Here is a 144,179-nt window from a genome sequence, read left to right as displayed (position 1 = left end):
GATTTTTTCAACGACTCACGGTCCACCAAAAACTTAAGGCAAATTAGCGCAAAAACGGTAAATAATAATTTATTTGTTACATGCAATTAAAAATGCACCCGTCAATAAAATGGGTCTACTTGGGTGTTATCAGTTCTATGTTAGGTTCCGTTTGGTTCAATATGATCTTGATATTATGCATTACCGTACATCTAACATGTTTTGAGCTAGGTATCAATGTGATATTGACTTCTGTATCTTTGACACCACCTGCGACAAAATGTTTTCCGATAGCTCAAATATTCTCCTACTTACAGTGTCGTTTGACAGAGACACTTGCTTCAGCTTTTGAGCTTCAGATTCTCCCAAAATGTGTGATACAATAACTTGGCAACAAGGCAAGATCAGTTGTTCTCCGATGGTGTGAGGCTTTTTAGCGATAGTTATTTTTCTTGCAACTTCGTAGGAGGCCATTAATTCTGCAATATTTTCCTTCCATTGATCACTAATGCTTTCAAATCTTGACCTAACTAAACTATCAGCTTGCAGTTTAAAAAAATCTGCATCTTTGTTTTGAAAATCTGGATGATGTGTTACCAAATGTCTTTTCAGCTTGCTAGGTTTTAGAGCAGAACTTGCTAACACTTTACAGCATAGCACGCACTACGGCTTTTCTTCTCCTCCAGAATGTATCACAGTGAAACCAAATTGACCATAGGAATCATTGAATCTTAATTTTTTTCGAGGCTGAGCCATTTTCACTTTTTGTACTCAAATTTAAGTTAAAAATTCAATTAGTAAAGTTAAAAAGTTATTAATTTTTGGCTAATTTGACTAAAGCTAAAAAAGATAAAAGTTCGGAAAGGCATTCAATTCAAAACTTAAATCAGTAAAAGCAACTAGCCTTAATCAACTTCGCCTAACTCCTTTTTAGTCAAGTATATTTCGTAATGCTGTTCTTGATCTGGTAAACACGAGTGTATAGTAATAAATAGTATGTCACCACTACGCACTCCTTGATGTCACAAAGAAATGAAACAAAGGCTATCACAATGAAACGAAAGGCCAGGCTTAACAAACTGTGTGAAGGGATGCCAAGCCAGCTTACTAAAATATATCTTTTAACTTTGGTTTGGAAAATAAGTTGCCTGAAAATCTTTCATTTTCAAATTTTGTTTTTCTTCGGGATCGTGTTAATTTTTTTGGAAGGTGCTTCGCGGTCCCAGAAAATTGTCTCGCGGACCCCAAAAGGACCGCGAACCCCAGTTTGAGAACCACTGATAGAGTTACCATTAACTGTAACTGTTTTTTTCTGTATTGTACAAATTGTTCGCACTTAAACACTGTCACTATCAAATCAAATTAGTGCTGAATGACCTTACCGAAGCCATGTCATTGTTTATGACTGTCATTCCTGAATGACGAAAAACTAAAGCAAGTAGCCTATTTATACGTACAATCCAGCGTGTGTCTGAGAAGTTTATCGATTACAAAGCACTAGCTTCAATGATATTCGAACCCCATCCATCCCGATAGGTGGTAGGCCATAGTAGGCTAGTCTTAATGAGCAGTGTCGATTTGTTTCTTAAATAGATTGGCATTTGGTTATTCTGTTCAGATAAGCTTTATAGAAGATCATGGTACAATTGACATAAATTATGAGCAAAGCAAAGTATGATTAAACTGAATCAAATGAAAATACATTGGGTTGCATTACAAAGAAATATCATTCAGAAAAAACTGTCGTGTTTGAACATTTTCTTTGGAAATAATCAAAAATCAAAACACATAAACTTATTCAATAGATAACTTAGCCTTCTTATGAAAGATTGCATGCCACACGACAAGGCCAAGCTTGAAGTGCTTTGGTAATAACCTGTTCAAATTGTACTTAATAACACAATATTTTAGTGCTAAGTACCTCATTATAAATTTATTTTTGTCAAATTTTTTTCTTTTTCCGGTTCTATGCATTGCTGACCTTATTAAAATACCATATAACCTGCATTAACGTAATTAAATCGTTCCACCCATACAAGATTTGCACCACTTACAAAAGTGCATTATGGTATTGAAGACTTGCTACCAAGTTCATTTTCACGATTAAATTTTGTGTTATGAATTGTCATTAAGTGTATTTATAAGTTAATAACCGTCTGCAAGCGGTATATTTTTCACGTTTGAACTTTTCAACTATATCATGCACTGGGCTAAATAATTATGACTTTTTGAAGAATTACTTCAATGTTTTTATTAAAAAAGTTTTTTTAAATGCAGTTTTTTCAGCAGCCTTAAGTGATTATTTGGCAGACAATGTTCTAAAAGTTTATGTTATACTGTATTTCGTTTAGTTACGTTTTACCAATGTAAACTGAAAGGCAAGAATGTGTGTGAATCTTACACAGCGCCAAGTTCTTTTCCCAGACAATTAACTTTCTCAAACTGTTATTAGCAAAGAAATGGACAAATTAACTGGTTAATTTTCAGAATTAATTGAAATTAAGAAACCACAAAAAACAACATGAAGTACCTTTAAATTATCACTATCTATTAATATTGTGATGATGGCAGCCACTGAACACAAATGAACTTCCAATCTTCAGGAAAATAAAATGCTTTTGTCAAAATTGTATCTACTGAAGTTACCATAGTTTGCTCTCAACTAATTTTCCACCATAAAAATTGTCCATGAAAAATATAAAACACGGTTTTTATCCACCTAACTCCATATTGCAATTCCACAGATATCGTTTGCGTGACATACGTTCGTGCATATGAAATTTCAACACCTGCTTTTACAAAATACTGTAGTACCAAATTGGATTATTGCAGCAATGTGCTGTAGTAGATAGGCTACTTTCGATTTTTTTCGTCTGTTATTCCAAAGTTAATGAATTGGTGAACTCGCAATCAATTGATTTTAGGTAGTGAGATTCCACACGTTGTTTTTTGTGTTTTTGTTTCAGTGTATTACGTTTAAAAATCACGTCATTTTATCTTTTTTCCTGTTTGTTATTTACACATCGTGTAACAGCTCACAAGTGAAAACGTTTTGTTTCATTTTACTTTAAGTAACAGCAATTGGAAGCTGTTGAAATCAGTAACAAAATTCTGCTGTGTTTCCTTTTTTTCTAGGATTTTTGTCTCTGGCTTTACCAAAATTTTATTGCAGCTAATAATAACAGTTTCATGAGTTTGTGCATGGATTAAATGAAGACGTGAGTATTTTTTTCATATAAAATTTTATTTGAATAGCCTACTACTATCTGTGTATGGCATCATCTGTTTTATCATAGGTATAGCTCATCTTCTCAAAAGTTTTACGTCATATCTTTCATGCATATCACTTCAGTTCTTAATTATTAAATGTTTTGAAAAAAAAACATTTGTTGCGCAAAAGCCTATGGCATAGCACATTATATCATGTATCGAGTTTTTGAATATCACCTGGCAAAAAGAACAGTGTGCACTTCTTGCGTTTCTTCATCCCCGGAAAGCTGTTGCAACGCTGCATTATTAACTCTGTTGACTTTTTACTACATTATGAGCATTGTAATGCGATCTTATCCTGTTAGTTTAGTTCAAAAAGGTTATCATTTTCTTTTCCTATCTGACGCAAGGACTTGTCTCCAACTTTAAGCAGTGCTCTGAGTAAGACGCGGAAACTTAGATTTGGCTGTTTCATCATTAATCTTTTATGCCCAACCTAGCACAGTTTACTTCTTAGTCATTTCTAAAAACGATTTTGCAATTAAAACATTGTAAAGAAAAAGCGAACAAAATAAAAGAACAATTTATTGCTTCAAACAAATTTGCTTTAAACGAACATGGCACATACAAATACGAAAAAAACAACAAAAGATAATCCTATTTGGACAAATATTGACATTTTTAGACAATTTAAAACACAGACATAGCAGGTATGGACTTCTTAACAATCTGTAAAGCGTTTTGCATTTGAATTGTACTATAGAAAAAAGTTACACTACCAAATATTGTTGGTATATCTTGAGGCTAAATAAAAATACATAATATGTTACAATAAAACACATAAATGTACACATGTTTTTACTTTTCATTATTACGTCTCCAACAAGAGTCCGGCTTAAACCGCAAAACTAGTTATAGCTTTTTGTATAATTACATAAAACTATGTAATTAAGCCAGATAACATTGACGTTTTGTTAGTCTTAAGTTCGGTAATTTAAAGATATTTCGTGTAGCAAAAGAAATAATCTCTCAATTTATATCTCAAGGCTAAATGATGTTAATCTATCCAGAAAGAACACACCATTGCTGAGTTATGGCGTTCATTAAAACCTTTGATGACTTGCTGGTAAAAAGACTTTAAATAAGCACAAGTATTGCGTTAAACTTAACACTTTTTAATTTTTAAAGTTTGAAGGCTGAAAAATCATAATTAAACAAAGAAGAATGCAACATCCTGGTTCACAATAAATTCAAACATAACTTTGGAATGAAATTCGGACTGAGATACAGTGCAATATTGCTTTAATATTCGATCATCATTGTATGACTGTTTATCTTTACGTAAGTTAAAATAAAGGTGGTCCTATGCTTGGCTCCAAGCGTTGGGTGACAAGAAGATAAAAATCTCATTATACCAAGCCTTAGGTACCAGCAAGTATACAGCTACCAAGTTTGTTTTTTTCTCACAGCCGCCTTGAGAGTCTAGCTGGCCACTTTACCTCTGAGTTTGTTGAACAATGGAAATCTACCAACAATCCACAATACAAAAGTGTAATAATAAAGTAAAATGCTTGTGAAACGTTTTATCGATAACAGAACGTTCAAAAACGATTAAGTAAATTTTAAAAATGTGTTGGTGGTTTTGTAAATCTCGTAGCCTATGTGTGACTGCATTTAAAAACGTAAAGTTAAAAACATACTTTATTCTCTTGCAACATCTTAATTTCAACGTGGAGCCGAATATTATAAATTAAATGATGGTGTCTCGGTGCATTTACCGTTGAAATATATTGAGTAAAAGGAACAACAGAAATTGAGTAAATCCTAAAAACAGTGTTATAGTCCAGAAAAGTTTTTCATCAATTTAGAGATGCTGAGATATTGTTTTTATTGTTGTCTGATTCATTTATCACTTGGTTATTTTGCCTCTGAAGTTGTTGATGAAAAAGAAACATATTTTGCTCATGTTCTTCGTTATTTATATCTTCTATGTCTGCATCTTCCTCTTCATCATCAGTTAAAATGACATCATCATGAAGATCTCCATGTTCTGAGTTCATTGAATCGCTCCCCTCGTGTTTCAAAGAGCCGCCATCTTCGTGTCGCTGACGTTTGAACTTTGTGCGACGATTTTGAAACCAAACTTTGACCTGCAAAATTGATAAGATGAATTGTTATGAGGATGTATAGATAGGCTCAAAGGAATTTATCACATAGTAATAACTACTTAATTTACATCAGTTTATTTTATAGGTGATTGTATTCGTAAAGTATAAAAAATGGCTTCAAAGTTTTTTTGTAAAGTCAATATTAAACAACATTGATTTGATAAACAGCGAACTTTGACATTGCAGAAGCAAACTGATTTTCCTGTAGCTGTTTTATCAAATGACAAAGACTAAAAATCACAAACTGGCCATCTTTTATAATGTGGAACAACGTTATTAAACTTTTACTTGAAACTTAAATGAAAACAATTTTAAATCAGCAAAAAGTCATGTAGTTAGGTTTTCCATTACCTGAGTTTCTGTCAATTTTAAATTGCTAGCAAGTTGTTTTCTCTCAGCCCCGACAACGTAATGATTCTTGTCAAACTCATGCTCAAGTCTCAAGAGTTGGCCTGGAGTGAAAGCAGTCCGGATTCTTTTTGGCTTCCTCTGGAAAGGATTTGACATGAGAAAGCCAAATCTTGCTCGTAGAAGTGGATCTGTTAAAATTAAAAATTCAACATCAGAAAGATTGTAAAATTCTAGTTAAATTACAACTAAACCATCAGTAATTGGCATACAAATTGGAAAATTAAATATGCAAGGTTTTTCACTATGATTAGAATTAATTATCTTTGATTGTACTGTTTGCAGGGGCATTGTACATATTGTCATTGCAAAGCAAGTTACAAATTCAGAATATTGTATTTTAAACTGTAGTGGCGTTGCATTGAACACTGAAGACCTGAGTTGAAGAACTACTGAATTGAAGTCCAAAATACGACTTTCGAAATAAAGCAAGCTAACATACTTTCAACTTTGTTTAATCTTTCAATTCTATACAAACACCAGTGTGTTATAGCGAAATCATACAACTCACACAACATATTTTTGGTGATAACTCATTTTCCACAAAATGTGACTTAAAGTAGTTTTACAACTTAGGTCTTCATAGTGTCATTGCAAAGCGAGTTACAAATTCAGAATTTTGTATTTTCAACTGTAACGACGTTGACAGGCAAAATGAACGGGTTAACTAAAAAAACACTTTAAGATATGCCACCTGAATGACACAATAAATTACCACACCCATATCTTGCAAACTGAAAAAGTGCAAAATAGTGTAGATCACAAAATCAATAAATCAATTTTTATAGCTGGCCTTTATCCATGAACTTCAGAATTGTTGCTACAAAGGCAAGAAGAAATCACAATTTTGAACTTTGTTTAAGCATCCAGCAATGAATCATATTTTCAATTACATGTGCGATAAAAACCTTACAGATGATTGTTTATAGTGGTTAATGACATCACAGACTTCAAAGAGCCTGTCACACGACATTTTATCCAAATAATGATCGAAGTAAAGTCATAATTTTCTGTAGCCAATTCACAGAAATCTTAGTTGTGATAACTCTTAATTGAATACTTTGTCAAAAGCGATAACGATATTTTTGTTTGTTCAAGAATCTTTTAAGTGACGGTTCTCCATTTTCCAGCTGTGTTATGGTTTTAACCATGATAAAAATGCTTTTATATGCATTTATGTGCGCATTAGCGCTTTTATGTCTCATTATTTAGGCTGTTAAAGCGCACATTTGCCATAAAGTATTACTTTGGTAAAATTAATATTGTAAATGATATTTGCAAAAAAATTAAATTGACATTGGTGACAATGCAAGGTATAGCAGAACCAAACGCAAGCTATCTGAACTGTTTCTCATTTTGAAATGCATGTTATTTTAAGACATTTCTCAATGGCATTAATCTAAAACTACCTAAGATAACCTTGGCATATGAAGATGTACAGTAGATATCATACTTTGATTTCGTATAAACGTAATTTTTTTAGTAGTGGTACAAAAATGTACTTCTCCGTGTAAAAAAAACATAGTAGCCTTTACATGTTAATCTTTTTAAGCCTAATGTAGCCTACTATACACCATGTATTTCAAATTTTTAAACAACGTGCAACATACTGTACAATATATGGTAACAACAAATTGTTTAGTGTAAGTAAACGTAAACTTTGGCAGAAAGTGAAAGACACGGCAAAAGCAATCTGTGGTGTTGAAAATCGATCTACTGTAGCCTAATATCAATCAAACATCTACCGCGTATCCCATATATTGAGCATATTCTTCTTGAAAGTTTAATTTACTGTAACAGACATTCCTACAACGTTAAATCTTCAATCCTCTATTTTATGTGCAATCATCATAGTTACCTACATGCTAGCCAATATAGTTAGCTCCTTCGGCATATTACAAACTGTTATTTACTGAAACATTCAATAAAAACTGGATAAAGTAAAAAAGGGTTCATTTTAAAAGAAACTTAAATTAGACACCAAATCAAGACAAAAGAGTTTCTTGTCCAAAAGAAATTAAGTTTCACTTTATTTTATTTTCATTTTTTAAATCATTTACATATTTAAAGCACTCGAGTACTTCGTCTACATGCTAATAATAACAACATTTATGCTGCGCCACTGCCACAGTGTAAACTATGTTCCTGGGCGCTGTACTTGACAATAAATACGGTACTTTAATTAATACGGTAATTAATATGATAATTAATACGGTACTTTCAAACATAATGTTCAGTCAAATAAAGAGTTTTCAAACGAGTTTTGAATTCACTTTAATTTCCAGCTTCTTTTACACAAATAGGCATGAAAAGATGCTAATCTATGATTTGGTTATAATTTTTAGCAAATTTAAAGAGAAACAAATGTATTAAGTTTCTCAAAAAATCTGAATTTTCGAATTTTCCAAAACCTAATACTAAAAAACTCTTTTGGGAAAGCATGTTGACTTTAATGCAAAAGTGTAGTTTGTTGGCGTGAGGAGTAGACACTTCCGCGTACTTTAAGCATTTTTCTCGATCTACAAACTTCAAAATGGCGGAATAAACGTCGAGTGACATAGCTTTGAAGAAATTAGTCCAACGTTTTTGTTTTTTGTAGATAAGGTAATAGTCATCATAAACAACACAATTAAAGCATAAATTACAAGCAAAATAATGTTGTTTTGCCAATTATGTCTGTGTAAATTCATCCAATGTTGCTTAACAACAAGTCGTTGTTTAGAGACATTCCAGTATTTAAGACCTCTACTTATTGAATCACTAATGTCTAGCTTTCTATTTATTTGAGTTTGGCGTGACTGAAATTTTTATGTTTGAAGCTACAGTGACAAAATATAAACACTATATGTAGCGTAGGATCAATTAAAGAAACAACTAGTACCTTCAAAACATGTTAACACAAAAAAAGTATTTTAGGCTTTTGTCCATCAGAGATGACTGATATATTCAAGAAGCTACGTCATGATGTGTTTATAACTCCTGGAAAAACTTTAGGTCTTGGATGGTGGAACAACGGAATAAACTCAAGTTACATACAATGTCTCGTGAGATTTGTTTTGTGGTAATTGAACCTACTAAAGAAAAGCGTCAAATCAATGCTAAACGAATAGTCTCATTAAAATTATAGAAGAATTAAGTCATAAGCTTACCGGAAAAATGAGAAGAAAAAGGCGCCACTGAGCCAGCGTTATGACGCAACATCCAGGAATTGTACGGATTCGTTGTAGATGGAGGGGATCCCAATGGGCTTCGCAGACCCATTCCGGATGTAGATTCGAATGGTGAGCTTGGATGTTGAGGTAATCGTGGAAAGAAAGGAGGAATAAACCCATTTGGAATCCCAGTGAGGCCATTTGGAGTTGGAAAACCAGAGTTTGCTGCTGCTTGAAAAAACGCTTGTTTTGATATTTGATCTATCGTTGATTTTGAATAAGATGGAGATGAAGACATCTGAGGAGACTGTGGACTTTGAGGAATATTGTTGGAGGAAGGTGGGACGGAAGTATGGTTAGATGATGTAGGAGGAGTCAAACAAGATTGGCTCGATGAGTTTAAAACTTCTTTACTTGCATCATTCGTGGACGAACGATTAGAAGGCAATGATCTCGAAGGAGAATGTCCAGGGAATAGTGATGATTCTCCTAACTCAGGATGTTGAGGAAACATTAGTGATGATACGTGGTTCATAGACGGAGGTGAATGTCCTGCAGCAGCGAATGGAAAAGGAAAAACTCCAGCCATAGCAGCAGCTTTAAAAAATTGACTTTCTTGCAAGTATGATTGTGGCAAAACACTTCCCAAATTCATGTGCGCAGCTTTTTCATTAGACTCTTGTAAAGAAGATAAAGTTGAGCTATTCCTCTTAAATATCAAGTGATTTGGAGAATTTGATCTATTAGACCCAGAGGACTGGTATCCATCTTCCTTTTTGTCGGAATGCCGCCTGTACATTTTGTGATGATGATAACTTGCATCACTTGAATTCTCCTGTTTTGGTTGATCATAATCATTTACTTTTGAGTACGGATGATACCGCCCTTCGTAGCGAAAGCTGGTTCCTTTAGACAATTTATCCACGATTTCAATTGGAGAAGAAGAGGTTGAGTCCAAATTTCTGCAAGCTGCCTGTCTTTGGATCTGATGCGTGTCTTGAGAGACGAGAGATGCAATATCAAATCCAAATTTTCCTTTGCTAAGAAATCCAGCGTCCGTTGGGACGTCACACATGGGTTGAGTTTGGTTTATGATCATATTCATGAAAACTTCTATCATCTAAAAAAATGTTGATTAAATTATTAAAACAATGAATACAAATTACATTTTTTTTATTTTAACAAACCAACAGCCTATTGATTTTAAGCTGATGTATGCAAAATATTGACAGATTCATGCTTGTTCTAAGCTACCATAAACACCTTAAAGCAAGATATTTCGAACAGTTGTAAATAACCTAACGCAGAAACTACCACAAAATAATAGGCCTGTACACCGATACTTTTGATTCTTTTTTTATTCATCCCTTTGTGTACTCAACCAGTTTACATATCACCTCTTTTTACTTTACTGAACTAGGATGTATTCTTTTTAATCACATATGAACTAAACATTGCATGCCAATTAAGACATTAAGAAAAGTCAAATTTTTGAAATCATTGCTTTCAACTGCATTTTGATCGTTTTAAAATGTCGTCTTTCATCAGTTGAACACTCTAAACTAGATTGTCCATTAAATCTCCAGCAAAAGTTGAGCAGTCTACCTTGTCGCACTTCGCTTCTATCAAAGTGTGTCAGTTTTGCCCAAGACGAGCAATACAAATCGGTGACTCTTTTTTCTTTCAGATTAGAGTGTGTAGATTTTAACGCGCAAGAGCTCCTATAGAAAACATTATAAAATGATATAATTCACAGTATTGGCTACAATTATAAGGTTAGGGACTGTCAACCATAACTCAGAGAATTGTTAGATTTGTAGTTCGTGTTTGTTTAAAACTTTTTTAATCAAACACGGTTTTAAGGTTTGTTGAAAAACGCTTTGATTTAGAAAAAAAACTAGCTTGATACCAAGTAGCATTTTGTAAATATAAGGACCTATTAGCATTGCACAAAGAGGCTAAAACCTCATTGCGTAGAACGTTTAATTAAGTCAATACATTGACTCAAAACTTTCGTAAGTAGACAAAATATTTTTATGTTTTTGCTGACTTGAAACTTATACATCAGTCACCACAGAGAGATTGGTAAAATATAATGCAAAGTAATTGAATAGTTTGTTCAAATTTCACTTTTCCAGTTTCCTATATAATTCCTGTTCTTCTAAGAGTTGAAAAATTAAATGGCATAATGACAATGGCACAATATTATATTTTAATTCTGAGCGTCATGTGTAAGTTGTCTTGATGATTGGGAAAATATGAAAAGTGTTCTCACATAAGTCGGACAAGTCACGGAGATATACAGTTTTTTTAAGCTATGACAAGACAAGCCATGAAAAATGCATTAAAAGTATCCTGTAAAAAGTATGATAGAAGACTTTCCAATTTCCATCGTATGAATTTTCAAACTATATTAATCAATTATTAGTAGCCTACGATAAATGGTATTAACACCACAAAGGAATGATCAATGCCAAGCTCACTACTACGCAGAACTAAGGCAAATAGATTGAATCATTATTATCAAAGTTACTTTAACAACCTGTTTCACCCTTTGCGAGATCGTCAGAAGGTACAGAAAATATGAATTATTATGAATTATCTATATGTTATTTATGAAGGGCTGTAGGTATTATTGTCATTGTTAACAATCAAATAAATTTGTATTTCCAGTGTTACAAACTACAATCACCTTTACACATAAAACTTAACACTTTGCATAAATCAAAAACGCATTAATACCTTGCATAAATCACGAACGCATTAAGGCCTTGCATGAATCGCAAACGCATTTCATAGTTGCATATCGGCATGAACTATCGTATACTCGAAAAAGTAGTTTTAATGAATCCATACTTCAGCTGTTTCAATGATCTTTTAAATGATACCATTTCAGAGTATTCCAGGTTTCTGAACAACACCGTGTTTTTCATCGCCTCTATGCAGACAATTTCAGCACGGGATTTTAACCTGCTTTGTGGCCGTTAGAATATCTATTATTTCTATGAAACTTGTAAACTGTCTCTTAATTACTGTTGCACTCAACTACTTTTCAAGTGAAAATAAATAAGCCTACAAACAGTTCTTTTCATCTTGACATGTCGCTTAGCCAGTAACCGGTTATACATTTTAATGAAGCATTGTTTTATGTTGTGAAATCAGCTGTGAGTGATATTAAATAAAAGTGTTTAGAGAAGTGGATTACTGTTTGCAAAGTATGATGAAAAAAAGAAACTTTTCTATAGCTGTGAGATTTAAATTCATCTCTGGTTTTGATCCTAAATTTATTCAATTTGAGCGCATTTGATATTTTTCAAGTTTGCAATAAATAGGCCTACGGTAGCCTATGTTCTACTTTGGCATATTGCATGATCAGAAATCCAATGGGGCATCAAACTGTTTCAGCAAGTGTGAAATACTTAATTCATTATTCCATTACCACTCATTCATCCAGCACTGCACTACTTGGACAGAAGTAAACAGCAAGTCAACCAGGCTTGTTTACACATGAACAATTGCGCAAAGTGTTGCAGACAGTGTGTCCCACGGTACAGCCTCCGCACTCTGTATCTGTGTAGAAGATCAACAGAGAAGCCAGATAACCCTGCTCTTGATCGCAACATATACAGTATTTTCCAAAGAAAAGTTTGTTATTATCGACCGTATCAGTATTTTTCAAAAACCTGCTTAGACAACCATAAAGGCTAAATTGAGCCATCAATAACACGTAAGAGAAAACGTCATAATGTCATTTGATTTCAGCCAATTCTTTACTTTACCATAAGTATGAAAACTATGAAAAACTATGAAACTGGGTGTTGTTAAAACATTAGAAAAGTTTAGAAAAACTGAAAAGAAGCAATATTATCGCAGAAAACTGACGGTCTAATCGTCTGTTTTAATCAACTGGTGAGGTATTGCACTAATTATCACATTAGTGTACCCAAAACAGTTTTGAGATGAATATCAGAATAAAAAACGATCGAAGAATATCTGAAGGGAAATTTCGAAGAGAAATCACCTAGGTAAGAGTTTTTGGGGATGTCCAACCAAAACATTTTTGGGGATATCCAACAAAGATACATTTAATCTATGCATGTTCACTCTCAGTCCCGCCAATTAAACCCGGGCGTGAAATTGAATAGATGTACCTCTGTAAGGTGAAAAGATCATTGACTACAATCAAATCTCATATAGCAGAATATTGTATAGGCTGTTTACATTAACCTGAGCTTGTATGATGATAAAATCAGTCAATTAGTATTAGTTTCAATTCAATTTTTGACGGTTTCCTTTTGCCATCAAAGCCAAGTTATAATAAAAGCGTAGATCGACAACTTAATGGTAAACTTGCTGCTCTGACGTCATTGAAATGACAAGGTAAGCAGAAATAAGGTAAACAATGAAGATTAAATTCACGTTGAGAAGCGTTAATATTACCGGGTCTAACCTTTCAAGGACTCTTCATGACGATATATATGAAAAATAGATAAACGGTCGCTTTTCGTGTTAAAACATTATCCAAAAGACGTTTCATAATAAAAATAATGTAGTTATTTGATTAAACGTGTTTTTTACTTGTTTTTGACTGGTGTAGAATAGTCGGTTAGTAATTCTGTAGCTAAAATTACCCTGTTATGATTACTAACGTAATTTTATTTCAATTACCATTCAGAGACTAGTAATATAATTTATGAAAAACACGAAGTCGCATAAAAACTGCTCGTCAATATTAGTAGCAATAGATGCTCAAAGTTTTTTTATTCTGATTATTTTTTATGATGTTATGAATAACTTTACAGAGTTTAAATAACTTTACATGTTTGGAAGTAAATCTGTTTCCACTGGAACTTATTAGAATAACAGTAGCCTAAAGTAAAGATTAGCTAGGTACCGGTAGGTTGAAAACAAATATAAAGAAGCAAGGCCAATTAACGCAATAGACTATCATTTTCACAAAAGTTAAAGTGCAGCATAATAACCAATCTCTGGAATGGTTACAAATTAAACGTAACAATGTGGTATCACTGAGACCATGTAGGTATGATACGCACGCCATGTCAATATTTTCACCTTAGTGGACAAAAGTTTTATTTTACGCTCAAAAATAATATCAAAACGCATTTAGACGATACGACATTCTGCTATAATGTTAAGGGATAGAAACAATAAATAATAACGTACTGACAATAGACTTTCTCGAAATATGAATTCATCGACATTTTAGAATATATTTTTTATTTTACGAACAAAATTCTACCCTTTTGGTGCACTTCTGAGAACTTGCCTGCTCAATGCTGCCAGTTAGGTGATTGAAATGTGATTGAGCAAGCAAGCAAATTTTGCAAGATTAAATAAAATTTGCATACTTATCTGAATTTTGATGGGCATGTAACCAAATAACCCCTGGATCCGTTACAGCACATCACAGTATAACTTCCTTATCAACTTTTGTTGCGGAAAAGTTGTTGTTATCCAGAAGGCTACGTTTGTACAGAGCATTCTCTGGCAACACTGGTGTTGGGTTGTCTTAATATTTATCTACCAATTTTTACGTGACATGTTCTTTGATCATTTAAATTGCTGTTTCAAATCATTTTAGCAGTTTTATACAATTTTGTGTTCAATTTAACCAATAAATTACATTTTAAAGGTCGCAAATGACAACTGTAAGGGATTTGCATTGCTTTAACTCTGCTTGTTTGCAAAGCATTACGTCGAATCGGCTTTCATGTTTTTCATAAATGGCTAAAATTTCTGTTGTAAGGGACTGCTATAATCACCACTTATCAAATCCAGCTTTCTGCTGGGCTACTATTCACATAGCTTGCCTACGATAAGATCTCACAAAAGAAGCCTCAAGCTGTGGACTTTGCCACGATTGTCCAACTACAGCACATTGAAGTGTATAATGGTTTTAATCTTGTTTTGTAAATTGAATAAATTTCAAGCGGTTTCAGAATATGACAATGTTTATTAATAATTAGGCTATGCGTTTTTAGATTAAGTACATGATAAACAAAATACTGCACTCTTATAACCCATGAATAGTGAAAATATTCATGCTGCACAATGAACATACATCAAACATAGTTACTACTTTCTAAAACCTCTAGCCTACACCCTGTTTCACCCTAAAAGGGGGATCATCAGAAGGTTTTTATTCAAATAGAATAAGAATATATAATAACTATATTAGAATAATTATATTTGAATAAGAAACTTTTGATGTGTTTTGATGTCTTTTAGGGTGAAACAGACTGTAGAAGTTTTAGACAATAATAACTAGGGGAAAGGCGGGGCAAGTTGAGCAGGTTTTTTTAAATCTATTTATTTTTTATTTTACTAACTTTTTCGAAGACTCAAGTATTGCATTTTAAAAACATGCTAGTAAACCAAGTTTTAAGAAAAAACTGGTTGGTTTTATTTATTATTTTGCACTGTATTCAAGTTTAAGTAACGATTGCACAACTTGCCCCAAATTATTTTTCCGGGGCAAGTTGTGCAGCGCCATGGGGTAAGCTGTGTAACTCCATGGGGTAAGTTGAGCAACACTAGAGGCAAGTTGAGCAACATATTACGACCAGCAAAGTACAGACAATTTAACAAATCAGCTATTTTTACATTTATTCACTATCTCCAGACTTGAAACTATGAAAAAATGGCTAATAGGCTACAACATTTGTAAATTAACAAAGGTGGTTTACAGGAACAGTTGCACAACTTGCCCCGTCATCCATTGCACAACTTGCCCAATTCACACTTTTTTTTTAAGAACAAAAAATATCAAGAAAACTAACAAATGTACGAAAAAATTTTACTTGCGAAAATACAACTACATCATAATTATGTCTACTGACCCCTACTGCCAAAGTTTGACTAGTTCTACTGTGCATCCAAATAATCAAAATTTCGTTTGCATCCGAATTTAGATCCTAAGACCTAAACACCTTATATCGTTGATCAAGCCTAACCTGCCCAACAAACTGATAACTGCGATTCACGTGCTTCAAAGGCATTATAGGTAAAATATAATAATGGCGTTAAAGATTCATTACGCTCTTTATTTCCTTTCAAACGGGGACTTGCACAACTTGCCCCGCCTTCCCCCTATATTAGATGTAATTTGCTCTTCTTGGCTTTTTGCTTGGTATTGAGCACTTTTTGTTCTAATATTAATAGTATTTATTGTTTTATGCTGTACTTAAGTGTACAAAAAAATTTTGCGTTCTATTATTGTTGGCAAAACACTTTTTGCTACCTTCAAAAATAAAAACTTCTGATAAAATTTCAGGAATTTTCTTTGGAGATGATTTAGCTTACAACAAGTTTGAGAAGAAAGCATTTAACTCCGAAAGAATACTTTTAAATTCTAAACCAAACAATCATTAAAAATGGGTTACGACCTGATAACTGTTGTCATTTTAAATTGAAAGATGACGCAACAAATTGAGATATCACGTCTATAAAAACTAGAAAATGTGAAAAAGTTTGACAAAGCGATGAAAGATAACACATGACAAAGATTATTTCATGATGCCTTACGCAGATAAGGATCATAATATCTCACCGTAAACTTTCATAGAGCAATCATGAAATAAAACGTGACATTTATATGTTAACCAGCAAAAGGAGAAAACTTTATTTTTTGCTTATATTCCTTAACACCTTAAGGCGTACAAATATCATTTCACTCAATAATAGCCTATGCAAATGCATATAGGCTACACAAAGTGACTTCAGCTTTTTTTGCAATCTCGATTTTCAGTCCACGACTTTCTATCCATTCCAAGCTAATCGCACTTTCCCTGGGGTATTAAACGAAAGATCTCTTTAACACTTGAATGAATAGAAATTAAAAAACAAAGAATATTTGTTGTTCAATGAGAACATGTAGACTTGGAAGATACACCAGTAGGCGTGGCCCTGTTAGTCCAGACAAACTTTAATGAATGTTTTTGACTTTAAATTTCTTGACTGGAATTCGTCATGTAAAATGAGATTGAATGGTCAACCCATCTATCATGGGAAAACGGAAGCCCAACTTCTAATGAAAACAAAACAATGAGCAGGTTGCTTTGCCAAGGTAGTTTTTAAAATCAAGCCAATGTGTATTCATTACTCGTAATATATAGAAAAACTATCAAGTCTTTACATTTTTGCAACACCACTTTGAAATTTATTAAACTGTGAAATTAAAAAAAATTATACAATTTCTGATGTAGTCTACAGTGATGCCGTAAGAAATAAAATTAAGCTAATGCAAAATGCTTACCGGTATTCAAATGCCGTGGACAAACTATATCCACTCCACTCCTTAAATGCAATAAAATCTACTACGTCATTTGATGGTTATAGCCTGCTACTAGTTTACTTAGAATCGATTCAGTCATGGAAATCTACTTTAATACTTTTGAACAAAAAATATCTTAATGCTTGCAATGCAACAAGTGCCGACCAATCAGTTGTATTTGTCAGAAAGGTTATTTTTTTCTTCAGCTTTTTGACGTATTCGAAACTTGTAGATTGTTAAAAAATATTTTATCTTGAAATACAGTACGTTGATTCAAAATGTAGCCTAAGTATACGCTGAAGCAAAGTCACGAGCCCATATCAAAATATATTTTGGGCTTGTGCAGGCTACGTATATCTAGATAAATAGTCATCTCAAAAGCGTCGATTTGTGCTTCCACCTTGATTATGTATTTTATCAAAGGCAAACCCAAAAAGAGAAGAAATTTTTGCTTCTCATTGTTGGTTACACAAAACATCGTCTACCTTGTAACCTACCGTGTTTGGAATTGCAGGCCATAAGTGTACATTCAACACCAATATACATCAAATATAGTTATTACTCGCTAACACCTCTACAGCCTGTTTCACCCAAGGGGGATCATCAGAAGGTCCTTATTAAATAGAATCTACTTGAATAAGGACTTTCTGATGATCTTCCTTTTGAGGTGAAACAGGCTGTCAAGGTGTTAGAGAGTAATAACTATATATTTTATGTAATTCGCTCTGCTTGACTTTTTGCTTGGTATTGAGCACTTTTTGTTGTATTAATAGTATAGTGTATTTATTGCTTAACATCAAGATAAGTATTCAACTTCAGGTGCCGGTAAATGCATGTAAACTAATTTATGAAAAACTCATTTGCTCCTTAAAGGCTGAGGTTTGCGACATTTTAATCTGTTTTTGAACAAGGCAAGTGCGACAAGATTGATAGGTTACAACTATCCGTGGACGTCGCTGTAATATGCTATTATAACGATGTCCACGAACTATCCAACGTTTAGAAGCTAAAGAGTGATCTGTTTCATTCAAGACATGATTACCTGCACGCGTCGAAGCTTTTATGCCACTTGTGAAATCTCCATCAAGTTTTACCTTGATCACGTGATGTATCATATGAAGATTTGTGATTAGGTAGCCAGTTATCTGCTATTTGGTTGGTCTGATAGGTTAGCAATACTGATGTGTGAAGCAACGCTACTTTGACAAGCTCCAGCTACCAGAGTCCGTCTTATTTAGCTTTTAAAGTCTGTTCCGTTAGCAGAGCTCTAACGAAATCCGTGTGCAGACATTAAATCAAAGAATAAATGATGGAGGTTGCAGGGTGAGATAAAGGAGGATGAGGAACCAAACATGTTGCTCTGCTGCGAACACAAGTAAGGATAGGAAAAACAATGCTTCAGTGAATCAGCAGTTGATTGATTTATTTCTAGAAAATAAACTTCCAAAAGTGCAATGTATGTTCAAAGTTGCAAACTTACCTGTAAACTCGCCATTTTAGAAGACTGTTGGAAAGGATAACCTAATATTGTACATTATTGCAAAATATAAAAACTATTGGCTTCGATTTAAATTACAAAACTTTGTTTTTGCCAAAGAATTAGTTATTCCGTCTATTTATGCTTTTTTTTATCTTGAATGTGAGAAGAAAAACAAATATGAAGAAAGTTGAACTCTAAAACTAAATGATTTTTATGATATTTTTGTAGGCTATTTGTTCTGAGGTGAAAATTTGCTTTTTTTCAAGTGTTAGATTGGGTTAGAGAAGCGGGTGTGTTACTTTTGTGCTTTCCAAGTAATTCTTCTTCATAAAATTAAAATTTATTAATAATACTCTAGACAATTTATAAAGGAAAAAAATTAATGCAATTATTTTACATATTTTAGGAAACTTAACTTTTAAACAAAAAAATTAAACCAAAACGTTACAATGACTTTTTCTCAAACTTTTTTAGCCTAACCAGTAATTTCAAATGAGTTACTTTGAATCGTCTAGCCATCCTGTGGTTTAAATCGAGGAGCAAGTATATAAGGTAACTTTGATATTTTAAAGCGACTAGTTAAATGTGGAAGTCTAAATTAAACATGGTAGTCTGCAGGGCCTCTGAGAGAAATTTTCACTAGGGGTACGAAGAGTCATTCCGGGCCCCCCTCTCACTCCGGGCCCCCTTTGTCTTGGGCAAAAAGTGTGATGTTTGCTTAGGCGTATTGCACACCACACAACATTTTACTGCAGAATTGGACATCTGTGCGCAATAATAGTATCAGGCTGCAATAAAACTATTATTTTGTGTTGTGCATATCATGTGATTTGACTCTCGCCAATTTCTGTATCCTGCATTGAATTCGTGTGTCAGTTATTGATGGTGCTGTAGGCCTACTGCTGTTGAGGTGTCGCTTATTGCAGGCTGCATCTTTAACGTAAAATTTCTAAAATCATTTTTTTTATTTCTCTTAGATGTAGCTTATAATTATATCTGAAGAGGACACTACCGGTATGTCATGTCGAAAATTTGGATTTAGTAGTTTTTTCATGTTTTTTTTTGTGTGTTTAATGTTAAATCCATTAACGTTAGCCTACTGGGTGTTTTATGTATCTGTTACAAAGCCAAGCTCTCTACCAAGGCTCAAACATAACATCTTGTTAAAACATAATCAAGTTAATCATCTGACCAATCCTAACCTTTCTTCCTTAACTTTTGCATTCACCACATGCCCAGCACTAGCAGAGGTGAACGAGAGAAGTCACTTTTTTTGACTCCGGCTCCGGTCCTGCTCCGAAAGTATTCTCCGGCTCCTGCTCTAACTCCGAAATTCATTTGAAGTAAAATAAGCGTGAAACCACCTCTGTCAAATAGTTTTTAAAAAACAAAAAAAACAAAACACCCGGGCTTTTTGCCTGGGTTTTTCTCAAACCTGCTTTTGCTACACTATGCCCCTTTCCCCCAGGACAGAAGAATAACTTAGGCTACTCTTATGATTTAATTTAGGGTGCTTTTAGCAGAATATTTTTGCACGTAAAGTATTAAATTACAACTTTGGGCTCCTAATTTTCTCGAAAGGCACTCGATTACCTTTCTGGGCTTTTTTGCTAGATTACGGGCCCCCCAGGACTAAAGAATAACAACTTTTATGCTTGAAATCAGTTGTTTAAAATGGTTTTAATCAAACACTTTTGCGCGTAAACTGGGTTAGCACAATTTTGGGCCCCCCAACAAACACAGGCCTGGGCCCTCAAGGGTACGCCGTACCCTTCGTACCCCCCTCTCATAGGCCCTGGTAGTCTGTATGCATGTTGGAATTGAGCAAGTGCTATTTGATACAATCATCAGAGATGGGCATCTGCTACTTTAAAAGTAGCGCCCGCTACTGCTACCGCTACTGCTACCGCTACCCGCTACCGCTACCCGCTACCGCAACTCGGGATAAAGTAGCGCGCTAACGCTACTTCTTCTACTACTTTTGTCTTAAACTGACACAAGAAGCACTTTGAGATGTCAACAGAACCTTGAAAACGAAAGATATCATTCGTATACATTGCCATTTCTACGTCTTTATAGAAAAAAAATTCTTTAGGTGAAATCTATTGTTACGCATCTTTCAAAAACACGAGTCTTTCAAAATGCGTGTCGTTGAGTCCTGCCGCTTTGGCTTCAGCACGTTTTGTCCAACGAGAAAAATCTTTCCATTACAGCGCTGGAAGGAATGAGGGTGTGGTATTTCATAAAGAGACGTTATAAATCGGCACTGGGAAAGCTCAAGAACTTGCTTCTGTCTGAAAAGAATACTTCCATAACCACAATTGACTTTTCTTTTCGTACCGGTACCGACTTTTCATGCGATGACACCAACACACTAAAAATCAATCCACAGCGTTTTTACTGGTGTTGGTGTCATTCTTGTTGGGATCAGCGTGGCTTGAAGTTTCCCACAATAATCGAATGATTTCTGCTTTGATTTTTCACGCATTGTTTTTATAAAACATCTCCAAAAAACAAGTGAACTCTACAAATACCGTTCAGATTAAACTGCTACGAACATTCCACCTTCAAATATCATAGAAACTTTTCCATCTGAGTAGAAAAACAAGAGTGAACATCTAGACCAAATAAAAACAATACATTTCAAACATACTGCAAGCATAGACCAGTATGAATTCAAAAACGTTTTTCCATAAACGATTGTATTCTTTGCTCAACAATAGAAGTAAGGCATCTAAAAGAATGGAAAGAACAATAAGACGATCAAGTTAGTATTGAAATGAGGTTGATAAAGGATGAGGATGTCGATAAAGGTCATGAGGATGATAAATTACTCCTTGGAAAGTTGCTTGGTGTACCAAATTCCACCTATGGCCAGTTATGCTTGGGCAAAGTTGAACGTAGAATCTGTCTTCCCACACAATGTCGGACTCAGCAAGTCTGAAGTCATAGGCTACGATTGGACAGCATAATCGATTATATGATCTACAGGGGCTCTGTTGGGGCTCTGATCGCTGCTGGTTCAACTTTGAAAGCGTATATTTAAATAATTTTTTTCAAAAGACAATTATCTACCTGGTGTCATGCACAGTTTACTAACATTAACACACAAAATCAATTCGGTAATTTCAAACTATCCAACTCAGCTTCTGGTTGGGTTTCGGTAGCTCAAAGTCTCTGTAATAGCCTATAACCGTATACATACGTGGCTGCTGCATAAGCTTTGAGAGATTTTTTTAGTTCTGAAATTAATATTCGAGCTGAAAAAGATGCAATCAGTTATTACTTGTTAGAAAAACAGTAACTATTTTAGCGTATTTTGCTTTGATGATTATTTCGTGTTAATTTTAGTAATTTTACTGCAAGTATCAAGTGTGATATTCAAATCCAAGATATGTTTATATGGCATTTGAGATGGCCTATACTCATTAAGCCAATCAATAATTCCTTTTACAGGTGATCCGTAGAAAAAAAACGATTATATTCGAAAGTTAGAAATTTATTTAAAAATGAGACATTTTTTTGTAATTTTCCAGTAGATAAAAATAACTAAAATCTCTGAAATTACAATATTTTTGTTTGTTCAATGGATTTTAAAACCATTAGCTGCATACCGGCAGCGATTTTCGAAAAAGCAAACTAGTTAAAACCGGCTAAATCCAATGTTTTTAACATGAGTGATTGACTAGGTATAATAGCCAACATATTAAGTGCAAAACTTATTTACTCTAATTAAATTAAACTATTTTATACAGAGCTGATACAGAATAGGCTAATAGTTTTAAAGCGTTTTTAATGTCAGTTTACGTTAAATTAACATCTCAAGTACATAAATTAAAACTTACTATTTTTAAATTAAACAGTGATAAAGCTTTGGTAGAGAGTTTGCTTTGTTGTACCATAGACAGGCAAAACAAAGTAACTTTAACGGGTTTAACATGCTTTATTACAAAGAGATATAACATAATTAAAAAATCAACTCAGGCGTTTTCGACACGTACGTGTGTCCTCATCAGAAATTACATGTGCAACATAAATAAAACGGAAATATAATAACATAAAATAAAATAAAAGATTAAACAGCTTAGCAAAAAAATTGCACAATATATCAATATTGCACAAAGAAAACTCTAAAGTTTCTGTTGTTTTTACTTCCTTATTCGAAAACAATACAAGTTTTGAATTAATTGAAAGAATTTAAATCTTTATCAAGATAAATCGTTAGTTTCTCAACCTGCTTATAACTTATAAAACATAATATTAACTAAAATACACTGTATTTGTTTGTTGGATAAATAGCACTGTTTGTTAATTGATGAAAAAACAAAGGGAAATTACAGAAGATTCACGTAAACATTGGATTTTGTAGCCTTACTGTAAATAATATTAGGTTTGAAATTAGCCGAGAAAAATTCTATTGCTTAAAAAAATTAGAGAATTACAACTAAATGATTGTTTTGTGTTAATTGCTGCTTTGTAACAACACAGTGTTTGGCATCTACTAATCTTATTAACATGTTGACGCCTTTAATCACAGTTAATTATGATGCTCATGACAATATAATTCCAAACTGCAAAGAGCTTGTTTTATTAAGCTTTTCTGCTACTTTTTTCCAAAATAATATAATCGAAGTGTGAATGTAACAAATTACAGCTTGTAATTTGGCAAAAAACATCCAAATTCAAGTTTCTTTTCTTTTTAGGTTTAGTTCATTACGGCGAATTAACGCTTTTAATTATGAAGAAAACGTTCTTTGCTTGATGCGGAGGTATTGTTTATGCTAATGCAGCTAATAATGCGATCATACCATGTATGCAAATCCACTTTAAAATTACTGCGTGATGTTGCATCCAAAACATTTCCTTATCCCACACAAGGTATAGGCATTTAGTCAAAACCAATAAATCACTTTTATACATAGGCTACTTTTGTATAGGAGAATACAGCGCAACGTTGGCTAAAGCAATTGTTTTTGAGATTTTATAAAGCTGGAAAAAGCTTGTCGGTGTTTTCGTAAAACAAAATGGTGAAAACAAATCACTTCGTCAGTTTTGCACTCATTTTAAAATGGCAGAATTATCATCTTATTAGTTGATGAGAAGTAAAACTAAACAGGAGTTTCCAAGACAGGCAATGGAAATGAAAGCCTAAATGGTTGTAACGACCATTTGTAGATTTCGATTAGTTTACGATTTGTAAAAACTAGGTGTTTGTAAAACTTAACAAAATGCCTACTCACGTCACAGCCTTCAAGTGGTTATCTACATGAAGACTGTAATAATTGTTAAGTTACCATATTTCTTTTTATCTCTTTGTCTAAATCTGAGTAGTTGCTTGAATCACATTTTTTAGTATATTTGCATCGTTCTACCTGTTTATGTCAAGCAATCGGATAACAGGAGAGTGGATATCTCGGATTCTAAGTTTTATTAAAGATGTATAACCGATGAATAGAACAACCGATGGGCAGCTGTTCCGTTCAATGGATAGTAAATCAATAGGGTAGTGACGAACTATTATGATAAAGTTAATCATGTTTTATTTTGCGCCCATTGCTACAACATACAAAACCCTGTGATCATAGATGTGGCACAACAGACAGCAGGAAGCAGCAACAGACAGCAGGAAGCAGCAAAAGGACATATTAGTCTACGAGTTAGCTGCTCCTCTTATTGTGGAATGCTATTAAGTGTCTTTGCCGAGACATAGCCTCGTGCTCTGGAGCGGTGTCGAACCGATGTCCACTTGAACGTCGCGCAGACGTTTTCACCAATCGGTCACGACAAACATTGAAGCTGAATTGATTCAATGTGTCACTGCAATTTTACACACAAATGGAACAGACTACAATGCTGCTTGCGCTATGTTAGTTGCTTAATTACGTCACTAGTTGAGCGTTTAAATTGCGCAGTCACTTTGTTTCGAAAACAAGTTTTTCTATACTTAAAAAAATTTAAAACTGGCAATCAAGCGTTGCTGATTCAATGCTATATCTTGCAATTAAGTTATAATTAAATCTGTTGTATCAACACTGAATTAATTGAGCCCGAACAAACAGCACTTACCCAATAATGTCACACCTGCTTCTAAAAACAGATCGGGGAGAAATTTTATTTTTAAAATCTGTTTTTTCCGGTTTTACTTAAAGAATCGAAAATAGAACTTTCACCTAGGTTTTGCTGATCAATGAAATCTAAACGTAGGCGATCATTGATTTCCGAACAATCTGATTATTTTGTGACAATTTGGTGTATCGGACTTAGGTTACCATGGAATATTGTGAAAACTATGAATTTGGTTGCCATTATCTCATTTAACATGTCCTTGAGTGTCAAGTGAAATAACCTCAAAATGAAGTAAGGCTTGAGACAGCGGTGTGACCAGGGTCGTTGAGAAAAAAAATTAGGCTGGAACCAATCATAGGCCCCCGAGTGCAAACACATTTAAGAACCAGCCACCTCCTAAAACATAAAAACCTAAGGAAATATCGTTACTTGCAAAATCATGGAGAAATGGGTAGGTTTGTTTGTTCTCCCCTTAAAGCAATAGTTGTCTCCAAAAAGACTATAAAAATAAATGCAAATTAACTGCATCCAAAAAATACGCGGTGTCTTTTTGAAGTTTGTGAGCTACCTGAAAATGTTCTGGGCACCTAAGATCATCTCGACCCGGCTCCAAACGTAGCTGACCCCCTGGACTACCTGTCAACGCTAATGGGTGTGACAAATTCACAGGTTCTAATTCGAAACTTTTTGACGGAGGTAGGTTTGGTAGAAATATTTTAGAACCCATTTGTTTCCAGTTACTTACTTGATTGATAAAATGCTATTTGAAAATTTGTGTTAACGTGTCTGAGGTAAAGCGGAAATCGAATTATAACCAAACAGATTTACAGGTTTGAAAGAAATTTTAGATTTTCAAACTAATTTTAAAAAGTTTGTTTGACAATAAAAAGCAAACATTTATCTTTAAGCTATTGAACAAAGACGGTTATTTTTCTTAAATGTATTAACAAAAGAAAAATGATCGAATCGCAATTTCTGCAACAAAATACACAACGTAAGATTGTTAAACTCAACACTAGAACTAGAACAAAAGAAGCTGTTGTTCGCTAGCCTGCCAGAATGAAATGATACGAATAAAACAGAGTACTGCCTCGCGGAGTACACGTGACAAAAGGAGTGCAGAAGTAATCAAGGAAGCATGCTAACTGCAGGCATTTGTGCATCCCCCCCAGCTCGTAAGGCGAAACTGTAGACTTACGAGCTCGACCCCTTGATTACCCATTGACCAGAGGATGCGTCTAAATCCAATGCCGGCCGTCGGGACCGCGTGGAACGGCGCAAAACAGGCGATTTTTCAATGTGAGGGACTCCACTTGTAGGTTCGGTTGGTTCCACTGAATCGAAAGGTAGCGGCTGCTTTGGAGGTTCAGGTGAGTGCTGTGGCTCACAAAGCTTCGGGCTTGAGGCTGGTGTCGGGCAGGTGAGTGCGGGCGGACTGTGATCTGCATCGAGAAGCAACATCGGAGATTCTCCAATTTCTGGGCTAGGGCCTATTTCGTGATGCGGAGGGTGGGGAGGGCAGTAGTCCGTTTCAGGAGGCTGGGCAAAAGAAGATGATGGGAGGCTCTGTGGGTGAGCAATGATGTTTGGTTGAGGAGGGATGGGATCGGCACATGCTTTAGTATGTGGGATTACTCGCAAGAAACGTCGATTCCGTTTTGTGATTCTGCCCGACCCGTCAACTTTCACTACATATTTGTCATGCGGCAACGTTTCGACAACCATTCCCACTTTGTCCCATTTTCGAGGATAGTTGCCGTTTTGGTTTTGGATAAATACGCGTTTTCCACATTGTAAGGTACGTAAAGGACGAGTATGCTGAGACAGCGCCTTATCGGTTCGACCAGCTCGCAGGCGAAGGGCGTCTTCCTTTGCCTTCCATGTATCCCGCCATGTACGACGAATGTGACGATTGGAGAACTTGACTAGGCGGTTTACAAAACCGAATGCGTCGCGCAGAGGGTGACCGAACACGATCTCTGCTGGAGAGATGTCACAGTCAGGATCAGGTGTGTTTCGCAACTGTAACAATGCACGTAAGAAGGAATCGTTGTTCAGGTCTCCGTTTGGGCTCACATTAGTCATGAGCAAGCGTTTTACAGTTTTGACAGCCACCTCAGCTCGACCATTAGATTGAGGGAAGTAAGATGACGATATGCGGTGCTGCACACCCCAATTTTTAAGAAAGAGTTCAGTGACGGCAGCCGTAAATTCGGGACCCCCATCTGTAGATATTTCCTCAGGAACACCAAACGTGGCAAAGTACGAGCGCAAGAGTTGAGTCAAAGCAGCTGCTCCTGCGGCACTCGATCCTGATGGCGTGGCAAATACATCCGACCACCCAGAGAATCTGTCCCCAATGACCAAAAAGTGACGGCCCCCATAGTCAAAATAATCTGCAAAAATTTTCTCAAATGGTGTAGCTGGGGGATCACATGGCGTCGGGGGAGGAGCTGCTTGAGATGGAGCATTACGATTACATGAAGTACACGAGTCACGAATAGCATGGATATCATTAGTCATACCGGGCCAAAATACTATAGCACGTGCCCGGCGTTCCATGGCAGACACACCTTGATGACCAGCATGCAACGTTGAGAGTACTCTAGGCCTAAGCGATGGTGGTACAACAATACGATCATGATATAGAATAACGTCGTCTTCAACAAAGAACCCGTCACGATAGGGGAGATATGGGCGAATGTCGCCGGTGTTGGGAAAGGTGAATCCCGTTTCAATAGCTACCATTAACTTGCTAAGGTTTGGATCGGCGGCTGTTTCCCGAACGATTTCAGGCCATTGCAAGCAAAAGGCATGGGCGGCATCTGCCTGTATGGCAGTAACCAGCGCCATTTCTGCTACATTATTTTCTGCACACGACGCTACAGCAATGAGATCGCATGATACTGGGTGACGTGAGGCAGCATCGGCTGCGCAGTTGGTTGTGCCAGGTAAGTGTGCGATATCAAAGCGCCACATTAGTGTACGCTGTTTTAAACGAAACAGGCGAGTGTTAGTGATTTCGTCCAACGTACGGTCACCGAATATTTTTACCAATGGCTTATGATCCGTTACAATAACCAAATTATCACAGCCTTGCGTAAAATACTTTGTCTGTTCTAGGCCCCACGCAACTGCTAGGGCTTCGCCTTCTATGGGAGCATAACGTCGTTCGGCCGATGAGAGGAATCGGGATCCTGCAAGAGTCACTTTCCAACCTGATGAGCAGCAGTCCGGTATAGTGGAAGCACATACGCAATGTTTTTGGAGAAGGAAATATCCGATGCCTTTGTTGGACCAGTCAGGGCGCAAACATGTTCGACGGCAGGGGTCAAAGATTTCTACCCCATGGCGAATAGCATCAACGATTGCCGATTTGGAGGCGGCAAATGCGGAATCCAGCTCCTGAGACCATTCGAACTTATGCTTTGGGCTAAGGAACGGCTTGAACGGTGCCATTAGGTCACGCAGTTGAGCATAGTTTCCTACTTGGTTGATTAATCCGAACCAGCTGCGTATGTCTGTGATATTATTCGGGACTGGAAATTCTTGGATGGCGAGCAAGTATTTAGGGAGGGGCTCGACCATTGCTTCTGAGATACGGAATCCAGCGAAATCTACGGTGCGTTGGGCAAATTGAAACTTGTCCGGGTTAAGGACAATGCCCGCCCGTCCCACTAAAGTGAGGAATTTTATGGTTCGCCACCAATGTTCCTCCAGTTGGCTATCATAGAACACTGTGTCGTCGACACAGCGTTCTTTGCGCACAAAATCGGTTAATATGGTATTGAAACGGCGATTGTAGCCATCCCCAGAGGATAGGAATCCTTGCGGTGCCCTAGTGTAGCGCCATCTTCCAAAGGGAGTGATGAAAGTTGTGAGATGCCGATCAGAAGGACGCAGTGGAACACTGTGATAGCCGTTCCATGCGTCAGTCACCGATTTCCAAGTGTTTCCGGGGACACGACGGGACAGCTGGAATGGAGCTTCGGAGGCGAAGGTTTCTCTCTGGCAGAATTTGTTTAAGGGGGACAGGTCGACAGTACGGCGTGGTGAGCCATCATTTTTGCGTGTGATAACCATGCGATGACACCATGTGGTGGGTTCGCCGTGGGGGACTTTTTCAAGGATTCCCAGAGCCTCGTCGCGGAGGAGATCAGCGTGTACTTTTTCTTGCCAATGCAAGGGGATAGACGCTGGTGTATGAACGGCCACTGGTTTCGCGTTGGGGTCAACATGTATTTCTATGGGAGGACCAGCCATACAATGTAGCGCGCGGTGCGGGCAAGTGTTGAAAGTGGATGCGGCGTACCTCTGGAGTAGCCAGTTTGCCATCTTGTCATTGTTTTCAGGTGTGCATGGGAACGGAAGCTTGGTTGGGGGAGCTGGAACTGCACCACGTTGAGGGCAAGTGCACGACTCCAGTTGCTTGCTGGGTACTGTGCATCCACCGTTGACAAGTCTGACGACGTTGATTTCTGGTTCGATAAGATTGTGCGCCATTTCTTGCTTGATCTGATGTTCCCCTAGAGTTGGGAACTTCGGGGATAGGGCACCTAAATGCAATAGTGTGTCATGAGATAAGTATAACTTGTCAACGTCTGGACTGATGTAAATCATGCACCGACGTTCAACATTGCAGCCGTGCGCTGTACCCCGAATGATGGCACGAAATGCTCCTGTAATGGAAATAGTAGAGCGATTTGCAGCTATTAGGTTTGGTGCGGGTACAAGGGTCTCTTGTCCAAAGCCGGATTGCACAAAGTTCTTCAGTGACCATACATTTATTTGGGCACCAGTATCTGCGATTGCTGTTACTTGTGCTATCACGCTAGTGTACCTGCCTTGATGACATGAGTCATCCATAGATATGTCTACCCGAACTGTGGGATGTTCTCGCATGCGGGATGGTGTCCAATGCCCTTTTTGGAATGTGTGGTGAGGACCACGAATTGTTGAGAACATTGGGTCTCGGGCTGCGATGTCAGTTTGTGTTGAGGCAAATGTGCCTATTTGAGGTACAGTAGGTGCTACACAGAGTGCTCCGACTGATGCATCTTTAGGAGGAGCGCCCCATTTGTTTTTATGACGAGATGACCGAAAGCATTCGAGACAAAGGGAATAAGGCGTAGTGTTCCAACCTCTGGGGCCTTCTCTGTAACGATTGAATAATCTATTGCATTTAGGGCAGTGAGTTTTTTGTGACCAATTGGGAGAGGACGGTGCTGCCTGGATGTGTCCACGGTCTCTTGGAATAGGGCTTTGGCTTTTCTTGCGCTTGAACGTCGACACTGCCGAAACGTCATGAGATGGTACCGCATTGCGAGCCATTTCTTTAATCTCGACAAGGGCGATGATATCGTTGATGGGAATCGACAATATCGACATTCTATTTGCAATCGCAATAGGATAAGGTTAATTTAAAGAAATTTGTGGAATGGTGGTGATAACATGCGCCTTTCCCAACTGTAATTTTGAAACAGCCGACGTGCCCGAAGCGGTTGCTTGTGTGGTGCTGCAAAGTCACACGTACAGTCATGCTGCTACGACGCGCAACGCTCCAGCGCCCGTAAACCTTGGCCCGAAGCTAAATCGACCTACTGTAGATATTGGAGTTTCTCCAGAAGAATGGAGCGTGTTCACCAGAAGATGGAAGGCTTTTAAAGAAGGTTGCAGCATTCCTGATGAAGCAGCTTCAGTCCAGTTATTTCAATGTACCGGCCAAGCCCTAGGGGACAGCCTTCTCCAAGCTGACGCTGAGACAGTGAGCAAACCTGTAGATGAACTTTTGCTTGCAATGCGACAACTGGCCGTTATACCTGTCGCCACAGGGGTGTTACGGTCGGAGTTTATGGCGATGCACCAAATGCGCGACGAAAAATTTCGCGCTTTTGCAGCTCGTGCTCGAGGAAAAGCGGATATATGTGCGTTCACTACGAAATGTTCCTGCGGGCTGAAAGTTAGTTATACAGATCACATGATCCGCGACACACTACTCAGTGGAATTTCGGACAGTGAGATTCGTCGCGAAATGAATCGACATTCTATTTGTAATCAAGAAATTGCGATTCGATCATGAACAAAGACGGTTATTTTTCTTAAATGTATTAACAAAAGAAAAATGATCGAATCGCAATTTCTGCAACAAAATACACAACGTAAGATTGTTAAACTCAACACTAGAACTAGAACAAAAGAAGCTGTTGTTCGCTAGCCTGCCAGAATGAAATGATACGAATAAAACAGAGTACTGCCTCGCGGAGTACACGTGACAAAAGGAGTGCAGAAGTAATCAAGGAAGCATGCTAACTGCAGGCATTTGTGCAGCTATCATAAATATACAGTATTTCATGGTGCTGCTCAAAAAAACGTTCATAGTAAGATTATAGGCTATTGCCTCTTGCATGGTGCAAAGAAATATGGAAAAAATGTACTCTCTCTGAAAAAACGAGTGATTTTGAACTGTTTCGAACTGAACTGTTGTATTTTATTGTTCCTGTTATAAAGTTGTACTGAAAAGGATTCAAGTACCGCGATCTGGGACATGCTAATTTGATGTTATTTGGATTTTGTTGTACATTTACTTTAAATACAGAATTTTCAGATATTGTATCCATTGAATCCGTAATTGGGCTCCCGCACCGGCTTGATTGGGCGTGCAGTTGTTCTCTAATATAGTAAGTAAAACTGCCCTTGCAAGGTGTGGTAAGCGTTACTCCTTTTTTCCCTTATCTTTAAATTTTGTTGTTCAAAAGTGTAGCAAATCCAAGTTTGAGATCAGCCTTTTTCAATGATACCAACTCTAGATTATCTTCTGAAAAGGGCTCTGTTGGCGGTACTCTGCTGAAACCAGTCACAGAATGAAAATGACCGGTTTATATCTTTAGTGCTTGTGCTGCTTTCCTGGCACTTTGCGTTCACTTAAATACGTCCGATCAAGTTTAGTGACAAGATTTTGACTTTTACAATGACAAAATTTATTAAAATGTAGAAGCTGGAACTTGTCCACATATGTGGACATCGGTCTTTTTTTCGAGGAGGGGAGGGGGGGTAGGGGAAAAATTATGTCACACACCACTGTTGCATTATTGTTCTGCATTGTATAACTAAAAGTTTTGCAATTTTGAAATGCTACTGGCTTAAATTTATACAAATCAATGATGTTTTAAATATTTTCTCTCGAACAAATTTAGAAAACTAATCTTCACGTGTTTCTAGAAGAGCTCATGCTTACCACCTACGTGAGAAATGTGGTCAAGTATAGTAAAACCACTTAGTATTAATTATTACTTGGCGTTCAATATGAAATTAATTCCTAAAATACACCTGTAAAAACACCCATAGCAACTGTGAGAAACGGAAAAAGATAAGGATTTCCTGAAAAAGAAAACCACTCTTGACTTTGTGTTTACAGCCATGTGCAAAGATGGACTCAACTTAACCTTGGCGATAATTCAGCTAACATGAACGTATTTTCGTTTTGACAGAAAAAAAGGCATATCTGACACTGAACCTTTGGACTCTCTTCCGTACAACTTACTGTTTATTGATTTTCCATTGTTTTATGTATTCGTAACAAGCTCGTTACCTCGTTTAGTAACTTATTCAGAATCCAGCACAAGCAATTACTGTATTACTTTAACCATGATTCGAACCGTAGGTATCTGAAGACTCAGCATTGGCGTAGTTTTACGTCATGACCCTAAAAACTAACTCAATCAATTTAGATAAGTGCCGCTAGATGGAAAACTATCTTACTCAATTATACATCAAAAGTTGAACCATTGAACTTTGCTTGTGTGATTTCTCTGTTTACATCATATATCAGCGTATTTAGTCAAAGTAGACAGTATTACACTGTTGGCCTTTTTATGTTTTTATCTGTCTTAAAAAGAAGCTTATGCAAGCGGGAGAGAATCACATGTTTGATACCAACTATGGAGTAAACGATTTTTTTCTGATTTTTTTATAATAATTCTAGACTTGTTTTACTTTACAAAAATGACGCCTGAAATGCACATGATGTTTCTTAAATTCTTTTATTTTGAACAATGCAAAAGCAACCTCACCCAACATAGTAAGTCATGGAAGCAAAGTCTTCATCATGCAAAATGAACAAAAACAACCTAGATGACAACAGATGAGAATAGCACGACAGGCATCAGAATGTTAAGCAGGAAATATAGCTATTTTGAGTGAAATTATATTGTAACCACACTTACTTGTTCTTCAATTTGCAGCCGCAAAAGTGTGGTAAAGCTGGTCACTTTTATGACTTTCATGTCTATATTTATTTATGTTGCTATCACACGTTAGGAAACAATTTCTATACAAATAATCATAAACAATCGGAGCCTGTGTGATAGCTCGTTGTTCTGAACTTCATGTTTTTGGAGTAGGCTACATTAATTCTGTAGCGTATAATTTAGATGGACAGTAGAGACTATAGGAAAACATATCTTTGCGTTATTATTTTCATGGTTAAAATATTTGAACAGATTCTTTCAGTAGCAGCATGCAATATTAGTTATAGACATAATGGAACAGTAGGTTTTACACACGCTTGTTAACAACCGGTTCTAAAAGTTTATTAAAAATTCAAGAACAGGTTCGCACGAAGCGATGCAAATCTGCTAACCTCATCACAGCTACAAGGTGAGGCAGGCATAAACATGGTGCTTGTGAATGAACACCAGACCCTCTCAGGTTTTCATCAAGTAACAAAAGAACACGTGAAAATATATATCAGGCAAAATGCATTTGCAGTTGTCTACTTACTCATTTTGATAGATTACAGTCGGACGTTTAGCTTTGGAATTGCAATCAGTTGAGGATTCGATTTGTGAGAAATTGCGACAGCGGCTCAATTAACATGTTTTTCGTCCGCTAAATTGCTATTCAATCACAAAGATTAATTGCTATTCAATCGCAATCGCAAAAAAAAATGCTAAAATGCTATTCAATCGCAATATTAAATAACAATCGCGTTAAAGTGACAAGTCAGGTAAGCTTCGCGACTTGATCAAAGGTCTAATTTAAAAATAATTACAAAATATTTGGGTTAAAACTTTCTATATTTCATAGATCCTAATTTAGGTCAGTTTGTAGTAGGAGATTTGATTCATTACAACAACTTAGAATTTCATTTATTTCAGACAATTAGACAACCATTATTCAGAGTTGCAGGCCTGTTTCTGGATCAAAATAAATCCGGTTTGATTTCGGGACTAAAATATAGGTCTTCTGTTGGTACGGAAAAATATGCGCGATGGCAAAGTAATGGAATCGATCCATCAAAGGTTGTGAAAACGGTCACTGGAAATATTACCTGCCAGAAACTTTCCAGCGCAAACAGCCGCAAAAACGAAACAACGCCATTGAGACAATTCGCATCAAAAATGGAATGTCGGATAGTTCAAGCTCATAATCTTGGAGTTGTGCACTTATTTAAACTCTGCAGAAATTACTTGGAGAAACAAATTGTTTTTTGAAAACAAACTAGATGAAATTGCTGTTCAATGTAAGGCAACAGTTTTCATATTGCACCTTTGGGCGATTTGTAAGCATCGTAATGTAGGCACTACCAACTGAAGGGGTAGGAGGCAAATCATATCCTTCACGAAAGAGCCATTGAACCCTTTTCAATTTTGCTTCTCCTTGGAAAAAAACGTTAGCTTCGTACCTGTTTTCAAAAGGGCATCACTGCAATGGAATGTTTTGAACCAAAGAACAGCAATTCTCGTAGCGCTTAGGTGTAGTTCGGGAAATATGTAAAACTTTGGACGGTAAAAGGATAGACTCTCAGTCCCAAAGGCTCAAATGCAGACAGAGCAAGCAACGATGTCTGAACTTATCTTAGATATCTGAGCAAAAATGGCATTTTTCCAACCTCAGAAACTAGACTAAGTCTAGCAAAACGATAGCTCACATTTTTGACAAATGTGAAAGAGAACAATAAAAGGAGGCTCAAAGCCTCACAATCTCTGACAAATCTTAAACTCAGTAACAAGACAAAGTCGATGAATTCACAAAGCAACTTTTTATGACCTTGGATCAAATGCTTTGATACTTCGTAGAATTTCGCTAAAGTTATAGACTGAACAAAAACAGCCTAATTCATAGTTGATAAGCAAACTTTTAAGGAGTACCAGCATTTCTCGCAGAAAAGATTTCCCCACAGTCTCGAGCGTTAAACGTCTCATACTTTGTTCGACGTAAAAAAAACGTTATAATTGTCAATTTCGGCTTTCGGATAACGCATGGCTTTTTTATACCAGTGGTAGGACTTTTGGAACAAATCTGATGGTTCTTATCGAAAGTTAAGAACAATCAGATAAGAACCATCAGAACCATCAGTTAAGATCACAATTCCCTTGCAGGGTCATCTCTTATGCTCGAAGAGGAAGAGAGGCTTCATCTTTTTGTTTCTGCTGCATCTGTTCTTTCTTCTTGGCATATTTGCTCTTGAAGAATCCCAACTATTAATACAGTAATAATGAATAGTGATTATAATAATAATGATAGAAGACGTCGACTCGAAAGTGATGTAACAACTTTTTTTTGTGTGTAACAACTTGTGTAACAAAAAAGTGTGTGTAACAACTTTTTTGGTCTTAGCCTATTTATTTCCATGAGGATGCCAGTAAGATACGACTGACGAAACGTGATATGATAAACCAAAACTGTAAATATTAATTTTCCTATGTAATTCACTACATTTCAAGTACTTGACCTAGATTGGTTTTTCTGACATTAGTAGAACTCGTCCATAGTGATATCTACTATAGGGCCTTCGAAAAAGTATGACTTTGGTAAAATGTTACTATAGCTGAATTCTACTGTATTTTGCTTTTTATTTGTCAAAAAAATCAAGAAAACGCTCTTGAATGTGATTCCAAGATACCAGTTCAGTGATAAAAAAGCTGGAGAAAAAATAACAAATTAACATTTTCTAAATAATACTCTACGAATAAAATTTTTACCTTATGTAGACAAAGCACTATCAATAACAGAAGGCATAACCCAGCAAGTGCGCTGATCAAATATATCCACCATGGCAATATCCACCATTCTATTTTTCGGACGACGAAATCGTAGCGTTGCGATGGATTAAGTTCATTGAAAACCTGCGTTGAACGTTTTTGTCAGTGGGTTAATTACACCTAGCGGATTTGTTTATTCCTATGTTTTCCATTAAGCGGAGCATCGCGACTGAGAAATCTGACCATAATCGGAAAGAACATATTTTATATCATGTTACAACATTTTATTCAAGTGTCTACTTTAGAGGAAGTGAATTTTAACCCGAAAAACGTTAAAAGAAGAGTATTCGATAGTTTATTTTAATTTCATGCCAGCAAACAAGACAGGTAGGGCTTTCTAGAAAAAAATCTTTATAACAACAAATTCGCAGACGTTGAATCAATAAAAAAATACGCATTTTGGATATGTGGTACAAACAACATAAGTAAAAGCACTGCCAGCTCAACAACTTGAGATTAAAAATGTTCCTAATTAAATTAACTGTTTTTGTAAGGCATGTTGCAAAATAAATTAAATGACAACATAGATACCACGTTGCTCCATGCACCAGGCTACATAATGCAAGATAAATTTACAGAATCAAATAAATTTGAGAGTGTAGTCGATTGAAAATCAATCGATTATTTCAATACAATACTTTATTCAATTTATTTCATACAAAAACCGTTGAGCTTGAATTCTCTGCCTTCGTTGTATCTCGAGTCTGCAGCAGAATCGAGTTTTCTCCTTCGATGAGTTTGAATGATGCTTTTGCAGATAGTACAACATTGGACTAAAAAAAAGGTTGTCACTGCTTTACATGATGCAACATTAACAAAGAGTCTCTTACAAACCCCACTTCAAAAAAAGACAACGCAAAAGTTCTTTATGTGGATTGAAATTACACTTACACAATTTATCTCTAAACTTCAAACTACAAGTAGATACTTCTAGTTCCTTTGTTGCTAGTTATTTTTATTGAAGAAGAAACTATCAAGAATACAAGGCTTTGTCTCACCATCAGCTTGGACAAAGAGTTTGAGAAAGCAATTGACTCTATATGGATTTCCGTTCTGGATTTTAGAGAAATATTATGAATATCACAAGTCAACTCGATCGAGCACCCGAGAGCATTCTTCTGGCAATTCTAAAAACGACACAAGATACTCGCCCAGACTCGAGAAATCTCTCAAGTAATAAAAAAATATTTTTCAGTTAATAAAAATTCAAACAGAATGTGATAGCCTACCAGTCACTGCTGGCTTTCGTTTAAAACTTGAATGGTGTTGCTTACTACGTATAATATAGATATATTGTTAAAAACAGCCAATGATACGAAATACAGAACAACATCACGACATTCATCTGCAATCCCAGTTTCACAAATGTTTGTTAGAAACAAAAATTCATTTCCTCAATCACTACTGTAGTTGAGAACAATGCAATTAAACTATAATTTTCATTCGTAATATTTTCATGTCGTAAATTTACTACAGCCGAAAAGCTTTTTCCTATGATGGTGTGTTTTTTCTTACTCGTCTACTCTTGCAAAATTGAAATAACTAGAAATACCAGAATGTCTTGTGAAACGTATGTATCAGAAAGCCGCAGAGCTGTGTCGGGAAGAATGCTGCTACGGTTTCTGAAGATGTCGTAAGCATCGATCATGTTAGAGGGACCGCAAACGCACGTGGTCTGTAAATACATGTTATTATTACAACACGGGACATGACGGGTCATGAAAGTAACTAATAAAATTCTTAAGCTACATTATGCACCCGTGACGTGAGTTTTAAGAAAAACAAATAAATCACAACTCAGGGTAGCCTACCACAAAATGGGTATTTGACAGCGCAGAGACTTACAAAAAAGCTAACAAAGATTTATCAAAAGTTAAACAGACTAGATGTGGTCTAACAAATCATTTTTATCACTTATGATATAATAATAGCAGCGTCATTTGTCAAGTTACCTCGTTAAATTCACTTGAGCAGGACATGCTGTATATGTAGAGTAAATCTCTTCTAACGTTATTTTGCCAAAAATAAGCAGGCCAATCAATGGTGAGTTTGGCATGTTTTAACGGAATACGACCGGAATTGTAAACCTGAACATAAATGTAAAAACATCATGATGAAAACTTAACATCAACAAAATGTCTTCATAAAGAGCAGTTAATTGGGAAACAAATCTAATATAAAAATCGTAAAGGATTTTTTTTATGTTTCACAATAATAGATTATTACGGTGACATTTCTGCTCAACTGAAGCATGTCCCTTTCAAAAGATTAATCTTGGTCGTTTGAAAATATTCGAACCACTGAAGTTTCAGCTGCCGTATATAACATTCCGTTTTGGTGAGTACTGGTTGGCAATGGTATTGTTTACAAACCGTAGGCTACGTAACAAGAAACTACTCTTTAAATTAAACTCTGTACTTGTCCAAAAAGAAATAGTTAAAATAAGACAATTGACGTCGGTGTTTTTAAACCTAATAAACTTTTGAGACACAGAAGTGACAAGTTCACTATCAGAAAGTTATCAGGTTTAGAGTTTTAGGTGAACCCAGCTTCGGAACTGGGTTTTGAGGAAGGCTTAGGGTTTGCACATACACGATAAGTTTAAAGGCAAACTATCAGTAAACCTGAGTTTAGCCAAGTAAGCTAACTTGTCAGAACTACACACATACAATATATAGGATTATAGGGTGTCTCAAAAAATGTACACAAAAGTAATTTGAAAAAAGAGTTCCAAAAACATTTTTTTCTGGGAAATAACATTGTTTTTCTCATTTCAGAAAGCCTAAAGTTTGTGTTGCAATAGATTAAAAGTTAGGAAAATGCCGCAGTTAACCCTTATTCAAAGAACAAAAATCATTGAGTTTTGACACCAAACGAAATCAGTGGTCCAGGTCCAACGAAAGTATCGTGAATTTTTCAACACAGCAGCTGCACCAAATCGAAAAACAATTAGCATAACAGTTGCTAAATTTTCCACCGTGAGGACTGTGTGTAATTTTAACAAAGGACACAGTGGTAGAAGAAGAAGTGCTCGTTCAGTTGAACATGTGGATGCTGTAAGTGCTGTAAGGCACTCTGTTGCGCGGAGCCCACGAAAATCCATTCGCCGTCTCTCTGCAGAAACTGACATTCATCGTTGTTCTGTGCAACACATCCTAAGGGCTGACTTGCATCTCTTTCCCTACAAAATTCAGTAAAAGAGCGAACTAACACCCCAACAAAAGGCAAAGAGACTTGAATTTGCAAGGTGGTTTTTAGAAAAATTGGAGACAGATGATTTGTTTCTTAGGAAACTTCACATGTCAGATGAATGTCATGCTCATCTTTCGGGAAAAGTGAACACACAGAACTTTCGATACTGGGGGACAGAGAATACAGGCGATGAACTGATAGATGAAAGTCCTAGATCTGTACTCAAGGTGACAATGTGGGCAGCAATTGGCTGGTACGGTATCATTGGACCTTACTTTTTCGAGGAAGACGATGGCAGAACAGCCACAGTGAACCAGGACAAGTATCGTCAAATGATTCAGGAGTTCTACCTTCCAGAGTTACGTCGGCAAGCTCGGAGACGGAACAACGAGATTCGAATGACGAAGACACTGAATGGCCTTCCTATTCACCAGATTTGACGCCCCCAGATTTCTTTCTCTGGGGCTTCTTGAAGGAGCGTATTTATTCGAATCCCAACCCAAGAGACCTCAAACAACTTAAGGCAAACATTCGACGAGAAATGCAGAACATTCCAGTGGAAACATTCCCAAGTGTGATGAACAATGTAGCAGCAAGGATGCAGGCTGTCATTGGGAAACGAGGAGGTTACATTGATCATGTGGTGTAAAAAAGTAAAAGGTTAAAATGCCCAAATGGAAAGACTGAACTAACAACTGTGCATTGGGAAAAAAGCTTACATGCTTCAGCTGCATGGTCCAGCAGAAAAAGTCTGAAAATATTGATTGGTTTATCTGTGTCATTGATACACTTTTGTGTACATTTTTTTGAGACACCCTTGTATATAACCCAGTTGCAGTGACAGTGTTGCAGTGACAAGTTTGGGCTTCAAATATAATATGGCCTACCGCTGGGTTAAAACTCTGGCTTGGTCATACAAACCTGTCGTGCAATTATTGCATACTTACCGTGAAGAAGTGATGAATAGGAGAATATGAGTCCCGTATGGTTTGAGCGTCTTGGGGAAACAAGGAGGAATTAGTGAGCACAAACGCATTATATGGGTCTGAATAACTGAACAACAAAACTAGGTAAGGTATCAGTGAATAAAAGTAAGCTTTTAACAAGTAGGCTACCGTGCTGTAAGTTTCTTGCATTTAAAAGCAATAATTGTTAACAGCAATGTTACCAAGATTTTCTTATTGCAGAGGCAGTGTTAAACAAATTAGCTTCGTTTATGCATATTAAACTTTTCCAGAGTGTTTCTTCTGGTAGCAAGGCCCGATCCAGGAAGTAGTTTAAGGGGAGAGAGTGATTTTAACAAAACACAATGATGTGTAGGTTTATATCAACATAACCTTGCAAAAGCACTATGACTACAGATCCCCATCCCCCTGAGTCAGCCACTAAGCAAGGCCACAATAAAACGTGATATACAGAGTGAATGATTGGTTGAAAAACTGTTCTCATTGGCTAAAGAAAGCCCCACGAAAGCTTAATCCTAGTAGTTTCGTATACTTGTCAAAACAGAGGCTTTAAACCACTGAAGCAAGCCCACACACCAAGATTGAAAATGTGAAGTTTCCTTTTTGTCGTTGTTGTCAGCAAATTATTCCTTTCACCAGGTACCGCAGAATGGAAATTGGAGTGATGTCCATAGAGTGAGTTATTCAAGCACAAATCCCGAGAGCAATAAAAGCAGCCTTTCTTGATTTTCCGTTCCTTCCTTTACAAAGTCAATAGCTTACAGACTACCCAATCAGGACGAAATTTGTTTTGCCTGTATAAGAACTCACCCATTAAACGAGACTTTGCTCAAGTAACGGACAAGCACAGTAGTCGTTGAATTATTGTTACTGGTGTCATTGTCAAAACTAATCGAAGTTAGAAAAGTGTCGAAAGTAAAGGAATTGTCCACGTAAGGGTCCACTGCTTTGCTGAAGGCGAACGACACTTCAAACTCGCAAATAAAGTTCTGAAATAATGAAGCACTTTTGTATCACTGGCCACTGTAGGCAACTTTATTACTAAATACATAACTTCAGGAACTCCCCTCCGGCACCAAGCCGACAACTCCCGGACAAAACAACAGGCGTTGTGGTTACATCATAAAATCCGAATTAAAGCCAAGGTGAGGTGCTATTTACTTAAATATTTGGGTGGTAGCTAATATTTGTTTTTGCGCTGCTACCCTGTAGCGAAATTAATGTCAGTCATTGTTTGTATTTTTCCAACAAAATCAAATAACGTCTCTAGCACTAGTTGCCGCTCACACATCATTGGCCAGTCTTCAAAATATTGTATTCTATTTTTCTTGCCTTTAATCGCATTTTTTTCTGTTTGTCTTCACTGCTTCGAATTTATGTTTAATGTTGGAAGTTTTTACGTAATTTAACGTGGAAAGTAACTGCTCACACATCATTGGCCAATCTTTAAAATATGTTGTGTTTTATTTTTTCTTGCCTTCAATCGCACTGCAGTATCTAACCTTGTGAAATTTTATTTTGTATGTTATTCGCTGTGAGGATGCGCATTGTCATGGTGCGCGAAACGTCAGTGAAGCAATAAACCATCCTGTTTATTGTTGCTTTTACTTTCAATCTCATCAGATGAACGTTGCAACTAGTGCTAGAAACGATAATTGTCCTGATGAACACCCAAACTTTTCAGTATTCAAAGTCAAATAAATAACTTATATTAAGCGAACTCGTGGACCATATTAAACTAGCACTCACAAGAGTTCTAGCCATACACTGAGTTCTAGCCATGCACTCACAAGACCTCTCAATCATACACTGAAATACACCTTTGAATGTCCGTCTCCAATCACAGTGAGAGTGGACGTTATGGTTTGTATGTTCATTCCCAATAATATTATGCACATAAAAGTTAGTTTCAAACTGATTGGCAGAGTTAAAGTGTTGTTGTCTGTAAATTATTCCATATCCATTTGGTGACGTTGAACGAAGCGCTGTCCTTGAAATGCGTTGCAGCAAAGCGCACACACCGAAAACCCCAACTGAGTCATCGGGGAAGAAAGATAGAAATATTTACTGCATAAACAGATGTTGAGCTATTTTACTCAGCTGTATAGTTTTACTCTATTAGAATATGTGTCTTTACACAGTATATAGATGCATTACATTTCTGGAATAACAGAATGTTTCAAATATGCATAACGCATAAATAATGCATAACAGAGCCATGTTTCGAATTGAAAACGATGTTAAAAGTACAGGGATGAAACTAGTATGTGGTTTGTTTGTTGCAACTATGAATGAAAAGCTGGTAGCCCAGTGGAAACACATTTTCTGTAGAACTGAACATAATGAAAACAAAGTTCTCACTTTTTCCAAAACGGTTGGTTTCAGCAGAACTGACAGTGATGCAAAGGGATGGCTGTTATTGACTTCACTGCTTTTGTCCAACTGAAAGCAGTTAGAAGACGCCACCTTTAAAATTAAAGCAATATTGTAAAACAGTAGTTAATAAAATTGCAAATTTCACTTCCACGACAAAGTTTGCAAAAACGTCGGAATCGAAATAAGCATTGCATAACAAAGTTTTAAACGAACAAGTTCGAAGTTAAACATGGTCAAAATTTTACAAATACAAAACAAATCAGCCTTTGTTGCAGTGACACAACTATCTTTAATACAGACAATGCAAACTGACAGAGCAGAAAACGTAACTTTAGGATGTTTTTATTTCTCTAACATGGAAGACAGTTTTATTAGGTCAAATTCAATTTACAAAACTGAGTTTAGTCAAGATGAACAGAGTTTCTATTTTAATTGTTTTCTTACTGATGGTCGTACTTTAACTGATAAAACTTCAAAAACGAGTTAACACTTTCCGGGGAATTTCATAGCTAAAATGACTCGATAATGCAGGATTAAAGTGAATAAAAAAGCACAACCATTTTCCCATTTAAAATGGAAATTGTTTATTACGTAATAGTTTCAACAAAAATGGCAAAAAACAAACAAAATCGGCAAAGTTTGATAGAAAATCAACAAGATAAAAAAGCATTTTATTTGCACAACAACATGTTAAATCTTACAAGCAATCACTTTACAGCACAAAGTTGTAATTGGGCTCGTAGTTTAGGTCTGATCCTGTAAATTGGTCTACAGCCAAAAATACGCTCAGAGGTTAAATCTTTAAATCAATTAAGTTGGCAAGGACAAGCAACCCTACGCGAAGATTGATAAAATCTGCAAAATTTTCCGCTGAATCTAACCACATATTTAAAGACAAACCTTGATCCAATTCAAACCCGGTAAGCCCAACTTACAACACATTTGTTAAAGCATCATAAAATTGCATTCACGAAACGCAAAAACCTTGCCACAGTAGACTCACAAAAGTTGGACTTCCGCAAAATACATTCAACCTAAACAGTCAATAGAACAATAATATACAAAAAATAATTTTGTTGCCATTTACTAAAGCAAGCTGCAGGTTTCCAACTTGAATGAAGGAATAACTCTCATCATAGAGGCCTACATAAAACGATAACAAAGCAAAAAACCAGTCACAAATTTAATGTGACTTGTTACCTTTCTTCTGTGCCTTGGCACATTCAAAGGGAACGGTTCTAAGTTTCATATGACCTCTCCATAAAACATCAATAAAACAATTTCAAAATTGGCAACGTTAAATCTGACCACGTGCTTTTTTTAAATCTCTACTTCTTGGTAAAAATTGAAGCAACGCAGTGAAAGCCTCAAAATTTTCAAAATAACGCATATGCGCGTCATACCTGGTTTGAAAAACTCTGGCACCCATATATCCCCAATATCAGTCTCAGTTCAAAATCATGCACAAAAACATTACGACAAATAAAAGGCAAATGAAATGCTTGCTTTTTAAATGTTTTTTGAAGTAAGAACTGTCTATAATTTGCATCGACTGCACGAAAAATAAATAAGATATCTATTTATTAAAAAAATAGATTTTTAAGTAACATACTCATAAGCTTATTACCTCAAAACCATACAGATAATAGCTATCACAGCAGCTTCAATCAAGACTTTTGCGAAAGTCAAAACAAATAATTGCTATCAAAACAAAGCCAAGGCAGCAGAAAATATAGCCTACCGCTTTGGCAGAACACATCTGATAATAGATATATAAATAATAATATGCTATATTATACCATAAACTAGGTACTAAATAGACGATCAGTACGTGAAACGCATACATTTCTTCTTAGAAGATGGTGTACGAGATTTTATTGTCAGTTTCTTCATTAAAGCACTACCTTTTATAAACGATGTAATAAAATTTCTATTGAGCTAACAAAGCTTTCTATTAGATTTGAAAGATTACAAAGATTCTATTTGAATAAGAATCCTCTGATGATTCTAACCAAAGGTAAAACCCCGATAAACGTTTTTAGAGACTAGTAAGTGAATTTGATCTAGTTTACACAGAAATATATTTGGCATGGGTCGACAAGTATTCGACATGGGTCGACACGGTGAGGGTCAGACATGGTCGACAAGTACATCGACAACTGTATCTAGTACCGGATGTAAACAAACAACAAGATCTTTCCCCTGAATTATTAAGTGAATACTGAGTGGTATTGAAAGGCAAGTGAAGATAATTGTCCAGCTAACGAGAGGATGGACTCGGTGGAGGAAAATACCGCGAATCAACTCTGCTCATAGCTTCCCGGATCCATCCCAAATACAGGGGGAGGTTGGAATATACCCCGGGCATTAAAGGTTCCCCACAACCTATGCCCCAACTGACAATTCCCATGACGTAGGAGCGTCTGTCTTGAGGGTCATAGCACGACAAAGGGCCACCGGAGTCCCCCTGCAAAAATCAAACATTAAATTTATTCAAACCACGAAAGAATACACACAAAGGGTCGTCTAGAATAAGCATTTAAAACCAGACTTTTTGCAACACAATTTAATAAGTGTTTTTGCACTACGCAAATAGTGTGCAGGCCTTAAAACTCGTATTTTTTCCCGGCAGCCATCGTGGCCTACCAAGAGCTCCTTCTCGGCGGCCAAATCTGCGTGCTTGGAGGCCAAAATACAATTAACGATAGCACAAGTAAATAGAATTAAACTTGCAACAATGTTAAAATGATCACTTGGCGTTGTTGAAGTCTTGGCGGCGTCCTGCAATAAAATCGTTGTACCACGCAATAACTGCTTTATCGAGATTGTCACTGTCACATGCTATTGCGGGACCATCTAACGACACTAAATTGTTGCAACTTCTCGCAGCTCAGTAAATTGTTTCAACCAGTGGCGTACCGTGACCACTTTGACAGGGTGTTCAGTGACGGCAAAGCAACAGCGGGGGGTCTGGGGGGCCTCCCCCAGAAAATTTTTAAAATTAACATTGAATTTGGTGCGTTCAGAGAGCCTTTTCAGCACAAATTCTGAACATGAACAGAACTGACAAAAATAATGTTGTCGGAATGGAAAAGAATACAAAATAGATATTTATTTAACAGCGCATTGAATGAAAGACTTAATAATATCAAACATTAAGTTGCATTTCTAAAGTCACATACTTCAGTTCACTTTTTATTTCCGACCATCAAAACGAACAATATTACTTGCCATAACACAGGAGTCTGAAAAAACGCGAAAGTTAAAGCGTGCTCGAGATGGAAATGATTTACTTCATGCAAGGATTAGGCACGGTTGCAACACCTTGAGAAATGTACAAGCGAATTAAAAACAAACAGGTGAAACTTAAAACAAAAAACAATAGCAAAGCAACTCGATAATAAACAAGAAAAGAAAGTCGACTGCTATGTTGGTCGGCTGTACTTTTATCCGCCGTATTACTTAGTAGCCTAAAAACGAAAATGTTTAACACCTCGACTACAGAAGAAAAATTCATCTATAGCATAATTCGATTCTTCTTGTTTGTGCAATAAATTTTTGAATTACATTGTCGTAGAAAGCTTGCTTTTGCTTCAGTTCTAGCAAAAGTTGTTTCCAACGCTGACCACCTCAAACTTTAATCCAACAAGCTAAAACTTGCTATTGCCTGGGATTCCCCCAATGACGCGCCAAGGTGTGCAGATCAGCGAGTGCACAGCCTGGCTGACCTAAAACCATTGCTGTTTTCGCTGCCTTGTGACGTCATTTTTCTTAATTGTTTATTTTAAATAGCACTTGCAAAGCTGTCAGTGCACACCCAGCTTAAAGGTAATGACCGAAAGAAATTAAAGGCAATGACCTCAAACGTTGGAGTATTAAAATTAGAAGGGGAAGAGTTTTGCAATTGAAAAAAAAGCAATCAGCATGCAGCAAGATGTTAGAATATCATGAAAGTAAAGAACATCGAAAACCGATGGAAATTTTCTTTTTTCTGGATTTCTTGGGGTGTGCAGTGCACACCTTGAACACCCTGAATATACGCCACTGGTTTCAACTGCATAGCCTACCGCCTTCATAAAACCTGACTATTTATTCCGTTATGATGCTGTTTTTTTTTTCGCTGAGAATTTTCGGTCATTTATCCGAAATGACTTGAAAAAACTCGGTCATTTTTGATTTATTTCGATCATTTTTTCTGATGAAAATATTTCCTTTCAAGTAGCTGATACAAACCAAAATTTGCACTTCCTGACTTGCTACAACATTAAGTTTCGCTGAGAAACGTTGTCGTGTTTTATCTGAGAAAAGTTAGAACAGACAAACGTTTCTTCAACGTTCATCAGCAAAACTCAACCTTGCAACACCCGGTGGCCGCAGACATCTTTTATTGCACCGAATTGACTATATATTTTTTCGGACATTTTGAACGAATTGACTATACTTTTTTCGGACATTTTGAACAAATTGACTATATTTTTTTCCGACATTTTGCTAAAAAATCGGTCAATTACCGAAAGAAATACCCAGTTATGATGTCACCATTGGGGATGTGAAGTCACTAACCCACAGCGGGAACATTTCTCAGCTATGAAGACACGTGTTTTCCCCTCCGATTTCAACTAACCTAGTTCTCCTTTATAACAACGATTCAATGTCCGACAACATTGAATCGATATAAAAACGACAATATTGCCAGCCGATGTAAACTAGCGCTTCGGATTAACACTTTGTTAAAATAAACGTCGGGAATTGCAAACAAGACTTACAGCGCTGGTGATCGCAGCTGGATATATATTCCATTTACATACAATAGCAAATGTTCCCGCGCAATACAAGAGTGGTGATTATGACGCGCTGACCTAATTCTGCGTCACTTTTTGATACTATATATTTTCGACATTTAATCCACGATCATTCTAATGCGAAATTAAATAATTGGCTAGAAGAAACCGGCGGCCAAACTTGGCCGACTGAGGAGGTAGCACCGGCGGTCATTCAAGCACTACTTAGCGGCCATGGCCGCGATGGCCGCCGGCTGCTTTAATGCTTGGTGTGGGAACAGAGTAGTATGAATAAAGCTACTTCACATCATGTCAACCGGTTGTCAAACCTTGTTGAACTACGTGGTATAATGAAAGCTATGTATTGAACTGTTCTGTAAAAAAGTAGGCAGCTAAAATATTTTCTGCGTTCAACTATCAGAAGTTCACATTTTATTTCTTGTTTTGCAAGTTATCTTAATAAATTCTCAATCTCTGTCAAACGCTTTTGGCATATACCGACCTAAATCACACGAGTGTTCTCAAAACGCTATCAAAGAGGGTTCTCAAAATCTAAAAGCTAAGCATTCAGTTGACCAATAACTGTAAAATATGCCTTTAAGAAAATTGCCAATCACCTGACACGCATCTCTGCTGCCGTCTTCCGTTCCAGCGCAAAACATATTGTTGCTGACCATGCCCATTAGCCAATCATCGGCGTTGCAAACCTCTCTGCGCATTATAGTCACACGGGTATACTGTAAACGATGGGGTAATTGCTGATCGTCCTCTGCGCTGGCACCCCAGCCCGATATATAGCAGCTGTGAGTAGGTAAAGTTATACAGTATAAAGATTTGAACCAATATGAGTTTGAAAATAAAGCTGAATTAAAGATGCTTCTGAGCATTTGAAGTGAAGGAGAGTATATGAATGCCGTTTCCAACCTACGTTGTCGATGTTAAACGAGATTCACTGAAAGGTCACTAAATAGAAAGTAAATGTGGTCTAATCATACAGAATCAAAAATGAACTTTTTTATAAAAAATGTATTTTTCATCACGCAAAAACTGTTGTAAACCAATTTTCTGAACTGTGCCAAGCAAAAAAGCTTAAAAAAGTAACAAAATGCATCAAAAACAGGCAGTTCTATAGCAGTATACTTTTTTCCTGTTAAGGAGATCTTTTTAAAAAGAAACTATTTTTCTTCAAATTTAAGGAAAAGAGTCGCTTTAGTTTGAGACAAACACTCATTTATAAATTTATGCTTCTGCAGCAAATGTGTTGTATTTTTTGTTTGAAAGACAAGTTGTTTTACGCATGACAAAATGACTCTAATCGTAACTTTTTCATGGTCTGAAAATGATTAGCTACGTTCAAGAAGAGTTTGTCCACTTACATTGTATCTGGCACCGGTTTGCGATGAGACGATGGAAGACAGATGGTCTGCACTTTGTCGTTAAGTGTGAGATGTTTATTAAGCCTGAGAAGAGCCACATCGTTGTCAAACGTGTCTTCATCAAACAACTCATGTACTATCAGGTCGGTTGCTTTTGCTACTTGGCCTCTTTCTAACATATATCGCCTGTCTGACTCCCCAACATGCACAGTCCAATTTCTAGCATATGGATATCTACAGAGAAGACATCAAAAATAAATTTCAAAGAATGTCATTAGTAAGCTAAGTTAATTTTTACGTTGGTAGCATGATCTGCATTGCATAGGTTATTAATAAAAGAAAATCCGTACTTTCTGAGTTTACATTTAATCTTACGTTTTCAACTAAAAAAATTACTCTAATATAGTACAATCCTTTATTTGCCAAGGAAGGGTTAGGGTGCGGCTCAACCGCCTGCGTACTGGCGTCGGACTATTCTGCTCCAACATGCACAAATGGGGGATGGCTCCATGCACGATCTGTGAGTGCGGCAAGGAGATACAAACCGTAGAACACACCATCTGTAACTGCGCCATCTACCATGCGCCAAATGGTGTGCGTGGTCTACGTGAACTAGATGACGAATCAATTAAATGGCTGCTCGACTCCTGCCCAAACATCTAGACAGCGTCGCCGCCACTGCCCAAGGGTGGTAAAAGGCAGAGCCCCTCGACCCTTGAAGTGGCGAAGAAAATTCAAACGAAGAAGAAGCTATGTCACAGTGAAAGTGGTACAGCAGGCTACTATACTCGGATATCAACCGTCACAAATACAAAAGCAAAGCTCTTATAATGCACTATAAGGCTTCAGGCATTTTTGAAACTTGGGTAGTGAGCTTCAATTTATTACATTCTCAACAAAGGTGATCGTAGATTTACAAAATTCAGCTTAACCGGGTGTCGAACAAGGATCGTAGAACCAGGATTCACTAGTTGGAAGCAAAACATTTCATTACTCGGTAATTTCGCCATGTACGGTCCCTCAAACACATTTTATTGGATTCATCATTCCTAAAAATTATTTTCATGCAAATTACTTATTCCTTGCAAACTGTTGCTTCAACAGAAATTGAACAATAACGATCAGCTTACGGGATTGTGCAGTGAGCGGCAAAGAGTATCCAGTTAGAAGCAATTATGCTGCCTCCACATGTGTGAGAAATAGTCCACAGAGACACCTGAATTTTGAAAGATAATAATACTTTAAATCAACACATACCCGCGAAGCTTAGCATCAGTTCACCTTAGTTTGCACAACGTTAAAAAATGAAAAACTTGCGTGTTTCAGTAAAATAATATTCAAGCAAGAATAAACCAGGCAGGGGCGCCGGAACGATTTTTGACTGGGGGGGCAAAATTACGAAAAAAGGCACTTTTTTTACTAAAAGGCAAATCTTTTGTCAAGTTTTAAGATATAGCGATAATGCTAATCTATCATCTCACCATGTATTGAGTAATGATAGCCTACAAGTGTCCAGTATACAAAGAAGGGCATCATGCTATGTTATAATGATGTAACCTACTGTCAAGCCTTAAAGCAGCCGGCGGCCATGGCGCTAAGTAGTGCTTGAATGACCGCCGGTGCTACCTCCTCAATCGGCCAAGTTTGGCCGCCGGTCTCTTCTAACCAATTATTTAATTTTGCAATAGAATGGTCGTGGATTAACTGTCGAAAATATGTAGTATCAAAGAGTGACGCAAAATTAGGTCAGCGCGTCATAATCGCCACTGTTGCATTGTGCGGGGATATTTGTTATTGATGGAATATATCTAGCTGCAATCACCAGCGCTGTAAGTCTTGTTTGTAATTCTCGACGTTTATCTTAACAAAGTCTTAATCCGAAGTGCTAATTTACATCGGCTGGCAATATTGTCGTTTTTATGTCGATTCGATGTTGTCGGACATTGAATCATTGTTAAAAAGGAGAACTAGGTTAGTTGACATCCAAGGGGAAAACATTTTTTGATCATATTTTGCAAAATTTATGCTTCTTTTAGTAATGTCCTTCACATCATTGAAATACTTATTTTATTACCTTGCCGTCATCGTCAACACAATCATGTCGAACGTTGTTTTTCGTTGCTAAAAAGAATTCTAGGGGAGTGGCGAACTTCTTTAAAATCAGCCACATTGGAGACACTCGTGCGAGTGTCGTTAGATGGTACCGCAGTACTGGATTACAATCCCGATAAAGCAGTTATTGCGTGGTGCAACGATTTTATTGTAGGACGTCGCCCAGGCCCAGACTTCAACAACGCTAAGTGATCATTTTAACATTGTTGCAAGTTTAATTCTATTTACTTGTGCTATCGTTATTTTTATTTTGTATTTTGGCCTCCAAGCACACAGATTTGGCCGCCGAGAAGGAGCTTCCGAAAGAAAAACGAGTTTTAGGGCCTGTACTGTGTTGCAAAATTTTCTGCCGTAAATATTATTTTGAGGCAAAAATGAAAGATTATTATTAGGCTAAAAGCGAATAGCAGAACTTGTTATATTGCAAAATGTGCAGTTGCTTACATGACTTTAAAAGGGCACCATTGCCCCTCCTGCCCCTCCATCTGCAGAAAATTTGAGGGCAGAAAATTTGGGGGCAGGGGGGGCATCCGCCCCCCCTGCCCCCCCGCTTCCGGCGCCCCTGAAACCAGGCGCCTCAAACTGCCGTAAAATTGAAAAACGGTAATTAATTTTAAGAAATGAGACGAAAACACAAATAAAACGCCTAATAAGGATAAAGAAGAGCTCATGCATGCACCAACAATGAATATAATATATTCTAAATAAAAAATTGGTATTCGTAGTTGAAAGATACTGGACTATAGGACATACTTTGTGTGTCAATGATTCTCCATCTGTTTCGTCATACCTGCCAAGGATAATTGTCAATTTCAGCTAAATGGCCTCCAACTATTCTCCCAACTCTTTCTTGCCCAATAATTTGCCTCTTTTTTCGACCATTTGGGTTGTTATAGTAAGGGGTACTTACACCGGGGGCAAGTTGACCGCACCCTGCAGAGTTGATTCCAACTGTGTAATCAAAAGAAACAGTAAAATTACTTGACGCCGAACACAAAAAACGTAATACTAAAAAGTAGCAAAATTTTAGTCAGAATGTTCATAATTTTATGCTGATTCGATAAGTGCCAACGCTTTATGATACATGCCAGCAGAACAGGACACGGTATGTCTCATAATGAGTTAGGTAATCACGTCGAGGTTAATTGAGTTCGAAATCTCGCGAACCAAGCGATATTGCAAAGCAGTATCAAAGCATAATGATCTGAATAGACCAAATTTAATAACAAAGCAGAAACAGAGGAGGGAAAACTATATTATACAGTTTTGCTCTTGTAATAATAATACAAAACAATGTAAATACAGGTATTTCTATGCTTTGCTAAGCAGGGGTATACATACTGTATAATTATACAATTCAACAATACCAAGCTGGGGCTAGTGGCCTAAAGCGTGCACTGTGTCAAACAATGTTATCTCGTTTTTAGTAAAAAAAATTGAAAAGTGTTTTAATTTTTAAATAATATTTCTTCTGAACTTCTATGATTTGCTCAAAACTCACGACTTATTCGAATGGCAACCAAAGTTAGTAAGATTTTAGATGTTGCTATAAGCTTAGCAATATCTAATGGTTTACTTTGCATGTTTTTTTCTTCACAGCAAAGACAAATATTTCCTGTTTGCGTACAAGGACATGTGAAAGATTTTGTAGCTCGAAGAAAGTTTTATGTCGTTTTTGTCAAGCTCACATCACGTAAGTCCTTCAGTTAGAGCCTTTTCCGGCAAACGAGCAAAACTGTTTCCTTTGGTTGAAGATTAGGCTACTTCAATACTGTCTGGTCATTGCAACAACACAGAAAAGCAGTGAGACATACAATATTTTTAAGCTTTTGAAGATGAAAAAAACAAATTTCCGTCTTACCTTTTGCATCCAATGAGGAATCAGGATTCGAATTGTAAACATCTAGATTTGTTTCAGGGTTATTCTTTTCATTAACTGAAACCGTAGTCGAAGGAACATTAAAGCCATCTTGAAGCTGGCTATTGCGGTTTGGATTAGCTAGCAAATTATTCTGCTGAACAGAAGTTATCCAAAGATACACCCCGTACCCTACAAGGGAACCAATGACAATCCCTGCAGCAACACTTATTGCAACACATATCATCACTTTCCGCTTGTGCACCGATCGGACACTGTCGGCGCTTGCCCAACGTTGACGTGAAGAGTGGCGTCGATGCGAGGCATGACGCTGGTTAGACTGTGGAGAGTGATGAACAGGAGAGAGGCTACTTTCGTTTGGCTTTGGGCTGACAGTTTTTTGCTTCTCTTTAGTACCCTGGCGAACGCCAGAGATGGGTTTAGAGCTGTGAGGTGATCCATCACTAGGACTATGCCTCCTTTTTTCGTGAGATGCGCTGCGTTTTTCGTGAATAACGGTTTTTCTTTCCTCTATGATACCTGAAGAATTGGAAGAACCTAACGCATTTGATCTTGAACCCTCAGTAAATGTAGTTTGCCCGTGAAGCTGACTGCGTTTTCTTTCTGAGTCAGAATGCCTTCGGTGTTTTCTTGTATGCGTTGTTTCTGGCATTGTCTAGTAAATTTCACTGTAGGCATCCAAGCCTTCAAATTAAATCCTGATTGCTAAGGTATGGATACCATGCTTAGTGCATCTTACCAAACCACCATTCTGCCTGATCTCCTTCAACATTTCAAAGAGTTATGAACTTATACAAATCTGCAATGTAATTACTTGCATTAGCCTAATTCGCTGTTGCCAATCTGCAACGGCATTTTAACCTATAAAATATTAGCTATAAACAAAAATACCCTACTCTGGTTCGCATTAAAATCTAGTAAAATGCATTTGGCTTGCTTTAAATAATTTCTGTAAAAATATAAATTTTTACACCATTGTAAGTGCTTTGCTGACGTCACTTCATACTGTAGTAGAAAGTATTCTGTTTTTTATCTAGAAAAACAAATGAGATTTTTATCGTCTTTTGAGCTAACTTTGTTGTAACGATTGAGCCGTCGGTTCAAATCAACCACCATGTATTCCTTTAGGTAAAGACAACTTACTGACATCACAACATGAGCCATCATTCATCGAGAAACGGACTTCCTTCCGTTAATTTAACTTTAGCTTTTTTCAACCCACGGTGTAATAACATAAGTACGTTTGATTTATGTTGGTCACGTATTAAAAGAAGTGAAGCGATACACCAGTTCAACGATAATATACAACCTTTTTTTAATTATAATTTTAATATATAATTATAATTTTTGTATTTATTTCAGGTGAGTTCTAAACAAAGCAATGTGAAGTTTTTTAGCATCGATGTTACCAGATGGGCACTTCTGTTTCCAACTGGGAAAAATTTCAAGGTTGTTGGGGGCAAGAAATGGTCGTTGGGGGCGAAAATTCTGGAGACAGAGCCATTAGAAAGGGCGAAGCCTTTTTTGATTCAAATATCAAAACCAGCTAAAATGTTCACTATTTGAAATAGTGAAAAGCTTTTTTTGGAGACACACTGCAATGAAGAAAGTCTGGTAAAATAAGAACGTGATAGGGGAAGTTGCGAAGCTAGAACTCCCATATTTTTGATCTTTGCAAACAAAGTTTAGTAAAATAGGCTGTGTGGTAGGCTGTTGTTCATAAAATCAGGTAGTATGTCACTTTATCTACATTGGGTTTATATATTTTTCCATCGTATCTTCACTATTTTATGCTTAATTTGGTTAGAAACAACGTAACGTTACTACGCGATGTAGAGAAAACTAAAGCAACTTTGTAAGAGCGAGCTTGTGTAGTGATAGGAAAACTCCAACACACGATACTTATACTTACAACTAAGAAAATAGAAATAGGTAGAGGAAACAAAACACGAAAGCGTGTGAGACCAAACAGGATGATCAGTTTAAAATTTAGCACGGTTGCAACACCTCAGCTTTAAAAAAAAATGTCAAAAACCAACCGCTACATGGATATAGCCTACATTGTGCTTTGCAAACTGTCCTTTTTAATGTTTGTGAATCTACTTCACAGCAATAAATCATCCTGTGACTTCAAATGTTGTGTCTGTTTGATATGGTCGTTACATTATCGTGGTGACCGTTGCGTTATTTTTTGTTATTTTTGTCACATAAAATTTTGTTGATCACTGTATTCTTATCAAAATCTTATAACGGCTTACTCTCAGTTTTACTGACTAATCTTTTTTTTTCTTTGACTGAAGTAATGCGCCTGCATCTGCACATCTGTATGTATCGCTTATGGTTTTTCGGTACAAACATGATTGTGCGATTAATTTAACTTTGTTATGCAATGTGTTGTTTTAAAAACTTATTCATTATGTTTATTTGTTATATGGCGCTATCGAAACATATAAAGTGACATCACTAGTGAGAAAAATAATTTGGCAGTGTCTGGCAACATTGTTCACAATACAACAATTCAACGTAAAACTTCGACGCGGCAGTGCGGTAGTTCAGCTGCCAAGCCAACTGTCTCTGAAAAATTACCTTAAAAAGTTTAATTGAAATACATATATTTAAAACTTTTTTAAAGTCAAAACAATGGTTATTTTCGGTTACAAGCAAGAATATCAATTCAAAGTATTGAAAGTAACATACAGTAGTTTCATGTGAACCATCAGAACAAGTCTACCATATTTTCATAGCAAAAAAAAAGACAAGTTTTGCCAGCAACTGTATACAATAGAAGTAGAATTATAGCCTACGTTTCAAAAATCTTTTACAAGTATTTTGGATAATTATAAGCCTATGCAACAACAAAAAACAGACACAAAAAAAACAAGACAAATTTATTTGTCAGATTTGACCCATGACTATTTTACAGTTCCTTTACCGACGATTTTTTTTACATTCTGCTAGATTTTTCCGAATTTTACCAATTTTTGGTAACTGTCAAAATAAAATTTTCAAAGATAATGTGTTAAAAAAATGTTTGCTTTTTTCCAAGGTGACACTTTGAATTTCAAAATTACAAGGATTGAAAGAACGTAAACAATTTTTTATTGCTTTTCTAATATTACAAGTCAGTAAAAAGTGACAAAAATCTGATTTAAAAAGAATTCAGTCAAACAGCAACGATCGCTATCTACTAAATCTGACAAATCAGGCAGAATCTCAGGTAGCCAAGCTTTAACTTTCTTCAGTAAGTAAAGATCGGCTTTAACGAAAGTATGAAATTACTTGAACGAAATATGCTGGATATTGTAGGCTACACAACCGTCCAGATGCTAAAAACGGATTCAACTAGATTATTTATTTCCTTTATCCCTGATTTCCTTGCTTAAAATTAAAAAAAAAAACGTATCAAACTCTTAAGTTGGTAATCAGCAACATCTGGTAGCGTTAAATCAATATAAAATAAATTGTACCGTATAACAATACCGTAAAATATAAACACATCAAACTTTTTACGACTTTTTTTGTTTGGAAGTCGTATTTTAATGTCTTATTTCCAAGTTTAGGATTTGCTCAGTTCTGATTTCGTCACAAATTTCCTTTTTCATGAATTTGTTGATCATGTTTCCTCAAATGAGGAAATTTCCTCACAAGGGGACTCAGATCAGAGCTCTGCTCGCAAATACCGCTGACCGCAAATTACCACTGACCACGTGTCTATCGCTTTCAATTCTTGCTACACCCAACTGCCGGAAAACACATGTTTTTGGAAAAGTCTTGATGACTAGTGTAGAGGCTAATAGGCTACACCGGTTTGGTTAGCGAAACACAATGCTTGCTGGTCTAATGCCATTGCGTTCGATAACCACAAAACAATGGCGTTTGATATAAACGCGCGTCTAAGATTGTTTACAACAATTCAACAAAGTCTACGTTAGTAAGCTTACAGAAAATTGCCGAAAACTTACACAACCATAAAATGTGATAGAAACAACAAAATCTGTCGAAAATATAAGCAAGAAAACTAAAAAAGCCAGAAAGGAGAACATTTGAGCATTTTTGAATGTCCTCGGAGCAGTAGCGCACCCAGAAAAAAAGTTTGGGGGGGGCTAATTCAGAGATGTCGGCCGAGTGATTTGCGACAATAGGCCAATACCCATCCCTTGATTAATATTTAAAGGCACTCACAGCCAGTAGTGTAGCCAGGAATTTTGAAGGGGGGGAAGGGTTTGACGGCCGGCGGGTGAAGCCCGACGTCGTGTTCGCCTAAGACGACACCCAGCGGCGGGGAGTCTGGGGGGCCTCCCGCAGAAAATTTTGAAAAATTACTTTGAATTGGTGCATTCTGAGAACATTTTCAACAACAATGTGGGTATAAATATTCCTGTAAAATGGTGCTGTCTGGTGGCATAGCAAAAGAATAAGATCATGTTTTCTTCGGCATTTTTTCGAAATAAAACTAAGTCTCTATGTTTTCTTGTTGCTAATTCCTGGCTGAGATATTTGAATGTTTGGTATCGGCAAAACTCGCTCTTTTAATGCAGTTTCGCTTAAAATTAGGCAAACTTTGTTTTAAAGACATAAAGAAACTGAAAGCATCATTCTCAATATCGTGACGTAACACGCGTGCCAAAGGGGGGTGTTGAAGTCCCCCCCCCCCCCCCCCTTGGCTACGCCACTGCTCACAGCCCACAACCCACCGGTTGCCGATACATCAGGATTCGTTCTCTCAATCAGATTATAAGTTGGCCTAGTGAACCCCATGCTACTAGCACCATCAGCTTCCTCATCCCTACGTCCACTCTTGCAATCTTTTATAGATCTCGACGTTTTCGTCATGTATGACAAAAACAAAATAGAATTAGATTTTCGTTTGCCAACACAAATAAGTGCGAAAACAACAACTAGCACGAAAACACTTTGAAACAAAACACTAAATTTGTAAACAATAAATTTGATGTGGACGTTTTTTCTACATACAAAACATTCAAATTTAGTTCGTATTTTCAACTAAAGTCCCAGACGCCTTCGTCTCTCTGCTCAAACGTCGTAAACAGTTTTACATGTCCGTGTGATTCGGCATTGACGTACGTCACGTACCGTACGGTACATCGGTACGTATGTCCACCAGACATTTGACCACGAGAGTACAGGAGCATCTGAACTTTATAGGGAGTTAAAGAAAAGTGCCATCAAAGACCATATCATGGAATGTTCTTTTTGCTCTGATCGAAAATTCTCTGCCGACTCATTTAAAATTTTACGCAAAGACAAATCCCAATTTGACACCAAAATGTAGGAAGCACTGTTAATCAAACGCTATAACTCAAATTTAAACAAACAATTATTTGCTGGTCAAGTCCATTCTCTTCAACATTTAGCCTACTTGATGTATCACCTTCCCCGTGGAGCAAGTTTTTTCGTAGGTAGTTATTTATGTAGTTGCCTTTTCCTAATGTAATTTTACCTTCAAGAAGTTGAAATTTATTGCATTTTTATAAATATTTTCAGATTCCTGATGAGGGCTTAAGTTAAACCGAAAATGTTCAACTGTTAAAACTATTTTTAAGTTAAATATGTAAAATATATTGTTATAATGCTCAGCCCTGTTGTATTGTTGTGTCTTATTCATACCTAACCTGTAAGCAAAATGTATAGGCTAAATGAGGAACATACAAAAACTTCATTTTTAGTGGCGGGTTTGGGGGGGGCTTGAGCCCCCTTAGCCCCATGCTGGGTGCGCTACAGCCTCGGAGGACCATTCTTTTTTCTTGAAAAAAGAGGACAAATCCTCAAGAGGTCATATGGTAGCCCTACATCAGAACCAACATAGCTTTGCAGCAGTATTGACTGGGGAAAAACGCACAATTTTAGTTCATGTAAACTTGTGTATGAAGGTAAGGTGGAATAAATTTCAATACGTTTGTTGGCGTTTAGTTTCAACATCCATTTATAAACTTATAAATAAAATAAACTATCTGCTCTTTTCATTTAGCAAAAAACATCTTGATTCGTGTAGCCCACAGGAGTATCGCATGCAATCAGATACCGCATGCAAGATAAGCATTTTCTTTACTGCTCTTTATATTGGTAAAATTATTTGCCCTTATTTCAAAACTGTGTAAACTTCATTTTCAAAACAAAACAGCTGTAATAGAGAGCCTGACCCTGACGTAAGCCCAGCAATAAGTGCATTCTACGGTATCTAGTAATAAGCCTAACTGGCCACAATCTCTCATAAAGTAGCACAGATGAAATTCCTAAAAGCCTTCCTAAAAGTTTAGAAATTTAAGCAAGTGATTCTGTGTAGGCTACTATAGTATGTTATTTTGTGTACTTTACAGTACGGTATTGTGTGTACTGTACAGATATTTTGTGTAGTAACCTAAAACGTTGACCAGCCGGAAGTCAGTATTATAAAGCTAACAATTCAAACTAAACCGAGCTGGTTTGCTTTTCAGCCCATCAAAAAAAAATGAATCAAACATTTTAGACCGCTTAGGTTGATACCTTAAGAGCAATCACTAGCCTTCAGTGCAACAGGCGCAAAGCCTAGGAATAAATATTTTACTATGACATGGTGACGCAACAAAAATCACTCCAAATGAGCTATAGTCATAATTAGCTTCCACAATGACTGCTTCAGGTTCCACTTCTTGTTTGTATTGAATTTATTCTTTATCCCCGGACTGACTGTTTTTTCTGCTGACACACTGACCTGACACTTGACTGACAGTCGCTTACTTCTTTCTATTGCTGTTTGCGATTTATACAAATATAGGCTACTGCTTTGTACAATAAAGTTGCATTGTTACAAAACAAACAAATTCTCACGGGTACGTCATAAGTGGTTAACTAGGCTACGAAATGAATCTACTGGATATAGAATCAGACCGTTTTCACCAGCTCTGTTAGAGCAGTGGTTCTCAATCGCCGGTCCGTGGACCGGTGCCGGTCCGCGTCAACTTTCCTGGCGGTTCGCCAAATATATTAAAATTTTATAGCTCAATTGCAAAATGCAAGATGTTGAAGCCTTGTCCATTGATTAAAGAAATAAAACATCCAATTTTAAACTGATTTAGAATTTCATACAGACAGCAACATACTTCTCATTAAATTGAATTGTTTATAGGCTACTTCTTTTGAATTGCATATTTTTGTCGTAATTACATTTTGGGTTGATTTTGTAAGTCCACCGGTCCGCAAAATTTGTTTTGAAATTTTACCGGTCCGCAATCTGAAAAGTTTGAGAACCACTGGTTTAGACTAGAGAATAACTTGTGCCTGGTACAAATGAGAGTTTCGGACCCCCGAAACAAGAGACCTTTGAAGAAAACAATAGAACTTGAAATAATACTTTGAAGAAAACAATAGAACTCCAAAAAATTTTGTCTTTGTTCTCAGGCACCCTGAAAAAAATTCAAGGAAATGTCCAATCATTCCGCCTGGAGCCAAATGTCAACGCTAGTCAATTTCAATAAGCATCTTATATTATGTTGTTCTAATAATTGTAAACTATAACCTACAACATCAGCCTGTATAAGTAGCCTACACTTTACAAGGCTATCCAGCCAGGAAATCAGTTCTTTCTACATCGATTATACGTCTGCAAACGTTGGTTCAATGTACAAAAGAACTGATTTGCTGAGTGGGTAGGGTAACCTACACAAAACTTCGCCTAATAATAAAAGTGATTGAAACTTTTTGGTCGTAACATTAACATCTATAGCCTACTGTTCTAGTTTTAAGCTAATGAATTTCGTTGTAGCTCCTGCGGCCTCTGTGCACGACGTTTGATAATTGGTTCTCGAATCTATGTTGGTTCTAGCTAGCAGTGGCGTAACTACCCATTGGATCTTGTGGATAAATCCAGGGGCGGCACGTTGCTAGAGGGCGGAAAAATGTGATAACGTTTTAAAGTTTAAACAAACAAAGACAGTCACATTAATTTATTCTCGGAGAGACTCAGATTTAAACGACATAAGTTAACCCTGATCTAAGTGAAGCCAAAAAATTAAACAAGTTATGCCTATAAACTAATTTACAACTTTTTTAGATTGAGCCTCACCATGCGGTAGCCTATTTGTGACGGTTTAATGATACGGTATTCATGCTGTTGAAGTAATGATAAAATGTCGGTTGTAACTTGTAAGCTATAGCATTGTTCAGTCAATTTAGCTTTGGTACGGTAGTTAAGTTCAGATTAGTTTTAAGTTTATTTCACTTTCGGGAGGAGACAGGAATGGACCGTGAGGTCATCGAGTCAACCACCTTTACTACCTGTCAGTGGTAGATAGACGGGATTCCTCCATTTCATGTGTGAAGATGGGTTAGGTTAGTGAAATGTTTAAAGTTTCAGGTCTGAAATAGATCATTTAGCTTAACTCAGCAAATTTGCAATTATATGGTTATTGTTTTTAACAAATGTGCTGCAGGTTCCAGAACAAGATTTAAGTTGCAATTTTTTTAAGTTATGTTTTGCCTATGACGAGAGTAAAAGAAAGTGAAGATTTTTTTTAAAGAAAAAGAAAGCTAGAGAAGAGGAGCTAAAAAGAATGAAGGAGTCATTTTGAAGTTCGTAAAAATTGCCTCTGCTAAAAAAAAACAGAAAAGATTAGCACAGTAAATCTCTTAATACGGTACGGTACCTCAAATTGAGACGGAAGAAGAATATGTAGGCTACCTCTAGCAAAACAATAACAAAGTGATCATTGCAAGCCTGTGAATGAAACACTGTCAGATAAAGTTAAGCAGATGCTATCTATTATTCTTATAACGATGTGGCTTGGCCAGAAAAGCAATAACGATAGCGAATAAGCGATAACTACTTGGCCAGAAACATTAACTCATAACATGAGAGTTGAGACAATCAAATTATGGCCCGAAAGGTTTCAGAATAAACAAGGGCCATTCAAGCCAAGGGATTAGAGTAAATAAAGGAGACAAAGAATCCTTCAGCTGTCAGAGTAAGAAGTGGTTTTATTTTGAACTTTCAATAAAATTAAACAAAACTGCTTTAATTCTTCTGTTGTGTGGAATTTTAATCAGCTTTTACGACGTTGTCACAGGGGGGGGGTAGGGGCGGCGTTTCGTGCAAAAATCCAAGGGCGGCATATTGCGTTGCTACGCCACTGCTAGCTAGAACGATAGAAGTCAGGCTTGCCAGATTGGCCCTTTTGGGGCCAAATTTGTGAAATTTGGCCTTTTTAGAGGTAGTTGGCCCCAAAAAAAATTGTTTGGCCCCTTGGCCCTTTGTTTTCAATATTTGGCTCTTTTTGGAAGCAGTTGGCACATACTATCAAACTAGCTATTTAAATAAATGTCTTTCGGAAATTGAGACTGAAAAGTGTTATAACGATTTTTTAGACAGTGTTTAGCTGACATTGTTTATGCCAATGCCAAAGATTCGAGTGGAAACACTGTAGAAGATGAAGATTTGGAATTGTTCTTGTAGAATGTAGAATGTGTTGTTGCAATGTTGTAACGTTATTGACGTTGTTAACGTTATTATGTTTTATTAGCAACGTTATTAACATTATTAAACAATTTGGCTCTTTTTTACCCAGTTTGGCCCTTTTTTCGACATCATTTGGCTCTTTTTCTCAAAAGCTGTCTAACAACCCTGATATAGAAGTCTAGAAGTGTAACTCATGTAAGTTTCAATAACTTATGGAATGTGTTGGTTTCGATATGTATTGTAAATTCGGTACATTTTTTAAGAAGTTTCAGAACGTTTTAATATGTTGTCGAAACATAGGGGAAGTAATTTTAATTGTTTTCAGGATGATCTGTATGCTCCAGTAACGTTCTCAATATGTTTCAATGTGTATCGATATGGGTCGGAGAGCTTTGTAATGGGCTGCAGTTTCAAGTTTGATTCAATTAGTTCTGCACTTTTTTGTTAATTTAATTTTGTCAGACCGGTCTCGCCTCCTTTGTTCCGATGCTGTCAAGTTGGTTTGTATTACTGTTATAATCTACAACGAAGAATATAAATGCTGTTTACTTGTCGTTCCTCACCACTCCCCTGCTCGGCATGTTGCTGCATTAACTGCAGCTGTGCATTGGTGGCGGACCATTTTTGAGAAATAAGTGGCTTAAAATTAGTAGTGCCGCTACATATTCAAATGCAAAATGTAGCATACGACTAAACCAAACAAGCACTGTTGGGCCACAAAATAGCTTAAGCAAAATTGGGGAAAAGCAAGATAAATATGCCAAAATTTTGTGGAGGCTAGGTTTCCACAGTTTCCTTCCACGGTTTCCTATCAACCCACAGTTTCCTTACAAACTATAGGCCTATTTTTATTACGACATGCACTTTTTAGGCTGACTATTTTTTCTTAAGATTTTTGCTTTGGAAAAACTCCTGTGCAGTAGGCTATCCCTAAAAAAATGAAAATCTAAGACTAAGATCATGGAAGCCTTAAGAATTAAACGTAACAATCCATCTCTCAACCGGCAGTTATTCGCCTGTGGCTCATCGTTCCTTTTGTGTGTGTTCTAATTGTTTTGTCCAATGCCTGTAGTCTACACCTCATGTGATCTGTTTCCCACCGCATAATTTACTCGCAATCATTCTCGTATCATTTGTTCAGTTTGTGCTTTCAGTCCAGATTGTCGTTACAGTTACAGTGCATAGTCAAATTTATCTTACGATTTTTCATTTTATGTATTGCAGATTTAATTCCTGATGAGGACACACGTACGTGTCGAAAACGTTTGAGTTTATTTTATTTTAATTATGTTATATTTTGTGTGAAATAAAGTATGTTAAACCCGCTAAAGTTAGTATGTTTTATTTCTCTATATTTTTTTGTAAAGAATTTCGTTAAATTATTTCAAACAAACTTTTTTTTTTTTATCGTTTGACAAGCACTAATAATAATGACTCTGCAATCTACGCATGTGACGACCATTGCAAGTGTAGCGTAATGCTACCGTACACTACAGAAATTTAAAAATTATAAGGTGGATTCTAAAAATTGACATTTTTTTTACTTACTTCATCACTTTCCAAGTTTGAGGGTAATGTTTTCGCTCTACTGAACAACAACAGTTTAGGAAATTTGATTACGACAATTGCGTCATGGCTGTCTTCAGGACCGAGATTCGTCACTCTCACACGCAATCGAATGAGTTGCTCAAAATCAACAAGGATTTCGTGAACAATTTTTCTGAAACCAAAATTAATTTTAACTTTTTCTTAAAATTTATAGCGAATAACTTATGTTTATAAAAATGCAGTGGCGTAACTACCCATTGGATCTTGTGGATAAATCCAGGGGCGGCACGTTGCTAGAGGGCGGAAAAATGTGATAACGTTTTAAAGTTTAAACAAACAAAGACAGTCACATTAATTTATTCTCGGAGAGACTCAGATTTAAACGACATAAGTTAACCCTGATCTAAGTGAAGCCAAAAAATTAAACAAGTTATGCCTATAAACTAATTTGCAACTTTTTTAGATTGAGCCTCACCATGCGGTAGCCTATTTGTGACGGTTTAATGATACGGTATTCATGCTGTTGAAGTAATGATAAAATGTCGGTTGTAACTTGTAAGCTATAGCATTGTTCAGTCAATTTAGCTTTGGTACGGTAGTTAAGTTCAGATTAGTTTTAAGTTTATTTCACTTTCGGGAGGAGACAGGAATGGACCGTGAGGTCATCGAGTCAACCACCTTTACTACCTGTCAGTGGTAGATAGACGGGATTCCTCCATTTCATGTGTGAAGATGGGTTAGGTTAGTGAAATGTTTAAAGTTTCAGGTCTGAAATAGATCATTTAGCTTAACTCAGCAAATTTGCAATTATATGGTTATTGTTTTTAACAAATGTGCTGCAGGTTCCAGAACAAGATTTAAGTTGCAATTTTTTTAAGTTATGTTTTGCCTATGACGAGAGTAAAAGAAAGTGAAGATTTTTTTTAAAGAAAAAGAAAGCTAGAGAAGAGGAGCTAAAAAGAATGAAGGAGTCATTTTGAAGTTCGTAAAAATTGCCTCTGCTAAAAAAAAACAGAAAAGATTAGCACAGTAAATCTCTTAATACGGTACGGTACCTCAAATTGAGACGGAAGAAGAATATGTAGGCTACCTCTAGCAAAACAATAACAAAGTGATCATTGCAAGCCTGTGAATGAAACACTGTCAGATAAAGTTAAGCAGATGCTATCTATTATTCTTATAACGATGTGGCTTGGCCAGAAAAGCAATAACGATAGCGAATAAGCGATAACTACTTGGCCAGAAACATTAACTCATAACATGAGAGTTGAGACAATCAAATTATGGCCCGAAAGGTTTCAGAATAAACAAGGGCCATTCAAGCCAAGGGATTAGAGTAAATAAAGGAGACAAAGAATCCTTCAGCTGTCAGAGTAAGAAGTGGTTTTATTTTGAACTTTCAATAAAATTAAACAAAACTGCTTTAATTCTTCTGTTGTGTGGAATTTTAATCAGCTTTTACGACGTTGTCACAGGGGGGGGGTAGGGGCGGCGTTTCGTGCAAAAATCCAAGGGCGGCATATTGCGTTGCTACGCAACTGTAAAAATGTTCAACAGAATAACTAAGCCGCTAAAGAAAAACGTATAAAAAGTATTGAAAGAAGAAAACCTCCTAAGAAATTAAGTCTAGAAGTTGTGTCCGCTTGCATTCGTATCTTGTGCTTTGTGTGTCAAAAATGCGATCATTGTCATTGAGAATTCCTTCCAGCTATGCTTGCTCTTGGCACAAGCATAACGACCAGCACAAGCTATGATGTTTAAGTCTCTAGCCTCAAACTTTTTATTGCATGGTGCTTACCTTATTGCAACACCTTCCTAGGTTCAGTTCAGTTCAGTTGTTTTTATTTCTGACCATCATATCAAAAACAATAGGGGAGACCGGGGATAGTTCGGACGCAGGGATACCTCGGATAAGGCATTTGACGTCACAGTAGAGTATTGTTAAATCACGTTTACCACAGCTTTGTGGCTCCATTACAAATCAGGATAAAGTTTGCAAGTTTGTTTGGTTTTCTTAGAAAGTTGAGGCCGAAAAAGTAATTTCATCAGTGATATCAAGATTTTAAAATTGTACGTGTAAGGTCATAATTCCGTTGCAGTTAAACAAAACAAACTTTTTATTGATTGAGGTTGTAGTTAGAAAGCTATACTCAGATAAGCAGGTGATGATTTTGACCAGTAGTTAATCAGGTGGCCATATTTTCTTCATTTACCTGTAGTCACGTGGTCGGGGATACTTCGGATTCAATGGCCGAAGTATCCCCGTGGAAAAAATCAAACTTAAACAAAATCTTATTTTCAGATCTTTTGAATAACTTATTGGATTTTAAAGACATCATGGTTCGAACATATAAAAGAAAAACAAATATTCTGTATTAACTGTCAAATCAACTCAAAACGTCTGCATAAAATTGCTGTCCGAGATGACCCTAGGCATGTCCGAAATTACCCCGGTACCGGGGTGACTTCGGACATTTGAGGACCGTAGAAATTATGCTTTTTATAAGCATTTCCAGTTTTCTGAAACAAACGATACTCCTACCCTTGCAAAGCTTTAAGGTTTACAACAAAATAACATTTACGAACTTGCTGTGTAATTTAAAAAAAAATATGGTCTGTTTTCAAAAAATCGTCCGAGCTATCCCCGGTCTCCCCTACACGTCAACATAGCAAAGGTTGAGAAAAAGGTAGAAGCGACAAAACGCGAACGTTAAAACGTGCTTGTGACCAAAGTAAGTTACTGAGTTGAAAAAAAGTTGGCACGGTCGCAACACCTTCAGACCGTGCCAAATTTTTTTTCAACTGAATAACTCACTTTGGTTGTAGTACATAACAGAACTGTAGTAGAGCAAGTGAAATATAGCCAAGACCGAACCAAAAAATACACTGACTGAGGTACGTTTATCGTCGTCGTCGTGTGAGCGTCTGGGGCCGAGGGTCTATCCTTTTACCACCCCAGATTCACGATGTTTCCGGACTACACTGGAAGGCTACTAGAGAGCAGCCAGTCTTTGGTTTCATCATCCATGACAAGCAGACCTTCCGCTCCGTTAGGTGGCTTGAAGATGGAGCACTCATTGTGATGTGGTCTGCGGTCTGTTCCTCGGCACCACATTCACAGGAGGAGGAAGAGGCCATTCCCCATTGGTGCATGGTTGAGCGGAAAAGTCCGACGCCCGTACGGAGACGGTTGAGGCGCACCCATGCCTGTCTTGGTAGTGTTAGACCGATGGGGCGTGTGTCGGCGTCGGGAATGAACGAATAGAGTCTAGTGGCGGTTGACTTCCATTCAGAACTCCATTTATGGTCCGCCCAAACAGCTGCAGAGATGTCTTGTACATGGCACGAATGGGTGTCTTGATTTCAGTCGACGGGGGTGCTCGTTTGGGAGAGCAGAGATCTTGTGGTGGAGAAGGTGGTTAGGCTCTAGTGCCCGTCGACCGAGGGACAGGATGACGAGTGCCCGGTTGGTATGGGCAAGCTGCTCCACAACTTTGATCTTGCTTGTTGTGTAGCCTTGTATGTTGAGCTGCAGAATGGTGGGGCGTCTGAACTTGTCCATTGCCCCTTGCAGCTGTGCCGTCCGGGTGGAGGCTCTTGGTTGACAAGTTTCGTTTGGCATCTGCTTGAGTGCAGATGTTACTCACAGGATAGGGCAGGAGGAGCCACGTGTTGTCCATCCCAGTTTATCGATATGAGCTTGAGTGTGGTAATCCACTTTACTGCGTAAACTAGAAATGTGTTTAATGCTGCCAGTTTTACTATTTGCAATCTTTTCTGTGTAGCCTACTTGTAATGTAAATGTCTCAAATAGCTTAAGTTAAAGTGTGTGAGAATAAAAACAATAAATTTGTGTCATCATATAAAATCTTTATTATGGTAGCATATCATTACTTTTGTAACCAATCAGAAATGGGATTGCAAATTTAGTGAAATAGTTTTTAGGTTAATCTCCTAAACTACAAGTCAAAATAAAACGACTATGTGCGATATCTACTTACCCACTGCTTGTTACAACATTGGCATTCAACGCCACATCAGAATTGCATTTACTGGGGTTTTGGCAATGAGTTTTAAACTGGACATATTTTGTTATATCGGTTTTGCTGTACCTGTAAATTTAACATTCAGTTTACAGTAGGCCAATTTGAGTTTGCAACATTGATGTATATAGCCTACACTAGCTACTGGGGGAGATGTGGGACCAATGATACAAGGGGACCAATACAACACAGCTCGTTTTTGATCTCTACTCAAAATTAGCTTTTTTTTTTGTAGTTATTGGAACGTGATTACATGAACCTTCTTTGCCACGAGGTTTGAAAGTTGGCTTGTTGCAAACGCAGAAATGAGAGACAAAAGTATGTTTTTGGCAGGCAAAAGTAAAAAGTAGTGCTTCTGGAAAACTTTCAATATTATGTTCAGGTGTTTATTATAGCAAATGCTAAGTTTTTCATGTAGTAGGTTGGAAGGTATTCTACAAGATTGGTAGGTTTTATGAGAGATAATAAGTCGAGTTTTGTAAAACCATCGTTTAATTCAAAGTTTTTGAAATAGGGGAGCTTTGAGACACTGTCTGAGAGTGTTTGCACCGATACTATAGTGATGTTTCATGTGAAGAAAATGCATTGCAAAACATAATTCCTGATTGTCTTTCTGCTGGAACGTATGTAGTGGCCAAAGTTCAAGCAAATGCAGATGGTAAATTTAAACATTTCATCGGCCGGCTTGCACATGGTCCTGATCAAGATGATGACTATGAAATTAAGTTATTAAAATTGAATTGAGAAAACATCAGACAAAATGAAGGACTGTTTTGTTTTCCCAGAAAATGAAAATGTGGCTTCTGTGTCTCCTTGTGATATTGTGTGTCTTCTGCCAGATCCAACCTCTGTTGCCAAAACGAAACGCTTGTCTGGTGTTTTGAAATTTACAATGAACTTGTCACAATATCACATTGCCTGATGAAAGACTTGTCTGTGACGACACCTCCCCCAGCTAACTGTCACTGTTTAACTTTAAACAATTTCGTTCTTCCATCTGTCCATGTTTGTTCTAGAAACTGTTTGTTCTTTGCTTTTACACAAAATGCAATCTTTCTTCAGAAAAAGTGCAGTTGTCGTGTAAGTAGTAAACCTGTCTCATTGGTCCCATTGGTGTGTTGCAAAGGTCCCAGCCAGGTGGGACCAATGATACAAAAAAGTGAACATTTCAAAAGTGCAATAATTTTTTAATCTGTCATCCAATCCGAAGCCCTAGCTATGCGTAAATACAGTAAGAAGATGTGCTTCCCTCAAACGCTTAAGTAGCCCTGTACTGTGAAAATTACGCGCGACAACGGAAAAAATACTCATTTTGTTTCATTGGTCCCACATCTCCCCTAAATTAAAAAAGTATGCTTTGTAGTTTGTCATTTAAATTTTCATCACATAAAAATTATCAATTTATTACAATTAAGTTTACAAAGTTATATTATGCTTTTATTCCATATTTCTTTGATTGAAGGCCATATATTAAATCTAAATCGTAGACTTATTTTCTACATAAATTTCAGCAAGATTCCATGAATCTACCTAAAAATTTCAACCAATATAGGCCACTGTTTATGTTCTTTCAATGACGACCCCAAAATGTAATCGCAGGCGGTAATGTTTGAGGTCGTTAAGTAAATTATCAGTGGGCCTACAATAGGTAGTTTACATCGAGGTGTCGAATAAAAAAATTATTTCTGAAACAAGGTATCAGAAAAATGCTGTAAAGCCGTGCAATAAACATATGCGTATTTGCGTCAAGCATAAAGTATAAGCGTATACACTAATCACGTATGGAAACATAAAGTAAAATGGTTGAAATGAAATTTTTGTTTCGTTAGCTTACATGTTCAGTATTGGAACGAGCTTGGCAGGCTCGTTACTTGCAATGTTGGAAACTGTCTCCTGAGAGTTAAGGTAATACGAGAAATTGTTTGGTGAATCGAAACCCGAATCTAAGATTTCGGCAAGTGGCGCTGAGGTTGTAGTTTCATTTGAAACGTCAGAGAAACGCTTGTCACTCAAACGGAAGGAAAGGTGCAGACCCACAGGATTCATTAGATCACGCACATTTTTCTAAAAAATGAATCAATGTAATACAAAAGCTATAGCCTACTAGTACTAAAAGTTTATCTATAGGCTACTTACGAGTGTAGTGCATAGTGTCCTATGCATGTAATTGGCCACACATCTAGGGCTAGATTCAAGTAAGTAGGCTAATTAGCCTACCTAATTACTTACTTGAAAACCTTTACTTATTACTTAATTAAGTAATTCTCAATCAGTTGAAATTTTAAAGTGGGCCTAGAGTAATATAAAAAAGCTGAAAAATAAAAGCAAATATTTATAAGTTGCCCCTTGCACATTTTGATACGGATTTATAGGATCTGAATGAACAAAAAGTTAGAGTTCTTCCTGATTTGGCAGGGAGCCTTGACATAATTGAAATAAGAGCAAACCCTTTGCCAGAAAGATGTTGCAAAGAAAAGTTGTTTGAATACATCCTCGAAAAATTCATGAAAAAGAAAGAGCCCGTATGAATGGATTTGCTCGCTAAAAGAATAAAGAGGATCAAACCAAGGAAAAATAAAAGAAATTGTTGGCTTGCCATTTACTAGAGCTCCAGATTGTTATGATCAGATGGTGGATTCTTCTTTCTTGATTTATCCTAAGAAAAATGGCCTGGTCAAGATTATATCATACTTTTTTTTCTTAAGGGGGACATTGGAGTTGATAAAAGTGACCATGATGTCAACGAGGAATACCAAGAGAAAAAGTTCAAAGCAGAAATATTGAATGAAGTTCTATCTGCAGGCTGCAAATTCCCTTTGCATCCAGGTCAAGAAAACGCTTTGACTTACCAACAAAAGGAGATCACTTTTTACGAATCCCCCGAAGAGTGTCCCAAAAATCTTAATAATCGAAAATCCTACGTTGCCTCTCTCCCACCATCTTCAGTTGAGGTTAAAAGATGCTTTAGTGTAGCTGAACTATTTGTCCCTAAACTCAGTCTTCTTAGTGACAGTATGGTTGATTCTTTGTGCTTTCTGAGTGGTCACTTCCAGAGCCAGTGCGAGAGGTACAACTGTAATCTAACTGGGTGGCTGTAATCACTAGGTCATGTATTTTCATTTATTATCGCGTATTTGTTTAATTGCTTTTTTTTAAACTTCATTATTACCAAGTGAACGTGGTATTGCAACTGCCCATCTTGCCAATACAATAACAACAAAAAGAATCATGCTAAGAACATTGCATAGGCTATATTATGCATAGGCTATAGGCCTACTACGCCTACCTCTCCCACAGTTACATTATTTTTGTTAGGGTAAATTGCAGATCTCTTTATTACTTGAATTACTTTTCAATCTAGCTCTAACCGTAGCTTACTGTAAGCTACAGCACTAAATATGTGTGCGATTTACATATTGGACAGCTGCATAGGTGTAGGCTTTTATAAAGCTCAATGATACACGTTAATTCAAAACTTGTAGAATCGCAAAATGCTAAGCATCGATTGATCATCCCGCCCCGTTAGCTCAGTCCACCCCGTTACCTCAGTGATTACGCGACTGGCTCAAGATCACGCGGAGCTGGTTTGACTCTCGCGGTGTGGGCTTGAGCAACGCATTTCAGGACTGCTTTCCACTCAGCGGCATCTAGTGAATGGAATAATTCCCTGGCAACAACATTTCAACAATCGGAAAACTTCACTTTGCCAATCTCAGGAACCGGCCCTGCGTCAAGAGCCTCTACATCTACAAGTATGCGAAAAAAACCAGGAATAACCTACCAGGGCTTTGTCAGTCCGAGGATAAAGATTCAAAACCAAACCAACCAACCAATCATGACACGGACAAAATCCAAGGTTGACACTCAACGAACTTTGTGGTTTCTTACTAAACTCGAACTTGAACTAGCAACATTTAATCCGTGAACTCAACTTCCAAAGTTGATCAAAAAACTGCATATTCTACTGAACACAAAATTAATTTGCGGTAAAAGTCCTGTGAAAATCAAATAGGTACGTGTGTTCTTCCATTAGGTCTGTAACGAAAATTTAACAGAGTTTCTTATTTTTAATACCGTTAAAAGTTTAGAAAAATAGGCTTATTATAATGAGGCATCATACTAGTTTTAATCAGGAATTAATTAAATCTTGTCACATGAAAATGCTCAGATTGAATTACTACCTTCAGAGTGAAATAATAGTTGACGCATTTAAATTCACTTGGACGGTTCAGCCTAATTTGTGCCTTGATGTGATTGGTAGTTGACTGTGAAAACCCAAAGCGTGGAGTGTGTTGTGCGATGTCCACGCTGATTTCGTAATCTATGCCTGCAAATCAAACATAAAGATTATTGCAATCGCTAATTTTGTTAAACAAACACTTGCGGAAGATATAAAAGGTTATCCGGTAGTATTGTAGTGATTTATTCATATTAACGAGAATTTTTAATAGTCAAAACAGCAATAGCCTACAAAGACCTAATCCACAGGTTTAATATAGCTTTTGAATCTGAAACTGTAACCCATGCAGACTATCTGAAGCGTTTGACTGATTCACATCAATGCCCACGCTGTTAATATCTTCTGTATTAGTGCGCTAGCTTTAGTTTTACAAATACAGTGTATCATTTGCTGACAAAATGTCTTTGTTTTTATGTTGTTTTTTGATAATAGCCTATATCTTGTAGGTTAATCTTCTTACTCTTGAAACAGTAATTGCCAATGTAGGTTAACGTCATACACAGAAGGTAAATCTACGAAAATTCTCTGAATAGTTGCACTGTACACATTCAACTAAACACAATTACCATCTTTATTGTTGAATGAGGGCAAAAAGATAATTATAATAATTGAATATTCAAAGTTACAATCTCTGTGATCACGAGGTATGTTACTCACTTGACTGTAAAGGTGTAGAACTGTTGTACTTGAAGCACACTTCACATTCAAAGCATCGACTGCCTGTTGTGCGGTTTCCACAAACGTCGGACCTTGCGTCAATTTCCGACGCACTACGCAATTCTGCGTCCACGTCAATCACTGGACGTGATAATAGAATTGTCATTCCATTGCTTCCAGGTGAACCAATAATGAGATCTATGGTAAATATAGACAGCTAACAACATATTTATTTATTTACCTTATAGTTTGGGCCTCAACTAAAAATTCAAAAACGGACCGATTTGCTTGAAGCCTCAAAAAATAGGCCCAATCAACAAAATTTCTAATTCAATTAAGTTAACCATAGAAAGTTGGCCCATGCACGCATTAAAGATTGACCAAAAGAAAAATAAATTTTTAAACATTAAGTTTCGACACAAACTGTAAATTATTATTGTTGTAGTTTCATTTAATTTTAACATGATTCCGAGATTTGCAACTTTCGCTGGAGAAGTGGATCTAAACAACATTGGGAGCGAACTAGAGTTTCAACGAAGCTAAAACTCTTAGAAAAACTCATGTAAATTTAAAGTGCGGAAAAGAAATTAGTTTGGCAAAGGGTGCGGGCTTACCGCTGAAATTTTTCGCTAAATTTTACTTAGGTTTAGTCGGTCTTTTTGAATTTTATGGCGCAACAGTGTTTTCTTTTTGGAAGTACACTTCGTAAGCCATTTGACCAAATTTGCAAAAGTCAAAATTTCTGTTGAGGTTGGTGTTACAAGGTTTTAGTTTCAAAATTTGTTCCACGCTAACGTAGCCAACCTGGATAAGAATTTGAATCCACGTCGATTTTTCCTAAAACAGATTGTCCGAATTTCATTGGTAGAACATCAGGCTGAGGGTTAAACGTGAGTGGATCCAGTTTTTGGACATAATTTGTTCTCACTCCATTTTTACTTCCATGAAATATGTAAACCACACCATTTCGCTCTAACAGCGCAGAAACGGCAAGATCTAAATAAGAGGGTCAACAAAAGCAGTTAACATTTTTGTTAATAACTTAATATTAATTTCATATGTAGGCTTTTGAAGGCCCTACTCCTACACTATAATCCTACACCCTATATCAACTATAAGCAGTTTTTGAACGTAGGCTACATCTTCCTTCTTTTCTTCAACATCCTTCCTTAGAAAACAGAAACTTTCTGCGTTAAAAACTGAAGTCTATTCATTTCAGAGGTCAAACACGACTATATCAAGAGTGAGAGTATATGATAAAAGACAATTTTTAATCTCATTTCAAAGACACGTTGAGTCGTTGATCCTCTGTTCTATTTGGTAAACAACAGATATAGCTTTCGCTGATGAACGGTTTTCAATTCGACATTTGCAAGAAAACATCTGCAAATGGTAGAGGCACGTCCATCCTTGTCTCCACAAAACACGCCGATGGCGGAGTGCTGTCATCTGACTTAAAGAAAAAAAGCTCGGTTACTGTCCTGTATATAGTGTAGTCTATATTCAGCTTTGGAATTCTAGTTCGTCCAATTAGGTTTTAAACCTCATGACTTACGTGTGATAACGTCCATACTTAGAAGAGCCTTAGGCCTATTCTATTTGCGATGTAAAATAGCTACGTTAAAAAATTTAAAAGCTTTAGAAATTGCACTGCATTACTGCAACAAGCCACTGTGTTGTGTAATTTTGTTATAAAATACCTGAATAGCCGTCTTTGTTTAAATCACCAGCTGCGGCTATATTGCTTCCAAACCTTGAAAATGCCTTGTTTGACCCCTCAAGAACAAAATTTGGAGTTTTTTTCTGGAACCGAAAACAAGCATAATGAATGTAAATCTAAATTAAATTTTTGTCACTTAGAATTGTAGCTAGCTTACAGTTTCAAACAAAACACATGATAAGAAAACTAACTACCTCTCAAACAATACACTTTCGTTCATGACCTCATCAGCGCAATGGCCTACTGATGAAATATTGAACACACTCACTAACATAGAATCGGCGTTTTTTGCGTTTTTATGGTTAAAACACAGACCGTGTATGCAGCTTCACATTTAGCAAACAGTTATGTTTCAACATTTTTGGCTTGTTATATGTGATATTAAAGATATCCAATGGAGTATTAAAATTTGTGATCTTCCGCTTCGAAGTAAGCTAATGCTTATCGTACTGTAAGTGTACATACGTTGTTTAACTAACGGGACACAGCTGATTTCACCATAGCCTGCTGATGAAAAATGGCATCAAGAATAACTTGTTAAATTAAATTTGTTCAAATATGCGTCAATCTAAGGCATATGTCGGCGTATAGGTTACTGCAACTTTGCTTCTTCTGCTACCCTACTTAGATTACACAAAACAATGGAAAACTCACCATGGTTTTTCCTCCTAAATAAACATATGCTCTTCCTTCATCAGGTTGCAACGATGAGTGAAGAGGAGCTCCCACAATGAGATCAGTATATTGATCACCGTTTAGGTCTTCTGCACACAACGTGGCTCCAAAATATTCTCCAAACTAAATAGATCATCGGAAATGAATAAAACAGTTTACATGTGAAAATTGAACGAGGCTGTTCACCAGGCATTTAGTTAAACAACATGATGCGTTTACTGGTGCAAATTAAGCTAAACTATCACAAGATGTATAAAGTGACAATCTGCTTTTACTCCGACGTTTCGTCAATCAGACACGACTGACTCCTTCAAGAAGCTAGAAAGGTAGTCACTACCGAGTCTATCTCCCTGAAGATTAGTTTACAGATTAACTTAAAGGGCGGGGAAACCCAAATTAACTTTGCGAGTTTTTTGTTTTAGCGTGATGTCATTGTGTACAACATGCGTTTTAGCAATAAAAAAATCCAAATTTTGTTGCCCTCGTCTCGCTAAGGCCGCTTTTGTTTGATACCCGTTTGCGAGGTCTCGTTGCGCATCAAGCTGTGATGCTGTTCGCTGTGACGTCACAAGGTACATATAGTTGTGGCCAAAAGTTTAAGACCAGACTTGATTTATGACGATTTTTGCATTACTTCAAAATACTGCATCAGAAATAAGATGATGCATAAAGATGATGCAACTGAAACAATATATGATGCAGTATTTTGAAGTAATGCAAAAATGGTCATAAATCAAGTCTGGTCTTAAACTTTTGGCCACAACTATATATGTACCTTATGACGTCACAGCGAACAGCATCACAGCTTGATGCGCAACGAGACCTCGCAAACGGGTATCAAACAAAAGCGGCCTTAGCGAGACGGGGGCAACAAAATTTGGATTTTTTTCTGCTAAAACTCATGTTGTACACAATGACATCACGCTGAAACAAAAAACTCGCAAAAAGTTAATTTGGGTTTCCCCGCCCTTTAATGACAGATATTTAAAATCAACTTAGCTCATTTTAGATAAAAACAAACATATAAGTCTTCATGCTTTCAAATGACCAAATATTGTATGTAATGCTGGAAAGAGAATGCTTTACAAAGTCACAAATCTTCTTGCAATTTTTCTTTGTTTCTTTTTTTTTATGAATGTTAGGTGGACTGTTCGTGAAATGTTCCAAATAGGTTACCTGTTGACCTTGAACGAAAAGGTGGCCTGGTGTAGAACTTGCTCTCAAAGAGTAATAAACTAGTACTGCGCCGTATCCTTTGAACCTTGGGGCACTAGCAGCCACGTACTCATGTTTGTCCGGACCAAAAAAGAATCCACTTGAAACAGCATAACCTGAAATGGTCAGTGCTGTAGGCTACTGTCACTTGATTGTAGGCTACGTATGTGAAATAAGATAAATGAATGAAAAAAGAATACAAGCTAAATGTTTTTTACCATACCTTACTCATAGGAGCTATTGCTGTGCTCTGTAATACTATTCCTTAACTGATTAAAATTTCGTACATAATCAATCAAAGTACGAAACTGGAAGTTAAATGCCAGGTAGAGAAAACTTTTCAACGAAGAAGGCATTATTTTTAAAGTATTGACAATGCATTGTAAACAATTATAATGATACCATAAACAAAACAAAGCTACTGTCAAACAGTACAATAGATTCATAGAGGAAAGAGCTATCTTTACCTAAGTAACTGTTTGACAAATTTGGCGAAAGCGCATCTTGTAGTTCTTTTAAGGAGGGTATTTCATATTTTCCAAAGAGCGAAGAAGATTTTTCTTCTTCGTGCCCATATTCTTTATACAAGTCGTTGTTGTAATCAGTAACTCCGGAGTAAAAAGTGTTCAAAGTAATGTTATCGTCTTCATCCATTATGTCTGTACACATTTATCAAAAAAGTTAGTAGTCTACCCTACTTTTTGAAGTTGTGTTCCTGACTTTTTTTTATATTTATGAGATGGTATATTTTTTAATATAAGAATTTGCTACAGAGCAAATCCATTGAACAATGTTAGTATAAAATTTATAAAAAAAATTTGAGTATTGAGGATTTCAGTTGCTTGTTAACGTCGATGAACTCATAATAACTCAAAGGCCTACGTTCGTTTAAAATAAATATTTTACTTGATAAAGGAAACATAGTTGTTCCTTCTGCCACGTTAGTAGACAATTGTTGGATGTTTATATGAGCCGATTCATTCTGAAAATTAAAACAAAATTCAAGAAAAGTAAGGTTTTCGTAAACATATGAAGCAATTTTTGCTTTGATACATTTGATGTGCATTGAATCACTTTTAGCGTTAATGTTGAATCTATGCAAACATTAAAGTAATTTTAATACACCAGTTATGATAGCTAGACGATAGTGATCAGTAGCTTTCTTTACAATTTACTCCCAAACTTTCAAATTCGGCAAGTGGATACTGTAGGTGAGGTATGACAATGACCTTATTCAATTTACAGTTGCACTCCAGGTTCTCTACCAGTTTTGAGCTTGCCAGAAAATTCAAGCTTATGGTTAAGATTAAAGGCCATGAAGTCAACAAAGCCAATTTTCATATCCACCTTGACCGATGTAATTAATTAAAATTACTTCACTAAGACACAATCAAGTGATGTCAATGGACATTAAACCAATGCTTCTTGAAACATTCTTTCACCACTTGAACACGTACTGTCCAAGTGCTGAGTATAAATTTGTATTTTGTCATTCTGCAGAGAAACGAAAGGAAGTACATTCCCTTCCTTAGTCTGAAAGGAATGGAGCTTATCTATCCAACTTCAATGGCTCAGGTCCGAAAATAACTCACGAAACTGTGCCATTGAAAAATCGTTTTTTTCGTTTATGAAACGAGTCGTCGTCAGTGGTTACGTTTAGTTGAAATGCGTTTACGTTGAACACACCCTCGGTGGGTTGGCTTCTGATGATGTGCGATAAGAGATCACATTTCCACTAAGCTTGTAGCACCCAGGAGAACCCATTATCATTCCATCCTATGTAAAAAAAATACAAATTAGTTATAACGTTTGCGTAAGAAGTGTGTACATGTAAAAACAAAAGTTATGCTTTGACATAGCCACATTAAACTGTTATAATGTTTATCCATTTCATGAATGTAGTAAGAAACTAACAAGTCAAGAAAGGATTACGGAAAGTAACCTACCGAAGTCACATTTGAATAAAATAAATTCAGAGCACTGTGAGCAATTGTGAAATGAACTTTAAGTAAACTTGTAAGGCGTCTCAATCAGAAAAAGTATCTTTGGATACTTTAGTACAGGGGTGTGCAAACCGTGGCCCGCAAGCCAAATGTGGCCAACGGAAAGATCCGGAGTTTAAATAGTGTGTGGCCCGCTAGACGATTTTTATTTGTCTTAAATTTGCGATGTTTAATAAACGTTACGTTTTGTTTGACGACTCGACAAGTTTTACCAGTGTGAAATTGAACAAATCTTTACCTACATCCTTTGTAGTCACATCTTTTGATTGCAGTCACATTTTATCTGCATTAGCCATTCTATTTGCTCGCAGGCAACGTAAAACTTAAATTAATTTTAAGTCGTCCACACGCCAAAAAACAGACAAAAGTACACTGCTGTTTTGCGGTTGAATAGCCTACTCGCCTTCGCCTGCTGTGTACGAACAAGGAGTGAACATTCATCCGCTGATCATCTCGTTGCGGTTTTGCACACCCCTGTTTTAGTTGGGTACAATTTCCATGTACAGATAACTTGACAATGTGTTTAATGTTAATAGTAGAAATGCTTAAAGTGCTCTGAATTTATTTTATGCAAGGGTATCAAGTGCTTTTCGTTATCAGCTCTTCAAATGCGTTTGACGAAAAAGCAGAATATTGAAATTATAATTGCTTTTGATGTTGTTTTAGCCTATGCAGATTTTTTCCTACTGCATAAAGTTGCTTTCTTAACACTAACAATAAATCATGCAAAAATTTAAAATGATGACGAAAAATATTGTAGGCTATTTCCTTAAATCGATAATAATTATGTTACTTTGGTGAAATGCACAGCAAATCCGGTCTCGCATTGTTGCGTGCTGCTTGATGCTTGATTCGACTGTTTGTTACCCCCTACACAAAGAAAAAAATTAGAATATTTCAAAACGATTTAAGTTCAAAACTATTAAGATAGCTAAATTATTTGCTTTCAGTGCAATAGTATAACATTATAACATTGATTAAAGTATAGAATAGAACACAGTTACAGTGTTTTAGAGCGTTTGTCAAACGTATACATCAGTGAAACTAAACAATTTGTCAAAAAAAAATTACCTTCCAGAACACCCAGAGAAACGGAACTTTTCAACTTATCTCGAACCTTTTCAAGTTCTGAGAAACTTTTTACTGAAAAAACGTTTTTTGTGTTTCCAGCAATAGCGATCAATTCGCTTTTGTTAAAGGCACCCACTCCGACTGCCAGAATTGTTGTGTTCCTCTGTCGTGAAACTTCTATTTGCTCCCTAAAATTAATAACAGTTGTAAGCAGAGCCGCTGAGCGGAGAATTTGGGCCTGGTGCCAATGAGATCCTCAAATCGCAAATCAAGACACTGCTAAGAAAATTGCACTATATCCAAAGTATACGAAACAGTGTATTCGTTCCTGGGTGCCTTGTGAAGGTTCCTGGACCTTGAAATGATTGAGGCCCAAAAGTACTTCCTAGACCTCCTTGTCAACGCTATTGGGTGTAAGAGTGCTGATTTGGGCAGTTTTATGAAAGGATTATTAAGATTCAAAATAATGCCATGCTTCATCTCTACCAAAGTTCAAAACGATACAATTGAAATAAAGAAAATTAAAAAGATTTTGTTATATTAGCCACTACGCAAAACAATTTACACATCAATGTAAAATTAAAACTGCCAATTGAAAATTATGCAGTCGGCCACATATTTTCTACATTTTGTAACTATTTTCAATAACTTTGGTTATTTTTGTTTAGCCACTATTACCCAAATAATGGTACATACGCATTAGGGAGGGCCGTCACTGCACTTTTTTTGTCAAATCACTTAGCAACTCGGCTCAGATAGGAGGCTTAGGTCACAAACAAATAATCTGAAATTTTTTTTTAGATCGGGCCGCGGGAAAACGCCGCACAAAAAGTCAATATTACCCAAATAAAATAAAAAACATTTTTTCTTAAAAAAGAAAATTGTTAAATAATTAAAAAAATATAAAATACACAAAACGACAAAAACAGTCAAAAACAATCACAGAATGTAATCTTTCTTTGACTCAAAACGTGAACACTGTGAGCGAGCAGCAGTTCGCGTCAGAATAAGCTCATGTCTGCTGTCATGGCAGATGACTTCATCGCTTACTTCGGTGACGAGTTTGATTGCGCGCTCAACTGCTTGTGTGCAGCACGGAAAACTGTCAATCGATATAGGAACATCGGTCTCGACGAAAAGCTCTGTGAGCTGTTAGATGCTAAAATCGCGTAGATTGGCGGCTCAGTGAGTTTCCGCTCGCTCCACCGGAGCAACGAGTTTGTTGTCAAGTCTGTGTACCCAAAGTTTAGTTTAGGAATTTCGAAACGACGTATCCCACCCGTGTAGTCGTGTACTCGTCCCTTGCTTTCTGGATCCGATGAACTGCGAGCTTACGCATTGTCAGATAGCCTGTCATTGTCATTTTGTCATTGTAAGATTGTCTGATGGCCTATCAGATAGCGAGTCAGCTTAACCAACCGAAGGAAGGACTGAGCAGCAAAGTGAATCTTCTTGTTTCGCTTGGTAGTAAGCCACATCGGGGCGTAAACTTTAACGATGTAGCCTACGTCGTCATTTCTATCAGCGCCTCTGTTGGTTCTGGCTCCGAGATATAAAGTCGGCATATCCTTGAAGCGAGAGTAAGTCATCGTGCATGACCCTGTTTTCCTGGGTCACGGAATCGAATGCTTTATGGAGGCAGACTTCCTTCGATGATCAACACGATATCGAGCAGATAGGCCTACTTTTGATCGCTGCTAATTTCCATCACCTCATCGACTTCCGTCAGATTGGATTTTGTCTTCTCGAACTCGACGACTGCAAATTCTCCCATTTTGCACTTATCATTAGCGACGACACGGCTGATAAATCCTTTGAAGGTTTGCGGTCCTGATTTTTCCCGTCAGGAGTTCGTTGAGGTGAAACTGGCAAATCGATTATTGCACCGTACTCCCAATATGTTTCTCAATGGTAGTGATAGCCCTGTGTGCTTACCTGTATTGACAGCAGTTCCGTCGCAGCCAACGACCCGAATGCATTTCACGTCAGTTCCCTTGACTTCAAGAGCAGCCAACATCGTTTTGGCAATATTGTTCCTAGTTGAACGCCCTTGAATGGAAACGTGGTCGATATATTCAGATCCTGGGTATTTCAGCATCACGTAGTGGTCTTCGATTGATTTTTGACGATAGCCAGTTATGCCATTCAATGTAAGGGTTGTATCCTTTCTGTCGTCGAAGTAAAGGCCTTCAACTATTGTGCCGAGCGAACTGGAAGCGAAGTGATTCGTCTTTAAACGGAGCCGTTTTCGTGCACGAACAAGCTTGTTTTTGTTGACTATCATTGTCGGATTGAAATCATCTTTTGTGTCCAGTAATGTTGCGGTTGCGAGGGCAGCTGCTGCTCGACTCGGAATTCCATACCTTTCCGCCTCACGCGCAACTTTATGCAGATCGAAAGTACATCGCTCCTGCTCTTTTTTGAGTTCTTCTCTGCCGATCGAGCACTCTGAAAGGAATCGCTTTCTGGGAGTTTCTTCTGTATTGTCGTCATCCGAGTCGTGAGTACATTCTTCGCGTTCTTCTGCTCGTTTTCTCGCTTCTCTCTCGAAAGCAGTTGCTCCTTCCGCTTGTCCCTTTTCTTTTCAGATTTCACCACCTCCCAATCTAATGAAACCAATGCGTGCTCCGCATTGGTCCTTAACTAAATCAACCTCGCGTGAGTGCAGCAATTTGTCATCAACGACGTAGAAAAGAGTGTGGAGGCAAAAACTGGCCTTCAATGAAGTTTTCCATTCAGCCGTCTTTCTCGCCGTGAGGATTTTATTCTTCATCTTAACCATGGCCCATTCCTTCAGAATCTTCTTGATCACTCCCACACGAGTAATGATCGCCACTGTGGCGAAATCGTAGATACTTGTTCCAAATCGTAGATAGCTCCATTTCCTTCTTGTAATCTCCGGTGTCCTCCTTCTTCATGATTTTCTTCTTTTACTGGGGCGTAACTTCGGAAAACGTCACCACTGGTGGGGGTGATATCCCAGAAATGGGGTGATTTACTGATTAGTTGGACCGTGTTGTGCACAGGTCCGGATTTAGGGGGGAAGAGGGTGCAGTTGTCCCGGACCCTCCGACGTGCAAAAATGTGATTTTGTGTTATTATAATTATTTTCTCTCTGCCTTTGAAATCTCTGCAAGATGCCTTTTCTTTCAAGGTTAATTTTTAGTCACAAGGTGGCGACTGAGCTCGGCGTAAAGGCATTAGCAACGGTGTGGGTGACTTTCAAGTTACCTTGTAAAGTTTTACGCGCCCTCGGCGCAAAAAAACTTTTTTTTACGGGCTCCCCGATCTAAAAGTGCCCAGACCTCCAACAGTTAAACTCTCCCCTGGTTGTGCACCGTCTTCCTGGCGTTCAATCAAAAAATAGTTTTCGATTTCGTCATTTACTCGACGAACCTGCTAAGAAACTCGAGTTGCTAAGCGATCTGTTTCCGACGGCCCTCCATAATACGCATATTGGAGTTGAATATGGTGAGTTGCTAATCCATAAAAAAATGGAGAGGCACTAAAATTTCTAAGAAGCAAAAATAATATTATGTATGAAAAAGCAAATAGGTCTACTTTGGCATTTTGTGGCCAAATTATGCCACATGTTAAGACTCACATTTTGTATTTTACCAAATTTGTAATAGATTTCCGTAGAAGTTGAGCAAGCGATGTGTTAAGTATGGAATATTTCACTATTTTAGAAAAGCAAAAGACAAACTTAGTCTACTCTCTTAGACCAATATCCATGCTAAAAGACTCTTCGCCTAAAATATGCCGCCCAAAGGCGGGTCCGGAAAGTAGCCTTGAAAGGGAAGTGAAGGGCGATTTTACCAAAACATCATGATATTATGTAGATCTGCATTAAACTTATCTTGCAAATACACCACAATCAAAGCTACTTTTTATGTTTTAGGAGAGAAATCGTCCCAATTGCACCTCTGGATCTGCCGCTGATGCCACCAGTTAATGAAATGTACAGTAATGAGCAAGCAAAGTGACAGAAAAACAATTGTAAAAACGAAAAAAATTTGCATGTATTTTTTCAGTCTTGGGGATGATCATGTGACCAAGTACTTCCTCCCCTAGATACTCTACTGAACATGCTGGCACTGAGTTGTTTCAGCACGCACAGACAAACGTTTTACATCAAATACATTTCTTCATGTGATAAAGATAATTAACTTAAGATGGCCTCATTCGTCTTATGACAAATGAACACTAAAAATTAAATAAATATAGAAAAATCTAAAAACATGTTTACACGAGTTCTTTGTGGTTGTCCTTTGATGTTTCCCCGTCAGTTAACAAAATAATTATCTTTTTTGCGTCTTGTCTTGAAGCGGCCAGTCTTTCGTTTGCCATTTTCAAAGCAAAACCTAAAAAAAATATTTTGGTAGACCATTTTCCATAATTTTCTCCCTATGAAAACCACTTGTTTCATTCATGAATCGTTACTTTCTTATTATTATTTTTTTTAAATTTAATTTCTTAGACAAGAAAATATTAAAACACTTTATTATACCACAATTTAGGTTTTGGTGTCATCATTAACAGTGCAATGTCGTGAGGACAACGCAATGCGGTTTTGCAATTACCACAGTTTTCAGTCCAGAGTCAACTGCATAGCACCATACCGTCAGTTGCATAACCGAGTAGTGAGAGTCCGGGGACGGCACTCGAAAGAACCCCGGTTCGACACCGCTCAAGAGCATGCGGTTGTGTCATGGCAAGACACTTAACGCATGTCTGAAGGTGGACAAAAAGCTTGTCTTGCTTGCCTCCGTCCACTTATGTAATCTAAAGCTTCAACCACCGGGCGTAAGCCTGGATACAACAACCACTTTAGCGAAGATATGCACAAAAGTACCGTATTATATTATATATTATATATTATATATTATATATTATATATTATATATTATATATTATATATTATATATCATATATTATATATTATATATTATATATTATATATTATATATTATATATTATATATTATATATTATATATTATATATATTATTATTATATTATCCAATTCACTGCAGTTTTAATCCCATCATGTAACAAATGTGAATTGATTTGAGCGAATTTTACGAAAGCAGTATTGAAAATTCGATGAATTTATTTAATTTAAATCAAGAGAATAGAAGCAATTTTTGTTTAAATCAATAAAGCTTAGCCAGTTTGACGTTCTTTAAACATAAAAGTTTTAAAGGTGTAGGCCTAATGCTGTAAGTAGAAGATAAACCATGCTTCATGTTGGCTAATGCAAAATAAAGTATAAAAAGTGTCGCGTTTTAAAATCACTTATTAAATCTAAAACGTAATTTTAACTTTTAAAAATTACCTGTTGAATAAAATGAATAAAACTTTTAAACAATGGCTTTTAAACCTGTTTTTGAAAGACGCTTCAAGGTTGAATTTTACAATAAAATTAGCATATAGTCGTTTACTGGAGAATGTAAGCTACTTGCACTGCAGAAACGCATTGTTGTACTTGCCTGTGAAAGTTTTTCCAGCTTCGTAAGAAATTGTTTTAAGAGTATTTACAATGTCTTCTTTTTTATGAGAACCAGACTTCAAGTGACCGTTAAATCCCAGCGGTATTGCCTCATGTGTTCTATCTGGAAATACGTATTCGATATAGTGACTTATCTATAAATTCTACATGGTTAACTATTATGGCTACTTTGATATAACTTACTCTTTAAGGGTTTCATGTATATGTTGAATGTACTTTGATATAGCCATCATCATCATGTATACCACCTCTAAGCCAAAGATTAGCTGTCAATTTTTTTCACAAATGTTTATATGTTTAAACTTTATGCTTAAAATTCTATCAATAACATTGGTCAAAGCATTTTTTTATGTTGGATATTATGGACGTTCTAAAGTTTAAAAGACAGCTACATGTACGCGGTTATCATCACTATTTGCAAACTATTAAAACACGATTATCTCAAAATGTAAAGCTAATTCGAAATAAAACCGCCCCAAAACACTGTAAAGCCGTTGAAACATCTCTGACATACGAAAAAAAAAGTTGTTTGGTTATGTAATCTTTACATTTACAATCATTCAACCATGCTTTTGGTTTACCTCTTGAACTGTAAACAATAATCCCAATATCTTGCTCTGTTTCTCCAATATTAAATCCCCGAACTATGTTCTTTAGCCAGCTCTTTATCTTTTGGAAGTTGCAATGATTGACACTCCCTGACTGATCTACCAGCAACACTATGTCAATTTTTCCACGAATGCATTCTGTGAACATTATATTACATTAGTTGTAGAAAAATGAAAATGCCAAAAGAACATTTTGAACTTAGCAACGTTGTGGAGATAGTGCTTTCAGCTAAACACAGTTTAGGTGAAAGTTTTACTACGCAATAAGCTACCCTTGACAGGGCGGATTTATCAGTAGGCAGAGTAGGCAGTTGCATAGGGCGGCAAATTATTGGGGGCGGCAAAATATACGGATATATTACATTGATAATACTGTATGTGAGTATAATAATTCACAACAAACATATCCAGACAAAAGGTTATAAGCAAATTGTTCGTAAACAGTTGTTCGTAAAACAAATCTTAGTAAACAGTTGTTCGTAAAATAATTGTTCGTAAACAGTTGTTGGTGAAATGAAATCCGTAAAACAATTCTTCGTAAAGCATATCTTCGTATACATCGAATCTCAATTGCATGCACGAAGAAATGCTTTGGGAAGAACTGTTTTACGAAGAATTGTTTTACGAAGAACTGTTTACGAAGAAAACGTCGGACACCATATAGCAATTAATAAATATGTTATCACATCACACACATTTATAAACAGTGCAGCAAGTTATGTATGGAAAGTCATTGCCCCTAGAATACTTCACGCTTCATTGGTTTTCAACAATATGTGCTGCTTAGCGCTTCTTTTAGTTATCTGTCTCGCTTAGTATGGAGGGCTAGGCTTTGTCAGTGCAATTTTTATTGATCTTTGTTCGGTTTGTTTCACTGTTAGTAAATTTAAAGGAGCCTAGAAAACATGTTTTAGTCAACGTTAGGTTGATGGAAAAGTTGCAGGCTATTTTGTGTACTTATTGCCTTGATGCTTAAAGTATGTAAATCAATTGCAGTGCAGAGCGATGATTCTCTATTTTGAGGCTGATCAAGAATGCACGGCGGTCTACGTTGAAGCATGATCACATGAATGATCTCACATTTTTGAGTTTTAACTTATCTTTACTTATTTCTACAGACTTTGAAGAAATTATTGATTTGTTTGCAAGAGAAAAAGCCCGCCGGAAGCGATTTTATACAATTAGTTCATTATACAATGACATTCATTGATGTATTCAAATAAACAGTGCAAATAAATTTTTTGTAAAGAATTGAAAATATAGCTCGTAGAGCACCATCGAAAAAATTTTTTTAGGGGGCACCACTTTTCTTATCTGCCTGGGGCAGCACTTAGACTAAATCCGGCCCTGACCCTTGAGCAAGCTCCAAGCGACGAAGCCACGTTTTACCTATTAGTTATTTTGTAGTAAATTTTGCTAAAACTTTAGCGCCAGGCTTCTGAGTGAATTTCCTGCTTCAATTGTGTTTAGCAACGCGGCGATATTTTCTGCCTACGACCTTTTCCTATGGTTAAGTTTTAAATGACAGATGGACGTAGTTGTTTGTCACAATACCTCTGAGAACAGGATTGTGCTTGCGTAGTGCTTGAATTCCTTTGTCGTTGACATCCATTTCATAGCAGACTCCATTTGCTTCACGAGCATATCCACAATTTTGTTGCCAAAGAGGAGCACAGCTCTAAATGTAACAGTGATGTTTTATTTTGCACTATTGCGACATACCAACTGTGCAGTTGACTACACTGCGACTACAGGTGCAACACAACAGACAACAAGGAGCTGTAAACTAAGCGAAGAGTGATCGAGTTAATTACTCAATGTTGATTTGACATGCTGTTAGGTGTCGTTGAAACACGGCCGCGCATGCTCTGGAGTGGGAGTGGAGACGAACCAAGGAACTTTCGAGCGAAGCGCAAACCGTTCTATACTCGGTCACCCCAGCTGCGATGCCAGCGTAGTTTGCAGTAGTTTCACCACTGCGGTAGTAGTTTAAACTAAATTATTTAAAGCCATTTGGTGGAAAAACGTAAGCAAAATCTATTTTCACTGTCGAAACCATGGTAACGTTCACTTACAGCCATTATTAAAGTTTGGTCTTTTCTAACTTTTGTTTCCAAATTCATTCCGATTGACTGTTCATCTGCTACTTCATTGACATCGGTGTCTTCTTCTGTATGTACAATATATGAATGTAGGCATGGCTACCTGGAGATGCGGCCGGATTTGTCACATTTTGTAGATTTTTATTACCGCTATTTCTGTTGCCTGACTGAAATTTTCTAACATTTTTATTTTGCGTTTTGCAAACTCCTAATGATATAAAAGAATTTTGTTGCCAAGAGCAGTAGAAGCAGAGAAAGAGTAAGTTAAAAAAACGCCCAATTACACTATTATTGAGTAGCTAACAGTCTGACTAGTAATACATCTGCATCTGATAATAAAAGTACAGCAATCCAACGGTGAGCATAAGCTCTGTTGATTATTATGTAGAATGCAAATAAAGTTTAACATTTAAACATAATTACCTTCGCAGTGACTATTTGAAACACTAATGTCAGTCAAGGCTATTTGAGCTACATCATGGCATCTGGGATATTCATGCTTATAACGATATACTGTGGCTTTGAAATATATCTGGAATGAAAGTAAGCAAAACAAAGTTGTACTTAGATGCATTAAAGAATAACAGCAATAATTAAAAGATAAATATTTTAAATATGGCTAAATTAAACGAATTTTGGGTAGAAAGAAATATGTTCTTTTATGAGAGATTGTTTGCTTAAAAAGATTTTTTCTTAACACCTCATCATATATCTTCGTGTTGTCGTATCCAATCTCATTTAACGATGATTCTCTAGGCAAGCTTCCTTACCGAGATAGACCTGGGTGAGTCTTAACCGTCTTCTTTCAAGGTTTGGGTTTTTCTGCTCAACCATATGCCAATGGGGAATGGCATCTTTCTCTTTTTGTAAATGTGGTGCTGAGGAACAGACGGAGACAACACCATCAATGATTATACCATCTTCAAGGTACCTACCGCAGTGGAATGTCTGCTTGCCTTGGATAATGAAACCGAAGACTTGCTCCTCGCCAGTAATCTTTCAGTTAAGTGCGGGAAACGTAGTTAACTTGGTGCAGTAAATTGATGAATCTTCAGCCCCAGAAGCTCAGACGAAAAAGAAGTTTCTTGTCTTTTGATTTCCAAAACGTTCTTCAAACTCTTCAACCACTCAGCTGTACAGGCGACCATTTTGCAATGGAAGAACAGAACAATCCCAGGAAAAGCAGAAAGACAACACCGTTACGCCATTGCTAGATATCTAGCATACGTTTAAACAAAGGTATCATAATGAAAATAATAATTTCTTTATTTGGTTTGCAGAAAAACATTATTTTTAAGCATATTTAAAGAAATGGATGAACTATAACTCTACAGTATACCTTATAAAAGCCATCCTGTTGTCCTTTTATGTTAATTTCTGTGTAATTCCAGAACACAGACAAACCTTCCGATTTCTCATTGATGTTCCAAATATGAATTTTTTTGTTTGTAACATTTTCATCTTGTCCTTCGTATTCAATAGAAACTTTCAGTGACCGTTTTGCATTTTGAGCTACCGAGTAAGCATGGTAGCAAAATCGAAGGCATTGGATTAAGCCTTTTTTCGTTTTTATTCTTGGACTACGAAGTATTTTTCTTGATTTCTTGTTCCGGGTTCTCTTCATCGAACCAAAGTTAGCATTGAGGTAGAAGTCTAAAAATTTACAATATTGTTGATAATCACATTATAAAAATCATCGGTTGTTTAACAAAATATTAAATAGAAAAAATTCTTAGTTGAGGCAAACTGATTTTTTTAAATACAGTACAATATCAAACAAAGTAATTTTTCACAAGCAGTAACTGTCGTTGAAAAAGTGTTTAATGGTTTTGTGATTTGCAACACGTAGTGATAAATATTTTATATGCAGTAACAATTTCATGGAAAGTAACAATGGAATGGAAATTCCAGTATGAAATGTAAGAATGTGGAGTGAAGTAGAAGATTTTGCATGCAAAGTGGAAAGCAACTTTTCATTTTCACATGTCTTCAAAACTACCTCGTGATCTTTATCTTGTCTGTAGCCTGCATGGCTGCGCAGACAAAACTTTTCGATCACTTTTTGTGTATAAAATTAATTTGTGCTATTAAAATTTATTTCTCTATCTAGTCCGTGCAACATGAAAATTTCAACAAGAAACTTAAAAAAAATCATCTCTTAGAATACCGTACCTACTCCTCTTCAATTTTCTTACATTTGTGACAATGCTTCTGCTTCGCAGTAATGCGCGAGATTTTAAATCGCTGATTATTTCATTCCGCAGATTAATTGAAGAGCTAAGAACGAAAAGTACTCAAGTTACATTTGAAAAAATAAATTCAGAGCTCTGTAAGCAATTGTACTATGGACCTCATATATCCTGACAAGATTTAGGCCTAACGTTTTAACGTTCGCGTTTTGTCGCTTCTACCCTTTTCTCGACCTTTGCTATGTTGACGTGTATTGTTTTGATATGATGGTCAGAAATAAAAACAACTGAACTGAACTGAAGATATCTGCACAAAAAAGTGCTGTTGGAGACTTAGGTACCAATTTTAGGAACAGATGTCGTAGCAAAGTGTTCAGTGTTCATGGTAGAGATTTTTGAAGTGCTCTGAATTTGTTTTTATTGAAATGTGACTTGAGTACTTTTCGTTCTCACCTTTTCAATTATATAATTAATAGAAAATATAATGTATTTTAAGATCTTTGTAGAAAGCGTTTCAGATGAAACAGAATAACTTCGTTCTTTTAAAAGCAGCATTTTCTCTGTCATGTTGCTTTCCAAAAATCTAAACGGCAAAGCTGATAACAATTTTGTTATCAAAGACCTTTCAACATTGAATATACTGTAGTTGAAATAAATACGTATTCCTGTTTGATGAAAAAAGTGAAAAACACTTGAAATACACGCCACTGCAAACTACAAAGGGTTAAAGCAATCAACTTATTTTAAATGTTATGTTGAATGTTAACAAGCAAATTAATCCTACCCTTTTGGGTATAGGCGGGTGGCCCAGTGATTCTAAAGTTAGGCTCTCGTGCTGGGTCGTTAAAGCAAGTCCCTTTATTTTTCTGTCGATTCATCATTCCCGACCTGAAATAAAACCATCAGTTATTAATTGAATTAAGAATTCAGTAGGCTACTGGTAATTACATGCTGTCGGCTACATGCAGATGTAGGCAAACGCAAACGCAAACTATTGGACAATTCTTATTCTTGTAGCCTACACAACATTGCAGACAGTCGAAACAATGGTTTTTTCATCAAAACGACATTCTTTACAAGAAAAGTTAATTGAAAACAAGACATAACACAGCCTTAACCTACTTCTATACAAGTACGCCTACATCAACAAATATGAATCATTTATTCATAAAGAATCTTATTTAAGTTAGCATTTTGTAGAATTAATAGTTGTTGTACAGGCTACTAGTACTACAATCATGTAAAGATGGAACAATATCTGTAACTTGCTTGTAGTGCAGTGTATAAGCATGGTATTAGCCTTATTTTGGTACCAGCAGCTCATTTTTTATCTTTGCGTTCTGTCACAAACAATTTCTTGGCTATATTTACGTCAGGCTTGAACAAAAAAAGTTACGTTAAAAACAGTTGCGCTGATAAAAAAAGTAAACGACAACTAGTGCATAAAAGTCATAATAAATAATAAACAATAAAGACATCAAGCTCAATGAGAGGTTTCACTCCTCCCTTTTGGGTGCGCTACTGCATAGACACCAACCAAGTTTGTAATGAGTCGACTCTTGTTGTGTGATGTACATGAACATTTTAACCAAAAACAAAACTAACTAAGCAACAACACAATATTTTAAATTATAAAAACAAAAATTAAAACAGCAAACGTTTTCGTCTATGCATATAGGAGCCGTTATCAAGCTTATAATAGAAAGATATTTATTATTGATAAATAATAAGTAAGCTTACCCCTAAATGAAATATATATTGTAATATTAAATGTTGTGTTGTCGCTCAGTTATATCTGTTTTAATTTTTTAAAAAAAGAAACCTCTCTACCCAAATTGTAGCACACGAATTTGTACGTTTCCTTTTTGCTAGTAATGACTATGATGCATCAACAATATCAATGTTTAGAGAAGGAATTATCTTACTGGCGTCAGCACAAGGCTAACTACTCACTTTAGAACAGCGAGCGCGTGTTTTGCTAACCATTACGGTGTGGCCTTCACGCTAGCCATTAGGCTAATACTTTTTAAAACCATATGTTTGTCGATAGTCGAAAACACGTGACTATAGGGCTGTCAATTCTTGCTTCACTCGACTCGAGAAATAACAATATAAATAGACTATACTGCAGTAATTAAGTTGGTAGTAAAGCCTTGTTTTCACATTGCCACGTTCTTTGAGTGTCGTTTTTCGCTCTACACTGCACAACTTAAAGAGAAATAATTATTAAACTCTTTGCCATTGACTTAGTCCTAATTACCTGTCAGTAATTTTCCAGCTGGTCTTGAGTGTGGGCAAGGGGGTATAGTCACAAAAACCATCTTTTTCGAAGTTGCAAGGTTCAAGGGCAAAAGGTGGCAAATCATTCTGCAGCTTTCTTTCTAAATGAAATTAATAAGTACAAGTTATAATAAATTTCGAAACGTCTACTTTTTTTCAGTGGTAGGCCTAATGCTAAGGGTAGCAAGAAATCTAAAATCACATGTAGGTTAATGTAAATTCCAGTTAACACAAGTAGGCTAAGCTCTAAAACGTTTTGTAACTCTACTTTTTATAACGATATCATTGCTTTGGTAAAATTGAAAATTAGCTTACTTATTGTTGTGTTTTTTTTTTATTTTATTGTGGGCTAGAGTGGTAGGCCTACAATATCTTTGATTTGGTTTGTGATTTGGATAATTTAATTAGATACATTTACTTGTCTTGCAGACATGCTCTTGAAAGATTTTTTGAGGCCAAAGGGATGAACATGAAAATCAAACAGAATTGAGCATTTTTGCGAAAACAAAATCGAATTCAAATTGAAAGGAATCAACCAAAGAAACCGACACGTATAGCTCAGCTGGTTATCGCGTGACTTCGTGAACGAAGATGCTTCAAGATCAAGCGGAGCTGGTTCAACTTTCCGAGTGTGCACTTGAGCAACGCATTCCAAAAACTGCTCTCCTTTCAGCGGTACCTAATCGATGGAATAATTTTCCGACAATAGCACTTCGGAAACAATCGGAAACTTCACTCTGTCAACCTCGATAACCGGACCTGCGTCAGTGGTTCGAAGCCTTTACGAGTATGCAAAACTGCCAGAATTAAGCTCTGAAAGAAGCTTTCCCTGTCCGAGGATAAAGATCAAACCAATCAATCACGTCATCAAGTATTTCATACTTGAACTTTAAGCAAATCGAGCAGAGAAAGACCAACTTCTATTACGATTTTAATCGTTTACTGATGGAAATTTAAGAAGTACCGAAAGATGTGCTTGAAAGCTTTATTTACAATCCCATCGCATGACACCATTCTGATTCCAAGAATTGCTTACTTTAAACAATATGTTGAAGGAAATGAAATCGTCCGTGTGAACAGTAGTGCTGACAAGTGGTCCATGTTTTACTTTTGGACTCTGACGCGGGATCATTTTTGGGGACCCGGAATTTTTTTAGGGAACCAAAGGTCGAAGAAAAGACAGCGCACTCTTAAAGTTTTTTTTATTTTTAATAGGGATATTTGTTTGGGGCCGAGCTGGACATCTCATCCATAGCTGGTCCCTGGTTGTATTCTCAACGACCCGCGTATGAATGTCGCGTTAATGCAAATCGTGCTATCAAATGTCGTAGAATTGGCATAGAGTCTATAAACCCTAGGATATTTGATAGGGTACTTAAGTATTAGTAAAACTGAATGCTGTTTTATTTTTGGAAGTTCGTTTTAGTTTTTAGAAAAGCGATTTCAAATTTTGGACGAAGTATTACGCGGTTATGACAATAAAAATGCACAATTTTTTTTGGGTAAATCAAAGAGATAAACCAAGTTTGATTCACTTGCTCATAACATTCATAAGACCTTTTTTGTTGAAAAATTATTAGTCAGAAATAGTTTTGCTTATAACCGTTGGCCTAGCTAGGTTAATTTTGCTGATACTCACGGGTTTCGCCTTTTTGTCCCGCTTTGAGGTCTACTATCGAACACTCAAAATCTCCACTTGAGTTAGTTTGAAGACGGGACTTTACACAGCGAAAAATCGCTCCTTGCTTCGTTGGAGACTTTGTGTTTGAAGTTGAAGTGTAAGTCGAATGCTTTGGTGAACCCACCCATAAGCTGAAACAGAGATATTTTTTTATCGTTGGGGGTGTTCATTTGGTATATGGCCTTGGAACTACTCAGACAGCCACTTCATCTGGTGTAAATCTCCTGAAGATCTGGTTATATCCGTACCCGATCTGGTAAAAATCTTGACCGGATAAAGTGGCTATCTGGGTACGCAGGTAGGCCTACAGTCCTACACAACCTCAAGTGCAAATAGTGATTGCTTATTTTAATATATTGAGACTGGGGTATTTCTCAGTGAATTAAAAGCTAAACTCTAACCAACCCCAAACTCTAGCCTAAGCTTGAACCCTTGATATCCTATAGTTATACTTATAACTCTAATTTGTGTTAGACTATCGCACATTTCTTATCAATTCACCAAGATGGTTAACTTGTTCTTACATCGTAAAAATGGAAATTTTACGTGTTGTCAAAGAACGATGTGCCTATTCATTGATTTTATTTTACACCATCTGGGTTAATAACTTGCATCATTTTGAAAAAACAGCACTCTTTTGTCCATAGTGAGGCAAACAAAAGCCGAATTGATAAAAATACTTCTAAAACATTTGAATTAAAATCTTCATCAATTCTAAATCGGGCAGCTTCTCACAAAAAATACGATTATGTGTCTCAATTTTAGTTTGAAGTGTCATCAACTAATTAGCAATTATCCATGGAACCTTGACTTAATGACATTCAAATTAATGACATTTCATAAAAACATCTAGAATAGTAGGCCTACAAAATTTAATACTGAACGACAAATAGGCTACTGAGCAATGGTTCTACTTTATGGGAATTTTTCCCGTTGGACCTTAACGAAAAAAACTTGGTTACAGAGCCTGTCAACCTGTGGCAACTTGTCTAAATCAGCAACTGGAACTAAAATTAATTTTGGCAGAATTAATTGTTAGAAGCAGAAAGGTGCAGTCAGGGAAACTTGTGAGATACGCATCACGAGCGAACATGTGGAGAAATAAAAAAAACATAGTGGCGTGATCTGTAGCGTTGACAGAACTGGGGCAGGTGGTATTTGAGTTTGGACTCGTGCTCAGCACGATTTTCGAGGCCCAAATCCTTTCCAAGAGTTTGATAAAACTCACACATATTCTTTGGACATATTACGTTTTTTTTACAAGTGCTTTCAAATGGGGCCTGACAATTTCATTGGCATCGGGCCCAAATTATCCTCTCCAGTGGCGCCGGAACGAATTTTGACTGGGGGGACGAGATTATGAAAAAAGGGCACTTTTGTGGCGGAAAGGCCAATTTTTTTAAAGTTTTGAGATAAGATATAGCGATAGTGTTCATCTATCAGCTTATTACCGAGTAATGATACAAGTGTCCGGTATACAAAGAACAATGGCACGGAAGGGCATCATGCTATGTTATAATGATGTAACCTACTGTGATACGGAATTTTGTGTCGTGAATATTATTTTGAGGCAAAATGAAAGATTATAATTAGGCTAAAAGCGCATAGCAGAAATTGTTATATTGCAAAATATGCAGTAGCTTACTCCTGCCCCCCATCCACAGAAAAATTGAGGGCAGGGGCATCCACCCCCCTGCCCTCCCGCTTCCGGAGCCCTTGATCCTCTCAACAACTTAAGTGATGAAGTGATTGATTGATTGAATCTTTATCCTCGGACTGGGAAAGCTTCTTGCAGAGCTTAATCCTGGCAGTTTCGCATACTTGTAGAGGCTTCGGATCACTGACGCAGGCCCGGTCACCGAGATTGACAGAGCGAAGTTTCCGATTGTTGAAGTCTTGTTGCCAGGGAACTATTCCATCCATTAGGTACCGCTGAATGGAGAGCAGTCCTTAACGTGCGTTGCTCAAGCGCACACCCCGAGAGTCGAACCAGCGCCGCTTGATCTTGAAGTTTCTTCGTTCCAGAAGTGACGCGCTAACCAATTGAGCTATCGGGGCGAGCTATCGGGACTATGACAAAACAAGCATGAGAGTTATTTGACAAAAACCAGAAAAGTGTAGCTTATATTTCTTTTTTTTTTAAGATTCCAATTAGCAATTTGTAGCTCATCCACCACCCTGAAATTCCATTGACCAGACGTTGTTTGTTGGTAATTGTGGCTACCTACATTCATTTCAAGCGCTTGTAAGCTGCAAGGGGTAAAAAAAACGAGAGTTAAACTACAAGAATTGAGACGGTGAATCAGATCTCCTTTTTTATTTTTTTATTTAACGTCTCAATCCTTGGAGTTAAAGTTTGCAGTTATAATTCGGAATCGATCACTTGTAGAAGGCCCGTAGAATAACGCCAACAAAGAGTTGAAGGAAGAACAATAAAGTATGAGTATGCAGTCCAAGAAGCATTGTTTGTTTTCTTGCCTTTAAAAAAAAACAGCTTCTTACCAGAACGTAGCCTATGTTGTTGACGAAGGAACAGCAGGAAAGCATTTCGCGCTTTTTCTCACATCCTGTTGCGTGTGATGACTTTTTGTTTATTTCATACTCAAACAAGTAATTTGATGCCGGTGTACATAGATTAAATTTCAAGAGTTTTAAGGTATAACTTACATAAGTCATTTGCAAATACTTAAGTAAACTTTTTAAGCTTTAACTTGCTCAAGAATAAGACGATGGTATGTTTGTGATAGGCCTACCTACAAATCTTGAAGAATTTTTAGGAACACCTGCCTCATACCCAAAGGATTTATAATAACTACCTGTCATGGGAAATCTAAGTCTCAGAATGAGACTTCTTGCTCTGGGTCGCGTGTCCTTTACTGTGAGCATTTCATACTGCCGGCATAATCACCACTTTGCAAGTTTTTCACCTTTATTTGAGTACATGACCTGAGCGGTATTTGAAGCTCTTGATTTCTTACATTATTAAAGTAAATCAAAAGGATCAAGATATAACTCTAATCGGAAACGATCATGATCAGGTTGTTGTTTTAAGCCATCCCTGGTTATTTTCAATGTTGGTCTTGAACAATGTAGAAATGACAAAAACGAATGTGCAGATATAGTCTAAAGATTCCATAACTAGTGGATCGCGAAGCTGTTTCAAGATAACAATCAAGATTTTGTTTTGCTCCCATACGACTGGAAGCAGCAATGGGACATAGGCTACACCTATCACTCCTGTTATTTCACCATACTACTGTATAATAGAGTGACTTATCAAGGCATAGCTGCTTGTCTTGCAAAGATGTCAAACCGAAGTTCTCTCGAACATGACGCAGATGTTCTCAGGAGGAAAAACGTTTCGATTTATTGCAGTGTTTTTCCTGTTCATCCAAAAATGTTTTCATTGTCAAATCATGCCATAACTTTTGTGAATCCAGCAATACAACGGTAACGTAATAAAATCGAACACCCAAAGCAGCGTTAAGTGATGTAACTCTGCTCATGACGTAACGTGTGATTTCATCTAACATTAACAAGGTCTTAATTATATCGTATCGTCTGTGTGAATTTAAAATTATTGTTCAGTAAATTAGATGTAGGTCTATCAATACTGTTTTTTTCCCTACACTCAGTTTATGTGATTTTGCCGCAAGATTTTATATTGGGCCCAAAAGACATGCCACTGAAAGTAAGCGATAAATTAAATAAAACAAAAAGATGAGAAGCACTGATATTGAGCATAAAACTATAAAATAAGCATCAGCTTGTCACCAAAACATGACAGGGAACGGGCAACTGTAATCTCCCGCAAATGTATGGTAGCTGGTTTTCATCTACTGTAATATTGTCAAATGTAAAATTAACTGGCCAAGTTTATGATAAAAAAGTTGGGTAAATTTAGGCTAGTGCTGTTAGTAAGTTAATGTCAGTAACAAATCTGTAGAGGTAGGAACTTGAAGACCCTTCAACTGAAATTCATCCTTTTCAGTATTGGCTTTTTTTGCAAATAGCTTGTGTAGAACCCAAACTGAAGTAGTCCTGAAAATTTTTATAAATCCGCTACAGGCTTGTGAATTTAATTAAAAAAATTGACACGTTGTGTGAAAATTTATTTTCTTCTTTAAACTTTGTGTTGCATGCAGAATTGTATAAGTAGTTAGCCTACTTACGTCAGGTTTTCGTCGTTTTGTTGTGCAGCCAAAGAATAGCCGAAATACGATTGTTGGGACACGGGAGCTTGAATAAAAGTCACATGCTCTGTTGCAAGATTATTTGCTGATATTGACGGAACAAGGTATAAAAAGAAAAGATAAACAAAGGCTTGCGAAGGCATCGCAATCAGCAATTTTTTTCCAGTCATCACACGAGGCTATTCAGGAAGATTCTTCTTTGACTTTTACACCGGAGGAAACTTTATGCTGTTTTTGTAACGTGCACATCGAATGGGTTCAGGAAGTATATCTCAAAATACATGTATCGATGTTTACACAAAATTTCTATAGATTACTGTTATTCTGTATAATAAAACCATTCTTTAAAATCAAGTCAAAATTTCAAACAATAAGCTTAACATATTTTGAAAAATTGCTTGCATAGCACAAAATGTAAAGCATGACAACATTGACAAGCAATAATTTTTACACGTTTCCCAAGTCAAAATGAATGTTTTTATCAAGGAAAGTTTCAGGGCTGTGGAGTCGGGCGAAACATGTACGACTCCGACTCCCCGGTTTATAATGGGCCGACTCCGGCTTCAGTGTTGCCAGATTTTTCTGAAATTTTGTCCTTTTTCATTTTTTAAAAAGTAATTTCATTAAACTTGAAAATCAAATTTTAAACGGCGGCTTTCACAAATATGACAAAAACAATACTTTTGTTTTTGATAAAGGTTTAGAACGCAACGCAGAGAATAAGAAACAATATTTTGAAAAGTTGTAGGCTATTGCAAACAAAATTTTTATTATTTATCGCTCTTTATCAAACCGGAGTCGGCTGCATTTTAACGATTGCAGACACGCCAAAAACCCATTGAATCCAACTCCACAGCCCTGGAAATTTTATCAAACATTTTCAACTTTAATTACTATTCAACTTGCACGGAAAAAGTTTGTACTACAAACTTTATAGCCTTAAAAAAAACTGCTGAAAAGATAAGCCTAGCATAAAATGTTTCAACTTTGTGCTGCTCTCATGGCCATCCCTGGTGTGTCAGTCAGCGTCAAAACCAAACCGCTATATCATGTTTATGGTAACCAATCTACTGGGGGAAGGAAGCAGGGGAAATAATAAAATGTAAGCATAAGTAGGCTATACTTTTTAGCACTATAAACATGATTTTTGCTGGGAAAGAGCGAAAACACTTTGATAGAGCTTCGGATCCTATCTGGTTATGGCCAGAAATTGAGAGATTTTCAGATATTAAAGTATTTTTGAGATGTCTGTGATTGTTCGTTCCTAATAGTTCCGCGTCCTTGTAGAGGCTCTTGACGCAGGGCCGGTTACCGAGATTGGCAGAGTGAAGTTTTCCGATTATTTGAAGTGTTGTTGGCAGGGAATTATTCCATTCACTAGATGTCGCTGAATGGAGAACAGTCCTGACATGCGTTACCCAACCGCACTCCCCGAGAGCCGAACCAGTGCCGCGTGATTTTCAGTCGGGCTCTACTGAGCTAACGGGGCGGACAGTTGGTTAAAACCAGTTAGAAGATGCACACTTAAAATATAGGCTAAATTTGCATGTTACAAAGCACTAGCTTTTTCAAATTACAAGACCATTGAAGGTGTTCACTTGCTGCAACCTTTCACCTGCTGCACAGCTGTTGAGCTTAGGATACGGTACTGATTTCATTTGACTCTCGCTGTTAGAGACTTTTGGAGTTCTGTATTTTGGACTAGGCTACGTTTAAGACCCACTTAAAGATAATCCTTCTGGTTCTGGTAGAATTTTGCTTCTTCCAGCGAATCGTTAAAGGTCACTGAGGAACATACCCTCTCACCATGGATATTATTCCCAGAAAATAGTTTTCTAATGTAATAACAAATCTAACTGAATAGTCTACCATAACAATGCCATTATATAGGCCTAAGTACAATGTCTGCCATTATAGTCATATTATTGAAGATTTAGTAGGTTCTACATCGTTCTACTGGAGAACTGCAAATTTTTTCTTAATTGTGTATTTAGAATTTTGTATCTCACAGCTAATATCGTCACATCATCACCAGCCACATCACCAGCTACGCCTTCTCATACTGCTTTACTTAAAAATGGCAAGCGTGGAAACTACACCGTTATGGTTAGCGATTTGCAATTGATCGCTGTACACTAGGCTACCACTCAGCCTTGTGTGATAGCCAGGAAGAACGCTCCCTTTTTCACAAAGAACACAACACTTAACACTTTTAAAACTTTATACGTGACTTGATCTTCTAATCAACTAAGCATAACAAAAATCACACACAAAAAGAAACCATCCTAACTCCTCCTCCGGTGAGCTAAATCCAACTGCTTTGCGAACATATTGTATTCGTAACAAGAGATTCAAAATCGAGCGACAGGGTACAGGAAGTAGGCAAACCCCGCCAACACTCTTAACCGCTATCTTGTTACAAAAACCATTCTTGCAATCAGTGGCGGCTCGTGCCACAGAAAGAGAAGAGGGGAAATGTGTTTTGCTCTGTGTTTGTCCGACCAGGTTACTTTTTTCATCTAAGAATTGCTGATCGAAAATAAAAATATTAACAGTTTCGTTTGGCAACACCGATTTTAAGCAAACTTCTATGCAGCCCGAGATTCTGGATTTCAAGCGCTCTGATTAGCTAAAAATTATCCTTGAAGCTCCACCTCGTTTGGTATTTTACAGCAATTTTTGAATCTGTTGGGGCTGCATGGAAAACAGCTCCACCCAACCGAATAACTTTATAGACTTTTTAAAGTTAATTTTTATTTTGCAGAGCAGCGATGAGCCATGAATGTAGAAGTGTTAGCTGAAGAGTTAGGGTATTCAACAGATTATAGGAAGTGCTAGTCCAGCCTAGGGCATCTCAAAATCACTTGACCCTTGTATGCAACGGCTAGGCTAGTCAAGACTAAGCTCAATACTAGTAAAGTATGTCTCCAAAGCAATACTGCTAGTTTTTTTTAAATACAGCTTAGGAATACATTAACTTTTCAACAAAGTTTGAATGCATTTTTTCAAAATTTGGGGTAAAAACATGCTCAGAACGCATCAAATTTAATGTGATTTTTCAAAATGTTCTGGGGAGAGACCCCCAAGACCCCCCGCGGAGTCGTTCACTTTCGGCGAACTCAGCGACAGGCTTCGCCTCTCCCCACTCTTTATTGCAGCCCCACTGCCCAAAAACAGCACCAGCCACCTGCACTGCTTGCAATCATGCTTTTTAAATATTGCAAACTTCTAATTCGAAAAAATGCAACAACAAACAACATGATGGGTATTTTTCAGTTAAAGTAAGACTCCTTTAACTATAAGTTATGCAATCGGTTTTAAAGGGATACTAAAGGAAAAACCTGACTTGGCGATTTTCCACGTTTTTTGTGTTTAACATGCTACCATAAAACGATTTTCAATAAAATTTTGCCCCATTGCGGTCTGATCAGCATTCCGCGCCTGATTTTGTCAGAGCTTTCAAAACGAATATGGGAATGAGCAGCGAAGCGTGCGACTGTACAGTCTACGTCACTATAGACTAGCAATCAGCTGATCGCACAAAAGTTGTTACTGCGGGCGATTTAACTGAAGGCTAAGTATGTATGTACGTCAAAACATCAGATTTTAACATCAAAACATCACACAGTTTGCTCAAAACATCAGACCTGATGTTAAAACATCAGATGCGGTTACGTGGCTTTTGTTATTGCTGTCGATAGTTGGTCACAGCGGTAAACCATAATCTCTTTGTGGGAAAATTGTAACGTCAGATTCCCGAATCCGTTCGTCTGCATGTAATGACCGAAAAAGAAACACTCCTTTGAAACGTCTATTCAAATTTGTATTTCTGTAAAATTAGCCACCTGGCTGTCGAAATTGGATGCAACGCCGTACACCACTAAAACTTGTCACTACAGAACAGATTACTTAGATAAAAGACGGAAATTTTATCCAGCTGGCAAGCACTAAGCAAACAGTTAAATGTGCGACTAACTCTCAAGCAACCATTTCACGAATGACTAGAATAATTTGCACAGGGATGCCAGCGACAGATTTCCAATAAACTTAGATTGTGTGCTGAAAAAAACCCAGATGAGGTAAAAAAAACCCAGGTCCAGAAAATATGTAGTAAAGCGGTTAAAAAAGCCTGATGTGCTTTTAGCACCACTTGCGTTTCATTATTTCATATCTATTTTTTGCAATCGCACTATCAGGAAATGCTTTCCTATAAACATCAACAAGATGATTAATGTGAGTGAATGGTACATGATGCTCAGAAAAATAACCTGCAAGCAATGCTTCTGCTTTAGCAATTTGATCTGACTGGGTGGCTAAATTTTGTGTTAAAAAGGTACCGTATTGATTTTCACATGAGACTTAGCAGCACTGTAGTTTTGTTTGTGTTTTTCAGTCTTGCTGTGAGCTAACAACATTGATTTATTAGCATTTTTCAGTATAGCTTGGCAATATTTACAATATATAACTGTTGTTTTTATTGGAAGCATCTTCTTTCATTTGCAACCAATCTTTGAATTCAGGAACTTTTAGCCAGTCCTTTTCGAATGATTGTCCATACCACAATTTTTGCTTCGTTTTGGGTTTTTTATTTTTATCACTCGTTTTTGTAAGAATACCGTTACTGTAGAAGAGTTCAGTTAAGTTTATAACATTAGATCTACACTAACAGTCGTATTTGAGTCTTATAGCTTAGGCAGCCTAATACCAATACCCCTGAGAAGCGTAATAAATGATGACAAATATATGTATCAATTAAAACCTGCTCACAACAACTCGCTAGACTACTGTATACCAGCTGTACCTCACTGACTACAGTAATTGATGCAAAAAACATTACCTTAAAATCATTTTTGTGTTGCAGTGTGGACCATTTACCGAGGATCCCAGTGCCTTAATACCGTGCAAGCTCTGTACAAAGTTAAAAACAAAAAAAACCTAGATTCACCTAAATTTAAAAAAAAAAAACTTAAAACCCAGATGTGGTCAAAAAAACCCAGATCTAGGTGGAAAAACCAAGCTCTGGCATCCTTGAATTTGCAATATCTCAAATGCACGTAGACAGTAACTGTGACGCAATAATGAAAGACATTGTCACGCAATTCAAACCGGTGTTCAAAGGTACGGTAGTGATGCCATATTTCATCAGGTCTTACGACCGATGGTCCAATATTTGGACATTTTCTAGCAATTTCCATGACGTAAGATGCCAGCTAGGTTAAGTAGACCATAACGGTTTTTTATATGACGTTTGATTTGGTGAAAATTGTCGGGAACATAGCGGCCCCTAGTTATGACAGTCTGACATGGCATAACTAAAAAGAATTGACGACAATTGTGAGCCAATGAATAAAAACACACAAGACACAAAATTAAGTTATAAAAAACTTAACTGCAATGACCGTAAAAAATACAAAAAGAATTTAAATGCACAATACCGTAGTTGATGGGGTATATAAATGAAGTCTTAAAGTTCCACAAAACTTGCTTGGATTCTTCTACTTGAATCTTCAAGCACAGATCGATTGTCTTTAATCTTTTTTCTTCAAATGAATGTCAATGTTGTTTTTTCTTCAGAACCAACAAAGAAACGCCTTTAATTATTAACTTGAAGTTCTTCAGTACCAACTGAGAAGAAAAGTCTTTAATTTTCTTTTGCTTCTGTAGACTACCAACCAACAAAATCTTCTTTTATTATTTCTTTGCTTCTGTAGCCTACCAACCAACAACTTCGTCTTTTATTTTTTTTATGTGCTTCTAGTGCTTCTTGGCCTACCAGCTAACAAGTCACGTCTTTTATTTTTTATGGTCACAGCGGTAAACCATAATCTCTTCGTGGGAAAATTGTAACGTCAGATTCCCGAATCCGTTCGTCTGCATGTAATGACCGAAAAAGAAACACTCCTTTGAAACGTCTATTCAAATTTGTATTTCTGTAAAATTAGCCACCTGGCTGTCGAAATTGGATGCAACGCCGTACACCACTAAAACTTGTCACTACAGAACAGATTACTTAGATAAAAGACGGAAATTTTATCCAGCTGGCAAGCACTAAGCAAACAGTTAAATGTGCGACTAACTCTCAAGCAACCATTTCACGAATGACTAGAATAATTTGCGATATCTCAAATGCACGTAGACAGTAACTGTGACGCAATAATGAAAGACATTGTCACGCAATTCAAACCGGTGTTCAAAGGTAGTGATGCAATATTTCATCAGGTCTTACGACCGATGGTGCAATATTTGGACATTTTCTAGCAATTTCCATGACGTAAGATGCCAGCTAGGTTAAGTAGACCATAATGGTTTTTTATATGACGTTTGATTTGGTGAAAATTGTCGGGAACAATAGTGACGTATTCTCGAGCAGTTTTCCACTTTTTGGTCATTTTGAAAAAAATTGAAAAATAAATGAAACATTGGACTTTGGGCCTTGCCAGTGCCATTGAAAACAAATTTTATTAGGTAATTTTTTTTGAAATGTATTCTTGAATGTTCAGTTTAAGCATTTTAACGCTTAATTCCCGTTTGAAAATTTCATTTAGTAGGCCTTTAACAGGTGTTTCTAACCAAAATGGAAGCGTTATTGAAAATATTCAAAAGAGTAAGAGCATAAAAATGTGAATAAACTGTGTTTAAAAAGTTTAAACTAGTGCTTTCATTTTTTTTTTTATGAAGGACTCATTTTAAAGAATAATTATGAAGGACTCATTTTAAAGAATACTTTATTTTCCGAGTTGAACCCCGAGTAAAAAGTTTGCAAAATCACTTATGACAACATGCATGTCATTGCTAAAATTTAAGCACTTTGTTTTGAAATCGATATGTATATATTTACAAATTCATTCCACTTTCATGCCGACCCCTTGGGAGTCTGTAAACCTCATGTTTGTCACCCCTAATTTACACCTTTACAAGAAGGAATGCCGGCAGCTACAAATTGGAAAAGCACCTTGCAAAATCAGATAAAATGGTGAGTTGATTGATTGGTACTCGGACATTTTGCCTAAACTCATTTTGCCGAAAGGACTAAATGCCGATTTGACAAATTGCCGAAATTATGCAAAAGTATTATATGCATTATCATAACGTAATAACACATTAGGGGAGGGGGACAAGCATCTTCACGTAGTCCCCCCGTCAGTAACATACAAAACATAAATGAAACGTATGCGAAACGAAGCTTGTCAAACAAGAGCTAACGAGACTGTTCAGCGCAGGGTGGGTAGGGGAATACCCTTTTCAGGGCACGGCAGTGCTCGCACCGTCGAAAAGTACTGACGACCCACCGTACTGCAGCTGAACACCGAGGGCATCACGGCCAGCAAGCTCAGCATCATAGAGCACCTGGCCATCAGGCATCAAGCCCTCACCATCCTCCTCCAGGAGACCCACTGCACAGTGCACATCTGTGGATAAGTTGGTACTAACCAACTTCACACTCGCATGCGCAACCTGCAGCAGGAAACACGGCTTCGCCACGTTTGTCCATGACCGGCTGAGCTGGTCCTTGGTTGATCAATTCCAAGCTCAATCGAAGATCGAGTGGTTTTGTGTAGATGTAGCACGCTACAACATCGTTAATGTCTACAAGCCCCCACCTTCGCGGATAACACCAACAGCCATCCCAGTGTTCCCCCACCCCAGCCTCTACGCTGGCGACTTTAACTGCCACCACACTGACTGGGGCTACAACTCCATCAAAAATGACGGAGAAAATCTGGCCGCTTGGGCAACCAACAACAACCTCGCCCTCTTATTCGATCATAAGGGCGCAGCGAGCTTCCTCTCCGGTCGTTGGAACACTGGCACGAACCCAGATCTGGCTTTCGCAAGTGATGACCCCGATGATCGCCAGCCGGTCAGACGTGTGCTAGAGAAGTTCCCAAGGTCTCAACATTGACCCTCGCTTATCACGTCCTCTTTGCTCGCCACACCTATTCCGAGCAAGCCTGTCAAGCGATGGAACTTCAGAAAAGCCGATTGGGAATACTACAGCTTCCTCACAAACGAAGCTACGCAGTACCTCCCATCCAAACACACCATCAAAGTGGACGAAGCCTACTAGAACTTTTGTGATGCAATCATATCTGCGGCAAAAGACTCCATCCCGCGAGGTCGACGAAAAGCTACATACCTTGCTGGGATGTGGAGTGCGACAGGCTCTACCGCGACTTCCTCCGTTCCCCCCAGGACACCGCCACCTCCAACTCAGCAACAGCCCTGCTGGCAAGATTGAATTCAAAGAGGAAGGAGCGCTGGACAGAAGCCATCGACTCAATCGACTTCACGCACTCCAGCCGCACAGCATGGAGAACACTCAACAACCTCACTGGCAGATCACGTGCCCCTCGTCGCCAATGCCCCATTTCAGAAAATGCCATCGCCTCACAACTTGTGAAAAATGGAGTGCACAGAACGAGAGACCATGAATCAGACAAGTACGTCTTCAAGGAAATCACGGATCTCTGGAAGGTCCCAACACCTGTCGAGGGCAACATCTCTAGTAAGTTTACCCCAGAGAAATTTGCCTCCGCCCTCCAGCACCTAAAGCCAGGCAAATCCCCGGACCTTTACCACCTATGCTCGGAACTAATACTCCAAGCTGCCCCCACTATGAGGTCCTGGTTAAAAGACTTCCTTTCCTGCTGCTTGCATCACCTGTGCATCCCAAGAATCTGGAGAAGAGCTCTAGCGGTTGCAGTCCCAAAGCCGAAGAAGCCCCCAGGGGATCCAAAGGGCTACCGTCCCACCTCTCTGCTCTGTATCCCCTTCAAGATACTCGAGAGACTTATCTACGCCCGTGTCGAACCGATAATAGACCCTCAGCTCCCTCGGGAACAAGCCAGCTTTCGCCACGCAAGATCAACCGTAGACCAGGTCACTCTGATGATCCAAGACATCGAGGACAGCTTCTCGGCAAAAAAAGAAGGCTGGCGCCGTGTTTGTCGATCTCACGGCTGCCTACGACACTGTATGGCACAGCGGCCTTACCTGCAAACTACTCCGTCTCCTTTCTGACAGGCACATGATCCATATGATTATGGAACTTGTGCAAAACCGCAGCTTTACCCTTTCCACCGGTAGCAGCCGACGAAGTAGACTACGTCGACTCAGGAACGGCGTCCCACAGAGCTCTGTCCTGGCTCTCCTCCTCTTTAACACTTACATCTATGACCTATCTCCAGGAAGTATGCTTACGCAGACGACCTGGCTCTCCTACATCCAGCCGGAGATTGGCAGTCAATGGAGAGGAACTTAAGCCAGGACATCTCAACTATATTAACTTATCTCCAGAAATGGAAGCTACAGCTCAGCAAGGCAAAGACAGTGTCGGCGGCCTTCCATCTAAACAACAAGGAAGCAAAACGTGAGATCAACATTACCACCGATGACGAACGCCTGCCATACTGCGCCAAACCCACCTACCTCGGCGTAACCCTGGACAGGTCACTCACGTACCGACGACACCTGGAGTCGCTGCGCAAAAAACTATGTGTGCGCGTTGCACTTTTGAGGCGGCTGGCGGGTTCCGGCTGGGGAGCTGACGCGAAAACTCTTCGTACAGCTACCTTGGCCCTCGTGCATTCTACCGCCGAGTACTGCCCCCCGGTATGGTGCCGCAGCTGTCACACCCGCCACATTGACACCGCCACATCAACGCACTACGCACTGTGACTGGATGCCTGCGTCCCACTCCAACGGACTGCCTTCCCATCCTTGAAGGCATCCAACCTGCTGAAGTTCGCCGTAAAGGAGCCATGATTTTCCATGCTCGTCGCGTGCTGGACCCCGACCACCTCCTCCACAGTAGGCTACATTCCAGCGCCTACCTGGAGAACAGCAGCGACTGAAATCAAGACGCTCATTTGTGCCCACAGCACGACAGCTTCTGAACAACGTTGAAGATCTTGGAATAAGTTTGGCCGAACTACACATGGAACACGGAGTGGCAAAACAACACCTCCCGACTCCGTGATTTTCTGCCCGACGTCGATCCCCACCCTCCGGGAATGTCCCTCGCAAGACTTGCGTGGGTCCGGCTTAACCGCCTACGAACCGGCGTCAATCGCTTTCGTTCAGACATGTGCAGATGGGGCCTGGCTCCATCACCGAGATGCGAGTGTGGTGCCACAGACCAGACAGTAGACCATGTCGTCCATGACTTCCCAATCCATCAACCACCACATGGAATGCTTGGACTGAAGGCCCTGGATGACGAGACTGTCGAGTGGCTGATGACCTCATGCCCAAACATATAGTCCGGAAGAAAGCTCATACGACGACGAAGAACACATAACCTTTCGGCAAAATGAGTTTCGGCAAAATGTCCGCGCACGGATTGATTTCCTGTCTGTGGTGTAATAAGCTGCTTTTTGAGAAACGACAGCTGTAAGCTACTACGCTGTATTTTCCAAATGGAATTCAGTGGAATTTGGTGAAATGGAATTTAGTTAACATTAACAACATCAATCCCAGAAAACCAGGATAGGGTAGCCTATGTCGTACATGTTGTAAGAAACTTTCACGACCATCAGCAATCTTGATAACGTAGGCTATCATGACCGATTTTTATTTCAAATGTTTATTTATACAATTCTTGAAAATATCGGCTAAAGCTATAGGCTAATATTATGGGCTGTTGTTTTTTTATATTTTTGTTTGTAACATTTTCTATTATATCCCTTTCTATCTTAAATTTTTCTGAAGGTATTGCGACCCTGCCAAATCCTTCAACTTAATAACTTACTTCGATTAAACTCACAAGCACGTTTTAACGTTTGCGTTTTGTCGCTTCTACCTTTTTCTCTACCTTTGCTATGTTGACGTGTATTGTTTTTGCTGGGATGATCAGAAATCAAAACAACTGAACTGAAGCAAGTTATTAGAAAACGTAATGTTAACTGGGTTTGTGCAAAGCCTTTCTAACGTAAAATTTGCGCCAAAATTTTACACTTACAATGATCAATCGCATTCTCCCAGGAAGTAATTAATGTTTCTTGATTACATGCATGAAAACTGTCGAAGAAGTAGCCTACAACTTTTAGTCGAGACGTTCACTCACGTTGCTTGTCGAACGTCAGTGTTCGCAAAACTTGTGTTACCCACAAATCATTCGTTAAAATGTCACTACAAATTATTGAATTAGGCCTACTCGAAGCTATACTTTACGGCAGTGACGATCGGTGAGGGAAAGCAAGGAAAGCAGTGCTAACCTGAGCGAAAACTATGCAAAATATAGCCTAAAGACTGAATTCTAGGTTTAACTTCTTATTATTTTTATCATGTCTATTTTAACTTGAAAATTACTGTATTCGTGACTAGAATTACTCGTAACGCTTGTGAGTAGTCTAAGTCCTCACCAAACCGCATGTCTTGCCTATAAATGCCAATTAACGCAAATGCTCCTGTCAAAAACAACCACTGAGGCTTCAGGGAAGCAACTATCAAAGTTGCTTTCCCCAGGTTCAAAAATGTCAAAAAACGTCTTTGTTTTATCTAATCCTCACTCGTTTTGCAAAACGTCACCAGCTGCTTAGCCAATCAGATGTGCTATGGTTAGAGTTGCTTTCCCAGTGACGTCAATGCGTACATTCGCTAGACTAACTCGTCAGAATGGTCTCTCGTCACGGTACAGAGCACAGCATCATAAAGGCGAAAAGATTGTTGCTGTTTTTTGATGTCTCCTCGCCATGTACTTTAGCCTACTAGCTTTCATAGTCATGCCTTTGCCCTTTTTACAGCGTTGATATAACGTTACTTCGCCAATGAACGTTCAGGTGCGGATGCAATATTTAGTTCGTTAAGCTTCTATTTATACGCAGGAGGCAAACTTATCCAGCTTTTTGTACAAATTGCTTGCGGTTGTAATGTTTAGGCCTAAGTGTTAGTTTTTGTAGTGTAGGCCTAACTGAATATCTGAGAATGAACATTCATGACGAATTAAATATTTAGACAACTATTATTCCATGTCTAACACTGGATTTTGGTCCTGCAACGTTAAAATTAAGATTGTTCATGACTTCTAAACATTAAATGGATGTATGATCACGACATAGGCGAAGCACAATTTGACAGATTTTTATTTTTGATTTGTTTTGGAAATGCTCTCAGAGCGCACCAAATTGGAAGTGTTTTTCAAAAATTTCTGGGGGAGGCCCCCCAGACCCCCCGCTGGAAAAGTTGCCTTCGGCAACACGCCTTCGGGCTTCGCCCGACGGTTACGCCCTTCGTGCCTACTACCTTGCTGCAACATATTTCCAAGTTGCTTTCCCAACGGTTTAAGCCACCGAACGTCACTGCTTTACGGAAAATGTCAGAAGCTACAGCATAGTCTGCAAGCGGGCTATATAAGCAGCATGAAATACAACGAGACAAAATATTCATGAGAAAAATCACTCGAAAAAAAACAAGACAAAGGAAATTTAACTTGAAATTAATTGAAATCTCGTTTTCGTTTTAAAACTTTTTTCAAATATTTTTCTTCATCTCACTCTTTCTGCGTTTTGTAAAATGTAAAAAATGTGCTGTAACCTACATGGCAGCTACACCCAATGACCAACAAAGCAAAATAATAATATTAGGCTATAAGGCTAATCATCGTAGCTTATGGATCGATCCACCACTGCGTAAAACCCCAATAACCTCCCTACTACACAGTACAGTAGCTAATATGATCATATACTTCCATTTTCAATCTTACATTTGCTACAGCAGTAGGCTATATTGTCTTCTTTATAGGCTACACCCAATTCGTGCACAAAAAAAAACGCAAGATCAAGCAGTGCTAGTTCAGCTCTCGCGGTGTGCGCTTCAACATCACTTCAACAACAATCGGATACTACACCCTGTCAATCTCGATGACCCGGCCTGCGTCAATGATTCAAGCCTCAAAGCCTCTACTAGTATGTGAATCCGCTGGAATTTATTTTTTCAAGTAGGTTTCTAATAATGATGGTTTTGAAATAGGCATTCGGTATGACTTTCACACTGAGTGACTATCTCTATCAATCCTTGCTACACCTGGCTTTCAAACGTACTGTAGTTGAAAATGGCTACAGTACCTGCAAACTGAAGAGTTTTCTTACAGAATTAAAAACAACGCTGCAGTACCACAACAGATGCAACGATTTTCAGCAGGCCTTTCAGTGGAAAATTAAGCTTTCGTATTTTTCTAATCATCAAATACAATAATTGTTTGTTTTATAACAAAATATGAACACATCGCGGCCAAAAAAAATTTTCCCAAATGGAGATTTGCGTTTTCCAGTGCTCTGACAAGTTAAAATAAAAACAATCAAAAGGATGCGTGTAGCCTATCACCTTCTGACATTTTTGCACGTAGTCTTCACGATGACTTGAGTAGTTTTATAAGATTAACACCATACAAAACTTAGACAACCTTTCAAGGTAACTAAAATGAGGTGAAAATGCTTTGATAAACTAACTAGCTGTAGTGTGCACTTCTTGTTGACTTGCGGTGTTTTCTTCCAGCCTTGCATACCATAGCTGCGGAAACGCAAAGTTTCACGTAAATCTACGTCTTGACTCTGCTGATATAAACAAGTATTTCAATGAGGTCAACTTATCAATAGCGTCATGTCATGCCAATGTTTTCACGCTGTAAAGTCACGTGCTTATGTTTAAGCTAACCTTTCATCCATTCCACCTCAATGGCAAGGTGTTCCAGCTTCCGTCTGTGTTAAGTAAGTCCCAATCAAAGTTGCCGAAATGGATTTAAAGACTTTCTTGCGTTTTGAACAATAAACCAGTACGGCACCAAAAAATTCACTAACAGCGACTAAAATAAGTTAAACTATGTCTGTTTGTTTGTTTGTTTTTCATATCTTTATCTTGCATTGCGGGAAAGCGGACTTGAGCGCTATGCATCGGTGTACGTCTTCCGACGTACACCTGACCCACGCTGCAGCCGACGGCAATGTCTGTTTCCGGTTGTCTACTCTACTTGTGACTTAAATTTGGTACTACTCATTACTCGAAATCGATCACTGGGTAGAGGCAATTATCATAAAGTTTCTTGCCCAGAGAAACAACAGCAAGTGCGGGTGGCTGGAGTCGAACATGCAGGCTCTCGACTGCGAGCCCAACGCGCTAACCACTCGGCCACTGCAAAAATTTCTGGGGGGCAATCCCCCAGACTCAATGCCAATTTGGTTGCTTCAACGAAATTCCGCCTTCCCAGGGTCAACTTTCTTTTAAAAATTTGCTTGCTTTGAACTTGTTCCAGTATCCCCAAATTTTTTTTCTAGATCCGCTACTGTATGGGAGGTCTTCTAGAACCTCAAGAGCTACGTTTAGTCTATTTGATATGATAAGTGCTGTTATTTCTTTACTTTTTCTTTAAATGATTATTTTAAAACATGCTATGGCACCAAATGTTGTGTAATTTTTTTGCCGACACGTGCCATTACAAGCAAAGTAGCTTTTGAAACCTAAAACCGAACAGACCAATGCTGACAATCAGCATTAGTACGGTACCATCAATTGTATGTTACATCGTTTCTACGTTATGGATCGATGCATCAGATTACGTTGATGCCCGTTGATCACAATTTCCAAGTAGGGGTGGTCTTGCCCTTTTAGATGCGAGAATCGAATGTGGATGTGAAACTATGTGTGTAGAACTTCTAGATTCTAGATAGTAGAAATCATCACGTAGAGTCTTCCATATAAAATACCTACTGATAGTGAAAAGGCTGTTTTTCATGGTGGATATCTGTTGTGTAGACAAAAAACCTTGCTTTGTGAGTTCAGTTTCGTGTTATACAATGCTTCAGTTCAAGGCCGTTGAGAGGATAATTTGGGCCAGGTACCAATCAGATTCTCGGGCCCCAAATTAAGACACTTCTGAGAAAAACACACAATGTCTAAAGAAGCGGGAGTTTCTTTAATTTTTCGGGCCCCTAAAGTCATCCCCAGTTGTGGTCTAAAAGGTACCTCCTGCTTCCGAGTTTTTTTTACATTTTCTGGGGTAGTAAAAGGATAGACCCCCCACCCCAGAGGCTCACACGACGAAGAAGAAGCATTTTGAAAGTGCCTGTCTTGTCGAGCGCTGAGACGTTTTTTTTTCAATGAAACATTACAAAATAAACGCACATTAGGCTACGTACAACTATAATTTTCAGTAATTACTGTTTCATGTAGCGACAAAAGTCGATCTACAGCAGTTCCAAGCAATAAATCTGTTGAAAAGTTGTTTTTCTTTTTTCTGAGTTTGTACCAAAGAAAAAACAATTTTGTTTCGTAGTGAACTTGGAGTGAAGCTCAATTCAATCTGTAAATCCTCTGTAATCGAAACAAGACCGACCTAAATATAACTATATTGAAATCATACTAGTACTTGGGTTGCGTGTCCTGATTCATCGCAAGTTGATACAGACAGCAAGGTAGCCTAATACTGTGAGCTCGTTGAAGCAACCTCAGCGTCGACGTGACGTGACTGACAAGCAGTGAATTGGTTTGACCTTTTAAGTTTTGTTGAAAGTGTTCTGAAACCAATCAGATGTATAGCCATAATTAGGCATAAAATTCCTCGAATCATGCCTCAAATCAAACTTCTTTATTAGTTTGAGAATGCTAAAACTAATCATTTGGAAAATCTGCTTGAGAAATGTACAACAAATATTTTAAACACGAACAGTTTCAGCTGTTCGATTGAATTGAGAGCCCAAGAATATCTTCAATAGCAAACCTAAGTTTGCTACCATGGAACTGTTCATTTATCATACGACTTCTTAAAGAGCGCGTCAAAGTCGTCATAACGTGTTATAGAAGGTAGTGGCGACATGCGTAACATTTGACGTCATATGACGGATGGAAGAAGCAAGAAAGTGGCGTTGTTACACTTGACAAAAAAATAACGTTGTGTTTGAAGAGCTTTAACAGAAAATTGCATATTGTGTTTTGGGTGATCAATATTTTGTTTTAAAAGTATCTTTCTAAACTTTATTCCGATTCATCGCAATATTTCACAGTGAACCACGAAAAATATTGTGAGCTGTAAGCTAGAAAAAAATCAAAAGCACTGATCTAATTTTAAGAAGTTTAGGTGGGTTAGAAAGCTAAATTTCATACGCTGATCGATGTGACCTCAAGATTGGGCTTTGCTTGTTAAAAAGGTGACAATTTTTTTTAAATGTTGGTAGGACTAGTTTCGCTTTGGTTTTGCTACACTGATCACAGGCTGCGGAAGCTAGGAGTATTTTTATTCGCCCCTTCAACGCAAGGCAATATCAAATCAATGTGAAAATAATTTCTTTCAAATAACCAAAAATCGAAACTTGTTTGAAAATGTATTTTGAAAAATTGAAAACGAAAGTTACGGAAATGCACAAAAGAAATATTGAACTGCAAATAAAAGGATATTAAAATTAAAACACAATCGTTTCTGCAATAATGCATTGATTAAATATGAGCTTCCATCAAGAACAAACTAACTCATTTCCTTTAACCTTTGTTAGTTTCAGTTGTGTGTGCTGAAGTATTGATTTATGATTGTTTTCTAAATAATAGATGTAATAAAATGTGATTATTCTAACAAGCGATTCATACGTTTAATAGACATTATTTGATGTCAAAATACCAAAAAGTAAGATCCATAATGAAAACACAATCAACATAAATACATAAAAAAATAGTTTAAAAAGTTGTGTCTTCACACAAAACCTCCATTTGCAAGTAGGCTGCTTTGTACAATCCTTTCTCTAGAGGACTGTATTTTCAAGGGCAATATGAAAAATCAATAAAAAGTTAAAAATATAATAAAGAAATAACGAACATGAATGCAACCATGGAACTAGAGCGGTATGTACAAGAAATAAAAAATAAAAACATGATAAACTTATGTTGTCTTCACATGGACTCTGTGACTTGATAAGCAGATACAAGCAGAAAGTGTAATTGAGCATTATTCAGACATCTTTTAGTTGATGAATTTTTATGCAGTTTTGAAACCAACATCGAGTTATAATTGTAGCTGTAGGCCTTTATTGAGTCATTCTTCTTTGTGTAGAAAATCGTACATTTTTTGCATAAAGATGACTTTGAAAGTAAGAAGAACTTGGTTTAAGGATGCAAAAAAATGTTTGTTTAAGCAGTTTGATATTTTTTTAAAACTTGTTTTTGAAGACACCCTATGAAAAGCCAAACAAAATTGGCAACACTCGCAAGGCAATTCGATGTGGCCGACCGCGTTTTGTTTTGTTCTCCAAAAGTATGAATTTCATGCATAACCACATCAAGGAAACACACAAAAGTAACCCTGGAAATGGGTTATTTGATGATCATGGTGCTGTGGATCACTTAGGAGGGGACGACTTGCAAAGCACTTGAGTCTACGTGTCGGAATAATCCCTAACAACCGAACAATAGGTTGGGAAGGATGAGTTATTAGCCGGTGCTCGTTTTCTGTGTTTATGATTACCCCCACTGTTCATATGACACCGATGCTTATTCCTGTGCCAGGAAATTCCTGCATCTGTGGATGAGGATCGGCTGTACTGAGATGGAGGAGGCGGCGGCGGTGGTGAATGTATGTAGTTGGAAGTTGCATCGGACTCCAATTGATCCGAAAAGATTGGATCACATGAAGAATCTTTAGTCCGGTCGTTTACAGTGTATTGAGGAGCAATGGATGAAGCGAGAGAAAGATTTCCAAGAGCAACATCCGGAGCAAAATGAACATTAACTCGATGCTCGTCCGCGGATGTTGACACGACATCATCCGACCGTGATGAAGCACTGGGAAGACTGGGGACTTCTTCATAGCGAGAATCAACCTCGTGTGGATGTTGCGGCACCCTACTCTGGGTGGAGGAGCTTTCAGAATAATTCTCGAACTGACCTCGTTTGGACAGACAATATCTAAAAAACCATAAAAGCATTTTCCATCAAATTTTGAGTTTTTCTGGAGGCTGTATGCAAAGTACTACAAAATGTTTTAATCTAGCATTATTTCAGATGTTTCGTCAGTCAGCAGGACTGCCTTCATTAACAAAGTGCAACGAATATTTATCCGTTTAGCATAATAGACACGACATAGAAACATTCTGACAACAATCAAATAAAAAAAACACAGAGCACAAAAATTCAAATAAAAGACTTTCATAGTATTGTACAACGCTATAATATATCGATAGTGTAATCTGTTACATTATAAAAGTGATCAATTTGGTAAAAAAACTTGTTGAAAAAAAAGTCGATTGAATTAAGGTTAATGAATTGTTTTTGGTACGGCTATTTCTTGTTTATTAATTTAGTGTACGTACATCTGAAACATTCTTAACGTTATTAATTCTAAATCAACAAGATGAAACAAGATGTTCTGATTGCCAGCAAGCTGTGAAATTTTCTCGGTTTAGCTCTTGGTGTCGTCTGCTGTGTTACATTGTGTGTTTGTATCTCAGGTGTGAAATAGTTGTACACTTACAAGGTAATAATGTGAATTTTGACTTTTTGTTGACCTATACGGCTTGTTGAAGACAGTAGTATGCAAGTAAAACTAATGTCAATTTACGTATGATGACAAAACAAAACCCTGTGAATGGAAGAACTTTCCGGCAACAACACTTCAACAATCGGAAAACTTCACTCCGTCAATCTCAGTAACCGGCCCTGCGTCAAGAGCCTCTAGAAGTATGCGAAACTACCAGGAATGACCAATCAAGGTTTTGTCAGTCCGAGAATAAAGATTCAAAACCAACCAACCAACCTTGAAAATTTGCTGGCTTTAACTGGCTTAAGCAAGAAATCATTTTGAAAAACTTACATGGTGATTATAATGACGAGAACAATTCCAATGCTGGCTGGTATGGCAATGACGGTGGTCAAAGGTAGGGACTCTTCACTTTCCAAGCTAGATGAAGGAAGTCTGGTTTCTCCAACTAAAACATCAACAACACGGAAGGTAAACCACTGGCCTTGGAACAAACGCTTAAAAACTAGATTTTTTTTAAACTACGTCAGAAGCACAATAATTGGACAGCTGATTTTGAAGTGATCCAAGTAAAAAAAATGGTGTTGAGGTCATCGAGTTTAAAGATTCTTTCCAATGTTTATCATTGTAAGAATCTTTAAGCTTAATGATCTCAACCACTGTTTTTGACTTTGGCCACTTTAGAATCAGACTAAGCACGGCCTAGTAGCACAGTTCCAGTAGGCCATGGACAAAGCTTATTAAAAAGATTAAATGTTTTATGTTAACGTTTTGTAATGGTTCTAGATTAAAAAGATTAGGAGGTTCGTACAGAAAGTAGTTGTAGATGCAGTCAGTGACAATGGCCTGAGTCAGTGACAATGGCCAAGTTCGGCCTGATTGCAGCTCACTACCGCCATGTTTTATATGAAAACTTTTGGTTTGGCAAATTATTTGTTGTCGTGATGCAATTAAAAATCTCTTTACAGACAGTTAAAGCAAAAAAGTATATTAGTGTTTGCTTGGTCAACTTTTCAGTTGGGCTGCGGTATGATAAAAATCGTAGAGGTATTAGGAGTTATGATGCAACAATGAAAAACAATCAATAACGCCTTGCAAAGAAATATCTTGCAATACAACGTTGAACAAACCAATGCATTTCTTAGGCCACAACCTCACCAGGTTTGACGGTCAAATAAGCGTATCGGAAATTATATCCCATTGTGTTGGCGGCAAGGCAAATGTACATTCCCGAATGTTCTACCGCGGCGTGGCTAATAACCAACTTGTTGAGGTAAGACCCATCACGCAACCGCATCATCTGTGATCGAAAGAAAGCATAATTCTGGTTCAAAGACATCCGGATGCCATCTAACGCTATTGCGTATTAAGTCTGTTAAACTTGAAAATTAAACATTGTGACATCTGGCAACCTTGCATAACGTAACTGTTACAAAACCAATAGCGCCACGTAGTGGTAAAATAACTCCAAACCTCCGACCACCAAGATGTGCACTTAAGCTTGGATATGGATGACTGAGTGGTAACAATCTCACTAATTGAGAGTTCAGCAGCACAAGTGGATAACTACAGCAAGTTTAAAAATGGAAGTTGTGAAAATATGGATTTCCTTTCATTCTTTCGATAACAGAACTTTCAAGATTGTCTGAAATTCCCCCTAGCGTAGCATGAAATTGTGTAGTCTACAAACCCAGCTAAAGAGATTATTTCATTGACTTTTATCAGCAAGTGTGGCGTTGAAATCAATAAAAAAATATGCTTGTTGGAGAGAATTGAGTATGGAAGTCTAAAACATTTAGGAGTTTTCGATGTTTTCGATCTTTAATCCTAGACTGACGAGTTCAACAATACAGCTATGACAATCACTTTGACATAAACATAAAAAAATAGTTTAAAAATAAGATTAAAAATAATGTCAAACGATCGTGGTCTAGAAATGGTTGATAAGAAGAACTTGGGACACCTTCCAGAATAGATGCCTATTAAACTTTTTCTTCAACCATTTGCAATCAAAAAAAGTCATATGAATAAAAAAAAGTATTTCATTACTTCTTGTGGGGGAAGGATCAAGTAGAATTTCTTATTTATTTCCAGCGAGTTGTTTGGCATTTTTCCGTCAAACGCGTCCAAGCTTTCATGATCCAACCGCTTGATCCATTTCACGGTTGGGGAAATAACGCTCCGTACGCGGCACTGAATGGACGCTTTTCCACCGGAAATGACGGTCGTATTCAATGGGTGGGGCCTCAGAAGCACTGGTCGTTCATGGCCACTTATCCCTGTTAAAACAAAGCAAAAAATTCTATCATACTTTGTAATGTTATAACTCAACCTCTTCGTGATGAATCCCGAAAACTTGCAATTTGCAAGGACGAATGGCACCCATTAGAGACAGCAACCCCCTCATGGGAAAGAAGATGCATATCTTCGTGTATGCTAATTTAACTGCATTTTTTAGTAAAGACAAGGCAAATGCAATACATTTATGGCACATAAACAGTCCTTAACAACACGGTTGCCAGCGCAAATTTTCACGAACTAACAAGCAGTAGTACCCTACATGAAGCAAAACAGTCGTTATTTTTTACTTTCTAGACAGATAAAGTTTATTTCAGTAAGAAATGATGGCAGCCTACAGTTTTTCAAAATGCATTAAAATTCATATACGTTTTTTTCAAACCAAACAAAGATTTCAACTCGTAACAATAGTGGCAGGCAGTGATAGGACATCGGAAAAAAAAAGTCCCAGCAGCAAACTATAAGAAAATTAAATGGAAAAATATATTAGGTCTAACTGATGCCTTCTACAACATTTCGTTCATTGCTCAATATATGAAATTATTAAAGCAAGCGCGCTTTCGTCGACTTTGTTTGCCTGTTGTTCCAACGAATACTTAGTAAAACATTAACTTGGTGGCCGTCATAAATTACCACATGAACGAGTTTAAAGGCGATTCGTTTCTTTATTTGCTAATTCGACTGATTTATTGATGTCATGTGACTTTGTTAGCATTATGATAAGCGCTTCCTTCAAAAAGTGTAATTCAAGGACCCTTTGCACTGTCTTAAAGCTGAAAGAAAAATCTGATTTTCTAACGTTTGTTTCGGGCACAGTTTAACATTATACCCTTTTGTGTAAGGTAAAAGTGTAAATAAACCTTTTCAAGCGCTCTGTGATTTACTCAGGTAAGTAAAGAAAAGCCACCGATCATGATGCGAGACGCAAGGCCTGTAAAATGATTATAATCACACTAGGTTTGCAGGCTATAAATCTTTTAGCATAAAGAAAAACAAGGTAAAAGAATACAAACTAAACTGGTCGCTTTAGAGAAACACAACGCCTATTTTATGACTTGATGTGGTGATGAAATGTAGTAGATGATTTAGCGTTAAACTGGTCAAAGGTAAAAGAAAGCTTGGCGACAAAATATCTAATTTACAGCAAAGCTATTGTCTCAAACCAGGGGAAATAATAACGACTTTGCCAAAGAACTCATAAAAATTTTTTGAGTGTCTTATCAGCACCGACTCATGCACTGGGCTAAAATTGCGAATAAGATAGAAATGAAATCAATTTGTCATAGATATAGAATGTAATTACAAAATAATCCTTCAATTAAACTGCGTTTTTGCAGCGGAAAATTACATCACGGGAAAAATTGTCATTCTTTCACTTATATCTGGAAAATTAAAACAATAAAATAAGATAAAAAACTCAAAAAAATTAATGAATGGATTAATAATAGGATTTGTCATTTAGCCACAGCACTATGATTGTGTTCTCAAATTATCATGAACCAACATCGTGATGTGTTATTACATTAGCGCAGACTTTTTAAATTAAAAAAAAACAAAAACGATAAGCTGTCAGAAAGTGCAATTCTATTTTATTAAAAACTGTTGTACTGCGACAGGTCAACAAGACCATAAACCAAGATGAAAGGCCGTCTTGTATTGTTCTCCAAGTACAATGACCTGCTCGGGATGCGCACTGAAATACTCTTCGCAATTTTACACTCGTAACACTCATCAACCACATATACTAATATAGTTTCGGGAGAGAGTTCCCTTTCTTCTACCACAAACAGTCAAGGCACAACAACACAACAAGGTTGGTTAAGGGTTAAAGTTTCTTTTTTTGTTTTGTTAATACAGTATGTGTGTGTAATACTACATTCTTAATAATCAACCATGTTGCGTTGCTGTGCGTCGCCTGTCTGTGGTGCAACTACGTTCTATACACATTCACATACAACGTCGCATCGTGCAATACTTACCAACTACACGCAGGATGTATTCGGATGATATTTCGCCAACTGAGTTCCAAACACGACACGTGTATCGGCCGCTATCTTCAGATTTGATATCGCGGAGAGTGAGAATCCAGTGTGGCTTGCTGGATCCACTCGGCTTAGGAATCTCAGTCAAATTGCCTTCTTTATACCTTAAACAGACGTTAGTTTACGCGTTTACAGCATTGCATTGAAATATTAAATGTCTCGTTAGAATGTAGACTGAAAGAAACGAAATGAAATTGTTGTGTGTTTCGTTTGCAATTCATTTTCTTAGTAAATGATTTCCTTTCTAGCAAATGAAATTCGTTTTGGCCACCGCTAGTCCCCTGCGCTAGAATCACATTTTCATTCACCTGAAAATTCTGGAGTATCAACATTGCTTTATGTTCTTTCGCCGTTATAGAAACTCAGCATTGCTGATCACAAAATTTTTAAATCTCGATTATTGTTCAGGCTTTGCACAGTTTTATAGTTTTATGTCCAGAACATACGAATAGACAAAAGTAGTAAAGTTAAGGGTATTGGCTTTAATGTTAAAATACTAAACGCTATCATACGACACCACATCACACACAGCTGATTTTATAGCAGCGCTTAGACATAAAAACTTTTTGCGTGCATCATTCCAGGCGATAATGAACAGACGGTTAATATCGCAATAAAAATTGTTAAATATTGTTTTTATGTCAGTAAATAAATAAAAATCGGCTGTACCATCGTATCTTTGGCTTGGGTTTGCCTTTTGCTTTGCACTTGAAGCTTACAGTGCCACCAAGAGGTTTCACAACGTTATGGCGTCGCATTTTGACAGGTTGTGAGAAGATAGGTTTTGCTGTAAAAAAATTAAAAATAAACGTTAAAAATATGCACATTAACTCTTGGAATACAAAAAAACTGAAAAATCAGTTTGCAATCGTGCTTGCCCAACCTAAAACCATAAGATAAAAACCTTTACACCAAGGGTCTCAAACACCCGGCTCCGCGAGGGCTTTTAGTGCGGCCCGCATGCATTTTTAAAGTTTAACAATTACAGTAGCCTACATATTTTTTCTGTAAATTCAAAAAGATAAAATGCACTCTAAAATTGTTCAAAAAATAAATGAATGCCTCACCAAAGTTCACACGACTTTTTTGTCCTAATGTTGCGCCATTTTACTGCTTGCAAAATACCAATATTGTTACATCACAATCGCATTGCCTATTCAATTACTGTGTCGTTATCACAATAAGTATGAAACCATGGTATTAGCTGAAGTCAGTTCTTTAAGGGTTTAGTTTTTTTCGCGTTGTTGAAAGTTGATGCAAGATTTTTACTCTCCAAGTCCGTCGTTTCGTTCGCGTTCTTCTTTGTTTTTTCCTTTGCGCTTTTTTACGTTCGTATATAGTCTTTTTCCATCTCTGTTTTTACTACTTTTTGTTGCGACCTAACGTTCTTAATGTGTTCTTACTACCTTTTTTATTGCGTTTTGATTGTGTTATTTTGTTTATTGACTTCTTATTGTGAACGTCTACTGCGATCCTCTGGTTAATTTACAAGTGCTCATTTGGCCCTCAGGACAATTTGGATCGAGACCATTGCTTTACACAATAAAAAATAGTGCACTGCAGGTAAACGTTTCCCTTTAAAACTACCATACAAAAAACAAGGTGAATGTTGTGACAACATATTAAATTTGTAGCTGCGCGATTATGTCTTCCATTGCTCGTCGTATGTGCGAGGTATATCTTTCAAATATGTTTTTAATGCAAACTACTCGTGGGATTCCTTTCTTATGCAACAGACGACATCAGAAACTCCTGTGGACTTCTACCTTTTACTTTTGCTACAAAGATGTTCCATTGCATTTCTGTTTAATTTTTTGGCATAGAGGGTTGGAGCATGGGGGAATAACGCACTCAGATGTGCTTCGATATGGTCGTGATAAAAGGAACATTTATCTGCGACAGACACAATGCTTGAGGAAGGCACACGTTGTTGTTTTTTTCAATAAAAAGACGTGAATAATAATTGATAAAAAAAATCGTTTTGTAAAATTGAAAAAGATCCGATTACGAAAAGTGGCTCAAATAGTTTTGTGACACAAAAAATGCGGCAAGTCATTAAATCTTTACGTACTTGTAAATCACCTGAGCTAATCCACACTAACTACAAAGCAGAAGTCAGAAAACGTTTGTACTACAGATCTGCAAAAACAAGAAAAAAGAAGTGAGAAAATGTCCAAAAATAAACAATTACCTGTCTGCCGTTTCCGCTTCGGTGACTGGATTCTTTTTGTTCTTTCTGCAATGACAAAAAATCTAAATAAGTTCTTGGCAATTCAATTTTCCTCTTCATTGACGCAGAGTGATAAATTTTGGCGCTTTTTTCATTGCGTCTAAACAACCTTGACACACAGTGTAGATTTTTGTACTTTCTACGTTTTTAATATAAGTTTCCAATGGCCATTGTGTTGCTATGTATAACAACAAAGTAGGTATGAAGTTTCTCAATCGCAAGTAGCAGCATTGGATAGAGTTAGCTCTGAAGATGCGCTGCTGTCACGTTGAACGAAACGTCAGTGTCAAAGCAAACAATTAATATTTGTATTGTTTTCTACTTCGTTCCCATACAAGTAACTGGTCCTGAAAAACAACTCAATTTTGGAATAATCAGACTAAAAAAACATTACCATCACAAAATGAACTACCACGGCCACAAAAAGTTATGGAACTGTAAACGGGAAACAGCAGGCATTGTTAACACACATTAGGTGGCTATGATAACAAGAAGTATTGTGTAATGAAGACCTAATGCTGAGAATTTTTTCTAATGATTTTAAAGTTATTATTCTTTGAAATTGTTGTGGTCTCACATCTTTAATCTGCCATTTACATCGATTTAACATTAAGCAATGTAAAAAAGTGCTGATTTTTTTAACTAAATCACAACACTCATCGCAACAGTCCAATTTATAACCAACAAAAGAAAGCAATGTCTTTAGCTTGAACTAAAATTTGTATTATGGGGGTTAATTTTGACTTGAAACTTATGAATATTCGGTCAAAATCAGTGCTAAAATCAATCAAGCAAAAGTAGCAATACAAAAGTAAAAGCGTGCATTGTAGCGTAGCACATGGATGATTTGATAAAGGGGAACGCATTAGTAGAGCTAGTAGGCTACTGGATGCAGAAGATGATTTCAATCTTTCTGATATCGTTTTTTGTGTGTTTTGGAAATTTTTAGGAAAAAATTGGAGCCTACGTCATTAGGCCTACTGAATAATCGCAAATCAGTAAATTTTTCGGCAAATGTCTTGACTCTCTTGCCATACATTATTGTCATCATGGTGAAGCTATGTTGTTGAATAATAAGATGGCAAGTTTGTTTCAAGAGCCATTGTGGGTGAGCTTTTTAGGCGAACACAGGCAAGTATTTCATAGTTTTATCTGAAGAGCGTCATACATACATCCCGGTATCATCATCATGCCAGGTATTTGATTCCACACGAGACTGTTCAAGACAAAAAAATGCTCTTACTCAAAAAGGTTGAAAAACACTGCTGTGATATGCAATTATCGAAACTTTTAATCTATCGCATACGTGCTTTAAAAACAACGCTTAAAAACGTTAAACTAACTGTAAGTGTAACACTGGACTCATGTGCTTTGCCGACTATTAAAGATACTCCAATTAAGACGCATGCCCTGATTTATTTGGAACATGTTATTTGTCAATAAAAAAAGTTAGCAAAGACGCTGAACAAAAACAAAAATCCTTTTCATCAACGGTTTACCTATTCAAGTTAAATGGGAAGAACACATGGCGACAAAAGGTATTTGAGATGTAATGGAGATAATAGTGTCTATAGAGTGCTAAAAGAGGCGGTCCGATAAATAAAGCAGACGTCGATTCAGCTCGTAAGTTTTAAACGTAAATAAACGTTGAAGCGATGTTGCTGAAGCACGCTTAGTCTCACTTGGAAGGTAGGCCGCGACTGCGGTTAAGTGTTGAAGCTGGTTTTTGGTAAACTGAGCCGAGACCACACCGCAAGGCAATCAACAGCGGTCTTAAAAAAACGGGGAACCAAACTGCCTTGGAAATAGGTTTACGAGATGAATTGCAGCAATTTACGTTTATCCAATGGTTGGCAAAGTACTTTGTCGAAAATCATACCATAGCCCAAACGACAATGTCGGACATTTTGTAACTAAGTGACCCAGGGGCGCAAAACAAAAATTTTGTTATGGGTTAAAAAGGTTGACCCCGACTTTTGTCCAACCAGAAAAATACAGCCGAGTACTTGAAACTCTGCAAATACAAGAATGCAAGCTCTGCACGTTTTTCTTTGGAAACCTAACCACCCTGCTCCAAAGTAGAACATTGTTGTTGTTACGACGGTTCCAGGCGTGCAATCAACAAAACAAGAGAGAAAACACAAAGCTTGTCGTCTAAAGACGAGTGCAGCGGACAAAGTGGAGCAACCGCTAAAACTATTGGCTCTTGACAAGGCTAAACTCAATCGAGCTGCACCACATACGTGCAGAATAGCGCAGCAACAATGCCGTTTGATTATTCGATTTGCAACACTAAAAACATGTTGGTACGCAAGTGACATTTCTGTTTTTTTATTTTGTAGATTGGATTAAACATCCCCCCTGGTCCACTGTGAAAACATCAAATTCACTGCACAACATAACAGTTAAAGTTTTCTGAATAAAAACCCACTAAACTGTTGCAATACAATTCTAAAACAAAGCTGACACAATAGCAGTTTTCAAAGTTAAAAATTACGTGGAACATCCGTGAAGTAACTAAGTTGTATAAAAAGCATGCTTACACAGAGACCCGTGGGGTATTCAGTCGTTCTCTTGTTTATAGAGACACAAATTCACGCGCCAGGGTATCATAGAAGAAATAGGATCCGTTCGGGAAAAATTCTCATTGTTTCAAAGAAACGACCTGAGCCTCTCGACCCGTGTTTATCGTAAATAACTAGGGCGTTTGGCTTAATTGTAAAGAAATTAGAATGGCCGCTTTGACTGGTTTAAGCAAAACCGTCGCTGAGGGCCCTGAGTAAATATTGCGGGGTTTTTAATCTTTGAAGGAAAATTTCGTGCACTTTATCTACTACAGTGTAGCCTACTGTCCGAGTTTTGCAAAAAAAAATGACGACTACTTGTTGTCTTCGATTTAAATTTAAACTTTTCCACAGTCATATGCTTGAAGACCTTTCTAATAACTTCCAGCCATCTAACCAGAAAAACCCGAGAATCACCCAAAATGTAATATCACGCCTGACTGAATCGACCTGTGACATTACAGGTGTTGTCAATCATTGTAATTCAACACCAACCCTACGTTGGCGATGGTCAAATAAATGTAATCTTGCTACATTGGAATGCGGATTAGTTTTAACATTGACGTTGCCGAGATCATGCAACTGAGCGCTGTTTCGATGTTTTGTTGATTGTCATGCAACGTTACTCGACTAAAAGAAAACGCAAAATCAGCATTAGATTAGCTGAAGAAAACAGCAGCTAAAGCTAACGTATAACAACATTGAATTTAATGCACGAAATAAAAATTGTGAGATCGGATACTTAAAAAACTCAAAAAATCAACTTGACCCAGCAGTCACCTGATGATGTACGAGGCGCACATTATGACAAGTCAATTATTTGCCATTACTTGCATATAAACGAGTATTGGTTACCCGGTGGCAAAAGATTTTGGTATAAAATTTCATATGCATGCAAACTTAGTCAAGCAGTTTTGTTACATCGCACCTTTAATTCATCTGCTTGTGCACAAAATTTCACAAAAAGAAGATGCGGTTATACATCGAACGCAAATTAATGACGCCAAATGTCACCAGAAAAGACTTCAAACAATGGCGTAAAACGGAGATGCGGTAGATTAATTCAAAAGCATACATTTCAAATGCGTTAAATCCGTTTGAAATGAGGAAGTGGCAATGAAATTCAAATTTACACGTTCTGGTATTGACAAGACACTCATGAAGTCATAAATTTCACTTTCGCGATGAAATATTTTTGCTACGTGTCTTTACCACCCTGAAGCGTCATATATAAGCTCATAAATGGCTGAGAGTTTAAACAACTACTCGTCGGTCGTCACATGAGCATCTGGGGCCGAGGGTCTATCTTTTACCATCCCTGATTCACGATGTTCCCGGACTACACTGAAAGGCTGCTAGAGAGCAGCTAGTCTGTGGTCTCATCATCCAAGACACGCAAACCTTCCACTCCATTAGGCGGGCTGAATGTGTTGCAGTCGTTGATGACGTGGTCTGTTCCTCAGCACCTCACTCACAAGAGGAGAAAGAGGTCATTTCTCATTGGTGCATGGTAGTTTGGTTGAGCGGAAAAGCTCAACGCCCAAAAGTCGCCCATACGGAGACGGTTTAAGGCGCACCCACGCCTGTCTTGGTAGCGTCAGGCCGGTGGGACAAGTGTTAATATCAGGATGATCGAGTGGAGTCTAGTGGTGCTTGACTTCCATTCAGAATTCCATTTCTTGTCCGCTCAATCAGCCGCAGAAATATCATGTTCGTCAGCTTCGCTAAGCAGAAGTTGAGCGGCTGGCACGCATAATGTTTTGATTTTAGTCAATGGGGGTGCTCGAAGCATAGACCTTGGGGTGAAGAAGGTGATTGGTTCCAATGCCCGTTGACAGAAAGACAAAATGGCTTCTTTGCGATGACGAGCAAAGACAACTACTTTACTACTGTATCAATAATAACTAGTGTCGCCCACAATCAGTCACGAGGTTTTCATAATTATCATATGACGTAATTTTTTTACTCTATATCATGACCTCCCTGACGATGCAATGACGTGGAATGACGTAAGTATGTTTCTGTGAATCAAATCAAAATGTAAAAGTTAGAAAATTCGTCACAAGGTAGCCTAAGAGCAAAAGTCTTCGTAAAGTTGAGAATTTATTTTTGTATTCTAAGTTAATTCGCTGATTAGGATCGTCAATTGCTGGTCCACAGATAAATTTTGCGCAAACTGATTTTCGATTAACTGAAGCAACAAGCTTAATCAGCCGCTTAAATGGTCGGCCGTTGCTGTATTCAACCCTAAGAATCCATTAAAACTGTTCTTGGTACATGAAAGTGATTGTTGGGAGAAAAAAATTGTTTGTATAAAATATTCAAATAACTTTAGAAGTTGCAAAGTAAACCACCTCTTGCCACAGAGTTAGTTCGAATTAAACGGGAAAAAATAACACGTGATGACACGGTCATTATGAAAAGTGTTAGTGTAACTTATAGTTTGAGAATTATTAAAATAAAGTTCAACCAGCCTCATGTTTAAAAAGAATATATATTTCGCTACATAATGAGCATCTTCAGTTCTTGTAACTTATAGTGAATGTAAATATTAATAATATGGAGCCGCTTACTCAACGCTGAACTAACTTACCACAAAATCGATTCAACTACAACCATGGCAACACTGGCTTTGAAATGACCAACCGTTTAATTGAAAACATAATATTTTTAACAGGCCTTGCATTAAGGAAGAAAAAAAAAGCTCAAAAAGTGCGGTTTCCTTTCAAGCATTTAACAGAAACATACTAGTAATATTAATCACTAAGAAACGTAACCGTTCCTTTAAATCAACCACGTTATCCGATAATTCAAAGCAAAATACGTCAATATAATCTTTGCATGTGTCAAGAAAGATCGGGAATAGAGTTACTAAATTGATTGTATCAACCTAAAAAATAAACAAGGCATATTGGACCATTAACGACTTCGTATAATTTGTTTATCTCCGATTAGTGGAAACCATCAATCACATATTTGATCAGAAAGTAAACTGTTGAGTTTATTCATATACCGAGTGAAATTAATTAAACATTTTGTAAACAAAAAATATAAGCTTCCTCAAAAAACCTGAATTTTCAACTTGTTACAGTATTTTGAATAGCTGAAGACAAATATTCATTTTTTTCTTTTGAGAAAAACTTATTGTAACCGGTTGAGTAAAAAGGAGTCAAAAATGTGTAGCCATATTTTGAAAAAAAAAACGTTTATAGAATCTCAAGTTTCAGCACACTGCCTGCTGCAACACCGACCGGTGTGTCTTGTTAACTAAAACCGTTCACTCGAGAAGTAGATAACCACAAAGTCCTTTTGGGATGGCAATTTTTAACCCAAACTTTCACTTTACCACGTGACGATATGTTATCCATTTAGCGGTTGATGAGAGTGTTACAGTTTGTGCACTTGATAAGACAAACTGTGACCAATCCTGCTTAAAAGGCCGGAAATGCCAGTGAAGAGAGACATCAGAAGAGTTGAAAGGAAATTCTCTAGCAGCAAAGCGTCAGGGTAAATAACATCCGCAACACTCAGTGAAAGATTAGCATCACTTAAAATGACTGACTGGATGTTGTCGGAACTGTCAGTGAAGTGACGCTAACAGTCGTAACAATAGAGTGCCGTAAGCGTAACCACTTTTTCGTTTCGTTTATCTAACTTTGTACATAGTTGATAAGTATTACATTAATACAAAGGCAATTTTTTTTGCCAAAAAAACACGGTAAGTGTATTTTGTAAATTTTATCTCGATCCAATGTTAACAAAATGTGACAACCTCTTTATGTGACATTCGAACACTGATCACACGCACATTGGATTTGATCCAGAATCAGTAACCTGAACTCAATCTCTATGCAACGGAAAAGGAGTGTTATATTTTTACGCAAAATTATTTCAAAAATATCAAATTGATGAGCAAGATCAGGAAATCCTTTTCATCCGCTCGGTGAAACATTATTTCCGAAGTTCAAAGGCAGCGAGCTATTTCAATTCATAGTCACTCAGATGTCCAAACTAGCTGATGCGAACATTGCACATCATGTTTTTAGCACAACGTGCACGATCGAGCAGTGCGAAAGGTAATTGATCTATCAGTTCAAAACATGTCACAACAAATTAGACTTTGTAGTTACAAAATAATACACAACTAAAACTGCATATGATTTTTTTTGTGATACAGGCGTTTCGAAAACAAATGCGCCTAATGAAGAGAGTCCTTTTAAAGTATTCAGTGTTGAAAAAAAAACAGCTTTTTGAGTTTTCTTAATTGAGCTTCTCGTGAAACGCATGCTGGTAAAAAGCGGTCTTCGGAAATTTTTTGCGAGCTTAAGGTTTGCAGTCACACAGCAATCACTTTGTTCTGAAAACCTTTTCACTGAAAAATCGAAGCCAACAAAAATTTGACTCGGGTACTTTCAAAATTATGGTCTTTGAATATTTAGCTTGGACATCAACTCTGAAGCAAAGGTTTCACTTTATCAGGACTGCAGATATAAAAGTAAAAAAAAAACAATTGACAAGATCACAATTAAGGAACTGATCAATCAATACCACGTATAACAGAAGACATAAAGACGGTTTATCTTGACATTGTTGTTTGTTATGTTTGACATTATTTGTCATCAAAAGACTTAAAATGATAGATTACTGACCGTGACGAGTTTTTGTAGTCATTGTCTTGAAAAGTGTTGCAACGGAAAAAAGAGATTCAGTAGCCCTGTCTCTTTCATGCCAAAGTTAAAACTTGGAGACAGAAGGACATGCTTAATTGCAAACCAATGACTAAACCGGCTACGAAAGGCGTCGGAATGACGGAGATACGGCTACTCTGCTTGTGCTAAAGTTCAGTAGTATTCAACGACTTTGTGAAGTGATACAATGTGAGCTCACACCAGTTACTCTTTCACCCAGCCAACAAAACTGCTTGTAGCCAGTTCAGAGTCAAGTTACCGTATAACCTTAGGCGAGCTAATGGCACAATGTCGCCATATTTCACTTCGCAACTCGATGTTACTGTATGTGAATTAAAATAAATGGATGATCTTGGTCACGGGTTCTAAGTCTACAATAGATGACAAAGAATAAAATGAAAGGCTAAAATATCCGTTTGGGAAGCAAGCAATAACATGCTTTTTGGTTTTATCTTCTTTTTTTCAAATGGCTTTTATGCTTGCAATGGTCAATGTTATATCAAGGAAATTATCACCACTTTTATTTTGAGTCCACATCGTAAAAAGTTTGAAATCTGACCACGTAGAGAAACGTCATATACCAATGCTTCAATTATCGTGTCAAGTTACAGACTAAAATTGTTTAAGTTTCAATATTTTTCAACGTTGATAGATGTTTGTCGATCGTCTTTTTTCGCAAATTCCGTTTGTGATAAGCAGCAATAAAAATACACTTCACAGTCTATACACCATTACACGTGTATAATGAAAGATAAACTGCAGGTTTTGCAAGGTGTGAGTAGTCACGCGTTGGGTAATAAACACGTACGTATATCAGCTGCCCGAGAGAAAGCAAAGTATCATCGTATGTAACTTGTACAACAGTAAAACCAATTTTCCAAGACAAAATTTACGCCTGAAATCGTTTAGATGTCACGAAAGCGTTCGATGGACATCGTTGGACTTATCACTGGAGATTAATTGATTTGTTAGCTTCAGGCTGTTGAGGCTCACTGACAATAGATTAGGAGTCAAAATCAAAAGCTAAAGTATTAATGACAGAAATGCTTTAATTCCTATTCTAAAGTAAACATACTTCGGATATGCAGAACTCGTTGGATGTGTTGTTTGTTTAAAACATTCAATTCCATATCTAACCCTTCAACCGTAATAAGTTTAACCATCATATTGCAACGTTTAAAATTAACTTTATACAGGTCGATTGTAAAGCAGCTTCAATAAAGTATTCAATAATTGACAATTTTCAGCTTGTTTCCTCGATATTCAGAGATTTAACTCGAAAGTATAATTCTTGTCCAGCTTCAGTAACACGCAGCCCTAACATGTTGTTTCAACCGTTTAAGAAACTCAAGGAAAAGTTATAATAACGAAAAATCTGTTCATTGCATTTTTGTCTCTACACAATCCCAGCAATTCTTAACATCAATTAAAGGTTCCACTTGTTGAGATGCAACAACCTAGTTAGTCAGCGAAAACCCGCTTGACAAAAAAAATGCTCTTGTTACATAGTTTTAACGTCGCCCAACATTAAAGTAACATAAAACGGTAAAATGGTAGATTTTCTTAGGCATGAACTCTCGCAATTGAAAACACTTCAAATAAGCTGAAGATTCAAGTGTACTCACACAGCCAAACGGTAAAGCCTGAAGAGAGATGTGACCTGCGTCCGAATTTTTTGTGTGGGAAGCTAGCATTTGCTTTTGTAATACATTCAATTTCTCATACGTGTTCTCTGACGCAAAAGTTTCAACAGCTCTTTTACACATTTCTTTTTAAATGCATTTTATTTTAAAGACATTCCATTCACTTTGATAATACCAAAGATCGGTTGCTCTATGGTAGCCTCTCTATGAGTACCGGAAAACATCCAAAACCAGGAGAGGTGATACAAATATATCTTTGGCCCCTCCGCAAGGGGTCTGCTACTATTCGGTGAGTCCGATTCGGTGAGTTCCTAACTTCTAACCCCTAACCCTAACCCCAAACCCCTAACCCTAAAACGGCAATGATAATTAGGCTACGGTACCCGATAATTAAAAAAAAAATTGAAAAAATCCCCCGTTAAGGGATCGGACTCACCGAATCGGACTCACCGAAACGGGCCATTCCGCTCCGCAAGACTCAAGTGAAAAAATTAATGAAAGTTGGTTACACCGGCTTCTGTGACAAAACTGAATGTGAAAACTCAGCAATGGGGTACAGGGGTACAAGCAGTGACGTTATGGATGGGTCAATACATCAGGTCGAAAACAATACCTCAAGAACAAGGGAAAAATCTTGGTAATTTCAAAGTAAAAAAAAATCAAGACAGTTAGCCCACCCAGCAAATCAGTCTGCAGACATTGAAACAATGTAAAAAAAACAACCGACTTGCTGTCTGGGCATGCAGTCTATAATTTCACTGCTGCTACTTGTGTAGCAACGACGCTGTATTGCACTCGAGGTAAACAGGTGGTGATTGAGCAAGACAGAAGATGACCACGTTGTTTTTCTTTGTTTTTTTAGATTAAATCTTTTAGAAAAGATGAGAAAAAACATGTCAATGCAACCTTATTTACCAAAACATTACATTTCTACATCGTTTCAACGTTGGGAGACGTTAAAACTTTCCAGCCGTGACACCTTTGCTAGAAGGAACAAGGCTTCACAAGTTACTAGCACATAAACACATCTGCAGATGTTGAATCAATGTAAAAATGACGAATGCTGTGACAAAGGTTGTTTCACAGATGCTCCGTTTCCCTTTGAAAAGATTGCAACGTCACACCAAAATTTGGTGGGAGAAACCAGCAGTTCAACCAGAATACAATTTTGACAAAAACGTTTGCGTTTTGCTTGTTCCACTATTAACTGAAGTCTTTCATACAACACAATTGATATCGTACGTTTATAGCCCATACATAACGAACTGCTTATGAAGTAAAAAAAATCTTGAAACGTACCTTCTAAAAATTATATTTATCCAAATTTTATGCGACTAGATATCTAGTAAACACAAAATATATAATTCAAGAATTTCTGTTACCTTCTCTCGTACTTTGCACTTGCAGCTTTACTTTGGCTGCTTCGGTTCCGTAACCGCTGACGGCTTCACAATGGTATAATCCACTGTCGGATGCTTCAACCTTACGAATGCGAAGGCCATCTTTTTGATGCTTGTATCTTTTCCAATCGCGACCAATTTGTACTCCTGAAAAAGGATTCGACTTTACATTAGGGTGGAGTGAAAAAAATTTTTTTTTTCAAATTAAAAAATCAGATTAACCAAAAGTGGCGTATGCACCTAAAACCAACTTCTGAGAAGGTTTTGGGTTTGTGCCACCTACACCCAGGTGGCCCATAATTTTTAAAGGTCATCCGAGGGTCAAATTTCATGAAAATCCCATAACTTGGAAACCGGTTAAGCTAGAATGTTGGTTTTTGGCTTAAAATTTCCAGAAAGTCCATGTTTATACATGCTCTAATGCAACTTTTGTCTCTATTTTAACTACATAAGCTGATAATAATAAAAAATGACGTTTTAGTTTGAAAGCTATGTAACGTGAAGAATTGAAAATGCTATATTTGAACTATTTACACCCATAGTTATGTGTTAAGGCATAATAGGTACAAACTGACTGAGTACTGCTTAAAATACTTTCTAAGTAGTTAGTACAAAGGATATGCAAGCAACAATCATGGATATGTGACAAAAAAACTCAATGACAAAAATAATGTAGCAAAGACTCATACGCAATAATGTTACAATGTTATTTGACATTAAGTTTCAAAATTTACATCTTTGGTTTCCATGAAATTTATAAGAAACTACTTACAATCAGGATCACATTATAAAAATTATCATGTGGTGAAAAAAATATTGAAAACCTTCAACCTGAAAACATCAGGACTATCAAAGTCAGAAAAAGTATGTTTCGACTCTGATCTGTTGTAAATTTGGGCAAGGCTGACTCTGGTTTGGTAAAGACCCTTGCCAACCTTAATCCACCACTGTTTGTGATCAGTGTTACAGAAACCATGACATCAACTCATTTATAATTACACGTATCCAATAGCAATACACAGCCAGGGGCTCCGAGAGGGGGGAAAGTCGGAAAACTTTCCCCCCTAGCATAATATTGTAAAGGAAAAACAAATGCAGAGAAGCATGGATTTGAAACTGCTCAAGTAGGCTTCTTGAATGAGGCAGCTTTATTTTGAATTTCCTATCTGGCCTGGTTACACTTGAAAATGACACAAGCACAGTAGATCAATTACTCCAAAAATGATATGACCACGAGAGTCAAACCAGCGCTGCATCATCTTGAGCCGGCCGGCCGGGCGCATAACCACTGAGCTAACAGGGTGGACTTACGCCTGGCTAACGCAGTTTTTTAAGTCAAGGTTCCCTTGGTTAAGCAAAAATAGTAGGCTACACGCTTAGCCAAACGCAGCAGCACCAGTTTTCAAGTTAAAACAATAGAAAATTGATAATGCATAAATCAGTAGGCTTAACAGCATCAAATTTTACGTCTTGAAGCAGTTTAACATCGCCTACCTTAATACGAGAATGATTTGTTCTTGATGAGATACATTTGAAGTAACATATACTATGATCGAAAAATACTTGGAACTGCCTATTTCATTCAAAAAATTGTTTTTTTTTAAGTTGGTACACTATCATTTTTAGTGGCAAAAATGGGCCCCCTCAAACATGAAAAAACGAAAAGCTACTCATTTTTCCTTTAGGCTACAATATTATCCTAGGGGGAAAGTTGCCCGACTTTCCCCCCTCTTGGAGCCCCTGGCTGTGTATTGTTATTGGATACGTGTAATTATAAATGAGTTGATGTCGTGGTTTCTGTAACACTCATTGCAAACAGTGGTGGCTTAAGGTTGGCAAGGGTCTTTACCAAAGCAGAGTCAGCCTTGCCCAAATTTGGAATGGATCAGAGTCGAAACATATTTTTTCTGACTTTGATAGTCCTGATGTTTTCAGGTTGAAGGTTTTCAATATTTTTTCACCACATGATAATTTTTATAATGTGACCCTGATTGTAAGTAGTTTCTTATAAATTTCATGGAAACCAAAGATGTAAATTTTGAAACTTAATGTCAAATAACATTGTAACATTATTGCATAGGAGTCTTTGCTACATTATTTTTGTCATTGAGTTTTTTTGTCACATATCCATGATTGTTGCTTGCATATCCTTTGTACTAACTACTTAGAAAGTATTTTAAGCAGTACTCAGTCAGTTTGTACCTATTATGCCTTAACACATAACTATGGGTGCAAATAGTTCAAATATAGCATTTTCAATTCTTCACGTTACATAGCTTTCAAACTAAAACGTCATTTTTTATTATTATCAGCTTATGTAGTTAAAATAGAGACAAAAGTTGCATTAGAGCATGTATAAACATGGACCTTCTGGAAATTTTAAGCCAAAAACCAACATTCTAGCTTAACCGGTTTCCAAGTTATGGGATTTTCATGAAATTTGACCCTCGGATGACCTTTAAAAATTATGGGCCACCTGGGTGTAGGTGGCACAAACCCAAAACCTTCTCAGAAGTTGGTTTTAGGTCCATACGCCACTTTTGGTTAATCTGATTTTTTAAATTGAAAAAAAAATTTTTTTCACTCCACCCTACTTTACATTGAAAGGAGACCTTGAACGAACTGTTTCATTAATATCAATGCACACGAGAAACCCATATCAACGCTTATTCAAAAAACGTATACAGTACGATATTACAAATTGCAATACGTACACCAGAATACACGATGTTACGGAACAGTTGGTGTTCTTACAGTCTTTTCAGGCTAAATAGCATGAGTTTTTAAACAGAAATGTCGTTCACTTGAAAAAGGTGTTCTGTCACACGAAAAGTTTTTGCCTTCGGATATGATTGAAAGTCGATTTTCTCTAATCAACATTGGTTTTGGACAAAACCTTTTGAGCACAAAAACATCAATGCAGCTTGTGGCTATTTAGGGTACAACAATAATACTAATAAATAAACATACCATTTTTCCACCACACTGTTAGTGGGAAGGGAATACCAGATACCACACATGGCAGAATCACAGTTTGGCCAATATATGCGGTTAATTTTGTGGTGCCACCGGCAACCACATGAGGAGGGTTTCCACCTACAAATAAGTATACTTATGAACTATTGCTAAAAAAATGGTTGGCTCACAAAAGAAGGAAAATAAAAACAAGCATACCGGATTACACTCCAAACAATAATGCAAAGTGCAATGAAAAATAATGCAGTTATACTTGTGTTTATACTTCATGTCGAAGATTCATACACAAATAACCCAAATGGCCAAAAATCTTAAACAAGAGATAACAGTCGGGCTACACACACTGATATGCATCAAGCCATAATAGATTAGGTGGAACGTGAAATACAAAGATACATTGTGAAAGTGCACTAAGTGTTCTTAAAAATAGGTTTTGGTTAGTAACTTTACACGTGAAAATTTACGTCTGTTGCAAACAGTGTTATCTCTTGCTTGCGTAATTAGATTACGGCCGATTCTCTGCGACTAATGTCAAAAAAGCAATCTGTTTACATAGTACAATTCATCAAGCTAGCTGTAAAGAGCGGTGATAGCTGCGGCACGCAAAACAAGCAACAGACGAAAAATTTTTGTCCACACTGGGTACCACCAATGCAAACACCACACGACAAATAATTCGTTATAAGTATCCAATCATGTTTTTGTAGACATGTTGTACCATAAGTCCTCGTGTTACAAAATGGTTACGCTGCAGCCTACGGTCGAGAACAAATATTTTGTCGCGACGTTAATTAACGGTTAGTATCGGAAAACAAACACTAACATTTGCAATTTGTTTACCGGTTAAATTACAACCGATAAAATTCAATTGAGAAGAAGCGAGTTTTATCACAGGTACAAATCTATTCTATTTCTACGGTTAACATTACAAGATATTTGAAAAATATAGTCTTGTAGTTTCAATGTAGTGGTACGAAAAACTCTTGCAAATTATACGTTAGTTTTACCTGAAACGACCAAATACTTTACAAAATTGCAATTATAAAAAGGACAGGTGCAAAAATTATAGGTGCCAGCTTCGATCAAGGGATTACAGAGCCATGAAAACTACATTAGACCCAGTCATCACAATAATCTTATTAAAATAAATAAGCTTACCACTCTCGTAGCCGCTTACTGTCATCGTAGAAGCAGTACAGCATGCAAAGATAAAGATTGCAGGGTACAAATTTAAGACCGTCATTTTCCTTCTGAAAAATATACATTCCAGTAAAACTTGCGCTTTTAGGCATTCGTTTATTGGTTGCATGCATGCACACCAAATTGTTTAGTGAAACACTTTCAATGAGGTATAGTAAGGGCAGTGTAAGTTTGCGTAAGAAAAAATTGTGTCGTTTGGCTGATCTCATTCGTTAGCTGAGCACACAACTTTCAAAATATTAAGAACAAGACGAATAATGTCAAATGTAAGCCATAAATAAATTAATCAAGTTTCGTAATTAATCTGCTTTCTTTTGACATCCAATTGAAAGTAGGTTAAGGAACAAGACAAATTAAAAAAGTTAATTGATGTCAGCTGTAAAAATGTACACCAAAATGCCTTGCTCTTTCACAATTACACCAACCTGAATTTTGGAAGTGATCTATCCACGTTTGTGACACCGTTTCTGTTAAAGTGTTTGTGAACTCGTGTTAATAAATTTCTTCCGAGCATAAAAAGAAAAGAAAATGTTGATTTATAATGTTCTGCTCCAATTCGAGATCCGTATGTTGCATTGCAAAAGACGGGTTTCATTTTTCGGCAAAAATTCTTGGTTGATCTGTCGACTTTTCTCTTCGATGTTTTTGAAAAATGATTTTGTTCGCACAGTATGTCTTGATCTTTCTCGAAGGGACCACTCATAACTTTACTCATGTTTGATAAGAATGAAGAATCGTTTGTTGATGCTACATGAGATAAGCTACATGTTGAATACAAACTTGACTTGGTGAAGTTGTTCGCAATCTTGAAACTGGCTTGTCCAAAATGAAGCAATTCAGACTGTGAGAAAAACCCGAGGAGAGCCAACACAAAGTCAAGATTTCTTCAAAATTGAAAAAAAATCTATACAAAAAGAATACACTTCAAATATCTTCAAGTTATTTGAAATTAAAGATATCTTATGGCCAATTTTTCTCAAGTAACTGTTCTTACTCTCGAAATAAGGCTGCCTCATGCTATTGTTTGGTGAACAGTCAGCAATAATTTTTTTCTGCAAATTTTACAAGACGCAGGAAAAATTAACTTTTGGAAAGCAACAGCAAATCATTACAACTAAGCAGCAATCATTTCGTTGAAGCGTGCGCTATTCAGGGGAGAAGCAACAATCATTTCGTTGAAGGGTACCCTATTCAGGGGAGGAAAAACACTTTTTATACAGCATAACCAATGATAACCGCTGGGAAAGTTAACAAACAATCTTCTAAAAGGAGCAAAATTATTGGAACGCCTGGTCAATCTCATGAGTTTAGCACTGTATCTACATTTTAGGCTCCATCTTTTATTAAATCCAATATTAGCCTACATATTACGATTAGCCTACACCACATGATAAATTTGGTGAATGCAACTCAAAGAACACTTTTTCTATTATACTCTAATCTACGAATTATTTCACGCCAAACAAGTGACTAGAAGTTTTCTTTCTTTCTGTTAAAATGTACTGCATGCTTATGAAGTTGAATCTGTGAGTTTATTCAGATTTTTGGTGATTTCAAAAACGCAACAAAACCAAAAATCTCCATTGTAAGCGCTGACATTGGAGCAGCCGTGACATCACAAACGTTGCTGTTGAGTTCATGGAAAAATTCACGAAGATTTAACGCAGTTGTAATGCTGGAGATCTACGAGGTGGTAGTCTCCAATAGTGTTTAAAGATTTAACAATCGCAACCACTGTTGCAAGATACATATTTTGTTCCAATTTGAGGACGCTGTATTCTAGAACAGTTTTAACAATAACAACCACCACTGTGCCAGATAGATATTTTTTTATTCAATTTGAGGACGTTGTATTCTAGAACAGTCTTTAAAGTTTTAACAATCACAACCACTGTTACCAGATAGATAATTTTTTTTCCAAATTTGCGGATTGTTCGAGAATTAGACTTGCAATTGGGAAAATTTCGCAGTTTAGGAAAAGCTATGACACGGCAGAGATTGTGGAGCGAGAGAGCTTTTTCAGCATTAAACAACTCCTTAAATATGTAAAGGTATTATGTTTAAAGACAAGCCTGTTTTTCAGAGAATAATATTGCAAGAAGCACAGACATTTTTGAAATCATGCCTTGCCATGGTACGGTTGAAGTTGCGTCTATTCGCACAAATTTAAAAAAAATAGAAATTGTGTTAGGAACAGAAGTGGGAATCTGGTAATCTTGCTCAATCATACACTAATATGGAAAAACGAATGTAGGTAGCCTAAATCCTCCTCCCCCGAAAAAATCCACAGTCGTAAATATAGACAGAAAAAATATATCCTGATAAATATGGCACCGGATGAAATCCCTCTGATAAATACCATAGTGGATTTTTACCAACGTGTAGGCTATTTTCCGGGGAAAAATTTTTTACGGATTACCTGGCAAAACAGGCCCATCGTATTCGTACCCATTGTATTCGTATCACATTATGAAAAATATAATTAATTTAATTATATAACAAAAGTGCTTCGTAACGCAACAAAAATTGAAAAAACTGACGGAAAAGTGGCCAACGCTCTCCTAAAACGATATTTTTAAACTCCATTAAATGTGTCAAATCGCAAAACTGTTTCATTAAACCGACACGGAATTACTCAAAAGAACCCTGATGAAGTTTTCTCAACAGACATTAGCTACGAATTGACGGACAAATTATGTCGAATTAAAAATGTTTGGAATACAATTATTTCATGACCAGCACAACTCTCGTTTGCATTTATTTAGGTAAAAGATTTAAGCCTATATTTGCAGAGCACTTTAGCCTATTTCAAAGTTACAACGGCATTGTTTGGTCAGTTTCGTTAATGCAGAAAAGCTGCAGCAACCGGTAAGCAGCAAAATATTAAACGAGCTGGGAGTTAGAAGTCAAAAACAATTCCAACTTTTCCAGAATACTGCTTCCAACCTTTAAATTGCATCTACTGTAGAACAGGCTACTTCAGTTCTCAGCAAATTATCCCATAGCATCTACCTTTTGTTTGTTCAACTAAACTACCTGTAGCCTACGTTTACGCACCCGACAGACTAAGAGTTGCCAGACGCATTTTACAGGTCATGTTAAATAATTGCTAGTTTGTCTAATTTATACCAAGAATTACACAATGGCTTTACAACAGCAGTCACGTTTATCAACAAATATTGCATAACTGACCATCTTAACTTTACTTTATCTTTCTATGAGTACATTTTGAAGCTGAACTACATCCAATTTACTGCAACGCAAAGACATAGCCTGGTCAGTCTGTGCAGGGTGAATTTATTACAATAAATATTGTACATGAACATGAAACAGACGTAATCGATCTACTTTAATAGGAAAGCGATCTAATTCTTTTTTTCATTGATCCACATACATATTAGGGCCTTAGGCTAAAGCTACTCTACATGTTTGTAAGGTAAAGAAAGACAGATTTTCAAGCCACATTTTTTTAGTTTGCCTACAGACTAAAATGCCCAAATTTATAAATAAAAAAAAAAAACAGGGAAAATGATTTTCAACATTTCTGCTGACCTGATTACTAAGTTCAACATGCTTAGCTGACAGAAAAATCACTTCAGATAAGTTTAATTGCTGATGCATAGACAATCTCAATTACATTTCCATAATACTTCTGTAACCTAAAAAATCTTGCCTCAAAATTAGTTTTCAGAGTTTATTACTGCAAAGCAAGCCTTCCAGCCTTTGCCTTTGTGGCGGCACTTGATTTTTTCAACTATCTTCGGTTTACTTAACTTAGTCTGTCTTCATACCCAAACGCTGGTAAGTAGACTGACTCCACAGAACAAAAGGCTTGTGTAGATGTGCAAACAAACGGTAAGATCTTATATATCACAGCCACTTGCGAATGTCAAGGCAAAAATAGCTAGCTCTCTGCTGCCACCTTTCATAGCAAAAAAACATAAAATATTTAACCACTATGATCAGATAATAAGCTAGTACTGAATTGAACTACGTATAATACAAAAATCGACAGAAGGTGATGAAGATACAGAAGACACGTTGGTGGAATTTAAATTCAAAAGTTCACCGGAAAGAGTTTGTCAAGAAAATGAAGGAAGTCCTTCTTGAAAAAGAAAAGACTTGGATGGTTTTCAGCAAAGCGGTGAAAGAGACTACAAAGAAAGTAATTGCATACACATCATTAGGCAAATCAGGAAAAAAAGAGACATGATGATGGATTGAGGAGATGCAGAATGCCATCAAAAAAAAAATGCAAAAAAGAAAGAGACCTGAACAAATGTGATCTAACTATCTCCGCGTAAAAGGTAAAGGTGAGTTCCATACTTGATCCAAGCATGGGGTAATGAGAAAAAAAGGTTCTCATTGTACTAAGCCGTCGGCACTAACAAGACTCTCGGCGTACAAGACTGCAAATAAAGAAGCAAAGCGGGCAGCGGCAAAAGCAATGAGTGCGGTATATAAGTTAAAGATTAGTAAAAACAACCTGGAAAATGAAGACGGACTTTTAAAGATAACTCAATTGGCTAAACAAAAGAATAAAGACTCCGAAGATGTCTACCAAGCAAAGATGGTGCAGAATAAGAACGGACAGATACTGATGAGTGATGCAGAAATTCTGGAAAGATGGAGAGAGTAGGCTACAACCAGTAATTGATGAATGTCGAGAACTCAAGAAAAGATGTGACAATAGACCCAGCAACGGATGAAGATGTGACTGAAGTTAAAGAGGAAGAGATAACAAATGCTTTGCAGAAAATAAAACGAGGAAAAGCAGTTGGACCAGATGATATCCCAATAGAAGTTTGGAAAGTACTGGCAGCAACCGAAAGAAAAGGCTAACCGCTATTTTATAAACGATAATGAAGGCAGGCAACATGCCAGCTAAGTGGAGAAGTAGCGCTTTGGTTCCAATTTTTAAAATAAAGGAAGGCGTACAAGAGTGTGGCAATTATCGTGGCATAAAACTCACCTCGCATACATTGAAATTGTGGGAGAGAATATTAGATAAAAGACTGAGAAAAAATTGTCTATTTCTTAACAGGAATTTAGTTTCACGCCGGGAAGGAGTAGGCTACGTCAAATGCAATATTTGCGTCGCGTCAGCTGAAGGAGAAATACAGAAAAAGACAAGAAGCAAATAAAAAAATAACAGTAACCTCTCAAGTACATGTAGCTCTACACAAAGTGAAATTTGCATGACTTTTGACTTTTTTATTTCTTTAAAAATAATGTCTAAAAAGACATTATTAAAAGTAACTACGGACAGTGGCCAGTGTTCGATCTTCCGATCTCTTCAGAGTAGTGAAATGACAGTAGAAAGTTGTCTTGAAGTTTTGAGATGATGGTTTATCATTATCACTGTATATATGATGGTTGATAGTCAAAAGTGGGAGTGAAGGAGGTAGATACTGCTGACACAAGACACAGTGATGTAGAGGGCTGCAATCTGCACCTGCATCTCCACTTAAAGTGGGAATTTAACCAGAAGAAGGAGAAGATTAGCTAGTAAGCTAAACGTTTGTTAAATATTAAACACCACATTGAAATGCTGTGATTTTTTTCAACTGACATAAATTGGTGCCGACAGATTGAAAGCTTCAAGCAGTGCCTATCTGAGCTGAGAGCAATGTTCCACCGCAGAATAGAAGATGGAGCCAAGAGCAATAGCTTTACGGAAAAGTGTATAAACTCTGTAATTAGTGTTGCAGTAGATTTGGACATTAGCAATGAGCATGACGCTGTGCCATGTGGCTTATTTACCATTCTGCCTGGAAAAGTTTTTAAATGTTGTAGGTTAACAGATAACAGATTGTTATTAAAACGCGCTTTCGTATGGCAATTAACTTAGATCGCATGTCAATTCAGAAAAACATCATAAAACTGCTCACAAATACCGTTTTAACATGTTTGGTGATTTATACCAATCGTAGCCTAGCTAACGATTGCATTTCCTACTTTGCTTGTCATGCTGTTGGCCATAGCTTACAATAGGCTAGCAGCCTTTAACCGTATCTGTTAGCCTACTGCTTCCTTTTGGCGGCAAGAGTTACTGGCCGAGACCATCAGGTCTACGTCTCTCTTATTGCTAATTACTCCGTCGGCTTATATCAAATAACAACGGGAGAAAGCATGCCGTTGGTCAAAAGCCTTATCTATCACTTCAATCAATTTATTTCGCAAAAGATATTCGTGATTGTGTATTTTAAGTAGAAAAGGTGATAAAGACTCAGTTTTTGACCTATTTTCTCCATTTCTTGATCAAATTTCTCAATTCACATTTTATTTTGAAAGTCTTCTTGTATTCAACACAGAATTTCATCAATTTTGTTTTTCCGTTTCTGTGCAAACAGTACTCCATGCACTTTTTGCACTACAAAGCAATTTGCGCAAATAACAAATTACCGTACCTTCCTAATCATTGTCTGCCAGCGAAGAATAACTCATATCGCGTCAGAAACCGTCTCCCTACCCAGACGGCAAAATCGACGTCAAATCAATGTAAAAATGAGGGATTGTGCTGCCTGGGTACAGAATGGAATTTTAGCGTCGTCGCGTTAGGATTGACAAACACAAAATGAAACCGCACGCTAATAGTAAACTGTCAATCAAGCTATTGAATATCAGCAAATTTATTGCATTTCATAACTGGCTGTGACAAAAGGTTTATTGTGAACTTCACAATTATCCGATACCAACATAATCGGGATTAACCCTTTGAAGGTTGGGGGGGGCTGTCAATTCAACTTTTTTTGTATCAACAAGTGTATCTCTAAAACTACTGAGGCTGCGACTACGAGATTTCTTGACTTTTCCTAACTTTTATTCACCTCTATTGAGCTGAAAATTTGAGCGATTAAAAGTTATAAATTGAGAGATATAATGCATTTCTCAGCACATCCTCTGAAATATTTCATATTCTGTTATTCAAAATTTTCCCACCAGCTGGATGAAAGTAATTAATTTGGCCCATGTCTCGTTAATCCTAACTGTTTATGTAAAATTATGTAAAAAAAAT

General features: G+C 37.2%; 3 protein-coding genes across 3 annotated transcripts; all 3 read right to left on the bottom strand.

Moving 5' to 3' along the window:
- Positions 1–32,779: 32,779 nt before the first annotated feature.
- LOC145771087 (integrin alpha-11-like) lies at positions 32,780–97,809 on the bottom strand. The gene is made up of 34 exons (XM_082582829.1): positions 97,646–97,809; positions 93,432–93,604; positions 91,773–91,893; positions 90,297–90,400; positions 88,663–88,976; positions 87,747–87,855; positions 87,297–87,391; positions 86,776–86,899; positions 85,195–85,359; positions 84,594–84,716; positions 83,352–83,466; positions 79,103–79,290; positions 78,825–78,901; positions 77,715–77,804; positions 76,935–77,010; positions 76,496–76,687; positions 75,990–76,144; positions 74,793–74,936; positions 74,119–74,221; positions 73,223–73,414; positions 72,419–72,616; positions 71,703–71,848; positions 69,356–69,585; positions 67,480–67,590; positions 63,479–63,650; positions 42,317–42,421; positions 40,766–40,944; positions 39,938–40,043; positions 37,751–37,885; positions 37,351–37,473; positions 36,797–36,925; positions 36,458–36,571; positions 35,739–35,882; positions 32,780–35,234 (listed from the first exon to the last, which is right to left on the bottom strand). The coding sequence occupies exons 1-34, from the start codon at positions 97,807–97,809 to the stop codon at positions 35,145–35,147; spliced, it is 4,806 nt and encodes a 1,601-aa protein (XP_082438955.1). The 3' UTR covers positions 32,780–35,144.
- Positions 42,833–59,224, bottom strand: LOC145770223 (serine protease 41-like). The gene is made up of 7 exons (XM_082581817.1): positions 59,192–59,224; positions 52,462–53,278; positions 51,391–51,551; positions 49,619–49,704; positions 48,489–48,722; positions 47,730–47,913; positions 42,833–44,798 (listed from the first exon to the last, which is right to left on the bottom strand). The coding sequence occupies exons 2-7, from the start codon at positions 53,129–53,131 to the stop codon at positions 44,592–44,594; spliced, it is 1,542 nt and encodes a 513-aa protein (XP_082437943.1). The 5' UTR covers positions 53,132–53,278; positions 59,192–59,224; the 3' UTR covers positions 42,833–44,591.
- Positions 97,810–113,963: 16,154 nt separating the features above from the next.
- Positions 113,964–138,032, bottom strand: LOC145770401 (fibroblast growth factor receptor-like 1). The gene is made up of 11 exons (XM_082582036.1): positions 137,587–138,032; positions 137,120–137,211; positions 135,956–136,081; positions 132,968–133,132; positions 122,652–122,696; positions 121,130–121,247; positions 120,398–120,564; positions 118,170–118,399; positions 117,279–117,420; positions 116,454–116,568; positions 113,964–115,549 (listed from the first exon to the last, which is right to left on the bottom strand). The coding sequence occupies exons 1-11, from the start codon at positions 137,874–137,876 to the stop codon at positions 115,021–115,023; spliced, it is 2,019 nt and encodes a 672-aa protein (XP_082438162.1). The 5' UTR covers positions 137,877–138,032; the 3' UTR covers positions 113,964–115,020.
- Between the last annotated feature and the right edge of the window lie 6,147 nt (positions 138,033–144,179).

The sequence above is a fragment of the Aplidium turbinatum genome, chromosome 5 (genome assembly GCF_918807975.1).
Source record: "Aplidium turbinatum chromosome 5, kaAplTurb1.1, whole genome shotgun sequence".
Taxonomy (NCBI): domain Eukaryota; kingdom Metazoa; phylum Chordata; class Ascidiacea; order Aplousobranchia; family Polyclinidae; genus Aplidium; species Aplidium turbinatum.
The sequence above is the reverse complement of the archived record's forward strand: the minus strand, read 5'-3'. Positions and strand labels throughout refer to the sequence as shown.

Bases quoted from the DNA above. Each gene is read 5' to 3' on its own strand.
- LOC145770223 (XM_082581817.1), bottom strand. From the start codon at position 53,131: ATGCCAGAAACAACGCATACAAGAAAACACCGAAGGCATTCTGACTCA. The intron at 48,723-49,618 runs GTAAGCTGATCG...TCTTCTCTGTAG, and splicing joins GCCGCTCACTGCACAATCCC to ATATCCATATGCTAGAAATT. The intron at 44,799-47,729 runs GTGATTGGCAAT...TGATTTTTGCAG, and splicing joins GCAGCAGAGATGCGTGTCAG to GGGGACTCCGGTGGCCCTTT.
- LOC145771087 (XM_082582829.1), bottom strand. From the start codon at position 97,809: ATGCCTTCGCAAGCCTTTGTTTATCTTTTCTTTTTATACCTTGTTCCG. The intron at 77,011-77,714 runs GTGTGTTCAACG...TTTAATTTTCAG, and splicing joins CAGAAGCCAACCCACCGAGG to AATGAATCGGCTCATATAAA. The intron at 73,415-74,118 runs GTATTTTATAAC...CCTCTTATTTAG, and splicing joins AAACAAAGACGGCTATTCAG to ATCTTGCCGTTTCTGCGCTG.
- LOC145770401 (XM_082582036.1), bottom strand. From the start codon at position 137,876: ATGAGTAAAGTTATGAGTGGTCCCTTCGAGAAAGATCAAGACATACTG. The intron at 118,400-120,397 runs GTAAGTATTGCA...TTGTTTTAACAG, and splicing joins ATACATCCTGCGTGTAGTTG to GGATAAGTGGCCATGAACGA. The intron at 116,569-117,278 runs GTGAGGTTGTGG...TTGATGTTTTAG, and splicing joins TTATTTGACCGTCAAACCTG to TTGGAGAAACCAGACTTCCT.